Genomic DNA, 144179 nt, shown 5'->3' with positions numbered 1-144179 from the left:
AATAGTCATATACAGATGTGAGAACTGGACCATAAAGAAGGCTGAGCACTGAAGAATTGATGCTTTCAAACTGTGGTGCTGGGAATACTTTTGAGAGTCTCTTGGACATCAAGGTGATCAAACAAGTCTATCCTAAAGGAAATCAATCCTGAATATTCATTGGAAGGACTGATGCTGAAGCTGTAGCTCCAATACTTTGACCATCTGATGCAAAGAGATGACTCATTGGAAAAGACCCTGATGCTGGGAAAGATTGAAGGCAAAGAGGGAAGAAGGCGACAGAGAATGAGATGGTTAGAAAGCATCACCAACTCAATGGACATGTATCTGAGCAAACTCAGGGAGACAGTGAAGGACAAGGAAGGTGGACATGCTGTAGTCCATGGAGTTGCAGAGTCAGACAGGACTTAGTGATGCAACAACAGGAAGGAGAAAGGGTATGACAAAATAAATGCTTTTACAAATTGAGGTGTTTCTCCTTGGCCTATATCTGCCTATTGTTTAGAGGTCATTTTTAAATCTACCTTCTCAGGATCTGTGAATTTTCTGGTTCACACCCTCCTCTCAGATGAGCATGGGGTTGGGATGGTGGGATCTAGAGTTTTGACTCAGGTAGGGAGTTTTGGCCAGCATGGGTTTTTGCAAATGGGCATGTCCATGGGCTTAAGAATATGGATCTAAGGGAGGCTGGGGAAAACTATGCACCTGCACTACCATAACCTCCAGTGGAAGGTGAAGATGATTATCAAATGGATTGAGTTGTTGCTGACTCTGGAGCTTTCAGAGAGAGAAAGAATCAGGTAATAGACACAAAGCAGTAAGCAAGAGAACCCAGGAGGGACACACCGATGTGAGATGAACCATGGCAGGAGGCTGATCTGAAAGAGTCTCTGCAATCATTTCTTTGCTAGATGGGAGGTGAACCATTAGGGATGCTGTTTTTTTATGGGTTGAATTGTTCACTTCCAAATTCTTATAGGGGAGTCCTAATACCTAGTCGGAGAAGGCAATGGCAAGCCACTCCAGTACTCTTGCCTGGAAAATCCCATGGATGGAAGAGCCTGGTAGGCTGCAGTCCGTGGGGTCGCTAAGGTCGGACACGACTGAGCGACTTCACTTTCACTTTTCACTTTCACACATTGGAGAAGGAAATGGCAACCCACTCCAGTGTTCTTGCCTGGAGAATCCCAGGGATGGAGGAGCCTGGTGGGCTGCCATCTATGGGGTCACACAGAGTCGGACACGACTGAAGTGACTTAGCAGCAGCAGCAGCAATACCTAGTACCTCAGAATGTGACCTCATTTGGAGACAGGGTCACTGCAGAGATAATTAAGTTAATATGAGGTCATTAGAGTGGGCTCTTGATGGCTCAGCGGGTAAAGAACATTCCTGCAAAGCAGGAGACACAGGAGACGTGGGTTTGATCCCTGGGTTGGGAAGATCCCCTGGAGGAGGAAATGGCAACCCACTCCAATATTCTAGCCTGGAAAATGCCATGGACAGAGGAGCCTGGTGGTCTACAGTCCATGGGTTGCAAAGGGTTAGACACAATTGAGCGACTAACACACAACTTAATCCAATGATTGGTGCTGAGGGCATTTGGCACAGACATGCATACAGAAGAATGCCACATGAAGCTGAAGGCAGAAATGGGGATCAGGGTGATGCTTCTTTACACCAAGGAATGACAAAAACTGTCAGCAAAACTCCAAAAGCTAGGGGAGAGGCAGTAACAGATCTTTCTCAGAGCCCTCAGAAGGAGCCAATCCTGTTAACACCTCAGACGTGCAGCCTCCAGAACTATGAGACAATAAATTTATGTTGTTTAAGCTATCAACTTTGTGATACTGTTATAGCAGGCCTGGCAAATAAGTACAGATGCTGAGGGATTTTAGACACATGCACCTAATTATAACCTCTCTGCTTTTAGAGATGAGAAACAATGGGAAGTCAAATTAAAAAACAGAAGCACACCTGTTTAGTGATTATCCTCTCATAGTAACATTTATCAGATCAAAATAAATGATAATTCTGAAATTGAAAGTGAAATTGTTAGTCAGCCATATCCAACTCTTTGTGACCCCATGGACAGTACCTCTGTCCATGGAATTCTCCAGGCATGAATACTGGAGTGGGTTGCCATTCCCTTCTCCAGGGGATCTTCCGGACCCAGGCATCGAACTTTGGTCTCTTGCATTGCAGGCAGAGTCTTTACTGTCTGAGCCACCAGGGATGGTGATGTCTTCATATTCCATTGAATCCAAACTGTCATTTTCAGATGTGGAAACCACAGCCTGGAGAGCAGGAGGTTCCTGATAAGGTCACATGGTGATACAGAGGTCCACAGTAGACTCCTGTATTAGTCCACTAAAGCTACCATAACAAAACACCATGGACTGTGTGGCTTAAACAACAGAAATTAATCTTCTCACAGTTCTGGAGACTAGAACTCAAAGACTGAGATGTCAGCAGGTTTAATTTTTTTTCTGAAACTTCTCTCCTAGGCTTGCAGATGACTGCCTTTTTGCTATGTCCCCACATGATGTTTCCTCTGTGAATACACGTATCTGGTGTCTGTGTGTCTAAATTTTCTCTTCTTATAGAGATATCAGTCAGATTGGATTAGGGCATAGCATGATGCTTCATTTTAACTTAATCTTTAAAATTATCTCCACATACACATTCTGAAGCACTAAGGGTTAGGGCTTCAACATATGAATTTTGGGGGCATGCAATCCAGTCCGTAATATTCTGCTTTCCCCAATTCATGTCCTTTCACATGCAAAATACATTCACCCTCCAATTCCAACAGCCCCAAAGTCTTAACTCCGAACATCAACTCTAAATCCCAAATCTCATCTAAATACCTAAATCAAGTATGGGTGAGACTTGAGGAATGATTCATCCTGAAGCAAAATTCCTTTCCAGCTATGAACCTGTGGAATCAGATAAGTTGTCTGCTTGTTTTGTGATTAATATGTGATCTATCCTTGAAAATGTTCTGTGAACACTTGAGAAGAATGTATATGCTGCTGCTGTGGGTGGAAAGTTCTATATCTACCTGTGAGGTCTATTTGGTCTATAGCGTTCTTGAAGTCCACTGTTTCTTTGTTGATTTTTCTGTCTGGTTACTCTAGCCATTATTAAAAGTGAGGTATTGAATCTCTGTATACTATAATATTAGAGTATTGCTATCTATTTCTTCTCTAGTTCTGTCAATGTTTGCTTCATATACTTAGGGCTCTGATACTGAAAGGAGATTGTATCTTCCCGTTGAACTGATCTTTTTTCATTATATAACATCTTTCTTTGTCTCTTGTGACAGGTATTTTTTTGGTGACAGTTTTTGACTTAATGCCTATCTTGTCTGATAAAAGTATAGCCACTCATGCTGTTTTCTGGTTATAATTTGCATGGAATATCTTTTTCCATATTTTCACTTTCAGTCTATGTGTGTCTTTAGACCCAAAGTGAGTTCCTTGTTGATAGTGTATCAACTTTGTTATACCTTATTCTTATATCCATTCAGCCATTCTGTGTCTTTTGATTAGGGAGTTTAATTCATGTACATTTAATGTAATTATTGTTAAAGGATTTATTATTGACATTTTGTTGTTTTGTTTGCTTTGTAGTTCTTTCATTTTTTTCCCCTTGCTTTTCTCACATTTCATTTATTTTCTATATTGATATGCTTTGATTCCCTTCTCTTTTTCTTTTGTATAGCTTCTATAGGTATTTTCCTTATAGTTACCATAGAGCTTACCACAGTCTTATAAAGTTTAAGTTGATGAGAACTTACATTCAATCACATACAAAAACTCTACATGTTTACTTCTCTCCATACCACAGTGAAAGTGAAAGTGAATTCACTCAGTTGTCTCCGACTCTTTGAAATCCCATGGACTGTAGCCTACCAGGCTCCTCCATCCATGGGATTTTCCAGAAGGCAAGAGCACTGCAGTGGGTTGCCATTTTCTTCTCCAGGGGATCTTCCCAACCTAGGGATTGAACCCAAGTCTCCCACATTGCAGGCAGACACTTTACCATCTGAGCCATGAGAACCATAATCTGTACCACATGCACTTGGTTATTAATCCCACAATTTATATCTGTTTGTACTGTATACACATTAACATCTTTAAAGTTATAGTTATTCTCAATATCTACCATCATTAAAATAATATTCTGTATTTATCCATATATTTATCTTTATCAGCAAGTTTTGCATTCTTTCTTATGCTACCATGTTGTTGCTGTTTAACATCTTTTTATTTCAAATTGAAGAACTCCTTTTAGTATTTCTTGTAAGGTGGGTTTAATGGTGATGAACTTCCTCAGCTTTTGTTAATCTGGAAAAGTCTCATATTCATTTTTGTAAAACAGTTTTGCTGAATATAGTATTTTTTGTTGGCAGTTTCTTTTATTTCAAAAACTCTGAATATATCTTACCACTCTCTTCTAGCCTGAAAATTTTGTGCTAAAAAGTTTGCTGATAGTTATATGGAGATTCCCTTATACATATAGGTTGTCTTTCTCTTGATGCTTTTAAGGTTCTCTCCTTGTCTCTAACCTTTGACAATTTAATTATAATGTGTACGATCTCTTTGGATTCATCGTGTTCACCTTTATTTAAAGCTCTCTAGGTTTCCTGGACATAGAATGAGTTTGTCTAAGTGCTTTTGTCATTGACTAAAAAAATCTACACAATCTGAATACCTGAATAATCAGGTCAGTTCAGTTCAGTCCCCCAGTCATGTCCGACTCTTTGCGACCACATGAATCACAACACGCCAAGCCTCCCTGTCCATCACCAACACCTGCAGTTCACTCAAACTCACCTCCATCGAGTCGGTGATGCCATCCAGCAAACTCATTCTCTGTCATCCCCTTCTCTGTGACAATACACAGCCTTGACGTACTCCTTTTCCTATTTGGAACCAGTCTGTTGTTCCATGTCCAGTTCTAACTGTTGCTTCCTGACCTGCATACAGGTTTCTCAAGAGGCAGGTCAGGTGGTCTGGTATTCCCATCTCTTTCAGAATTTTCCACAGTTTATTGTGATCCACACAGTCAAAGGCTTTGGCATAGTCAAGAAAGCAGAAATAGATATTTTTTGGGAACTCTCTTGCTTTTTCATGATCCAGGGGATGTTGGCAATTTGATCTCTGGTGCCTCTGCCTTTTCTAAAACCTGCTTGAATGTCTGGAGTTCACGGTTCATGTATTGCTGAAGCCTGGCTTGGAGAATTTTGAGCATGACTTTACTAGCGTGTGAGATGAGTGCAATTGTGCGGTAGTTTGAGCATTCTTTGGCATTGCCTTTCTTTGGGATTACAATGAAGACTGACCTTTTCCAGTCCTGTGGCCACTGCTGAGTTTTCCAAATTTGCTGGCATGTTGAGTGCAGCTCTTTCACAGCATCATCTTTCAGGATTTGAAATAGCTCAACTGGAATTCCATCACCTCCACTAGCTTTGTTCGTAGTGATGCTTTCTAAGGCCCACTTGACTTCACATTCCAAGATGTCTGGCTCTAGGTGAGTGATCACACCATTGTGATTATCTTAGTCGTGAAGATCTTTTTTGTACAGTTTCTATGTATTCTTGCCACCTCTTCTTAATATCTTCTGCTTCTGTTAGGTCCATACCATTTCTGTCCTTTATCGAGCCCATCTTTGCATGAAATGTTCCCTTGATATCTCTAATTTTCTTGAAGAGATCTCTTGTCTTTCCTATTCTCTTGTTTTCCTCTATTTCTTTGCACTGATCGCTGAGGAAGGCTTTCTTATCTCTCCTTGCTATTCTTTGGAACTCTGCATTCAGATGTTTATATCTTTCCTTTTCTCCTTTGCTTTTCACTTCTCTTCTTTTCACAGCTATTTGTAAGGCCTCCCCAGACAGCCATTTTGCTTTTTTGCATTTCTTTTCCATGGGGATGGTCTTGGTCCCTGTCTCCTGTACAATGTCACGAACCTCTGTCCAAAGTTCAACAGGCACTCCATCAGATCTAGTCCCTTAAATCTATTTCTCACTTCCACTGTATAATCATAAGGGATTTGATTTAGGTCATATCTGAATGGTCTAGTGTTTTTCCCTACTTACTTCAATTTCAATCTGAATTTGGCAATAAGGAGTTCATGATCTGAGCCACAGTCTGCTCCTGGTCTTGTTTTTGCTAACCGTATAGAGCTTCTCCATCTTTGGCTGCAAAGAATATAATCAATCTGATTTCAGTGTTGACCATCTGGTGATGTCCATGTGTAGATTCTTCCCTTGTGTTGTTGGAAGAGGGTGTTTTCTATGACCAGTGCGTTCTCTTGGCGAAACTCTACTAGCCTTTGCCCTGCTTCATTCCATACTCCTAGGCCAAATTTGCCTGTTACTCCAGGTGTTTCTTGACTTCCTACTTTTGCATTCCAGCCCCCTATAATGAAAAGAACATGTTTTTTGGGTGTTAGTTCTAAAAAGTCTTGTAGGTCTTCATAGAACCGTTCAACTTCGGCTTCTTCAGCCTTACTGGTTGGGGCATAGGTTTGGATTACTGTAATATTGAATGGTTTGCCTTGGAAACAAACAGAGATTATTCTGTCATTTTTGAGATTGCATCCAAGTACTGCATTTCAGACTCTTTTGTTGACCATGATGGCTACTCCATTTCTTCTGAGGGATTCCTGCCCACAGTAGTAGATATAATGGTCATCTGAGTTAAATTCACCCATTCCAGTCCATCTTAGTTCACTGATTCCTAGAATGTTGACGTTCACTCTTGCCATCTCCTGTTAGACCACTTCCAATTTGCCTTGATTCATGGACGTAACATTCTAGGTTCCTATGAACTATTGCTCTTTACAGCATCAAACCTTTCTTCTATCACCAGTCACATCCACAGCTGGGTATTGTTTTTGCTTTGGCTCCATCCCTTCATTCTTTCTGGATTTATTTCTCCACTGATCTCTAGTAGCATACTGGGCACCTACCGACCTGGGGAGTTCCTCATTCAGTACAGTATCCTATCATTTTGCCTTTTCATACCGTTCATGGGATTCTCAAGGCAAGAATACTGAAGTGGTTTGCCATTCTCTTCTCCAGTGGACCACATTCTGTCAGACCTTTGCACTATGACCTGCCCGTCTTGGATGGCCCCACATGGCGTGGCTTAGTTTCATTGAGTTAGTCAAGGCTGTGGTCCATGTGATCAGATTGACGAGTTTTCTGTGATTATGATTTCAGTGTGTCTGCCCTCTGATGCCCTCTCACAATACTTACCGTCTTGCTTGGGTTTCTCTTACCTTGGTCGTGTGGTATCTCTTCACGACTGCTCCAGCAAAGCGCAGCCGCTGCTCCTTACCTTGGAAGAGGGGTATCTCCTCACGGCCTTCCCTCCTGACCTTGAACGTGGAGTATCTCCTCTCAGCCCTCCTGCGCCTGCGCAGCCGAGGATACTTGGACGTGGGGTAGCTCCTCTCGGCTGCCGCCCCTGACCTTGGGTGTGGACCTATGAATAATTATCAGAGTCAAACAGAAAACGTATTTTTGAAAGGGAGGAAATGAAACAAAACTTCACCCATTTAACACTTTGATTACAGGCTAGTCTTGGAGATGAAAAACAAGTCAGTATAAATTAATGAGGAATCCTAATAATTACAGTCTTGTGTTGCTAAAGAAGAAAAAACCATCTGAATTTACATATAAGAAGAAAAAGATTTACATATACTTTTTTACATACAAGTTTTCTCTCAGAAGTTGTTTTAAGGTTGTCAGCATCTAACCTTTCTTTTAAAGTTGCTGCTAGATTGTTTTCACAAAAAAAGGAATGAGTCAGAAAACAGAAAGCAGAGCCAAAGGGAGAGAGGAGAGAGGTGGGGGGAAAGGGGTAAGGGGGAGAGTGTGACATGGGGGATGGGAATGAAGTGGTATGATAGTGGGTTTGCTATCCTGCTCCTGGGTTCCCTGAGGTGGGGAAAGTTCCGGGAATAGAAACTAACTTGAGAGCCTCCTATGAGAATTCTTTCGTACTAATTGGGCCTTTTTCAAATTGCTAAACAACTGAAGTTTAATTATTTATCAATGTTCTAATTCTCTTCTACTTCTGGATTCAGTTCAGTTCAGTCGCTCAGTCATGTGTGACTCTTCGCGACCCCATGAATCACAGCACGCCAGGCCTCCCTGTCCATCACCAACTCCTGGAGTTCACTCAAACTCATGTCCATCGAGTCGGTGATGCCATCCAGTCATCTCATTCTCTGTCGTAACACCAAACCAAAGAAAATGGCCAAGCAAAGAAAACTAATACATTTTTGTTCACATTTTGGCAACTGTATTTATAAGTTAAAGATCTAGATATGAGAAAGAGTTTGATAAAAGTGAAGTTGCAATTAGAAAATGGAATGCCGCAGAAACATACTTACTGGTCTCTCCTGGGTGAGATTTCAAGTTAATATATTTTCAGCAGAATGAATCACATATCTTCATGGTTACTAGTCAAGTGGAGATTGCTCTGGTTAACAGAAATGTTGCTGTACTTTTTGCCAGCATGATTGGTGAGAAGAGGATTATGTACTGCTGTCACCTCCAATACTGATATATGACTTTGTTTTGCAGCCATACCCAGGTCACCTCTCATGGTATTGAGAACTTTCTTTTCAATGCAGATGATAAATGAACAGTTCAGTTCAGTTGCTCAGTCCCGTCCGACTCTTTGTGACCCCATGAACCGCAGCACGCCAGGCTTCCCTGTCCATCACCAGCTCCCAGAGTCCACCCAAACCCATGTCCATTGAGTCGGTGATGCCATCCAACCATCTTATCCTCTGTTGTCCCCTTCTCCTCCTGCCCTCAATCTTTCCCAGCATCAGGGTCTTTTCAAATGAGTCAGCTCTTCGCATCAGGTGGCCAAAGTATTGGAGCTGCAGCTTCAAAATCAAAATCAGTCCTTCCAATGAACACCCAGGACTGATCTCCTTTAGGATGGACTGGTTGGATCTCCTTGCAGTCCAAGGGACTCTCAAGAGTCTTCTCCAGCACCACAGTTCAAAAGCATCAATTCTTCTGTGCTCAGCTTTCTTCACAGTCCAACTCTCACATCCATACATGACCACGAGAAAAACCATAGCCTTGACTAGACGGACCTTTGTTGACAAAACGATGTCTCTGCTTTTAAATATGTGGTCTAGGCTGGTCATGACTTTCCTTCCAAGGAGTAAGTGTCTTTTAATTTCATGTCTGCAATCACCATCTGCAGTGATTTTGGAGCCCCCCCAAATAAAGCCAGCCACTGTTTCCACTGTTTCCCCATCTATTCCCATGAAGTGATGGGACCAGATGCCATGATCTTTGTTTTCTGAATGTTGAGCTTCAAGCCAACCTTTTCACTCTCCTCTTTCACTTTCATCAAGAGGCTTTTGAGTTCCTCTTCACTTTCTGCCATAAGGGTGGTGTCATCTGCATATCTGAGGTTATTGATATTTCTCCCGGCAATCTTGATTCCAGCCAAGCATTTCTCATGATGTACTCTGCATATAAGTTAAATAAGCAGGGTGACAATATACAGCCTTCATGTACTCCTTTTCCTATTTGGAACCAGTCTGTTGTTCCATGTCCAGTTCTAACTGTTGCTTCCTGACCTGCATACAGGTTTCTCAAGAGGCAGGTCAGGTGGTCTGGTATTCCCATCTCTTTCAGAATTTTCCACAGTTTGTTGTGATCCACACAGTCAAAGGCTTTGGCATAGTCAATAAAGCAGATAAGTGAACAAAATGGTTTAATTTATATTAAATAGAGAAGTAGAAGCTATTATTATCTTTTGCAAGATCACTTCTCTTGTTCTTTGGCCACGCCTCATGGCTTGCAGATCTTAGTTCCCTAACCAGAAATTGAAACTGGGCCATGAGAGTGAAAGCACTGAGTTCTAACCACTGGACCACCAGGGAATTCCCTGTATGATCACTTTTTAATCTGAGTGAAATCTATGAAGAAATTTAAACAAAACCATATACACATCAAATGTGAAATGGATTTCTTAAACACAAAAGTTCATGGCCGTAATGTAAAAGAAACAACAACAAAATAGTAACCCAAAAGCAGGCATGAGCCCCACGTCTAGTTTGATTTAGGTCATCTTGGAGACAGTTACCACTTCTAAGATGGAGATAATAACAAATGCTTATCCTACCTGTCTTGTAGGGACCAACAGAACCTTAGAATAGGAACCACTTCCACAATAATTTGTCTTCTTTTTCACAGTGACACGTCAAATATTATGAATCACACTCAGTGCCTTGTACTTTTTATCTGTTCTTCCCAACTATTCTGGAACCTGAGGGCCTCTCCCTTTTTCTCTCGCTCCCTCCCTTTTTTTTCTCTCTCTCTCTCCCCCTTCTCTCTCTGTTTTATAGAAAAAGAAACTAAAACTCAGAGACTCTAGGGAATTTGTCCAAGGTATAAGTGAATAAGTTGCAAAACATAAGACTTTGAGAAAAAGAAAAATTACCCTTCATCAGGAGTTCTAGGGCATTTGACTTTGGACTGATGCTACTTTCACATGATTGTTTTACTTGACAAAATCCAGGTGAAAAAACTGAGTGGCTTACTCTTTCACACGTTAAATAACTTTTTCTTGGGAAATGTTAAAAGAGTAGTTATTAAAACTAATAACAATCCTTTACATTTACTTATTTTTTTGTTGTTGTTTTAGTTTCTTTAAAATTTTTTTAATCCTTTAGATTTATTTAAGTGCTTTCCCAGTTTATATAATAATTTTTCAATTATAATCTCTGCTAGAAAACTTTCTGATTTTTTTTACTTTTAGTTACTAAAAAATATGACTTAGTTGTCTCCTTTATAACCCCCAACAAAGCAAACTGAAATATAAAGAAGAAACATACAGAAAAGAACTTCTACCACACCACTTTAAACAACTGGCTGAAGTCAACATCATCAGTGAAGGGACAAAGCAACATCATGGACTTCCTGGTATGAGGCGCAGAGAAGACAGCCACACTGGAGTGGTATCCCTCACAAAGACAAGTAAGCCATGGTTAGACAGTCAGACAAACCTATGCTGAGGGACATTCCACAAAATAATTGGCCTGCACACTTCAAAAATGTTTATGTCCTAAAACGCAGGAAATCTGAGGAACCGTTTCAGATTAATGGAGACATATATGACATAATAATTGTATGCAATGCATAATCCAAGATTTTCATTTATTATAAAAGACATTATCAGAATAACTTGCCACATCAGAATAAGATCTGTATGTTAGATAACAAAGTTGTATCAGTGTTAATTTCCTGGTTTTCATTATTGTGTGATTATACGAAAGAATGTACAAAGGTATTTAATGGTATTAGGCATTATGCCTCAAATTTATTTTCAAATATTTCAGAATAGATATTGAGAGAGAAAAGTGAAGCAAATGCACTGAAATGTTAACATTTGGGAAATTGGGATGAAGAGCATTCAGGAATTCTTTGTAATAATTTTGCAACTTCTCTATAAGACAGAAATTCTATCAAAATGAAAAAAACAAAAAAAATTTTAAAGCACCTATGCAGGTTTATCTTGGGAAATTTCCCTGTCTTCTGCCTCGTACACCTTTCTAGGCCCAGGCATGGAATTGGTTATTTTTCCAAGATGCCCTGGTTTGTTTTGGTGGAAAGATGTTATTATAAACTATAACATGGATACTAAATGTACATAGTAGTTGTAGTCCATCTGGGATGCCAGTTTTAGAAAACAATTTTAGTGGATTATCCTAGAAAAGATACATTTTGCTTCCTCTTAAAGCATGTGTGTATATATTGATTTTTCAAATTCAGTTCTAACACTAATGTGTTATATCTTAAATTATTTTCTATAATTGTTTATTTCCATTTCTTTTATGCTAAAAACAAAGTCTTGATTTTTAACAAAATAAATATTATTGCTAATAGTTTTTACTGAACCATAAAAAGAAAATGATTCCAAAACAATAATACCATTAATACAAACAATAAGATGATAGGGACTTGCCTGGTTGTACAGCAGTAAAGAATCCGCCCGCCAATGCAGGGGACACAGGTCCAGCCTATGGTCCAGGAAAATTCCACATGTCCCATACCCCACAGGGCAACTCAGCTTGTGTGCTACAACCACTGAAGCCCAAGTGCCCTAGATCCCGTGCTCCGCAACAACATAGACAACCATGATGAGGAGCCCATGAACTACAACAAAGAGTAGCCCAGCTCTTCACAACTAGAGAAAGCCTGAGTGCAGCAACAAAAACCCAGCACAGCCAAGAATAAATAATATGTATATTTTTAAAAGAGATGATAGGATGAAGTTCACAATTTTCTTTCACTTGTTATACATCTCACTATGAATACATTGTCAACTTATTTGGGCCTACAATCATTCACAATCACTCATTTCTTAACATGTTATGAAACACCTAATGTGCAATTGTTTGTTCCTTTTCAATTTGAGGTTGTTCATATTCCTGTGGTGACATTCTCGGGTTTTAGAAGAATTTTAGCTTCATTTCAGAGAAGAACAAAAGTCCCTTAAGAAACAGGAGGGGAAAAGTCAGCTACTAAATCTGCAAATTTCTGTGTATAAGTTTCATTCAAGCCACCATTTGGTCCATCACCAGTAACTAAGTGAATGGTGCATTTAATATTCAAATGCATAAGTCCCAGCAGGGCAAACCAATTCTGTCTTTAATATTCTATAATTATAAAATGTTAATATGTTATTACTAAGTTCCTGTGGAATTAAATCTGTAAAAACAAAATTTAGTCAGTTCAGTTCAGTTCAGTCACTCTGTTGTGTCCCACTCTTTGCGACCCCATGAATCACAGCACGCCAGGCCTCCCTGTCCATCACCAACTCCCGGAGTTCACTCAAACTCATGTCCATCGAGTCGGTGATGCCATCCAGCCATCTCATTCTCTGTCGTCCCCTTCTCCTCCTGCCCCCAATCCTTCCCAGCATCAGAGTCTTTTCCAGTGAGTCAACTCGTCACATGAGGTGGCCAAAGTACTGGAGTTTCAGCTTTAGCATCAGTCCTTCCAATGAACACCCAGGATTGATCTCCTTTAGAATGGACTGGTTGGATCTCCTTGCAGTCCAAGGCCAAGTTGCTCCCAGTTACACTTACTCAAGTCTCAGAATCATTGCAACTTGTTAGATTCAGATTCTTTGATAAAGCAGTTGCTCTATCCTCTATCCTAGGCTTAGCCTGAGGATGGAGCTACTTCATGTTGACTATTTCTAGTTTCCAACTATGAAGATCAGATCTTCCAGGTATTGAGTCTATTATTTCCAGAGTGGTTCTTCCAAAATGTTTTGAGAGTTTAGAGATACTTGAAGGCTCAAACTTATTATGAGGCAACCTGATGTATGGGATCCTGGAGTCTCAGGGGATAGTTAACTGAGAGGCTCTTAAGGGTTCAGAATAGGGAGGGTCTAGGGTATTTGGGGAGCAGAGAAGGAGAGAAGCCTAACTGACCTAATATATGCTCTAGTCAAGTGTACGGTAGGGTGGAGACCAGAGGATAGTCTTGGGGGCCATTTTCCAGAATTTTAAAGGTACCTGAGTTGTCCACTTGGACATTTTTCCTTGAGGTTCTCAGTGAGGTCTTGGGTATTAAGCTTCATCTCCCCCAACTACATACACATACACCCCATCAATCCATCTAGGCAAGAAAAGCATTTTCCATGATTTTCCTTACATGTTTCAATATATATTGAACATTTCTGAGATTTCTGTTTATCTATTCCAAATTTTAAAATATTTCACATTTGGTGACCATTATCATCCAGCATGGATGAGCATAGGTAGGACTCCCTTTTAAAATTTTTATTTCAGTATAGTTGATTTACAATGTTGTGCTAGTTTCAAGTGTACAGCAAAGTGTACACTTTTTTTGTACATTTTGTGTACAAAACATATATTTGTTTTCAGCTTTTTTTCCGTTACAGGTTATTACAAAATACTGAGTATAGTGCCCTGTGTAATTTGTGCACTGGTTATGTCCATAGTAAGTAGTTTGGCTCCAGTGATGCAAGCCAGAAGCCATTCTATTCACAGATTTCACAGAATATACATGCGGTGGAGTAACATGGAGGTTATGTGGGTGTGGGAAGAAGGAGAAGCCATTTTTCCCCCTCCTTTAGAGGACAGAGCTTTTTGACATGAATGTGGTGCAGAATTGTTGCTGTTGTTGTTTAATCACTCAGTCGTGTCTGACTCTTTGCAACCCCATGGACTGTAGCCCACCAGGCTCCTCTGCCCATGGAATTCTCCAGGCAAGAATATTGGAGCGAGCTGCCATTTCCTTTTCCAGGGGATCTTCCTGACCCAGGGATCAAACCCACATCTTCCGCATTGCAGCCATATTCTTTACCATTGTGCCACCAGGGAAGACATGGTGCAGGATAAGAGCCCAGTTAAAGCAGCCCAGGGGAGAAGGCAGTGGCAACCCACTCCAGTACTCTTGCCTGGAGAATCCCATGGATGCAGGAGCCTGGTGGGCTACAGTCCATGGGGTCGCTAAGAGTCGGACACGACTGAGTGACTTCACTTTCACTTTTCACTTTCATGCATTGGAGAAGGAAATGGAAACCCACTCCAGTATTCTTGCCTGGAGAATCCCAGGGACAGAGGAACCTGTTGGTGCTGTCTATGGGGTCACACAGAGTTGGACACGACTGACGCGACTTAGCAGCAGCAAGGCAGCCCGGAGGATGAGATGGTTGGATGGCATCACTGACTCAATGGACATGAGTTTGAGGAAGCTCCAGGGGTTAGTGTGGACAGGAAAGCCTGGCGTGCTGCAGTCCATGGAATCGCAGAGTCAGACATGACTGAGAAACTGAACTGAACTGAACTGAAGGCGGCCTTGGAGAGTGGAAAGGAAGCAAAAAACAGAAATAAGTCTTTACCTTGTCACTATTTCTCATCTGGCAATTTCTTCAGCTAGATCTTGATAGGTATTGCTCCAAGTCTCCCAAGACTGAAACAAATTGTAAAATGTGAAAATTAAACCATCAGGCCAAAATTTCAGAATAAGAGAGTGACTTGCTAGTCTACTTGGTATCTTCAAATGGTAACTGTTCTTTTAATGTTCAAGCTGGGTTTAGAAAATGTAGAGGAACCAGAGATCAAATTGCCAACATCCGCTGGATCATCAAAAAACTAAGAGTTCCAGAAAAATATCTACTTCTGCTTTACTGACTGTGCCAAAGCCTTTGACTGCATGGATCACAATAAATTGTGGAAAATTCTTCAAGAGATGGGAATACCAGACCACCTGACCTGCCTCTTGAGAAATCTGTATGCAGGTCAGGAAGCAACAGTTAGAACTGGACGTGGAACAGCAGACTGGTTCCAAACTGGGAAAGGAGTACGTCAAGGCTATATATTGTCACCCTGCTTATTTAACTTAGATGCAGTGTACATCATGAGAAATGCTTGGCTGGAGGAAGCACAACCTGGAATCAAGATTGCTGAGAGAAATATCAATAACCTCAGATATGCAGATGACACCACCCTTAAGGCAGAAAGTGAAGAAGAACTAAAGAGCCTCTTGATGAAAGTGAAAGAGTAGACTGAAAAAGTTGGCTTAAAGCTCAACATTCAGAAAACTAAGATCATGGCATCCAGTCCCATCACTTCATGGCAAATAGATAGGGAAACAGTGGAAACAGTGTCAGACTTTATTTTTCTGGGCTCCAAAATCACTGCAAATGGTTGCTGCAGCCATGAAATTAAAAGACACTTACTCCTTGGAAGGAAAGTCATGACCAACCTAGATAGCATATTAAAAAGCAGAGACATTACTTTGCCAACCAAGGTCCGTCTAGTCAAGGCTATGGTTTTTCCATTGGTCATGTATGGATGTGAGAGTTGGACTGTGAAGAAAGCTGATCACTGAAGAATTGATGCTTTTGAACTGTGGTGCTGGAGAAGACTCTTGAGAGTCCCTTAGACTGCAAGGAGATCCAGCCAGTCCATCTAAAGAAGATCAATCCTGGGTGTTCATTGGAAGGACTGATGTTGAAGCTGAAATTCCAATACATTGGCCACCTGATGGGAAGAGCTGACTCATTTGAAAAGACTCTGATGCTGGGAAAGATTGAGGGCAGGAGGAGAGGAGGACAACAGAGGATGAGATGGTTGGATGGCATCACTGACTCAAAAGACATGAGTTTGGGTAAACAGGGAGTTGGTGATGGACAGGGAGGCCTGGCGTGCTGCAGTCCATGGGGTCGCAAACAGTCAGACACGACTGAGCGACTGAACGGAACTAAAGTCAAGTTCCTTGAGCTGCTGGTTAAGGAACTCATTATGGGAACTAGCTTTCTGTGTGATAAGGCTTCTTTTTCTTCCCTCCAACCCCAGAGTTGCTTTTGCTCCTTCTCACGGCAGAGCAGGGCCAGTGTTTGCCAGCACTTTACCATTGTGCAGAGTCATACAAGAAATCTTTTCTCAAGACATTTCTATCTGTTGGAAAATTTGTGTAATCAATAAATCCAAAGTGTGTGTTCTATGACTGGCACCCCCAGGTAGGCAGGATCCCAGGTGGGTCCTGGGGCTGTTGTCTGCCTGTGAGGCTGATATGGGGCTAGTGTTGGCCTGGTGGTGGGCAAGGCGGGGTCGTGGCATAACTAGGGGAGTGACAGGGGCCTAGGGCAACTGCAGCCTGCTGGCTGCTTGCCTGGGGGGTTCCTAGGACTGGTGCAGATGGGCTGGGGGGGGGGGGCTGGGTCCCAGCTGCTAAAAAATTTAGAGGAAGGACTCTAAAATGGTGCCAGTCAGGACCTTTGTCCTTACGGTAGAATGACCTCTGCAAAAGGCTGCTGCCAGCATCTTTGTCACCAGGAGTTTTGGTTCCTTCCAGCGACTCTCCAAGATCAGTGGGTAGGTCTGACCCAGGCTCCCTTTAAAGGACTGCTTCTGCCCTGGATCTTGGAGTGTGTGAGCTCCCTTTTAGAGCAGAGTCTCTGTTTTCTGTAGCACTCTGGCCTTCCTGAAAGTCAGCCCTGCTGGCCTTCAAAGCCAAGTATTATAGGGGGTTCATCTTCTCAGTGCAGGATGGGGCTAAGGAAACCAATGTAGGGCTTGGGCCCTTCACTCCTTGAAGAGAATCTTTCCAATTGTGATTATCTTCCTGTTTGTGGGTTGCCTACCTGGAGGTGTGTGTCTTGACAACACCATGCCTTTGCTGCTCCTAGCTTCTTATTGTGGATCCTCTTTTATATCTTTAGTTGTAGATCTTTTCTGTTAGTCTTCAGGTTGTTCTCATCCACAGTTACTCTGTAAATAGTTGTAATTTTGGTGTGCCCATGGGAGGTGAGCTCAGAGTCTCCCTACTCCACCATCTTGGCAATTTCCCTCTTCCTATCCTTCCTGGTTGCAGCTCCCAAACCAGCTCCTGGTGAAGGGGATCAAAAAATGTACTGGGAAAGGCAGCCTCAAGCATGTGGTCTTTCAGCCACTTATGGATTGGCTTTCCCAAGAGCCCATACCCCTGTGCTGAGTTTATCAACTTGCATGGGAATAGAGTTCCCTGTTTCCGACCCTCCGTGTGCACCTTTGTTTTCCTGAAGTGCCTGTGTCAGTGCCCTCAGCACACTCCCAGCTTTCTCTAAGTCAGAGCCCACCTGTGTGGGGTTAGAGTCTGGGTCCTTCTACTATAGCACAAAATAGAGGGCGTGCAACCATACTCCCTGAATTGGTTGCTAAGTGGATCAGCTGGCCCTTGAGCCTGACACATTGCTAGGAGCTGGATCTTATGCATATTTTCTCTCCTCTTGCTATGAATAAATGCTGTGTCACTTGAGCTTGGTGTGTGCATTGTCTGTTCTCAGTGACCTCAAATCACACACTGGCTTCTTCTCTGGGTGACATGACTGCCCTTTAGCCTTGGCCCCACTCATGTTATACTCTAACCTGCAGCACAGCCTGGCCACCCAGTGGTCACCCAGGTGGTGTGATAACCTGAATAATAGTCCCTAAAGGATGTTCACACCCTAATCCTCAGAAACTGTGAATATCTTACTTTAAATGGTAAGAGTGACTTTGCAGTGGGATTAAATTAAGGATATTGAGTTAAGGAAATGCCCGTGGATTGTCCAGGTGGGCCAACGCAATCACAGGGTTTAACAAGAGAGGCAAAAAAGGGTGAAGGCAAAAAAAGTTGTGAAGATGTGATGACAGACAGAGGGAGGAAAAGGAGATGTGATGAGAGGCCACAAGTCAAAAAAGGCAGATAACCTCTGGCTGCTAGAAAAAGCAACACATTCCCTCTTACAGTCTCAAGGAAGAACTTGTCCTGCCACCATCTTGATTTTAGGCCAGTGAGATTGATTTCGAACTTCTGACCTCCAGAAATGCAAGATAATAAATTTGTGTTGTTTAAAGACATGAAATGCATGGCAGCAATAGGATGCTAATAAAGACAGCTGACAATCAGACCCAAGAACTATCTTTCCAGCAGGCAATTCACAGGCAGGAAGAAGGGAGCTAAAATGTATTGAGTGTCCTAGTGGGTGCTAAGTGAAACGGTACACATAACACATGTATTCTGCTTGGTATGACCGTGTAACAAGCAGGGATATGGAGAAATCAAGTAGCCCAGGACCTGAGAGGAGTCCAGCTCCAGACTTGCTGGGTGGATTTGCATTTCTGAACTTCATTGTACCTCATGGCAAAACGCTGGTACTAAGCTTGCAGTGTTGTTTTGAGGAGAAGACTATATCTAAAGCACTTATGATAAAGTATTACTAATATTACTGTTATTGTTATTATCACAACAGCAAAGCATGGTGTCCACACGGCTCCTATTAGTGTCAATAAGGCCACATCTTGGTTTTAAATAGTCCCTCTTTGTTTCCTGGCTCACTGGCTACTCCTTGTTACTGTGGCCTGTCCCTGTGGCCCCAGCTCCACTATAGCATTGCAAATGAGAGTTGCTTTTTACTCTCTTCTTAAAGACAGAGGCCTCAAAGATAGTCCCTTCTACCCACCCCGCTGGAAATATGGAATTTCACTACTTGTTGCTTAGAGGGTGCTTGGGCAAGAGCAAATAATACAAAGATAATGGTATTTACAAGGTCTTTACAGTTTTCTGAGCTGCTTCCCCATTTTTTAAAAAATGGAACACTCTTTTTTTAATTAAAAAATATTTATTTTTATTTATTTGGCTGCACCACGTCTTAGTTGTAGCCCATGGGTCCTTTAGCTGTGGCATGTGGGATCCAGTTTACTGGCCAAGATCAAAGCTGGGCCCCCTGCATTGGGAAAGTGGACCTCCAGGGAAGGCCCTTCCCTCATTCTTTGAGTGATCCTTAAGGGCTCTCAGGTGTCTGCCTCTCTTACTATTGAGCAAGACCTCTCAATTTTGATCTGTTCAAGAGGTGAGTTAGCCAAACAGCAGTTTTTCTGCCTGTCCCTATCTATTTTACTAGAGAAACCACCTTCTACTGTGGCAGAAAATATTAGAATGCACAAAAGTTATTCCAAAGAGTTTTAAGTAAGTTACATTAGTTTTGCCTGTGAGATGTTTCTCCTGAGGTTGAGTGATGAAGTGATATTTTTTGGAATAAAACAAAATACCACTGATAAGCTGGCTGAACTGGGGAAAATTACTTAGCCTCTTAAAAAATGTGTGTGTGTGTGTGTGTACAGGAGTAATATTCCATGTAGTAAATAACCTGTTTCCTTTCGTTAGTTTATATGTGCTTATTTTAAATTTTGACTGCTTTCCTGTTTCTGTTTTGACCATTGTTTAAGTGCATCCTCAGTTTTGCTTTCCCCTAACTGTGAAGAAAGCTGATCGCCGAAGAATTGATGCTTTTGAACTGTGGTGTTGGAGAAGACTCTTGAGAGTCCCTTGGACTGCAAGGAGATCCAACCAGTCCATTCTAAAGGAGATCATTCCTGGGTGTTCATTGGAAGGACTGATGCTAAAGCTGAAACTGCAATACTTTGGCCACCTCATGCGACGAGTTGACTCACTGGAAAAGACTCTGATGCTGGGAAAGGTTGGGGGCGGGAGGAGAAGGGGACGACAGAGAATGAGATGGCTGGATGGCATCACCGACTCTGTGGACATGAGTTTGAGTGAACTCCGGGAGTTGGTGAGGGACAGGGAGGCCTGGTGTGCTGTGATTCATGGGGTCGTGGAGAGTCGGACACGACTGAGCGACTGAACTGAACTGAACTGAACTGAATTGTGGGTATGAGTTTAGTGAGGTCTTTCCTGACAAAATGGATAAAAAGAAACAATGACTATAAGAAGGATATAGACAATTTAGGTTTGGTATATTGGTCATCATGTAGAATAATCATTCAAATAGAGCAACGAAAGCTTACTTTGTATTTCTATGGTGGATGAATCCTTATAAATGTTTATTATTGCAAATACATGAAAATTACATTATAACTGCATACTCTACTTACATGAAGGAATTTTTAAGAATTCACTCAAGTATAGAGATACAAACATGTAACAGCCTTGTTCTTCTTCGGGTTACTTCTCATAGTGAAACAACAGAGAAACAAAAGCAGTACCTTAAAAGAAAATGTAAAAAGAAACAGCTTATGTTTGTTCCTGAGACAGAATTCAAATTAAAACTTAAGAAGGAAGCTTCCTTCATCTTGGAAATCAAACTGTATGCAAATAAATCAGAAAAAAAAAAAGTCAGTTATGTAATGTTGGTTGATAAGGAACTTAACTGTTGATGAGTCAGTCATATAATTTACTTTCACTAAAATGAAACTATTTCTTCTCAAGTGGGGCAAAGATTTTAACTTATGGGTCTCAGTTTAGTTCAGTTCAGTCACTCAGTCGTGTCCAACTCTTTGCGACCCCATGAATCACAGCACGCCAGGCCTCCCTGTCCATCACCAACTCCCGGAGTTCACTCAAACTCATGTCCATCGAGTCGGTGGTGCCATCCAGCTATCTCATTCTCCCTTCTCCACCTGTCCCCAATCCCTCCCAGCATCAGAGTCTTTTCCAGTGATTCAACTCATCGCATGAGGTGGCCAAAGTATTGGAGTTTCAGCTTTAACATCAGTCCTTCCAATGAACACCCGGGACTGATCTCCTTTAGAATGGACTGATTGAATCTCCTTGCAGTCCAAGGGACTCTCAAGAGTCTTCTCCAACACCACAGTTCAAAGGCATCAATTCTTCGGTGCTCAGACTCTCACATCCATGCATGATCACTGGAAAAACCATAGCCTTGACTAGATGGACCTTTGTTGGCAAAGTAATGTCTCTGCTTTTTAATATGCTATCTAGGTTGGTCATCACTTTCCTTCCAAGGAGTAAGCGTCTTTTAATTTCATGGCTGCAATCAGCATCTGCAGTGATTTTGGAGCCCCAAAAAATAAAGTCTGACACTGTTTATGCATCTGTTTCCCATGATGTGATAGGACCAGATGCCATGATCTTAGTTTTCTGAATGTTGAGCTTTATGCTAACTTTTTCACTCTCCTCTTTCACTTTCATCAAGAGGCTGTTTAGTTCCTCTTCACATTCTGCTTAGTTCCACTTCATTTATGGGTCTACATACCTCATTAATTCAAACTCTCCTGGGTTATACAAGATTGATATTTTGACTGGGTTTCATAGTCACAAAAGTATTGAGAAGAGATGATTCTTGATATCAGGTGGCCCAGGTGGTGTTAGTGGTAAGGAACCCACCTGCCAATGCCAGAGACCTAAGAGACCCAGGTTTAATTCCTGGGTCTGGAAGATCCCCTGGAGAAGGGCTCAGCAACCCACTCCAGCATTCTTGCCTGGAGAATCCCAGGGACAGATGAGCCTAACGGGCTATAGTCCATAGGGTCACAAAGAGTCAGACAGGACTGAAGTGATTTAGCACAATTCTTGACAGGTGAAAGCAAAGCATCTGGTTAAATGGTCACCTTTAAAAGAAAAAAAAAAAAACTTTATTTTTTAAAGCATTTATATATTCAGAACAAAATCTAGCATAAAATGGAGTGAGGGATTTCCCTGGTGGTCCAATGGTTAAAACTGCACTTTCAATGTAGGGGACACAGGTTTGAACCCTGATTGGGGAACTAAGATCCATATGCCACATGGCAAGACCAGAAAAAAAGGGAAGTGGAGAGAGTTCCCATATACTCTACTCCCACACACGCACGAATTCCACCACTATCAATATCCCACACCTTGCTACAACTGATTAACCTCCACTGACACATCCTTATCACCCAAAGTCCATAGTTTATATCAGGGTATACTTAACTCTTGGTGTTGGACAGCATGTGGGTTTTGACAAATGTGTAATGGTGTGTGCCCACCGTTATAGCACCAGACAAAGTACTTTCACGGCCCTTAAAATTCTCTGTGCTCTTTCTCTTCATCCCTCCCTCCTCTCCAACCCCTGGCATCCGCTGAAAGAATTTTTTATTGTCTCCACAGCTTTTGTTCTTCCAGAATGTCATGATATTTGGAAACATACAGTATGTAGCCTTTTCAGATTGGCTTCTTTCACATGGTATTATGCATTTAAGTTTCCTCTCCCGACAAAATGCTCTCTGTTTCCTGCACTGCTGTGACGCCAGTGTTTAACACCGTGATATACAGTCTTAGGAATAAGGATGTGATTGCAGCTTTGAAAAAACTATTGCTTAAGAAAACACTGCAAAGATGTGAAAGGTCACTTCTTAATGTTTGTCTCAGAGGGCTCACAGAAATATAGTTTAATTTCACTCTTCCCATGTTCACTGATAGTGTAAGTATTCCCAATTTTTATGTTGTCATTTACAATTATTACGTATTTTGGGTTTTCTACCTGAAGTCAGTTTGACTACATTTTAAATAAGAAAATGTATTAATTGTATTTTATTCTTTAAGACAAATCCACTTTTTCATAGCCATTTTAAATTTACCCAACTCTTAACACTTCAGAAAACTAAGATCATGGCATCTGGTCCCATCACTTCATGGGAAATAGATGGGGAAACAGTGTCAGACTTTATTTTTTTGGGCTCCAAAATCACTGCGGATGCTGATTGCAGCCATGAAATTCAAAGACACTTACTCCTTGGAAGGAAAGCTATGACCAGCCTAGATAGCATATTAAAAAGCAGAGAGATTACTTTGCCAACAAAGGTCCGTCTAGTCAAGGCTATGGTTTTTCCAGTGGTCATGTATGGATGTGAGAGTTGGACTGTGAAGAAAGCTGAGCACCGAAGAATTGATGCCTTTGAACTGTGGTGTTGGAGAAGACTCTTGAGAGTCCCTTGGACTGCAAGGAGATCCAACCAGTCCATTCTAAAGGAGATCAGTCCTGGGTGTTCAGTGGAAGGTCTGATGCTAAAGCTGAAACTCCAATACTTTGGCCACTTCATGCAACGAGTTGACTCACTGGAAAAGACTCTGATGCTGGGAGGGATTGGGGGCAGGAGGAGAAGGGGACGACAGAGAATGAGATGGCTGGATGGCACCACCGACTCGATGGACATGAGTTTGAGTGAACTCCGGGAGTTGGTGATGGACAGGGAGGCCTGGCATGCTGTGATTCATGGGGCCGCAAAGAGTCGGACATGACTGAGTGACTGAACTGAACTGAATTGAACTGATGTCTTTTCATGGCTCGATAGTTCATTCCTTTTAGAGTTGAATAATATTCCATTGTCTGAATGTACCAGTTTATTTATTCATTCACCTACTGAAGGACATCTTGGTGGCTTTCAACTTTTGGCATTTATGAATAAAGTTGCTATGAACAATCAGGTAAAGGAATTTTGTGGACATACATTTTCAATTCACTTGGATAAATAAACAAGAAGTGGGACTGCTATATCATATAGTAAGCACATGTTCAGCTTTGTCAGGAATTGCCAAGTTGACTTTCAAAGAGGCTGTACCATTTTGCAGCCCCTCCAGCAATGAACGAGAGTTCCTTTTGCTATACATCCTCCTCAACAGGTAGTGCTTTCAGTGTTTTGGATTTTGATCATTCGTAGTGTGTGGTGGTATCTCTTTGTTATTTTAAATTTTCAATTTCCTAATGACATGTGATGTTAAACATCTTTTCATATGCTTATCTGCTATTTGTGTATCTTTGGTGAGTTTTCTGTTCAGATCTTTTGCCCATTTCCCAAACAGGTTGTTTGTTTTCTTACACTGAGATTTAAGAATTCTTTGCAAAATTTGGATAACAGTCTTTTACCAAATACACCTTTTGCAAATATTTTCTCCCTGTTTTTGTTTTTTAAATAAAATCATAGCACACAACCTGGTACTAAGCCTTGATTTTGGGGCAGGGTGGCTTGATGGGACAATATCAGGATGTTAGGGTATGTTGACTACGACCTGGAAAGTAAAATCATATAAGTGAGAAGCTTCTACCAAGTGTGGCCTGTCTAAAAGGCAGAGAAGGAGGAAATACAGCTTATCAAAGAAACATTTTGCTATGACTATAAATCCAATATGGTTGAATGACAGACAGACTTGAGCTTTGCAGAGTTAAAAAGCTGGATTCTTTGTATTAAACTGAAGTCAGAGGAAGCAAAGAAAGGGAAAAGGGGTTGGATATAAGTTTGAGACCTGGAGGAGTCTAATTCCTCAGTCACTAACACAACTTTTTGGAGCTCTTTTTTATTGACAAAGATGACAATTACCCCCAATGTAGAAACCATTCCATGATGCAGAACATGGTGTAATGGGAAGAGATGAACCAGTCTTCCCCAACCCAGGCTATTGTTTTCCACTGCCAAGTTTAATGCTGAAAACTTACAGAATGGATGGAGCTTCAGAACCTGTTGCTATATGACAGAACCCCTCAGATTTAGCTTTTGACTCCAGAACCATAAGTCATCAAGATCTGTGGAACTGAGCAGATATAAATCAACAAGGCTAACAGAAGAGAAACTGCAAATTTATTTCCCAACTAACCAAAGGCCTCTTTAGGTCATCTGAGGTAAAAGAAAGTAAAAGTGAAAAGCTAAATAAAAATAAACTTACTTCTAAATGGGCTAATTCTAGGAAATCAGCTTAGAAACTGAAGAAATAAGTATACATTCAAACAGATCCCTACAGTCACTCTTCCAACCAAACACCCAGACACACACAAGGAAAAGTCATCTCATGAAAACACCTTATTTTATTTAAACTCAAAAGAAGTGTGAGTGAATTCATGAGACAGTGTTACAGGCATTTATTTACTTCTGGGATATGGATCTATAGTACACTGATCCTTCTCAGACTAAACTGAGAATATTTAAGACAAATTTTGCCAGCTAACCTAGGTACACTTAGTTTCACCTCTTTCCTTATTTGTTTACTCTGGTAAAAATACATTTGTAAGTCTTGTAGTGTGGTAAATACACATCGAATTTTTTTCCTTCTTTTCTTTTCCTGATTCTATCTTCAAAAACCAAAGAAAATCAGAGAGACTATAGAGATCAGAAAAGGAGAACAGAAAAAGGAAGAAGAGAGAAAAGAGAAAACATGGGAAAAGGATTTAGGTCTGAGCATAAGAAATATATCTCTTTAATGTGTTTACTATAAGATGAAAACATTATAAAGAATCAGTAAGGCCATTTTCTAAAGAAAAGAGGAAAACATTCCTCATCTTTACAAATTAAATATATAAGTATGGATATTTATTTTCTCCAATGCATTTTTTTCTTTGAAATAATGATAATTCTTTGGACAGACCCTTGGGGTTAAGAACACCAGCTTCTACACAGAGTCAGTTCCTTATTATCATGACTTTTTTTTCTTTCATGAAGCAAGATAAGGTAAATCTCTTTTCTTTTTTAAAACAATTTTATTTATTGACTGTGCTGAGTCTTTGACGTTGCCTGGGCTTTCCTCTAGTTGCAGTGAGCAGGGGCTACCCTCTGGTTGTGGTGTGCAGGCGTCTCATTGTGGTGGCTTCTCTTGTTGCAGAGCACAGGCTCTAGGCATGTGGGCTTCAGTAGTTGCAGCACCCAGGCTCAGTAGTTGTGACACACCGGCTTGGTTGCTCTGCAGCATGTGGGATCATCCCTGACCAGGGAACAAACCCATGTCCCCTGCACTGGCAGGCAGATTCTTAACCACAAGACCACCATGGAAGCCCCAGGATAAGCTAAATCTTGACAGGCAAAGCATTCGGTTAATAGGATTTGGTTTTGTTTGTTTCTTTTTGTTTTGCACTTGCTAGGGTAGAATGAGGGAAGAATTGATCAATCAATTCCTCTCCTAGGTCCAGCTGCCTCTCTCTCGTTCACCTTTGGTAAGGCTTCTCAGTCACTCATGAACTTCCTGCCACACAATAGTATGAAAGGAAAGTAAGCTTCAGTCCAAAATATCCCAGTGGATTTTCTTTAGCACTGGAATCTCTAGCGAACAACTTTCCTTAAAACTTTTGCCTTTCCTCGGTGAAGATGCCTGGTAGAAAGATGGGCAGGGGTCCAGAGGCCAGAGATAGGTTGTTTGGTTCCCTTTTCTGCCCAGCAAATCTAGGTCCCGTGGGAACACAGTTCTGAGCTATATAATTTGTGTGTGCTGATGTGCACTGAGGTAGAAGCAGAATTTCAGAGTCCTGAGAAAACCTTCTGCCCACGCCCCTGAGGATGTGATTGTCATGCTGATTTTGTTATAAACACAGCAAAGACCAAGAACTAAAGTATTATTTCTCCTTAAAATTCTGAAAATTCTAGAATTCAACCCAGACAAATCCACGCTAAGTCACTTAAGGCAATCAAGGCCTATGAGAATGTGTATTGGAAGCTTCCCCTCAAGTGTCAGTCTAACAGGGAGGTGTTCCTGTCTGTTCAAACTCAGCCACATTCCCTGAGTGACCTCTAAGAAATCTCAGTTTTGATTTCTCCTCCCTTCTTCCCTCCTGTGGTTCTGCCTTCCCTCCCTCCCAAAGACAATGCAGAAAGGAAAATAAGAGCAGTAATTATACTTTGAGTTCTCCAGAGGTAAATAAATATTATTACTTTAACAATTAGTCATCAAGATATAGATAGATAGATATTGCGTAGGGTGTTCATTGGAAGGACTGATGCTAAAGCTGAAACTGCAATACTTTGGCCACCTCATGCGACGAGTTGACTCACTGGAAAAGACTCTGATGCTAGGAAAGGTTGGGGGCGGGAGGAGAAGGGGACAACAGAGAATGAGATGGCTGGATGGCATCACCGACTCTGTGGACATGAGTTTGAGTGAACTCCGGGAGTTGGTGATGGACAGGGAGGCCTGGCGTGCTGTGATTCATGGGGTCGCGGAGAGTCAGACACGACTGAGCGACTGAACTGAACTGAACTGAACTGATACATTCATGTATATAGTAAATGAATATATATATATAGTTTATATGTATGTATCCTGAAAGCTGTAGAAATAACTTGTCTATCTTATAGTTCTCTTAGATTAGAACAGTATCTTCCCTTTACACTTTATTCCTCAGGTAAAGAGAACATGTGGGCTATGAATTCAGCTAAACTGGTACAGTCATCTAGAAACTGCTCCCTCAGTGGCTAACACACTACTTACCTGACTAACCACTTCCCTGGTGACTCAGATAGTAATCCACCTGCAGTGCAGGAGACCCTGGTTTGATCCCTGGGTTGGGAAGATCCCCTGGAAAGGGAAATGGCTACCCACAGTCCAGTGTTTCTTGCCTGGAGGAGAAGCATGGTGGACTACTGATGGAAAGTTAATCTGGACTTTGCCAAGGACAGGGTGGAGTTAGAAAAGTTTTGAACTGAGTCCAAGGTTTTATGAGACTGCATATTTCTTTTCAACTTAAAAAAAAAAAATCCTTCCCTGGTCGGAGAGGAAATCCTGATAAACATGACAGAGAGGGAAAAGGAATAATAACTTTTTAAAACTAGCTTTAGAAGTAGGTGAGCTCAGAATGTGTATTTAGAATTTTCCCTGGTAGTTTGCTTTTGTTTCAAGTTGCTGCTTCCTCTTACAGGCTGCAGTGCAAAACTGTTGGTTTGTGATTTTGCCCCGCCCTGCAATTTGAGGGCACCAAATTTGACCCTGATGCTTTTTTGTGTTGCTACAAGATATATTCAGAGGGGGCGGAAGTGTGCACTGATCAGGCTTACTAGAATAAATCTTACAGGTCTGTCGAGCCTAGAGTTCTTTGAGAAATAAGGGCTAAACAGGGTTTATAAATCCTGGTGTATGTATGCTTCTGTGGTCTTCGGCCTTCCCCTGACAAGAATGGAAATTGAGAACTTAGGTTAAGAAATAGAAAGTAAAACTGACAAAGCTATTTGAAGTAAAACAACTCCGGGCTGACTTTCACAACATCTGTGCCCTCTGTCGGCTCCCCAGGATAGTACACTGGGTGGGTCGGGAAATTTGAGAGGTCCTTTTGCTGGTTTTCTTTCAGAATTCAAATGCTAGAACCTTCTTGAGCCTCAGGGGCTGGGGGGAGGGGGGAGCGGAAATGTGACCTTGATACCTCCCTCTTGCAGGGATAGTGTTCATCCCTCTAGGAGGGAGACTTCAAAAACATGTCACAATAGGAGGCCATGTATTCAGTGGAGATGTTACTTAGATGTTAACATGGTCAATAAACTTGTGACTTCCCTCACCTTTTTTCATCCTTGGAGACAGCTGTAAAGAGAAAAGGATACGGCGCTTTCCTAAGTCTAAAGGTATTCATTCCAGTTACAGCACAGGCTCAACAGTTGTGGCTCACAGGCTTAGTTGTTCAGTGGCATGTGGAATCTTCCCGGACCAGGGATCAAACCCATGTCTCCTGCATTGGCAGGTGGATTCTTTACACTGAGCCACCAGAGAAGCCCTATCTAGTCTTTTGAAACATAAATATACATGAGATTGAAACAGTTCTCTAACATCACTTTTATCAAGTCATAGAATTCTGCATATTTTGCAAGAATTGCAATTTTATTTCGTCACCTACATCCTTTGCACTGTGGGATATATAATATCCCACAATCTAGAAGAGACAGACTATAAAAATTTTGATTGGTTGATCAAGGATCGTCATTTAAGCCAAGCTTGGAAGGTTGTTTGAGAGATGAGAACAATAGTTACCCTGGTTTGGGGGGCAGTATTGACAGGGAGGTGACACAGTGAGCCTCCTGGAATGTTTTATACTTTGACATGGTGATGTTTACATGGGTGTACGTAAAAATTAACTGAGTTGAACTCTCAAGATGTGTACACTTTGTATGTAGGTTAGACACACATCAGCAACCCACTCCAGCATTCTTGCCTGGAGAATCCCATGGAGAGAGAAACCTGGCAGGTTACAATCCATAGTATCGCAAAGAGTAGGACACAACTGAAGCGATTTAGCATGCACACGTGTAATATATATGTTATTATACATGTTATATTTTACATATACAGACTCTTGAGAGTCCCTTGTACCGCAAGGAGATCCAACCAGTCCATTCTAAGGGAGATTGATCCTGGGTGTTCATTGGAAGGACTGATGCTAAAGCTGAAACTGCAATACTTTGGCCACCTCATGCGACGAGTTGACTCACTGGAAAAGACTCTGATGCTGGGAGGGATTAGGGGTGGGAGGAGAAGGGGACGACAGAGAATGAGATGGCTGGATGGCATCACCGACTCTGTGGACATGGGTTTGAGTGAACTCCGGGAGTTGGTGATGGACAGGGAGGCCTGGCGTGCTGTGATTCATGGGGTCGCGGAGAGTTGGACACGACTGAGCGACTGAACTGAGCTGAACTGAACTGATAATTATATATATTAAAGGAAAAAGATAGCAGTGAGTTAAAATTGTGTTGTTGAGAAATCTATATCTTCAGATGCAAACATTTTCAGTTAACAAAATAGCTATATTTCACTAGGGACAGAAAACCTAAAAATATTATCCTTAAATTAAAAAAACTGAAATGACATTTAACAAAATGTTAGGGAATTAATTCCCTGGCTGCCCAATGGTTAGGATTTTCCAGTGCTTTTGCTGGGGAGAGTACAAGTTCAATCCCTGGTCAGGGTGCTAAAATCTCGCAAGCTGTCACACAGCCAAAAAAATAAAATGCTAATACTGGGGTTGTATGTTATTTTTATGGTCCTCTTCATGCTTTTCAATATTCTCTCAATTTTCTATGATGAGCATCTCAATTTATAATTGGAAAAAATATATGCAAATAACTTAAAGTGTCTGCTAAAATGTTAACTAAAGTAGTATCTCATTTAATTTCAATTCAGTGAATTATAATATTAACATTAAAGATGGTTCCTTTTGTGTTCTTTTTTTTAAATAAAGGAGAGAACTGACTATTAGGTCACTTTGGGCTAATATTTTTTGGACAACAGACACTAAAGGAATACGATTTTTCTTTAAAATCATATGCAAGCTTGTGTCTTTCTTGCTTTACATGAGAGCAGTGTGGCCTGCTATGGACTTGGCTGATTTGTTGAGTTTATAAACTCAACTATGCCTTTCTATAGTCCCCTTCTAGTAGGCAAGTGATTTACTCCCTTTAATTTTCAGTTTCTTCTGAATAAGGGATGATAATAGAATGGGAAAAACTAGCGATCTCTTCAAGAAAATTGGAGAAACCAAGGGAACATTTCATGCAAAGATGGGAACAGTAAAGGAGAGAAACAGTGAGGACCTAACAGAAGCAGAAGAGATTAAGAAGAGGTGGCAAGAATACACAGAAAAACTGTACAAAAAAGGTCTTAATGACCTGGATAACTAAAATGGTGTGGTCACTCAGCTAGAGCCAGACATCCTGGAGTGTGAAGTCAAGTGGACCTTCTGTCTATTCTGTTCTGTTCAGTCGCTCAGTCGTGTCCGACTCTTTGCGACCCCGTGGACTGTAGCCTACCAGGCTTCTCCATCCATGGGATTCTCCAGGCAAGAATACTGGAGTGGGTTACCATTTCCTTCTCCAGGGGATCTTCCCAACCCAGGGATCGAATCCGGGTCTCCCGCATTGGAGGCAGACGCGTTAACCTCTGAGCCACCAGGGAAGCCCAAGTGGACCTTAGGAAACATTATTATGAACAAAGCTAGTGGAGGTGATGAACTATTTCAAATCCTAAAGATGGTTCTATTAAAGTGCTACACTCAACATGCCAGCAAATTGGGAAAACTCAGCAGTGGCCACAGGACTGGAAAAGGTGTTTTTGTTCCAATCCTAAAGAAAGGCAATGCCAAAGAATGTTCAAACTACCGCCCAATTGCACTCATCTCACATGCTAGCAAAGTAATGCTCAAAATTCTCCAAGCGAGTTTTCAACAGTTCACGAGGCAAGAACTTCCAGGTTTTGAAGCTGTATTTAGAAAAGGCAGAGGAGCCAGAGATCAAATTGCCAACATAGAAAAAACAACAGAGTTTCAGGAAAATATATACTTCTGCTTCATTGACTACACTAAAGCCTTGACTTTAGTGTTGTGGATCACAACAAACCATAGAAAATTCTTAAAGAGATGGGAATACCAGACCACCTGACCTGCCTCATGAGAAACCTGTATGCAGGTCAAGAAGCAACAGTTAGAACTGGACATGGAACGACCGACTTGTTCAAAATTGGGAAAAGAAGATAAGACTATATATTGTCACTCTGCTTATTTAACTTATATGCAGAGTACATCAGGTGAAATGCCAGACTGGATGAAGCACAAACTAATATTAAGATTGCTGGGAGAAATATCAACAACCTCATATATGCAGATGACACCACCCTAATGGCCAAAAGCGAAGAGAAACTAAAGAGCCTCTTGATGAAGGTAAAAGAGGAGAGTGAAAAAGCTGGCTTAGACTCAACATTCAAAAAACTAAGATCATGGCATCTGGATCCATCACTTCATGGGAAATAGATGGGGAAAAAGTGGAAACAATGACAGATTTCATTTTCTTGGGCTCCAAATTCATGGCAGACAGTGACGGAGGCCATGAAATTAAAAGCCACTTGTTCCTTGGAATCAAATTTATGACAAACCTAGACAGAATATTAAAAAGCAGATACATCACTGTGCCAACAAAAGTCTGTATAGTCAAAGCTATGGTTTTTCCAGTAGATATGAGTGGATGTGAGAGTTGGACTATATAGAAAGCTGAGCACTGAAGGACCGATGCTTTTGAACTATGGTGTTGGAGAAGACTCTTGAGAGTCCCTTGGACAACGATCAATCCAGTCAATCTTAAAGGAAATCAACCCTCAATATTCATTGGGAGGACTGATGCTGAAGCTAAAACTCCAATACTTTGGCCATCTGATGCGAAGAGCTGACTCACTGGAAAAGACCCTGGTGCTGGGAAAGATTGAGGGCAAGAAGAGAAGGGAGTGACAGAGGATGAAATGGTCAGATGGCATCACTGACTCAATGGACAGTAGCCAGCCAGGCTCCTCTGTCCATGGAATTTTCCAGGCAAGAATATTGGCATGGGTTGCCATTTCCTTTTCCAGGGAATCTTCCCAACCCAGGAATCAAATCCATATCTCTTGTGCCTCCTGTATTGGCAGGCAGATTCTTTACCAACTGAGCCACTAGGGAAGCCCCAGTGGACATGAGTTGAGTAAACTCAGATAATGAAGGACAAGGAAGCCTGGTGTGCTGCAGTCCATGGGGTCACAAAGAGTCAGACTGAGTGACTGAAGAGCAACAACAACAAGGGATGATAATAGTACCCATATCAAGAGGGTTCTAAATAAATCAAAGTAAATTTTATCATCATTACTATGAGATATGTTTAAATTGGTTTTGCTCTACATCAAGGAGTCACATTGTTTAAGGAGGGATGGGTTTACATTAAAAATGAATTAGTGTTCTAAACTCTCAAAAAATGAATATCTTCCAATCTACACAGGACATCAGTAATCATCTGCAGTGTCTAATCCTCATAAAGACTCTGAAGTAGGCAGAGTAGTACTCCTATATCAGGCATATTGACACTGAGACCCAAATTGGTGAAATAAGCCCCCAGAAGACAAGGAGAGACCAGAGTAGAGCTAAGGTTTTCCGACTCACAGTCCTGGCAGTACCTGCTCCACCATGTCACACTGGCCATGGTATGCACAGGGCAATTTCTTTCTGGTTAAGTTTAATCTTTAATTTCTGTATGCTTCTCTGGTTTCTCCATTGATATGAGTTGTGTCCCTCACCCTATTCCAATCACCCATGCTCTTTTCATCAGTCAAACTGTGCTGGTGAGTAAACTTTTACACTTATCCACATGTACTCATAGGGCCCTTTTCCTGCCAGCTTCAACACTAAAATCATATTCTTCATCCTTCGTAAAGTATTTCCTAATTTACTTCATGTAGTACTCTGTTTAAATTTTAGCCTGTTTTGAATCCTGATAACTGTTTGTTCTCCCTCTTACTTGTACTTATAAAGCTGTTTTGTGTTTCAATTATTTGGGGCAATCGTCTTCCCCACATGCTTCTATTATTTATCTTAAAATCTCTTATAGTACCCAGCATAATGGTTAAAAATGAAAGATGCTTAATGGGTGTGTATTGAACAAATGAATGAGTTAATGATGTAACAGCTAAACAGATACACATTTTTAATATATATTTATGAAATGAGCTTAGGGGCACACATCATAATACACAGTAATACCTTCCTTGGTTGGGATATTTGAATGTAGCCCACGACTTGCAGATTCTACTTGCGTTTCACTCTTTTTTTTTTTTTTTGCAGTCAATAAGATATTTACTTGTTTAAAAAAAATCCAAATGCTGGCATTGTCCAGAAAAATTTAACAGGCTTATTTATAATTGTTATAAAGTTGAACTGCTGAAACTTGTTCACTGAAACATTTTGACTTTCATTAATGCTTTATGTCCCCGCATTTATATTAAAAATTCACACACAAATGAAAATGGAAAAACTGCCAATACCTGATTTCTGTCCCCTATTTTTCCACTTGCAATCATATGCTTAGGTACCTTTTGACCCCATGGAAAAAAATATCTAATGTTCAGAACTACCAATAACAGGAAGAAGAGAATTTTTTTTTTTTAAAGAATGAAATGTTTCCCATCATAGCGGATTCTTAAGCACGTTCTCCACGTATGCGGCGTGCTAGCTGCATGTCTTTCGCCATAATTGTTACACGTTTGGCATGGATAGCACACAGGCTGGTGTCTCCAAAAGGCCAACCAGATAGGCCTCACTTGCCTCCTGCAAAGCACCAATAGCTGCACTCTGGAAGCGCAGATCTGTTTTGAAATCCTGAGCAATTTCCCGCACCAGACGCTGGAAGGGAAGTTTGCGAATCAGAAGTTCAGTGGACTTCTGATAACGTCTAATTTCATGGAGTGCCACAGTACCAGGCCTGTAACGATGAGGTTTCTTCACCCCTCCGGTAGAGGGCGCACTCTTGCGAGCGGCTTTTGTAGCGAGTTGCTTCCTCGGTGCTTTACCACCGGTGGATTTGTGGGCGGTCTGCTTTGTACGAGCCATGGTATAGAGACCTCCTTACTTACCCCGCTTCTCCTTCGCTGAGCTCGGCGAGCTAGAGGCGGCGCTGGCGTTGGAGAGCGACGGCGGCGCGGCGAACACTTGCGTTTCTTCACTCATGAACAATTTTTTCTGATTTTAAAAACAGGATTCTTGCTCAGTTGTCCTTGGTTCTGATCTCATTAATATACTGGAAACTAATTTGCTCCTCTTTGCGGGCATAACTACTCCTATAGGCCACAGAGATAAGGCAGTCACAGAAAATCCCCTTAATGTCAAAATGAGTCAGAAAGCCAAGCCAGAGCTCATTGGTGGCAAGTAGGCAGACAACCTTTCCCCAGGTGGGTCACAATGCTCCTGCCCACAGTAACATCCTATTCAACTGGTTTGTTTCACAGACTCCTCCATATAGTTAAGAAGACTGGTGGGAAAACCCTCTTAGGTGTGGCATAGTTGATTATACTATCCAATGCAAAATGTGGTCTTAGAAATTGGGTGAATTATCCATTTTGATTTTTATGCACTTCAATTTTTTAATGTCCCCTTTTCTGACCTAAAGATGAGTATCATTTCACTTGAGACAATTTACACAATATATTTTATCTATTAAGAGTGTTGAACTAAGTATGCAAACTACAATATAAAATAGCTTTCTACTTTGAACCAAAGAACTTGAGCTATTAAAAAATAAATTTTATGTTTAAAAGTTTAAAAGATAAAAGGCTTTAGTTTTGGATGATAAGTCATTTTTATCTCCTGAAATTCTCAGTAACATCAAAGGTAAGTGGATGTGAATTTTGCCATCAGGGAAGTACAGTGGGAATTTCCAGAATGTTATCAGAGATGAGTGCGTCAGAGGCTTGGAGGTGAACCAGATGAAACATAAACAACAGCTGAAGACCAGATGAAATAAATAACAGATTGGCTGATCTCAGAACACTTGATGAGAAGACTTATGTATTAGTCTGAGTCCTCCCAAGAAAGAAAACCAATAAAAAATAGGAGATATATATTCAAACATACATATACACACACAAACAAATATATGGAGTTGACCCTTGAACAAGTGGGAGAATAAGGAAAGCCAACCACCACCCTCTGATCCCCTGTAGTCAAAGATCTGTGTACTGCTATCTCTTCCTCAAAAACAAAGAATTGATTAATGACTCACCCAAGGACAGGAAGCTGAAACAGTTCAAATAAAATCAGGACTAAAACCCTAGTTCTGCTGATTCTGCATATTGTGATCGTTAATGGAACACAAACTTTTCCCCACACTTTGCTAATATAAAGATCTGTAAAATGAAAATACAGGCACTGTATTTATTGAAAAAAATCCACATATTTATAAGTGGATTTGCATAATTCAAATTGTTCAAGGGTAACTGAATATATATATATGTATATACATGTATATATTCAGATATTTATAATATGTGAGGGTAATATACATATATACACATATGTTTATATGTATAAACATATATTTTCAGATATTTATAATAAGGAACGGGCTCATGACAGATGCTGAGCCTCCCGTGATCTACAAACAGGAGAGCTGGTGGTATAATTCTAGTTCAATTTCAAAGGCCTGAGAACCAGGAAAGCAAATGGAGTAAATTCCAGTCCAAGTTCAAAAGCAGAGAAAACCAATGTCCCAGCTCAAAGACTGTCAGGCAGAAGGAAATCCCTTTCTATTCACAGGCAGTCAGCCTTTTTGCTCTAGTCAAGCCTTAGTTTAGATGAGGCCCACCCACATTGGAGGCTTCCCTGGTAACTCAGCTGGTAAAGAATCCACCTGCAGTGTGGGAGATCTGGGTTCTATCCCTGGGTTGGGAAGATCTCCTGGAGAAGGGAAAGGCTATCCACTCCAGTATTCTGGCCTGGAGAATTCCATGGACTGTATAGTCTATGGGGTTGCAAAGAATCAAACACGACCCCTGGGTTGGGAAGATCTCCTGGTGAAGGAAACGGCAACCCACTCCAGTACTCTTGCCTGGAGAATCCCATGGACGGAGGAGCCTGGTGGCTACAGTCCATGGGGTCGCAAAGAGTCGGACACGACTGAGCGACTTCACTTTCACTTTCAAGTGACTTTCACTTTAACCCACATTAGGGAGGGCAATCTACTTTACTCAGTCTACCAAGTCAGATGTTAATCTCATCCCCAAACACCCTTACAAACACTCAGAATAATGTTGGACCAAATATCTGGACTTCCTGGTCCAGTCAACTTGACACACAAAATTAACCATCACTAGTTTTTTAATAGGATATCCTTCCACTGCCCAAAACAATCAATGCAGCTTTTAGGACTTTAAAGTCAGGATCAGAAACTCACCTTCTTTGGGTTGGAATGATGTGATGAAAGAGCACAGAGCACAGACTTTTGAGTTAAATTGATCTGGATTCAAATCCCTTATCTCAGCCACCTTCCAGCTATGTGATCTTGGATAAGCTAATTAACCTCTCAATTCCCTCATCTCCAAAGCACAAGATACTGCAGACTGTTAGGGAAAAATGTTGCAATATGCTTATCACATATATAAGCATTCAATACATCATATACATCATATCTATGATTCCCTCAGGATTTATATAGCATTGTTCCAAAAAGCAATCTCTGGGTACTTGGTACTTTAGGTAAAACAGAAAATAGTTTGTACATGGAAGATAAATTAGAGTAGCTTGAATGTAGTATTTTTTAAGGGATGTTCAGTGTTCTTTTAAAATCACCAAAGTGTATCCAAAACCTTTGGTAAAGTCTTAAAAATCAAACCAGATCATGATGCTAATACTTAGTATGCTCCATGTTCCTCCATCATGTGCTTTGATTTGATACATTCTGAATCTTCACTGGGTGTCTGATGTATCAGATTTGGCAAAGTAAGCCAAAGAGGAAATAAGACACATCTCTATTGATGGACAACAAAGTGTTCCCCCTTGTTTACAGAACTCTTTCCCTTTTAGGTCATGCCAATTTGGAAACTGAAAAAAAAAAAAAAAATCATGATGGGTTGAGACTACTTACCTATTATGTAGGCAAGATACTATAGAATGTTAGGGGAAAATATTGCAATATGCTTATCACATATATAGGCATTCAATACATCATATCTATTATTATTAGTGTTTCCCTCAGGATTTATATAGCATTGTTCCAAAAGTAATTATTGGGCACTTGGTACTTTAGCTCAAAATTCTTCAAGCCACGCTTCAGCAATATGTGAACTGTGAACTTCCAGACATTCAAGCTGGTTTTAGAAAAGGCAGAGGAACCAGAGATCAAATTGCCAACATCTGCTGGATCATTGAAAAAGCAAGAAGTTTCCAGGAAAACATCTATTTCTGCTTTAATGACTATGCCAAAGCCTTTGACTGCATGGATCACAGTAAGCTGTGGAAAATTCTGAAAGAGATGGGAATACCAGACCACCTGACCTGTCTCCTGAGAAACCTGTATGCAGGTCAGGAAGCAACAGTTAGAACTGGACATGGAACAAAAGACTGGTTCCAAATCAGAAAAGGAGTACATCAAGGTTGTATATTGTCACCCTGCTTATTTAACTTATATGCAGAGTACATCATGAGAAATGCTGGGCTGGAGGAAGCACAAGCTGGAATCAAGTTTGCCAGGAGAAATATCAATAACCTCAGATATGCAGATGATACCACCCTTATGACAGAAAGTGAAGAAGAACTAAAGAGCCTCTTGATGAAAGTGAAAGAGGAGAGTGAAAAAGTTGGCTTAAAGCTCAACATTCAGAAAACTAAGATCATGGCATCTGGTCCCATCACTTCATGGCAAATAGATGGGGAAACAGTGGAAACAGTGGTTGACTTTATTTTGGGGGGCTCCAAAATCACTGCAGATGGTGATTGCAGCCATGAAATTAAAAGACGCTTACTCCTTGGAAGGAAAGTCATGACCAACCTAGACCACATATTAAAAAGCAGAGACATCACTTTGTCAACAAAGGCCCATCTAGTCAAGGCTATGGTTTTTCCAATGGTCATGTATGGATGTGAGAGTTGGACTATAAAGTTGAGCACAGAAGAATTGATGCTTTTGAACTGTGGTGTTGGAGAAAACTCTTGAGAGTCCCTTGGACTGCAAGGAGATCCAACCAGTCCATCCTAAAGGAGATCAGTCCTGGGTGTTCCTTGGAAGGACTGATAATGAAGCTGCAATTCCAATACTTTGGCCACCTGATGCGAAAAGCTGACTCATTTGATAAGACCCTGATGCTGGGAAAGATTGAGCGCAGGAGGAGAAGGGGATGACAGAGGATAGATGGTTGGATGGCATCACTGAATCAATGGGTTTGATTGATTTGGGTTTAGGTAAACTCCGGGAGTTGGTGATGGACAGGGAGACCTGGCGTGATGCGGTTCATGGGGTCTCAAAGAGTCGGACACAACTAAGAGACTGAACTGAAACTGAACTGGTACTTTAGGCAAAACAGAAAATAGTTTGTAGATGGAAGATAAATTAGAGCAGCTTGAACGCCTACATAGAACTTTAGTTTTGGTCTCCTGCATTGGCAGATGAGTTCTTTACTACTCCTGTCTAGGTTGGTCATAACTTTCCTTCCAAGGAGTTAAGTGTCTTTTAATTTCGTGGCTGCAGTCACCATCTGCAATGATTTTGGAGCCCCCCAAAATAAAAGCTGTCACCATTTCCACTGTTTCCCCATCTATTTGTCATGAAGTGATGGGGCCAGATGCCATGATCTTAGTTTTCTGAATGTTGAGCTTTAAGTCAACTTTTTTACTTTCCTCAAGAAGCTCTTTAGTTCTTCTTCACTTTCTGCCATGGGGGTGGTGTCATCTGCATATCTGAGGTTATTGATATTTCTCCCAGCCATCTTGATTCCAGTTTGTGCTTCATCCAGCCCAGTGTTTCTCATGATGTACTCTGCATATAAGTTAAATAAGCAGGGTGACAATATATATCCTTGATGTACTCCTTTTCCTATTTGGAACCAGTCTGTTGTTCCATGTCCAGTTCTAACTGTTGCTTTTTGACCTGCATACAGATTTCTCAGGAGGCAGGTCACGTGGTCTGGTATTCTCATCTCTAAGAATTTTCCAAAGTTTGTTGTGATCCACACAGTCAAAGGCTTTGGCATAGTCAGTAAAGCAGAAGTAGATATTTTTCTGGAACTCTATTGCTTTTTCAATGATCCAGTGGATGATGGCAATTTGATCTCTGGTTCCTTTGCCTTTTGTAAATCCAGCTGGAACATCTGAAAGTTCATGGTTCACGTATTGTGGAAGCCTGGCTTGGAGAATTTTGAGCATTACTTTACTAGTGTGTGAGATGACTGCAATTTTGCGGTAGTTTGAGCATTCTTTGGCATTCACTTTCTTTGGGATTGGAATGAAAACTGACCTTTTCCAGTCCTGTGGCCACTGCTGAGTTTTCCAAATTTGCTGGCATATTGAGCACAGCACTTTCACAGCATCATCTTTTAGGATTTGAAAGAGCTCGACAGAAGAGCCTGGTGGGCTACAAAGAGTTGAACACAACCATGCACAGCACAACAAGAAAATAGACTCTTCTCTTCCCCACAATGATTCAACCAACGAAAAGCCACCAGCTCTTTGTTTTCTGTATGAAAGTCAAAGTTGCTCACTTGTGTCTGACTCTTCGTGACCCATGGACCATACAGTCCATGAAATTCTTCAAGCCAGAATACTGGAGTGGATAGCCTTTCCCTTCTCCAGGGTATTTTCTGCATAGTCCTCCCAATTTCCTTTTCCTCTCTGTAAAAACATTCTCCTTTCCGTGTCATGCTGGGACTTGCATGTGGATCACCTTGGCTGTAGACCATGAATTGCAATTCTCTGCTGATCCCAAATAAACTCATTTTTTGCTGGAGAAATATTTGGTTACCTACTTATTTCAGGTCAAAAAACTCATAAAATTAAAAAAAAAATGTTCTTCTTTAGCTTTGAATCGTCCTTTGAGGTTGGCAGTAGGGAAAGCACTATTACTTTCATTGAGTGAACTTATGGATACACTGAGGTTTAAAATAATGTCCTCAGTTTTCATCAAAATTGATTAAATAGTTATGTATGAGTTCCTATTGTATTTGCTTTAAAATAATTAAGGATATTTTTTCATTAATTTGCAAGGAGTGATTTTTTTTTTTTATTCAGTTAGGGAAACACCAACCCTAAGAGACTGGAATGCCTCAGAACACTGATAGAAACAGCAAATCACTAATCATGTTTTTTACTCTTTTCCTTAACTGCCAGGGGACTCAAGTCAAACCAGAAGTTAACCAAAAGTGGTTTTTCTAGTTGGCATATTTTTGTCCTTTTCTTTGGCTATAAGTGCCTATTTCTATATCACTATTTCATTGGATGGAGGAGCATGGTAGGCTGCAGTCCATGGGATCGCTAAGAGTCGGACACCACTGAGCGACTTCACTTTAACTTTCATGCATTGGAGAAGGAAATGGCAACCCACTCCAGTGTTCTTGCCTGGAGAATCCCAGGGATGGGGGAGCCTGGTGGGCTGCCATCTATGGGATCGAACAGAGTCGGACACGATTGAAGAAAGTTTAGGTAAATATAAATTTTAAATGGGGAAACCAAAGCACCAATGAAGAGTTACCTAAATTCACGAGAAATTTCTAGCAGAGCTAGTACTGGAATTGTGGTTTCCTTAATTCTAACACAGGCTTCTTCTTCTGTTCTAACGTGAGCTGGGTGACAAGCTTTTTCCCTTAACCATGGAACATAGTGTGTGTGTGTGCGTGTGTGCGTGTGTGCGCACGCGTGCATGTGTGCCCATTTGCTCAGTCGCGTCTAACTCTTTGCAACCCCATAGACTGCAGACCTCCATGCTCCTCTGTCCATGGGCTTTTCCAGGCAAGAATACTGGAGTAGGTTGCCATTTCCTTCTCCAGGGGATCTTCCCAACTCAGTAATGAAACTCGTGTCTCCTGCATTGGCAGACTGATTTTCTTTTTTTTTTTTTTTAACCCACTGAGCCACTAGGGAAGCCCATGGAACATACCTGTTTTTTAAAGTATAGCAATATGAAAACTGCTGAATTCAGTCACTGCTGAATGTTGTTTGAATTGAAAATGTGCTTTAGCTTTTAAAGGCTATCTAGCTCTGCCTTACCTATTGTTTTCAAAGGCAGTTTCTTCCCAACTAAGGATTCATCCAGCGCTGGCTGCTGGGTTTGGCCAGCAAGTACAACAAAAGATGAAGGTCCTATATTTCCTGCTATACTAAATGGTACAAAATTGAAGAACACTGTTTTTCTGTCAGCCTTTTCCCAAATGGATGGCAAATATCTACCTTGAATAAAAACATGTTTTTTAAAAATGACAAACACTGGTGGGTAGAGACATGCTTTAACAAAGAATCAGTATGAGTGCTTTTTAGTTTTGCCTTGCTTTAAAAATGCAGTCATTTACTCTAGGTGCATGTGGGGTGCTCAGTCGTGTCCGACTCTTTGTGACCCCGTGGACAGTAGCCCACCAGGCAGGTGGACTTTTTACCACTTCCCACTGAGCCTGGGAAGCCCCTCTAGGTACTTATGAGGATTTTAAAGTCTCTCTATTTTAAAAACTCTCAGTTTAACTTATTCTGTGGTTAAATACAGCATGCCCTTTTATTCACCTATTATATGTGCTTAGTCGCTCAGTCATATTCGACTGTTTGCGACACTTTGGACTGTAGCCCGCCAGGCTCCTCTGCCCATGGGCTTTTTCAGGCAAAAATACTGGAGTGGGTAGCCATTTCCAGGGGAATCTTCCAGACCCAGGGATCAAACCTGCATCCTCTGTGTCTCCTGCATTGTAGGTGGATTCTTTGCCCGCTAAGCCATTGGGGAAGCCCCTTACCTTTCATAGTGCAGAAAGTTGTTAGTTGCTTAGTCATGTCTCTTTGCAAACCCCTTGGACTGTAGCCTGCCAGGCTCCTCTGTCTATGGAATTTTCCAGGCAAGAATACTGGAGTGGATAGTCATTACCTTTTATCAACTGTTAGGAAAACTCTTCTAAAATTCCAGGTGAAACAAGCTGCTGTATAGATGGCTAATGCCATCTACTTTCAAGAGCGCCCTCTGCTGGCTGTTGCCTTGAATTTTAAAAATATTCTGTCAGTTCAGTTCAGTTCAGTTCAGTCGCTCAGTCGTGTCCGACTCTCCGCGACCCCATGAATCACAGCACGCCAGGCCTCCCTGTCCATCACCAACTCCCGGAGTTCACTCAAACTCATGTCCACAGAGTCGGTGATGCCATCCAGCCATCTCATTCTCCGTCGTCCCCTTCTCCTCCCGCCCCCAACCTTTCCTAGCATCAGAGTCTTTTCCAGTGAGTCAACTACTGGTTGGATCTCCTTGCAGTATAAGGGACTCTCAAGAGTTTTCTCCAACACCACAGTTCAAAGGCATCGATTCTTCGGCGATCAGCCTTCTTCACAGTCCAACTCTCACATCCATACATGACCACGGGAAAAACCATTGCCTTGACTAGACGGACCTTGGTTGGCAAAGTAATGTCTCTGCTTTTTAATATACTGTCAAAGTTGGTCATAACTTTCCTTCCAAGGAGCAGGCGTCTTTTAATTTCATGGCTGCAATCAGCATCCGCAGTGATTTTGGAGCCCAAAAAACAAAGTCTGACACTGTTTCCACTGTTTTTCCATCTATTTCCCATGAAGTGATGGGACCAGATGCCATGATCTTTGTTTTCTGAATGTTGAGCTTCAAACCAACGTTTTCACTCTCCTCTTTCACTTTCATCAAGAGGCTTTTGAGTTCCTCTTCACTTTCTGCTATACTGGTGGTGTCATCTGCATATCTGAGGTTATTGATATTTCTCCCAGCAATCTTGATTCCAGCTTGTGCTTCTTCCAGCCCAGCGTTCCTCATGATGTACTCTGCATATAAGTTAAATAAGCAAGGTGACAATATACAACCTTGACGTACACCTTTTCCTATTTGGAACCAGTCTGTTGTTCCATTCTAAAGGAGATCAATCCTGGATGTTCACTGGAGGGACTGATGCTAAAAATATTCTGTAGGCACCAGGATTTCATTTGTTGACCAAATGTCTTTAATGTATTAGTAGAAAGAAAAACATTTGGGGGAGGGGAGGGGAGGCGTGGAGAACCAAAGCAAACACATTTTTGTCTTAAGAATAAATAAGCAAATATATATAATGGCACCAGGCATAATTTTCAATCACTTCAGTTCAGTTGCTCATTCCTGTCCGACTCTTTGAGACCCCATGAACCGCAGCACACCAGGCCTCCCTGTCCATCACCAACTCCTGGAGTCCACCCAAACCCATGTCCATTGAGTTGGTGATGCCATCCAACCATCTTATCCTCTGTCGTCCCCTTCTCCTCCTGCGCTCAATCTTTCCCAGCATCAGGGTCTTTTCAAATGAGTCAGCTCTTCGCATCAGGTGGCCAAAGTATTGGAGCTGCAGCTTCAACATCAGTCCTTCCAATGAACACCCAGGACTAGTCGATCTCCTTTAGGATGGACTGGCTGGATCTCCCTGTAGTCCGAGGGACTCTCAAGAGTCTTCTCCAACACCACAGTTCAAAAGCATCAATTCTGTGCTCAGCTTTCTTTAGAATCCAACTCTCACATCCATACATGACCAATGGAAAAACCATAGCCTTGACTAGACAGACCTTTGTTGACCAAGTGATGTCTCTGCTTTTTAATATGCTGTCTAGGTTGATCATGACTTTCCTTCCATAGAGTAAGTGTCTTTTAATTTCATGTCTGCAATCACCATCTGCAGTGATTTTGGAGCCCAGAAAAATAAAATCAACCACTGTTTCCCCATCTATTTGCCATGAAGTGATGGGACCAGATGCCATGAACTTAGTTTTCTGAATGTTGAACTTTAAGCCAACTTTTTCACTCTCCTCTTTCACTTTCATCAAGAGGCTCTTTAGTTCTTCTTCACTTTCTGCCATAAGGGTGGGTCATTGAAAATAACACTGTGTTTTAATTGTGACAACATAAAAACATGTGTTCAGCAAAGATTTATTGAGTCATTATTCCTAGAGAGGCACTGTGTCAGGCACTGAAATTATAAAATTGATGCTGACTTGACCCTGCATCAAGGATCCCACAGTCTTGTGAGGAAGTCAGACCCACTAACTGGCTATCATCTGCTATGTGTTGAGTACAATATGGGGCCAGAGGAGAGACCTCTAAAAATCCCAAGGAGGGAGGAGTTAGGACAGGCTTCCTGGATCAGACTGGCAAAGGAAGACAAGGAAGGGCAAGGGCAAGTGTAGAGAAGAGTACTAGGTAAGAGAAACACGGTGTGCATGCAGAACTGTACGTTGGTGTTGGCTGATTGCAGCCTAGCACTATATACAGGGCTTGCCAAGGAATGATGCTATATGACAGCACTTCTCAGCTCTTTTGTTCTCATAATTTTCTTATATTTATAAAAACTACTGAGGACCCCAAATAGCTATTGTTCATATGAACTTTATTGATGTTACTGTATTAGAAATTAAAACTGAGAAGTCTTAAACATATTGGATTAGCTAAAAATTCATTTGGGTTTTTCCATAACATCTTAAACAAAATTTCTGGTTAAGTCAATAGTTAATAATGTACTTAGTTATTACATGTTACCTTAAGCTATATCTATGGGGGGAAAAATCACTAAATTTTCCAAACACAAATGAGTGAGAAGTGTGGCATTGTTTCATGTGTTTACAAAACTTTTTAATGTCTGGCCTAACAGGAGCTATCTGGATTGTCATATTTGCCTCCACGGTCCATATATTAAACCACTGCATGTCAAGTAGCAACTGGAAAACTCTACTCTTATGAAATAAAAACAGTAATAAATAGCTAGTCTGGGTAGAAAGTCTGTGTGAGAAGATGGAGCTCTCAAGCTGAAATATCTGAGAGGAACACTCCAAACAAGACACAAAATGTCACCAGCCTCTCTCTCTAATGACAAAATGCTGGTGCTAAGTGACAGGACTGAGCAATACATGTATGCCTACTGTAAACCACATTTACATTTCCAACCTCTGAAATCATGGGAATGTCGTGCTGATATCAGTATCTTCTAGATGTTTAAATAAGGGATCTGTTGGAAAATATGAGATTTTTTTAAAATGGGGGATTAAAAAAGAAAGATCACAAGAAAAAGCAATACTAAAATACATTCAGTGCATTTTAAATGCCCCAAAGGAGAACTTTAAATGCCCCAAAGGAACCATTAGTGGATCCCTCCAGCAAAATATAGCCACCCACCACAGGTTTTGTTGGAAAGATTAAAGTAACTCTAATTGAATAGGAAAATCTAATTTATCCACACGTATGTGACCATTTAGAACTAAATCAAACAATTTATTTTGAAAAACAATTTCTATTAATTCCTATGATATTGAAGTAAACTAAGCATAACAAACTCAATCATGAAATTATTAGCTTTGCTTGTAATGTCAGGGTTAGTGTAAAAACTTGCCATCAGTGGTTATCAATACTTCTTTGGTTGAACTTGTTCAAATACAAATTCATATGCACTGTGATACACCCCTAATGTGTACTGAAAGTCCTCAGATTGTTGCAGGGTCTGCCTAGTTTTTATGAATATTCTAGCCAGTCAAGGCAGGTTTTCAGTATGAGCAGCACATACTGTATCCAGAAATGAAATGAATGCCATAAAGCAGGCCATGGAGCCCTTCTCAGTAATTGAAAGGGAGCTGGAGGACTCCAGGGGGCAAAGATTTGTGCAGTATTGTGGCTAGGGACCTGGGATATGGAGAGAAAGGGAGATGGGAGCCAAAAAATGAATGAGGGGACGTGAAAGAGGCACATTCCCAGACAGAGACAGTTTATTTAAAAACATAAATCAAAACAGATTTATATTTTCCTACCTCCACAGTGGATTTTCATCTTACAAAATAGATTGGCTACCAAAATCTTTCATAAAATCTGCCTTCCCTTTTGCAGTGAGAAATAAGCAAAAAGTCAAAGGTTAAAAGATCATGCACAAAATATTATATTCCCAAATATAATTACACAAGTCTTTAATTTCTTCACAAATCAATAATAAAAGATTAACTAATTTATACTTCACTATATTTTGTAGCACTTTAAGATTTTTTCATCATACATATATGTTCACATTTCACAAACAACATTATGTCCACTTCTTTTCTTAAAATGGGAAAACAAAGCCATAACACTTTTATAAGAACAAAACTTAAAATAAACTCATTTCAAACCAAAATATCTTCAACATAAACTCTGTATGTTTCCCAAAGGAATTCTTAGCACTCAGATTTTGGTTGGTTTAGCCTCTCTTGTGGGCTTCCCCGGTGGCTCAGTCATAAAGAAGCCACCTGTCAGTGCAGGAGACATGGGTTCAATCCCTGGGTCAGGAAGATCCCCTGGAGTAAATGGTTACCCACGCCAGTATTGTTGCCTGGGAAATCCCAAGGACAGAGGAGCCTGGTGGGCTACAGTCCATGGGGTCACAAAAAGAACTGGATATGACTTAGCGACTAAACAACAATAAGCCTCTCTTGCATCAAGTGGTTCTTGTCTATCATGATTCCCAATTATTCTTCCAAGGAAAATTTCAAGGAAGACCTTCACGCAAGGTGGGATACAGTGTAAGTCATTATCATATACATAAAGGCTTTATTTGTTTTTGACCTCGCCACATGACTTGCAGGATCATAGTTCCCTGACCAGAGATCAAACCCAGGCCATGGCAGTGAAAGGGCCAAATTGTAACCACTGGACCACCATGGAATTCCCAATATAAGCTTTAATGAAACTCGAGAAGCTTCATCAGAAACAGTGCTTGACCTGCTTTTTCTTTCACTCCTTCTTTTCATCTGAGAGAACCCTTTGGAGATCTAGAAGGGCTAGATTTATTGTCTGTAGTTACTACAAAATTTGGCGCACAACTTTGGGGGGAAATGCCATTTTAAAGAATTTTATGCTTGTATTATATTTTCTTTGCTTCCCTAGAGATGGATAACCTCAAAATAAGATCCAAACATTGGTTCCCTCAAATGATATAAAAAAGAATAGTATTAAATGAGGAAGTTAGCTATCATAGAATAAGAACTAAAGTCCAAGTTTTTTAGGAAAAAAAAAATTGATCCTACATATGGCTGTGTACATGGAATAATGACCTACAAAACAAAACACTGTTGAAGAAGAAGCCAATACAATTTACCAGTCTGACAAAATGGTTGGAATGTATAACTGGAAGATACCTCATAAAGTTGTTCAATTCTCTGATTTTAGAGGACAGGCAAAAAAGGCCCAGAGACAGTAAGTGACATGCCTGAGTCCATTAGCAGGTTAATCTGTATGATTATTTTTATACACACATAAGCACACACACATATACTCACTGTTGCATTTACTTCCGTACATAAAATGCTCGTAACTTAAATAATAAATGAACAACAAATATGCAGATTCTCATTTGTTATTTCATCCTCATAAGTAGGAAGATAGGAATACCTATCTTCCAAATGAGTAAAAAGGTTCTACTTTCTTTCCACTGGTGAATTTACTGTATCAAGGCTTGGCTGTACGTCTGCTTTCTGCAGTGCCCGAAAGAAGCACAGATTGGAGCAGTAGGAAGAGTGGCAGGAAGGAGCAAGAACATAGGCAAGTCGAATCAGAACTGGAGCTTCTTTCTGTGCCAAAGATGTCCCACTGGCAGTGAAGGCTTCACATGAAATGAAACTTGATCTATTGTAACTTCAGACCTAGCTGGAAGGTGATAATGAAGGGTATCACCGCAAGAGTATGAAGTGGCTCCTCTAACCACAGAGGGCAGAAATGACCAATGCGGATATCATCTAAGTTACCAAACTATGAACTTAGATGACTTTACTAGGTGTAATCATAGTGTCTAATTATTTTAATTTGTTATGCATATAAACATCAAAATATTTAGGCCTTATAGTCAATATATAATATTAATAGCTATTTTACCTCTTTCCATAAAATTATTTGTGGATATAATTCTAAAGTCACTTTTTTAAACCTTAAGGTAGTTTTCTTTAAAAAAACATCATTATCTTTAATATTCTTTACTGACTTTATTCTGAAAAATCTTGTCTAGCTATATATATTAACATTAAATAACTTAAAAAAATAAATGATACATTATATATACCAAAATAGCCCCATTTTAAAGCTACGCAAGTGAAAAGGTTGAGTTTTCAAGAATAAACTAGACCCTCTAAAGGTATTTTTCATAATTTTAATATTAAATGTATCTTCTTCTCTGACTATGCCAAATATATACACACTATTCTTAGTAACTTATGTCAGATGCAGCCATTATGAAAACATTGGGTTGGTTCACTTGTCTATTTTTACTTGTTTTGTAAAGGAACATTTATTCTAAAACTAAATAAATTTGCTCCCAGAAGATCTCCCTCAGGGAGACAGCATAACCAGAAAACTATGGTGTGCAGATATCCAGTGCATGCAACCTCATATTTTCTAATAATAGTGGTAGAAAGTAACTTTCAAGTATTATTGTAATCCAACTGGACTTATAGATAGCTATCAAATAAATTAACACTGTGAAGGAAGAAAGTCATTTGAGAAACTTGTCCTTGCTAGAACAGCTTTGCCAAAATTCCCATAGGAAACAAAGCCACCCATCCATAAAGAACAGAGGGCATTTGGTACCCAGCACTGACCTTGAAGTACACATATTTAACACTGCTCTGAACTCAAAGTAAACTCTAGCAAGTTGAAGAAGAGCCCACATTTTCTTTACTCATTAAAGGTCATCCACAGTGGGTAGAATTTCTTTTAAAAAGAACTTGACAGAGGCAAGACCCAAGCCTAATTCCAGCTCCTAACCCTGCTGTCTGTAGCTGTGGGCATTAGTAGTAATTTGGTTAAAACATGAACAGAGAGATTGGCCCACTGAGAGAACCAGATTCAGATGTTTTTGCACTTATGTTACTCAAAAGCATTTCTTAGAATTAAATTAACATGAAGTCTGTAGGGAATAGAGATTCCATAATTCACAAGTAATGAGAGGAAATTAGTCAACTAAAGCGTCAATGTCTTTCCAAAGCAAGTGCAGGAGGTCAGGACGGGCTCAAGCTTTTCAGAAATCTCACTCCTTCACAGGTTTTGATCCAGCCACTTGATGTAACTATTCCTAGTCCGAATTCCCACTGAGAAGTTGGTCGGCCAGCTGGTGAAAATCATGCACCCGTGGAAGCCATCCTCAAAGTGATCCAGGGTCACCTCCACACCTGCACTCTCCAAACGCTTTGCATACATGATTCCGTCGTCTCTTAGGACATCATGCTCACAGGTCAGAATATAGGTCTTTGGGAGGTGTTGCAGGACATCTTGGTCTGCGATGAGTGGGGCCGAGCGGGCATCCAACAGCTGAGGGATCTCCTGGACAATCCTGGAGTTGCCAGTGGTCTGCATGACAGGCTTATAGTTCTTTGTGATGGAAGTGGGCAAAAGGGATGTCCAGTTTAGACGGGCCCTGAGGGCAGAAGCCTCATCTACATCCAGTGATGTATGATTGTTGACTATCATTGCCTGGACAAAGTCATAGTTGCCGTTGAAGTAGTCCACCCAGTACTTCACCATGACATACCGGGGCAGAATGGGGGTGTTCATATTTTGCTGATAAGAGGGTGTATTAAAATCTAAAGCTTGAAGAACTGGATAAATTAAAGCTTGCACTTTGAGCTTGTTTTTTAGGTTGGTATCTTGATTAAACTGGAGAGAAAAAACAAACACATTATTTCATTTCACTTTGAATGGCCACCACCATCACCACCACCCTTCAAGCTGTTAGATATTTACTAAGAAAGGTGTGATGTTTGCAACTCGTGGTTTTGAGTGAACAATTAGAAAGGACGTGATCTCTTAGGTCTTTAAACGCCCATCAACACTTTTTGTATCTATCCTTTGGCATAATACTTATCATGCTGGGAGTTATGGATGGATAGTTTCGTATTCCCAAGAAAGGCCCCAAGAGGCAGTGCCTTACTGGGGAGAAAAAACTAGTCTGACTCTTCCAGAGGACATGGGTATAAAAGCTAAATGAACAGATGATGGGACTCCAAAGTCTTTTAATAGGACCTCAGGGTCTCTCCTCTGATGAGCCTAGAGTCCTCACGGTTGGTGAGAGGGAGGGAATTTCAATCATGCTGGCAGGGCACCTTCCATTGTACTTCATGAGTGTGTGTCTGAGAGTGCAACTGAGATGCGAATGTGACTGGACCCCTACCACTGCAGAACTCCATTCCCCCAGGTCTCCCCGAAATGCAAATATTGCCTAATTTTTGTAATTCTAGTGTCTAAAATTATATATTTTTTACATAACACCTAAAAGGCAGCTAACTAGGTCACTGTGTTTCACAAGCTACTAAACAATCTTCAAGATAACTTCAGCCAAACAATTTTGTTTTGCAACAGACTTTAGAACCCTATCCTGAGGGAAGATGTAATTGCTCTGTAAAAGCAGTTCTTAATACATGCCAAGAACTGTACATACATCATCTCACTAAGTCCTGGCAACAGCCCTTCATTCAGATGGCACGAACCTCATTTTCCTGAGACTTGCCCAAAGCCGCACAGCACCCCTGGGGGGCCTGGATTCCACCCAGTTCTGTCTGGTTTTAAAGCCCATGATTCTCTCCCCAGTGCACCAGGATATGTGGCTAGCAAACCCACCAGTGCCAAGTGGAGAACTAAGTTCTTTAAATACAGCGAAAGAGAAGAAATCAGGACATACCACAAATGAAAAGGCAGATGCTATTTAAGAATGCCAAAATAAATTTGGAGGTAAGAAGACAGAAATGCTATTCTTAGATTATTTAACCCATAAGAGGGGAAAAAATGTACTTATCTTTGAATTTACACAGCTGCCCAAAATTTGGGATGCCATTAGAGCTAGGCAAAATTTAACCAAGTAAAACTCAGTGAGTGAGTGAAGTCGCTCAGTCGTGTCCGACTCTTTGCGACTCCATGGACTGTAGCCTACCAGGCTCCTCCGTCCATAGGATTTTCCAGGCAAGAATACTGGAGTGGGTTGCCATTTCCTTCTCCAGGAGATCTTCCCGACCCAGGGATTGAACCCTGGTCTCCTGCATTGTAGGTAGACACTTTACTGTCTGAGCCACCAGGGAAGTCCCTGAAGTAAAACTCAGATTAACATATATTTTAACATTCAAAGTGGCTGAACCACTTAACTTAAAAGTTAACATTTAACTTTTTCTTTTATATTAACAAACAGTTTTAAATTTTTTAATTTGGCTCAAAGTTTAAGGAAACAATCATAGCAATTGAAACATATGCAAAAATACTCTTTTTCAAGTCCAACATGAAAAAGGAGCAGAAAATACTTAATTTCCATGCATATCCCTGAGGGGCAAGGGTAAGATGCTAAAATGCTAGCTCTCCTCTCTCATTAATTGTAATCAGGGCCTTTCCAAGGACTCAGAAATGATACTTCTTTCAATGATCCATTTTCCTACTTCAGAAAGATCTCTAAGAAGTTTCCAAGTCATGATGCAGATGACGTAGTCATCTCAATAACTTGGCCCCTGAGTAACTAGCCTACCTGGCTAGGCCTTCGCCATGCCTAGTGGACATGTGCTGTCTGCTGAACATTAACATGCACCCTCCTTTCACCAGCACCTCAGGGATCTCTGTTACCTGTTGGCCCAGGGCAGCTGCCAAATTCCCACCAGCACTGTCACCAGAAATGCCGACTCTGCCTGGGTCAACTGAATACTTGTGTAAGACTTCTGGCTGTAGAAAGTACTTCGTGGCACGTACAACATCGTGAATTTGCTCAGGAAAATAAACCTTTGGAACTAGCCTGTATCTGTGAAGAAAACACAGTCTTTACAGGCCTTTTAAGGTTAAAGGGAAACTTGTTCCTTTGAAGCCATGAACAAACAGGTTAGGAATTATAATAAATATAAAAATAAACCATTTTCATACAATTCAAATACTTAGTTTTAAAAATGTAATGATTTTGTCACATATGTATGGCTGAGTTCCTTCGCTGTTCACCTGAAACCATCACAACATTGTTAATCAGCTAAACCCCAATGCAAAGTAAACAGTTTACCAAAAATGCAATGATCTTGTAATAGTAATTTTTTCTATCAGTCACCAAACCAAACAAGCAAAACAAAAATCTACAGCCATCACCAAGGAAGATAACAAAACTTTGAAGTAAAAGGCTGATGTTGGTTATTAAAATACAGAGAGAACCACAGCAGATTCTGGAATACTATTTCTGGAAATCAGGATTCCATTCACAACACTTCTGGGTTAGAAGGTGACTCGGTAGCACTAACCACTTCATTGGTCTCATGTTTATTGAGCCCACATGGTATTTTTCATGACTTATTTGATAAATAAAATCGTACTCCAATAAAGAGGTCAGGCCTTCCTGACATTAGGCCCAAGCAATGTGTTTGCTCCTTGGAAGGTTGAAACTAAAATGTCAGCTGTCAACCAGTAAAAGGGAAACCAAGTTTCCAGAAGGCCCATGGCAGGCCCTCTGGGACACTTCTGAGGCTTCTTCTACCACCTTACTTTTCAAGATTAGAGTCTCTTTGGGATGCTACTCTGTACACTTAGTTAAGACTGATATTCCCTAAGAGCCCCAAGAACTTTGGTTTTGTCAAATGCCCCTCTTGTAATGTCATCTTATGAATCCATTAGTAGTCTCAGCTTGGAGCATCCCAAGGTCTCCACCCTCCTTTCCTTATTATTTCTCACTCATCCTTTAAGTTTTACTTGAGAGTTTGCTTCCTCCAAGAAGCCTTCCTTGAGTATAACTCCACTTGCTTCTGGGGCTGAGCTGGCAACCATTCCTTGATAATTCTATGTGCTGGGGTATATTGCTGTTTATATTGCGTCATATTAGCATGACTTCTTTCTGTATTTCCTCTTAAGAGTGTGTTCTCTGATATCAGGGACTGTGTGTTTCCAGTGTATATTTATCAATGTGCTGAGCACACAATCATCCATTTAGTAAACCATTTTTGAGTATTAATATATCTTCATTTTGCAAATGAAACTGAGGCATAGAAAGCTATTTAACTTGCAAAATAAATCAAACACCAATCAAAATCAGGTAGGATAGAAAACAATTACTTAATTAAAATCTAATAATAGTCAGTTAATACTCAAGTCCTTTGATTTCAAGTTTATAATTAGCATATTTGTTCTCAGAAATTAGTTTTTTCTATACTACTCTACATAGGCCATTCATTTCCCCCATCTAAATTCCAGATATATAGTTAATTAAATATCTTGACATTCTGGGAATTCCCTGGCAGTCTGCTGGTTAGGATGCCATGCTTCCATTTCAGGGGGCACAGGTTCAATCCTTGGTCAGGGAACTAAGATCCCCAAAGTTACACAGTGCAGCCACCAAAAAAAACCTTGACATTCTGTGTGGACGTAATCAGATCAACAAATATTTGTGAAATACTTTGATAAACAGTGAATGTATATCTTGGTCTTTTAGGAATTACTACATTTTAAAACATAAAATGCAATAAGAAATTGCCTTAGTGGTTGCCCTGTAACAGATAAAATAAGTTTTCTAATTTCTTTTCTACTTTTCCATCTGGGATGATCAAGTAATCATCTGAAATTATTTTTCTCCAGTTGATTTTCACAGTGCCTTAGTGAAACATCTTTGGGAACATCTTTGGTTCATTTATTAATAATGGGTGATAGGAGTAGGAGTACACCACTTTGTCCAATAGGTGGAGACATCTCATATGATTCTATTTACCATCAGTTCTGGGATGAGGTTTCAATTTTTTTATTTCATTATTACCAAGCTGAATTATTAATTCTTTCATTGAAATAAGAATAAATGTATCTTTTGACTCAAGGTGTGAAAATAAAGGCTGTTTTGTCTCAGAAAGTTGCCAGAAAGATGACAGCATGATAGGCTGTCTTCCTGGTGGCCCAGGGGGTGAGAACATATTTTGCTATGTTCTGAACATACATGTGAATCAAATGTTCAGATGTTGTTTCACAAAAGATCTTAGTGGCTTCTGAACCAAGAGGAACTGATAATCTAAAAAACATTCTATTGCCTCAGATCTTGTGAGTTGATTAATGGTGCTAAGTTGCTTCAGTCACGCCCAACTCTTTGTGACTGAACAGACTGTAGCCTGCCAGGCTCCTCTGCACATGGGATTCTCCAGGCAATACTTGAGGGGGTTGCCATTTCCTCCTCCAGAGTTGATTAATAACTGGCTCAAGTATCAGAGTAAACAACCTAGTCCTCCTGGTTCCCTTGAAGGTCAGACTCCTAAACTGCTCCTCCCCTTTATCTTTGTTCATTCTGGAAACATTCTCTAGTTTTAGTCACTAAGAAAGGATACTATTTTCAGAGACTGAAGAATGCAGTGAAACTAGATATTTCTGAGGTCACCTAGTGTAAGATGAGCCTTCAAAGTAGCTCAGAATTGACCTGAGAAGCATCACAATAGTTCTGTAACAGCATTACAGACAAAGAAAACTGAGAGTCAGGAGGAAATTTATGAGTGGTATAGTCAAAGAAAGCATGCATAGATACATATATCTGCTGCTTTTGTTCAAGGCTGTGTCCCTGCAAAGCACTCAAAGAGGATTCCACCTTTTCCCTCCCCAGTTGTATTGAGTTAAAACACCTGATGAATTTGTGATAAATACAGTCTCAATTTGCCTGACTCAGTGAAGGATAGATGACTCTGCAGTGTTTAGTTTCTGCCTACCTATTACAACATGTGCCTCCTACCAGAAGAACAAAATTTGGTGTAAACTCGAGAATTAAGTTTACTCAATTTAATGAATATGCACACTCTATAAAAATTAACTTTTTCCTGCTAGGTGAGGCACCTCACCAGGTGCTCTACAGAGGTTTCACTCAAATCTCAGAGCAAATCTGTGAGTTTAAGGGTGTGAACATGCAGCTCAAAGGGGATGCATAACCAGCCTACAACAGCTAGTAAATGGCAAAGCCTCAATCCAAATTTACACCCCACATGCCTCATCCTTTTAAAATATTCTCATTCTTCAAAACATGCAGACTTCAAATGTACATGTGTGTTCTTACTACCTCGTCAAAGCATTAAATTCTCAAAACTGTAGATTTCTCACATCCCAGAACTTCTCTCATGATTTCAATGTTTTTGCAATATTCTCAAAACAAATCACCTGAGATAGTGTCTGACACATGGTACATCTTTAATTATCTGTACATGGTAAATCTTTAAATTAATTTAATAATGATATTTCTATTCATCCCAAACAAAATTTTAATTTTGTTTATACCTTTTATATATTTAGTTTATACCTTTTAATATAAAAGGTATTTAGTTTATACCTTTTAATATAAAAGGTATTTAGTTTATACCTTTTATATGTAAAATCTGTCATTATAGCAGCACTATTATAGTAGGGAAAATATTAAGCCATATACTTTTAAAGACATTAAAAAAAAGAAACTTTTTTAATCACCTACTCTTCAGGCATGTCTCCAAGGGCTGTCTGTAGGCCCTGCATAGCTCAGAGTTTCTCAGCTCTGTATGCACCTTAGGATAATCTTGGGAGATTTATAAAAAACAAAACAAAACACTGAGGTTTGAGCTCCTTTACAAAATATTCCCATTTATTTGATCTGAGGTGGCGCCCAGCATATCCGTATTTGAAGAAAAAGTCCTCCAAGTGATGCCAGGTTTCCGAAATATCACTGAATCCAGCCGTACCATCAGTATCCTCTGAACACATCTTCCTGTTCCTGTTCCCAAAGCATTGATCCCTCTCTCCATCCCATGTGCCCTTCACCCGGCAATTCCGTATCAAATGTTCCCATTCTTTAAGTCTCATCTCAAATGCAGCTTCCTCCATGAAAATTTCTAAGAGCCGGGCCAAATGCAGCTCTCCTTTTTTGGAGCCCTCAGTCTCTCTTACAATAAGTCATAAGAGACATGCCAGCTTCTAGGAATAGACAGAAAGTCATAATTATGTACTGAAGTGGTCCAGGTATAAGCAGTGCCATTTCCACAATCTACTAATTCATTACCTACTTTATTAGTGAGAAGAGAGATGGAGGAGTGCTCAGAAAGACACTGACAAACTCCTCCTTAAGTCAAAGGTAGATACATGAGTCCAGAGCTGAGGGGGGTTGACTTTGGAAATGGAATCCCTGAGTGACACTAGTACTCTGAGAGTGTTATAAAGTACATTCTTCCTCAAAATAACCTGGCCTGGAAACACTGGGACAGCCTTCTGCAGTGGGCAAGGACACTGAGTTCTATTCATGTAGTGCCAGGTGGGTGAAAGGTACACATGATATTCTGGAACGAAATTCTACTCCTATTTGATTCAAGAGGGAGACAAAATCACATTCTTTTTTTGCCCCTGCCCCCACCTTTGTTTTCCTCTTTTTACTGTCTCCCAAGAAGAGTTCAATAGATTCATCTTGAGAACACAAAAAATGTTAATATTTTGCTCAGTCTTAAAGAACCTGTATGTTTAGCAGGGGTTATCTGAAACAAATCAACAATTACACTCTTACTCTGCTGTTTGAGGGAGACAGCTCCAGAGGAAGAATCTGTTTATTTGTCTAATAGGTAAAGCTTCCTTTCCATTAGAAGAATATATAATAAAATTTATAATAAAATTATGAAACACTGTGAATAGATAATTGTTTCTCTTTTCATTTGTGCAATAATGTTTGAGCATGAAGGTTGAGGAAGGGTTTTTCCTTTCTGTTTCTTCTCTCAAAACTGCCTCCAGAGACAGCTTTGACTATCAGTCATTCAACAAGGGAGAGCTGAGCTTAACAAAAACTTGGTTGATTGGACAATAAGTACATTCAAAAGAACTGACAGATGTCAGGATGTATCACCAAAATCCTAGGAGCGACTGATCCTAGAATTATGATCCATTCAAACAATGTGATTCCCTGATGCTGTTTACAAGTTAAGGCTTCTCTATGGACACAGCTGGGAGCTCCCCAGCCTCCCTTCCCGTTTTCAGATACAAACCTTGCCTTTAACCTCAAGGGGTGCTAAAGAGCCAAGCAGTCCCTCAGGGGGCCACTGGAGCCCAAGTAGGCTTGGTGCAAAGTCCCTCTGACCTACTTTGTCTGTGATTTCAGAAGCTAAACTGAGCTCAGGTGTGGGTGGAACTAAGCTTTCCCGCCTCACTGCTCGTTTACAGCACAGGCTTTCTGTACAGCTTCACCCTCCTCCCCACAAATTCTAAAAGGACTAAACCACAAGAGAGAAACCAGTGAATTTTTCTTTTTAGTCAAAAACAGAGTCAAGAAGACTTTACCTTAATATGTCTAAAAAGGAGACATTCATTAGTTAATGATTGTTTAGGATCTAAAACAACCTACTTTTTAAAAAGAAGCCACAATATTATCTTTCTGTAGCATTAAACTATTTGTAGCACTGGCCTCTAGGTTTGCTAATACAGTGGCCTGGACTGAGTAAAAGGAAAGTTTGGGACAAATCTTCCCTTTCTTGGAGGGAACCCTCAAGAATTCAGTCTGCTCACCTCCTGGGGCTGCCTGAGTCGGGGTGATACGTGAGGATTTCTCCACTCAGGACAGGGAGGAAGAGCAGGAAAAGGAGCAGAGGGCAAGTCACAATGAGGTGACTGTCACATCGTGTCTTTCACAGTATCTTGTTTGAACAACTATCAACATATACGTCTCATTGTGTCTCCTAGAAGCTTTGTGATTTTGTCAGCTTGCACTCATCTAATCTTATGGATGAGGAAGACAGAGTCATAAAAATCCCATTTCTTATAACTCTGTTAGCAGCAGACCAAGATACACACTCCAGCTGTCTTTCTGTCTACTGAGCAACGTTCTTCTTTACAGCTCTGTCAAGTTTTAAGTTCTCTGTGCATAGTGCTACCTGATATTTGGTGGATGGGAAAAGGTCCCCATCAACACAAAATAGAAAGCTTAAGTGTAGCAAAGATTTAAGCAAAACACAACTTGAAACCATTTTTCACAACCAAAAAAGCTAGAATTATATCCAGCATAATTAATTATTATATTAATAATTAATAATTATTATTATATTGCTGCTGCTGCTGCTAAGTCACTTCAGTCATGTCCGACTCTGTGTGACCCCATAGGCGGAAGCCCACCAGGCTCCCCCGTCCCTGGGATTCTCCAGGCAAGAACACTGGAGTGGGTTGCCATTTCCTTCTCCAATGTGTGAAAGTGAAAAGTGAAAGTTAAGTCGCTCAGTCGTGTCTGACCCTTAGCGACCCCACGGACTGCAGCCTACCAGGTTCCTCTATCCATGGGATTGTCTAGGCAAGAGAACTGGAGTGGCTTGCCATTGCCTTCTCCGAATTATTAATAATTATATTAATAATTATATCCAGCATAATAATACTTCATTGTTATCTTACCTTTTATCTTTTTGTAATTGAAGTACAATGACCACACAATATTACATTGTATGTACAACATACTGATTCGACATTTATATATATTATGGCAAGATGACTACAATAAGTCTAGTTACCATTTGCCACCATACATAGTTAATACAATATTGCTGACTATATTCCCCATGCTATACATTAGCATCTTATCTTTTAAAAAAATTAAATATTCCTTCTCCCTGATGTTTTAGAGTTTTAGTATTGTGTTTCATTATATAAACTATAGTTAAACTGCACTGAAGTTTATGACAATAAGCTTATAATTCCCTCCCAGGTTATGTAAATGAGGATACATCCATGTATTTTTGATATTATAAGATGAACTCTTTCATTTACTTCACAAATACTTATTATGCAATTGTGTGGTAAAGTAGCATAGTGTTGTTGAAGCTACTGAATAGAAGTCATGGCCTATTTTTATGCCTTGAGATCTTTATCTACCTTAGTTAGATCTGTCCCCAGAATCTTGAGCGAATACCAATGATGCTAACTCAGGAGTTCCAGCTGCTTCATGTGAAGCGATTTCATCCTCAACTCTTGCCTATCAGCTTCCTCAGATTATATATAACCTTCCAGAAGGCCATCCCTACACTGAAACAAAGCCATGACAGCATTACCCACTCCTGTTAGCCTCAAGGATAAGGAGCAGTTGTGTCCAGACATCCTCCCTGCTAGGAGAAGGAATTCCAAGAGAATCAAGAGTCCACCATATTTCTGAAGGCTCCCAGGTACACACCCATATTTCTTATTTTCCTTACTTATCTCCAGAAGCACGAGTCCCTCCATTAGTCATCTCTCAGATTTCATTTCTTTAATGTTCTCATCCTCCTCCTTTGCTCCCAATCCCTCTCATTTCCCCACTTTGTACTTCCATGACCAACTCACTCTTTTAACTAGGTTCTGCTCATCCTTAGGAGTGCAATTCAAACCTTCGAACTAGATAACATCTTATCTATTAGATGCCTCCATTACTACTTCCCTTTCTATTTCAAATCACTTATCACATTATTAACATTATTTGTTCAAGATTTGCTTTCCCATCTAGACTGTGAGTGCAGAGTTTATGTTTGTCTCACTGTTATGCATCAGAATTTAACACAATAGCTGGCACACTACAGGAAGTCAATAGATATTTATGGAATAGAAGAAGGAAGAAAGAGATGAACAGTGAGAAGAAATATGGTCCCACGTCAGACCTCTGAACATACTTTCCAAGAGAAACATCACAGTCATATGGTGTTGGCCATACATCAACTAGAGCATAAAGGTTATGTGGCTCTTCATGGGTGGCTGGCCTGGCTGGATCCTAATCACCTTAGCTCAATATTGCTGCGAAGAAAAGTTCTGTGAGTTCCTAATATGTTGATGAATAAAGTTGGACCTTTCTGTACATGGGATAAGGCACTGAGCCTCCAGACTTGCCTAGTGCCTTAGAGCATCCAAGGCCCTTTCATCTCAGATGTCCAAACTGATTCTTATAACAACTCTCTGAAGTCATTAACCCAACTCAAAGTGTATTTATTTATTCATTCAGTTCAGTTCAGTTCAGTCGCTCAGTCAGTCTGACTCTTTGCAACCCCATGAACTGCAGCAGGACAGGCCTCCCTGTCTATCACCAACTCCCGGAGTTCACTCAAACTCATGTCCATTGAGTCGATGATGCCATCCAACCATCTCATCCTCTGTATTCCCTTTCTCCTCCCGCCTTCAATCTTTCCCAGCATCAAGGTTTTTTCCAATGAGTCAGTTCTTCACATCAGGTGGCCAAAGTATTGGAGTTTCAGTTCCAACATCAGTCCTTCGAATGAATATTCAAGACTGATTTCCTTTAGGATGGACTGGTTGGATCTCCTTGCAGTCCAAGGGACTCTCAAGTCTTTTCCAACACTACAGTTCAAAAGCATCAGTTCTTCGGCATTCAGCTTTCTTTACAGTGCAACTCTCACATCCATACATGACTACTGGAAAAACCATAGCCTTAACTATACGCACTTTTTGGCAAAGTAATGTCTCTGCTTTTTAATATGCTGTCTAGGTTTGTCAAAGAGTCGGACACGACTGAGTAACTAAACTGAACTGAACTGAGGCTGGTCATAACATTTCTTCCAAGAAGTAAGCGTCTTTTAATTTCATGGCTGCAGTTACCATCTGCAGTGATTTTGGAGCCCAAAAAATAAAGTCGCCACTGTTTCCACTGTTTCTTCATCTTTTTGCCAGGAAGTGATGGGATTGGATGCCATGATCTTTGTTTTCTGAATGTTGAGGTTTAAGCCAACCTTTTTACTCTCCTCTTTCACTTTCATCAAGAGGCTCTTTAGTTCTTCTTCACTTTCTGCCATAAGGGTGGTGTCATCTGCATATCTGAGGTTATTGATATTTATTACAGCAGTCTTGACTCCAGCTTGTGCTTCATCCAGCCCAGCATTTCTCATGATGTACTCTGCATATAAGTTAAATAAGCAGGGTGACAATATACAGCCTTGATGTGCTCCTTTTCCTATTTGGAACCAGTCTGTTCCATGTCCGGTTCTAACTGTTGCTTCCTAACCTGCATACAGATTTCTCAGGAGGCAGGTCAGGTGGTCTGGTATTCTGATCTCTTTCAGAATTTTCCACAGTTTGTTGTGATCCACACAGCCAAAGACTTTGGCATAATCAATAAAGCAGAAATAAATGTTTTTCTGGAACTCTCTTGCTTTTTTGATGATTCAGCAGATGTTGGCAATTTAATTTCTGGTTCCTCTGCCTTTTCTAAATCCAGCTTGAACATCTAGAAGTTCATTGTTCACGTACTGTTGAAGCCTGGCTTGGAGAATTTTGAGCATGACTTTACTAGCATGTGAGATGAGTGCAATTGTGCAGTAGTTTGAGCATTCTTTGGCATTGCCTTTCTTTGGGACTGGAATGAAAACTGACCTTTTCCAGTCCTGTGGCCACTGCTGAGTTTTCCCAATTTGCTGGCATATCGAGTGTAGCACTTTCACAGCATCGTCTTTTAGAATTTGAAATAGATCAACTGTAATTCCATCACCTCCACTAGCTTTGTTCGTGTGATGCTTCCTAAGGCCCACTTGACTTTGCATTCCAGGATGTCTAGCTCTAGGTGAGTGATCATACCATTGTGATTATCTGGGTCATGAAGATCTTTTTTGTATAGTTCTTCTGTGTATTCTTACCACCTCTTCTTAGTATCTTCTGCTTCTGTTAGGTCCATACCATTTTTGTCCTTTATTGTGCCCATCTCTGCATGAAACATTTCCTTGATAACTCTAATTTTCTTGAAGAGATCTCTAGTCTTTTGAATAAGTGTCTCAGGTCTTTCACTGGCTCACAGGTGTATTGTTCTTCTGCTGTGACCTGTAGGGTTTCTGTAAAAGAAACCCTGCAGAAATCCTGTTTCTGTCAGACCCAGCTGAACAAGTCAGACCCATTCTATTGTTCTATATTTAACTTATTTAAAAAAGATCTTAAAAACATCCTATCTATCCTTCTTTGTTTTATGATACACCTAGGCTTAAAAGAACACTTGGAAGATAAGGCTCACGTGGAGAATCCTCATGGTGTCAAGTAAAACAAGATCACGTTCCGTCCTTTCCTCAGGCCTTTGAGGAGCTGGAGCTACACAGGAAACCACTGAAGAGGCCCTGAGGTCAGCTCACTAACACTGAGTTTCAGGGCCTTGATCTATAATGGGGTTTCATCTGCTTAAACAGCTGCAGTCTTCCTCTGACCAGCTGCCCAGGCCATATGATATAAAAGTTTACTTGACACTTCCTGCAATATAAAATTGCACCAGGGACCCCTTGAACGATCTGGGAGGCCCTGGTGAGTATCCAGGATGGCCTGGAAGTTGTCCAGGGCTGTCTAGTGTCAAATTTGCTGAGGAGGCTGCCACAGCACCACTCTGGTTCTAAGACTCTTGTTCAAAGTGTCAGAGCTGCTTCAATGACTTTGGAGACTAGCCCTTCCAAGGGACTGGAGTGGCAAGGATTCCCTTAGGTTCCTGATCTAGAGTAGGGGCAAAGAAGAGATAAGCTGTAAATGGGATCTCAGCTGGGAGAGAGAGGCAGAGGGAAGGTAAGGCAAGGTCAGGGCATGGAAAGTGGCAAATGTTGCCATAAACCCGTCACTCGGCATCATTAGCTTCCTTCATGTTAGTTTTCTTTTTTTCAATTATTTTTTGAGATTATTTTCCATTATAGGTTATTACAAAATATTGACTATAGTTCCCTGTGCTATACAGTAAACCTCTGTTGCTTGTTGCATATCTACCTTTTTAAAATAAGAAATGTAGCATTATATTCATACCAAGTCAAACAAGTAGAATCAAAATGTCATAAATTTTTTAATTAGGCAAAAATTCATAAGTTTTCTAAAATATACATATTATGCATACTATTTCTGTATATGTGTGTGTTTGTGTGCTTAGTTGTTCAGTTGGGTCTGACCGTGACCTTCTGCTGCAGGTCACAGCAAAAGAACAATACACCTGTGAGCCAGTGAAAGACCTGAGATACTTTTTCAAAAGACAGGTACCAACAACAGATGAGTAAAATGATGTAGTAGGTTGACTCCTATGTAAAGTCTTAATGGGACATGGGGTCGCTCTTGTTTCTTTGGCTAATATCGTTCTTGACAATTGTCTCGCCCTTGGTTGCCTTCTGGCAGAACAAGGCAGAGTTTGTACAATAACTATTACTTCCTGCTGCACTCGGATCAATGTGACAGGACAGTCACACACTAACTAACTGAAAGTTACTCAGTCGTGTCTGATTCTTCGAGATCCGAAAGAGCCCACCAAGCTCCTCTGTCCGTGGAATTCTCCAAGCAAGAATACTGGAGTGGGTAGCCATTGCCTTCTCCAGGGGATCTTCTCAACCCAGGGACTGAATCCACGTCTCTTGCGTCTCCTGCATTGCAGGCGGATTTTTTACCACTGAGCTACCAGGGAATCCCCATATATATGTATACAAAAGTTTTTCTACTACTCTTGATAAAGGCATGAGAAAGAACATCAAGGAAAAAAAAAAGAAGAGCTGAAAAAATTGGAAAACATAAAGTATATGAAATGGGAGCATTGAATATAAAATATGAAAAGTGAAACAAACTAGATGAAAGTATAAAATAGTCCAGTTGTTTTTAAACATGACTGTTCATTAGAAACATATCTGGAGCTTTGGAGAAAAAAAAAAATACCTGGGCATTTGTGTTCTTCAAAAAATACCAAGGTAATTCTGACATGCATCTGGATTTTAAAAAGTGATTACAAGTTTTTCTATTAAATGGTAGCTTAATATCAATATCAATAATATCAATAGAATTCTATTATTTTTCTGTTGATCAATCATGATACAATGGTATTAAGTGGGTAATAGTTACATAATCACAATAATAAAAGAAGTTTATCAGTTTTCACAATCAATAGCCAGACAAAAAATAAAAGATAATAATAATTGTAAGTCATAGTGGGAATATGATTAACTTAACAATATAAAATAATTACATACAATTTGAGGGATCCAGCAGAGTGATGTGATAAGTGGAAGTGCATACATGCGCATGTTTTTATCCGTCCATCCAGCTATGTCTTTTGGTTGGTGCATTTAATCTATTTACATTTAAGGTAATTATCAATATGTATGATCCTATTGAACAGTGGTGCTGGAGAAGACTCCTGAGAGTCCCTGGGACTGCAAGGAGATCCAACCAGTCCATCCTAAAGGAGACCAGTCTTGGGTGTTCATTGGAAGGACTGATGCTGAGGCTGAAACTCCAATACTTTGGCCACCTCATGTGAAGAGTTGACTCATTGGAAAGGACCTTGATGCTGGGAGGGAATGGGGGCAGGAGGAGAAGGGGATGACAGAGGATGAGATGGCTGGATGGCATCACGGACTCAATGCACATGAGTTTGAGTAAACTCCGGGAGTTGGTGATGGACAGGGAGGCCGGGTGTGCTGCAATTCCTGGAGTCGCAAAGAGTCGGACATGACTGAGTGACTGAACTGAACTGAACTGAATAATCCTATTACCATTTTCTTAATAGTTTTGGGTTTATTTTCTGTAGGTCTTTTCCTTCTCTTGTTTTTCCTGCCTAGAGAAGTTCCTTTAACATTTGTTGTAAAGCTGGTTTGGTAGTATTAAATTCCCTTAATTTTGGCTTGTCTGGAAAGCTTTTGATTTCTCCATCAAATCTGAATCAGAATCTTTTTGCTGGGCAGAGTATTCTTGGTTGTAGGTTCTTCCCCTTCATCACTTTAAATATATTGTGCTATTCCCTTCTGGCTTGTCGAGTTTCTATTGAGAAATCAGCTGATAACCTTATGGGAGTTCCCTTGTATGATATTTGTCATTTTTCCCTTGATGCTTTAAAATTTTTATCTTTGTCTTTAATTTTTGTGAGTTTGATTACTATGTGTCCTCGGGTGTTTCTCCTCGGGTTTATCCTACCTGGGACTCTCTGTGCTTCCTGGACTTGGTTGACTATTTCTTTCCCATGTTAGGGAAGTTTTCAGCTCTTACTGCTTCAAATATTTTCTCAGATCCTTTTTCTCTCTCTTCTCCTTCTAGGACCCCTATAATGAAAATGTTGGTGTGTTTAATGTTGTGCCAGAGGTCTCGTAGGCTGTCTTCATTTTTTTTCATTCTTTTTTCTATATTCCGTTCTGCAGCAGTGATTTCCACCATTCTGTCCTCCAAGTCACTTAAACATTCTTCTGCCTTAGTTATTCTGTTATTGATTCCTTTTAGGCTATTTTTCATCTCTGTTTGTTTGTTATTTAGTTCTCCGAGGTCTTTGGTAAACATTTCTTGTATCTTCCCCATTCTGTTTCTGAGATCCTGGATCATCTTTACTATCATTATTCTGAAGTTTATTGCCACTTCATTTAGTTGTTTTTCTGGGGTTTTATATTATTGTCAATTCATCTGGGATACAACCCTGCTTCTTCATCCTGATTAACTTTCTGTAATGTAGCTTTCTTTCTAGCTGCTGTGGGATTGTAGTTCTTCTTGCTTCTTCTATCTGCTCTCTGGTGGATGAGGCTAAGAGATTTCTGTAAGCTTCTTGATGGGAGGGACAGGGTGGGAAAAGCCAGGTCTTGTTCTGGTGGGCAGGGCCTTGCTCAGTAAAGCTTTAGTCCAATTATATGCTGATGGGTGGGATTACACTCCCTCCCTGGTAGTTGTGCCTGAGGCAACTCAGCCCTGGGGTCTACAGGTAAGGTTAACAGTGACCTCCAAGAGGGCTTATGCCAAGAGGGACCTTCCAGGACTGCCACCGCCAGTGCCCCATCCCTGTGGTAAGCCCCTGCTGATCCAACCTCCACAGGAGGCCCTCCAACACTAGAAGGTGTTTTGGTTCAGTTTCCTGTGGGGTCATTGCTCCTTTCCTCTGGGTCTTGGTACACACAAGATTTTTTTTGTACCCTCCAAGATGAGTTTCTGTTTCCCCCAGTCCTGTGAAAGTCCCGTAATCAAATCCCACTGACCTTCAGGGTCAATTTCCCTGGGGATTCCCAACCCTTTTGTCAGATCCCCAGGCTGGGAAGCCTGATGTGGGGCTCAGAACCTTCACAACAGTGGAAGCATTTTTTGGTATTACTGTTCTCCAGTTTGTAGGTCACGTCCCTGGCAGTTATGGGATTTGATCTTATTCTGATTGTACCCCTCCTACTATCTCACTGCGGCTTCTTTGTCTTTGGATGTGGGGTATCTCTTTTTGGTGGGTTCCAGAGCCCTCCTGTCTGTGGTTATTCAACAGTTATTTGCGATTTTAGTGCTCTCACATGAGGAGATGAGCACACGTCCTTCTACTCCACCATCTTGAACCAGAAGCCCTTGAATGTTAGTTTGATTCTGGCTCAAAGACGCATAGGAACCTGGGGTGTGATTCCACCTGATTTATTCAATTCTTCATTCCACCCAGGTGACTTCACGCAGGTTACTTAACTTTATGGACCTCAAATTCCTCATCTATGAGGAAAATTATCAAAATACTTATTTTGGATGACTTTTATGAGAGCTAAGCAAAACTCTTTATTCATTCACTCCATAAATAGGTATTAAATGATCTTTTGGAGTTTTGTGACTAATTTTCAATGCGTGTTTGTTTGTTGGGGTGGGGCTGGGGTAGGGGAGGGGCTTGTCCCATACCTCCATCAAGCAATGCACCAGACATCAGTTGGGTGTCTTACAGTTCAACTCAATTCTGAGAGTATCTACCTGGAGATGGCATCAGATTCCACAGATTAAGGGATCAACATTTGTTCTCTGTGGTTCAGTCAGTAAAGAATCTGCCTGCAATGCAGGAGACCATCTGAAATGCAGGAGGTCAATGCCTGGGTCAGATTGGGAAGATCCCCTGGAGAAGGAAATGGCAACCCACTCCAGTATTATTTCCTGGAAAATGCCATGGATAGGGAAGCCTGGTGAGCTACAGTCCATGAGGTCATGAGTTGGACACAATTTAGTGACTAAACCACCACCTAAAAAACTGTAGATCCCCCTCTACCTCAGACACCAGACACAAGCCCAAGTAATCACCTATGCTTCTCAGCAAGTTATAGATGGGAGGTTCCAACAATCCCCTCCAACTCAGGCTGCCAATCCCAAGTCCAAGTTATTACTTATACTTCTGACCACCTGATTATAAATCAGAGGGTTCCACGACTTCCTCCTCAGGCTCAATTAATTTGCTACAGCGGCTCACAGAACTCAGAGAAATGTTTTGCTCTCTAGGTTACTGATTTATTATAAAAGGATACAACTCAGGAACAGCCAGATGGAAGAGATATGAAGGGCAAGGTACATGGGCAGGGTTCAGAGCTTCCATGTCCTCTCAAAGGTGTACGACTCTCCCATCTACATGTGTTCACCAAGTGGAAGCTTTCTGAACCCTGTTCTTTGGGTTTTCATGGAAGATTCATTACACAGGTATGACTGATTAACTCACTGGCCACTAGCAATTGATTCAGCCTCCAGCTCCTCTCCCCTCCTCAGAGACCAGGATGTAGGAAAGTTGAACCCTCTAATCACATGGTTGGTTCTCCTGGCAACCAGTATCCCCATCCTTAGGTGCTTCCAAAGGTTATCTCATTCACAAAAAAAAGACATCTTTAATCCTCTGAATACGGAAAATTTCAAGGATCTGGGGAGCTGTGAGCCAGGAACTCTGGATGAAGACCCAGTACTTATGAAAAACATATATTTGGTCATATGTATGACCAAACATATATTTCTTACAAATCACAATATCACAAATGTCCTCTATCTGCCAGGGACAATTCCAGACACTAATGATCAGCTATGAGCAAAACAGACAACCATCCCTAAAATCTCTGCCTTCACAAAACTCACATCTTCTATTTCTACCTGATACAATAAACACATAATAAGTTATATATATGGTCTGTCAGTCCACTGATAATTGGAGATAGCTTTGAAAATTTGGAGAATTATAATTGATAATTTCACAGAAAAATAAAACAGAAGAAAAGTGGACTGAAATTTTAGGGGTGGGAAGGAAGGTCTTGTTGAAAGGATAATATTTGGACAAAGATCTGAAGGAGGAGAAACAGTATACACATAGCACCTGCACCATGCCTGCCACGGAACACCATGATTTTTGTGTTATGACAATCACTGCAGTTGTTAAAACTATTTTTCTCATTTTTCAGTTCAGTTCAGTTCACTCATTTGTGTCCAACTCTTTGTGACCCTATGAAATGCAGCACACTAGGCTTCCCTGTCCATCACCAACTCCTGGAATATACTCAAACTCATGTCCATTGAGTCGGTGATTCCAACTATTTCATTCTCTATCATCCCCTTCTCCTCCCGCCTTCAATCTTTCCCAGCATAAGAGTCTTTTCCAGTGAATAAGTTCTTCCCATCAGGTGGCCAAAGTATTGGAGTTTCAGCTTCAACATCAGACCTTCCAATGAATATTCAGGACTGATTGCCTCTAGGATGAACTGGTTGGATCTCCTTGCAGTCCAAGGGACTCTCAAGAGTCTTCTCCAACACTAAATTCAAAAGCATCAATTCTTCAGCACTCCACTATCTTTACAGTCCAACTCTCACATGACTACTGGAAAAACCATAGCTTTAACTAGACTGACCTTTTTGGCAAAGTAATGTCTCTGCTTTTTAATATGTTGTCTAGATTGATCATAGCTTTTCTTCCAAGGAACAAGTGTCTTTTAATTTCATGGCTGCAATCACCATCTGCAGTGATTTTGGAGCCCCCTAAAATCAAGTCTGCCACTGTTTCCACTGTTTCCCCATCTATTTCCCATGAAGTGATGGGACCAGATGCCGTGATCTTTGTTTTCTGAATGTTGAGGTTTAAGCCAACTTTTTCACTCTCCTTTTTCACTTTCATCAAGAGGCTCTTTAGTTCTTCTTCACTTTCTTCCATAAGGGTGGTGTCATATCTGAGGTTAGTGATATTTCTCCCAGCAGTCTTGATACCAGCTTGTGCTTCAGTCCAGCATTTCTCATGATGTACTCTGCATATAAGTTAAATAAGCAGGGTGACAATATACAACCTTGACATACTCCTTTTCCTATTTGGAACCAGTCTGTTGTTCCATGTACAGTTCTAACTGTTGCTTCCTGACCTGCATACAGATTTCTCAAGAGGGAGGTCAGGTGGTCTGGTATTCCCACCTCTTTCAGAATTTTCCACAGTTTGTTGTGATCCACACAGTCAAAGGCTTTGGCATAGTCAGTAAAACAGAAGTAGATATTTTTCTGGAACTTGCTTGCTTTTTCGATGATCCAGTGGACGTTGGCAATTTGATCTCTGGTGCCTCTGCCTTTTCTAAATCCAGCTTGAACATCTGGAAGTTCACGGTAAGCTTGGCTTGGAGAATTTTCAGCATTACTTTGCTAGCACATGAGATGAGTCCAATTGTGGGGTAGTTTGAGCATTCTTTGGCATTGCCTTTCTTTGGGCACATTCTTCTTAGTTTCCCAGAAAAACAGCTAACACAGAACTGGTAGAAGCAACTCAAAACACTGATATTAATTCTAACAACGAGAATAATAGGCTATACTAAGAATAGTGAACACATCACTGTTTACAAGGTCTGAGTTATAGAACCTGACTCCAGGAGAATGCCTTTTCCAACTCTTGGATGTAGGAGAGATTCTCTTAAAGTGCCTATTGGTTTTTAGATATAAAAGGCAGTAATCAAACTATATACCATAGATAACTGATTGCATATTTCTCTCAAAATCTCAGTTAATTCCTTTTCCAGAAGTTTCTAAAACTAAAGTAAAAAAAGATAATTTGAGGCATTATAAAGCTAGTTGAAGAAATTCTAAGTTACATCATAAATCATCTTTTGTGACCTTGGGAAGATCAGTTCACCTCTCTGGACTTTAATTTTACATTTTATCACTTATAAAATAACTAGATAGTTACTTAAGATCCTTTCTTAAATTTTCTTGTATGACAATTATGATTACTTACTCAATGGAGACAATGACAGCATTCAGTTCCTCAGCCATGGCTGTGCACAGTTCATCATAATACCTGATTTCTAAAAGAGACAAGAGAGCAATCACTCACCATAATGCAGTCTATTTAATACTGTCCATTCTTAAATTCTGCTAACTGTGGAATTTAGACTCAGACTTAAGTTATTAATAGCAAGAACAATAAAAACTAAATATGAACATACGTCTCATTAACAGAGTTACAAGTACAAATACAAAAGAATTAACCTGGTTTCTGATAAAATGCAATTGCTATAAAATAACAGGAAATCCATACAAGATTACCTTCGAATGTGTTAACTAAAAATTTCTTTCATAATTGTCTATATAAAGTACATTAGATTCATTCTGATTTTGTAATTCTTCAAAGAGGTATGACTTTTCAAAAATCATAGTGAATAAGCAGCTCCTCCTTAGAACTCAAAAATTTTTCTTTTTATACCCTCATTTGCTGTGATTCAGAAAAGTCACCAATTTGAAGACTATGGTATTCCATTTAAACAAACATAAAACAAATAGAGTTTTAGGAAGTCTTAGCATTTCTTAGAGAGTTTAAAAGTTTTTACATATTTTAATATGTAAAACTTTAATCCCTTAGCTGTTCTTTGGATATATTAATATTCTTACATTAAGTGCTAGATTGTTCCATTAGAAAGCCAAAAAACACCTTATTTATAGACTTTCCAAGGCAGTATTAGAATCAGAAGTTCAATAACTACATAAACAGTGGCATATGTCCTCCAGACTGAGCCTTTCCTCTCTGACGGGACTGATGAGTCAAAATTGTGTGGAAAAGGTCAGGCTGACTCATAATCCACACCGTTCCTGGCACTTCCACATCCTGGCCTCTGGTGTACTGTCTCTCCTGGCAAGTGTCCAATGCTACAGATGCAATCATTTCTAAGGCAGAGACTCTGTTTTACTCATTTATGTATTCCCATCATCTAGCACACATTAGAGTGACCAAAGGTCCAGGTTTACACACAACTGTTTGAGGTTTTTGTACCCAAAGTATTATACCCCAGGAAACCTCTCGGCCCTGGGCAGACCTACATATTCAGTAATCATCTGTTGGAAATATGAACAAATCAATGAATAAAAGAATAAATGATGACTATGGAGTTAAAGGAAATGAGATTACTAGAGAAAGTTACACTTTTTGGCCTTTGCCACATTTTTTTTTTTAAAGACAAACCAGAACAAGTTGCCTTTTTTAAAAAAATGTACTGTTATTTATTTATTTTGCTTCCTTGGTGGCTCAGCCAGTAAAGAATCTGCCTGCAAAGGAGGTGACCCAGGCTCAATTCCTTGGTCGGGAAGACCCCCGGGAGAAGAGTATGGCAACCCACTCCAGTATTCTGGCCTGGAATTCCATGGACACAGAAGCCTGGTGGGCCACAGTTCATGGGATTGTAAAGAGTTGTACATGACTGAGTGACTAAAAACAACATTTATTTATTTGGCTGCACTGGATTTTAACTGTGGCATGTTGCAGCATGTGGGATGTAGCTCCCTGAAGCTGCTGCTGCTAAGTCACGTCAGTCTTGTCCGACTCTGTGCGACCCCATAGGCACCAGCCCACCAGGCTCACACGTCCCTGGGATTCTCCAGGCAAGAACACTAGAGTGGGTTGCCATTTCCTTCTCCAGCTTCCTGAAGCTAGGCACCCGGTATTGGCAGTGTGGAGTCTTAGCTACTGGACCACCAAGGAAGTCCTACCATAGCCTTTAAACTTAATGGATAAAATAATATCTGGGCTGAAAATGAGAAAGTAGTTCCATAATAATTATAAGCAGAGGTAAGGCCCTTATTTCTCCTCCTTAGTACGCTTTTCACTGGCTGCTCCACTTGGCTGCTTGCCATTTTTAATGTGTATTCTGCTCACGAAAGTTATCCAATGCTAAAGAGAATGTTCTTAAACTTTTCAAGGTCATTTCCCTTTAACTGGGGCATACATTTTATATTTTCATCTTTGGTTTCATAAGCAGATAAAATGTTGATGAGTTAACATGCATAAACAGAAATCCTTGTTCTATTTCATAGAAAGATATCTTCAAAACACAAGTTGGTCTAGAGCTACAGATATCTGCCTCATATTCTGGCCCAACTTTACCTTGTTTGGGTATAGAAAGCAACTTCAGAACTTCACAATAAGTTAGTGTATGATTTAGATTACAGGAAATATTTTCAAAACAGTCTGCCTGAATTAACAAACAAACAGGCAAAACTCTTGGTGTAGGGTAGCTATATAATTAATCATCCAAATGAGGATCTTTTCAAGAATGGAAAGTGGGGAGGAGGGGGAGCTATGAACAACTCTCCTGGGATGGTACGGATAACTGGGACTGCCAGGGGGACGAAGTCCACTAGTCCCCTTCTCCTTACCCAGTAAGAAAGTCAACCCAGTCATATATCTCTGCCAGGGCCAGCCACAACCCCAAACAACCTAAAGGTGAGGACATACTTGCACTTGCCAAGGCCCAGCCTCCTCCATGGATGTAAACAACGCTGCGTTTCAGAGGCTCTTCTGGCTTTGGAGGGCCTTCAAACACTCTGACTTCCACACCATCAAAGTCAGTGTCGGTCACCTTCACCCGAGCAGACGACCATGCACTTTTCTTGCCGAAAGAAACGATGATGAAGTTCAGTGCAAGCAGATGATGGCTGAGGCCCAGGTAGTGTATCAGGTTGCTCTGGAGGATGCGGGAGTGGGGGGAGGGATGAGGGAGAGTGTGCGTCAGCTTTGTCATCACCTGAGCCACACTCACCAACCCTCAGCATTTGAATTCTTACATGCAATTGCCACTACCCTTGAGCCACTTTCAATAAAATAACACAATGTCTCTATCTTTCATTACTTGAGCTTCCAGAGTATTTTCTAATATGAGACCTTCTTTGATCTTCAGATAATCTCTGAGAGGGAAATGTGTCACTAGGCTTGTTTTATCAAGCAGGCTTAGGAATTAGCTGAATGTGCCCATCTTGCTGGTTAACTGGAAGTTCTGCAACTCAAACCTGGGAACTGTGAATTCCAGCTTTTAGTCCCTTTCCTCACCCTAAATTAGCACATCACATTTCCAATAACATACTAGGAGTGAAGGAAGAATACTTTATTTGAATATACATAAAAGAGAGGAAGTTTTATATTTACTGTAAGTATTTTTAAAAAATTTAAGCTTATATATTTAAGTGTTTTTGGTTGTTTTGAGAGCAGGAGAAAGGAATGAGTGTGTGAGGGAGAAGCAGAGACGGCTGCGGCACTGGAGTTTGGAAGCGGAGCAGCTCAGACATAACCAGGAACTTTGCAGAAATGTGCAAAGAACATGCAGTCTGTTGTCTCTTCCCCTTTAAGCTCTGAGACCATCGAGTTCTGCATTAAGAGTTCACAGGAAGTTATCTGGTTGGAGAGGAGACCCAGGCTAACCACCCAGCAAAGACCCTGAGGATTGCACTCCCTTTTTCTGCTTCTCATACAAGCTCTTCCTATTGAGTATACTTATAAAACTAACCTCCCTGCAACCTACGGGCCATGTTACAAAGTCAGAAAATTGGAAGCCATCTGGAAGCCAGTGACTAGTCAAGCTAGAGAGGCCAGAAGTGTCAAAGAGTGATTAAGAACCTTCCTGGCACAGGAGCATGAACTCAGATACTGTATCTACTAGTGGCTCTCAAACTTTGAAGGGGAGCAGCTGAAGATTAACAGTGTGCTTCTGTAGAATATGAAACAGAACACTGATGATTAGTGAAATATTCAATGCCATCATAAGGTCAAGAAGACAATGTCACGAGTAGAAATAAGAGCTACATGTAGTCTGCAATACACCATAATACAGCTTCCCAGCACATGCATGGAGCACACTGTTATGCCTTGAAGAGGACACAGATGTGCTATGACACTGATCCTCTCTGTCCCTAGGCAGCCAAGTTCCTAAGCCGTTTACCCCACTGTCTCATATAAATTATTATTACTGAATACATATGCCCTGCAGTGAAAAGGGCTGGAAAGACTGCATTATAGAACAATTAGCCAGTGTTCATGAAAAGCAAGAACTAGAAGCAATTTATCTAACCATGAACAGTTTTTCCAGCAATTCTATTAATATCTATTGGCTGCCAATATATGTAACAGCAAAGCAAATGAATATTAATAAAATAAATCAATTTCAGCGTGTATCAATTGACCAATTTATTGAAAAAGTTAAAACAACTTTTACTGTTCTTGATATGAAACAAACAAATGTGTTTGTGCACACACACACATATACAGAGGAGTCTAATCATAAGATTAAAGGTTTAAAGTATTTGGCAAATTAGGAAGAGGTAATCATCTTTTGAGTTTTGTGGCAACACATCGGTCTAATGGGGGAATACAGAGATGCACTGGAGCCTAGTGGAGAATCTCTGTATTCACTAAAATTTCTAGACTTCACACAATAAACCCTTGTGAATTAACAGAGAACACACAAGATCAATTCTATTTCTCACAGCCAAAGTAGCTCAATAGGCATGAAATAATAAAATATGAAGAAAGAAATGGCAGGCTTGACTCAGTTACTTTATGGACTACATTTTTTGCTTTTAGTTTAATGAAGACTTTATTAAATATTTAAAACAAATTATATGAGTTTCTTCAACTAAAAGAAAGCTGTAAAACAAGTGAACTGTCTTTACAAAACAGATTACAGTAGATTATTCATTTTACATAGAATCCACCCCTGGTTTCCCGTATGTATTGCATGCTCTGATTGCATGCACACTTACCTCCATCTGCCCATACCCTTCCTAAAGCACTTCTGCTGTATTAGCTTACGATCACTGACATAACTGGGATTTCTGAACAACTATCTGCATTGTTTACAACATTGACGCGGGACAAAAATGCTCATTGGAGAAGGGACAGTTCGGTTATAAAGGAGAAAGAGGTAAGTAGACGCAAGTAAGAAAGGCTAGATGGGTGTTAAAACTGTGCTAATATTTGGAATTCATTGATACATTTGAGAATGAAAAATCATTATCCAACAGATAATAGTGAGTTTGTTTCAAAATTTGAAAATAGAGATAACCAAACAGTTCAGTTCAGTTCAGTTCAGTCGCTCAGTCGTGTCCGACTCTCCGCGACCCCATGAATCACAGCACTCCAGGCCTCCCTGTCCATCACCAACTCCCGGAGTTCACTCAAACTCATGTCCACAGAGTCGGTGATGCCATCCAGCCATCTCATTCTCCGTCGTCCCCTTCTCCTCCCGCCCCCAACCTTTCCCAGCATCAGAGTCTTTTCCAGTGAGTCAACTCGTCTCATGAGGTGGCCAAAGTATTGGAGTTTCAGCTTTAGCATCAGTCCCTCCAATGAACATCCAGGATTGATCTCCTTTAGAATGGACTGGTTGGATCTCCTTGCAGTATAAGGGACTCTCAAGAGTCTTCTCCAACACCACAGTTCAAAAGCATCGATTCTTCGGCGATCAGCTTTCTTCACAGTCCAACTCTCACATCCATACATGACCACGGGAAAAACCATAGCCTTGACTAGACGGACCTTGGTCGGCAAAGTAATGTCTCTGCTTTTTAATATACTATCAAGGTTGGTCATAACTTTCCTTCCAAGGAGCAAGCGTCTTTTAATTTCATGGCTGCAATCAGCATCTGCAGTGATTTTGGAGCCCAAAAAAACAAAGTCTGACACTGTTTCCACTGTTTTTCCATCTATTTCCCATGAAGTGATGGGACCAGATGCCATGATCTTTGTTTTCTGAATGTTGAGCTTCAAGCCAACCTTTTCACTCTCCTCTTTCACTTTCATCAAGAGGCTTTTGAGTTCCTCTTCACTTTCTGCCATAAGGGTAGTGTCATCTGCATATCTGAGGTTATTGATATTTCTCCCAGCAATCTTGATTCCAGCTTGTGCTTCTTCCAGCCCAGCGTTCCTCATGATGTACTCTGCATATAAGTTAAATAAGCAAGGTGACAATATACAACCTTGATGCACTCCTTTTCCTATTTGGAACCAGTCTGTTGTTCCATGACCGGTTCTAACTGTTGCTTCCTGACCTGCATACAGGTTTCTCAAGAGGCAGGTCAGGTGGTCTGGGATTCCCATCTCTTTCAGAATGTTCCACAGTTTATTGTGATCCACACAGTAATCTGTCATTAACCAATTTATTATTACTATTATTAATAATAGTTATTACTGCCTGAGTGCCTACAGTGTGAGGAGAGGTTGTTGAATTCTGGCTACAGTTCTATTATTTTCCTCCTTCTGAGGAAGAGAGAAAAGAAGCTTAGAGACTAACCAGTATAGAAGCTGGATTCCAGGAACTATGAGAGGGCTGCAGGACACACAGAATTACCCTAGAGTTGAGAACAGTGTGCTCCCAGGAAGCTGCTCTGAAAACTATCCAGGATAGGATGACATTCACATATGTATGTGATATCATGTGGCATGATAAAACTGTGAATGGTATCCAACTTTTCCCCCAATATCTACTGCTTTCCTTAGCTCTTCTCACTGCTGCTGCTGCTGCTGCTGCTAAGTCGCTTCAGTCGTGTCCGACTCTGTGTGACCCCATAGATGGCAGCCCACCAGGCTCCCCCATCCCTGGGATTCTCCAGGCAAGAACACTGGAGTGGGTCGCCATTTCCTTCTCCAATGCATGAAAGTGAAAAGGGAAAGTGAAGTCGCTCAGTCGTGTCCGACTCTTCGCGACCCCATGGACTGAAGTCTACCAGGTTCCTCCGTCCATGGGATTTTCCAGGCAAGAGTACTAGAGTAGGGTGCCATTGCCTTCTCCACTCTTCTCACTACTCCCCTCCTATCCCTACTGTCCGGCAAATAAAATCAGTAACCAAGCCTTTCTGTAGTTGCTACCTCAAGGAAGGGATATGAGAACAAATAACAAAGAAACAGGAGTGCTTTCCTTCTTTTAATTTTCAAAAGCCTACATCCTTTGGAAAATTAAAACAAAAAACAGACATCGATTTAGAAGACTGAATGATGAATAAGAAGTTGCCTGAATAGAAAGTGAATCTCCAAACCAGGTGGTGGAAGATGGAAGGAGAAAGTATTGGAGATGAAATGAGGAATGTAAGGATTGATATCTGAGACTCAATGAAAACAGTATCTTGGGACACAGCGACCCTCAGATATGTCTATGGAATTTGAGAGCAATAGACATGTGCCTCGTGCCCAAGACAGAACCCTGGAAAAAGGCAAGACTCTCTGGAAGAATGACTTCAGAATATGTCTAGGAAGGTGGTGCCTCAAATGACCTCAGAGAGCTCCGTATGCTCCAGCTGGTGCAGGAGCAGCGGAAGAATTACATGTGCCCAAAAGGCACAAAAATAGCAAGGTTGCATGAATGTCTTGCAGATGTTTCTGAGACAACTTCTCCATTATCCATGGCCCATGACACATTCTCAAAAGTCCAACAGGAATAGAAAAGAGCACTAATAGATCTGAAAGATTCTCATAAATAAGAACAAAGGATATCCCAGGGCAACTTGTAGGAACCAAACACCAAGGACCAGGTGGAACAGGAATGTGGGCTGAGGATGTGTACTCAGATGCCTCCCCTCCACCACCCAAAGTATTATGTCTCAACATATAAAACACCCCAAAACCTGAAAAAAAAACAGTGATGGAGGAATACCTAAATTCATTGGAATTAAGTTCTACCTAAAGAATGAAGACTTGAAATATAGATCAAGTTATACTTTTTGCATTCTTGAGTTTATGAAATGAGATTCAGATCCACCCAAGAGACATTCTCAAGTTGTTGTTTCCTGAAACCTTTTTAGAAGTAGCTGGAAAACTCCAGTAGCACAAAGAAGCATTCCATGTGTTAAGAGTTTCATGGGTTGTGGATTGACCCAGTCTCGGCTAGCTTAAGTACCCTAAGGCAATGCTAGAGGTCTTAAAACTTGCCCCATAACTATTTCAGGATCTAGAAGGGAATCCTGCCTGAGGAGGTGGAGATACTCATTACACCTTAGTAGAACCAGATATGCAAAATAGGTTGACCACTGGTTCCCTACCTGGGTCTGATGACCAGAGGTCAGAGGACAAGCAAAAAGCAAAGGAAGTCAAGCAAAAACTATACTCTGCTTAAATTATACTCTGTTCATTTTTGTGTTTATGAATGGGATTGTTCTCTGCTAATTCATTCATCATTCGAATAAGAAAATATATTCAATGGACAGGGAAACTTAAGGGGGAGAAAAAGACAATCTTCCAGAGCTTAGAGAAATAGAAGAGAACCAAGAACAGTAAATGAATAGCTGATGTTAGTTAGTTAAGTAATACAAGTTTAGTAAGAGAAACCTAGATAAAGGGTTGCACAAGCCCAGAGAAGGAAGGAATTACTTGCGTCTCTTCTTGGTGAGATGAAATTCAGTAAGGCATCTACTTTGAATTAACTTATGTAAACCCGGGGCAAATTCATGTCAATGTATGGCAAAACCAACCAATATAATATTGTAAAATAATTTGCCTCCAATAAAAAATAAATTAATTACATTAAAAAAAAAAAAAAAGAAGATGAAGGGGCTTCCGAGGGGGCTCAGTGGTAAAGAATCCACCTGCCAATGCAGGAGATTTGGGTTTAATCCTTGGGTCGGGAAGATCCCCTGGAGAACGAAATGGCAATCCACTAAAGCATTCTTGCCTGAGACAAACCCATGGACAGACCTGGCAGGCCCCAGTCCATAGGGAGCAAAGAGTCAGACATGATTGAGTGCATACACACAAAGAAGATGAAGTGTGAAGAGTAAGTAAAAGGATAAGAAACCAAGATGCCAAAGTGTTGGACAAATGCCTATGGGAAGAAAATGTAAACAAGGGAGGTAGAGGCATGCAGAGCATGGCAATAGAGGCTCAATGTAAGAGGCATGTCAGTGTCAGGTTTTATTTTCTTGGGGTCCAAAATCACTGCTGACGGTGAATTCTGCCATGAAATTAAAAGACGCTTCCTCCTTGGAAGAAAAACTGTGACAAACCTAGACAGCAAATTAAAAAGCAAAGACATCACTTTGCTGACAAAGGTCCATATAGTCAGAGCTATGGCTTTGGCAGTAGTCAAGTACAGATGTGAAAGCTGGACCATAAAGAAGGCTGAATGATGCTTTTGAATTGTGGTGTTGGAGAAGACTGCTGAGATCCTTGGACTGCAAGGAAAACCAACCAGTCAATCCTAAAGGAAATCAACCCTGAATATTCACTGGAAGGACTGATGCTGAAAATCCAATACTTTGGCCACCTGATGCAAACAGTCAACTCACTAGAAAAGACCCTGATACTGGGAAAGACAGAAGGCAAAAGAAGAGGGCAGTAGAGGGTGAAATGGTCGGATGGCATCACTCAATGGATGTGAATTTGAAAAAACTTCAGGAGATAGTAAAGGACAGGGAAGCCTGGCATGCTGTAGTCCATGGAGTTGCAAAGAGTCAGACATGACTTAGAGACTGAACAATAACAACAAGAGTCATGTCAAACACCAAAGTCAGTAGCACAGACTCCACAGTGATGCCTGGGTTAAAAGCCCAGCTTCCCCAGCAGTGGGATCTCAGGCAAGTTACTAATCCTCTCTGTGCTTCAATTTCTCATATATAAAACAGAAATAATAATACTAATTGGTTGAAAAGATTGCTGTGACATTTAAAAAAGTAAAAACAGGTACTAGAATAGTACCCGGCTTATACTAAACCTTCTATTGTTACTGTCACATCACTGATCTGGAAGATCCTGCATGATGAAATGTGAGCCCAGGAATAGACAGCCCTATGTTTCCAGGGAAACTGAGATGATTGTTTTTTTCCCATTACGTAATTTGTCATTAGGACCACAATGATTCCCAAGTTCTGAAATTATTACAGGTTAAAAAGATGTTAAATTGTTATCTCTAAAAAGTTCACTTGTATGCTCATGTCAAAGTGGGAGGGAGAGATGGGAAAAAGCCCTAGTATACTCCACACACATCAGTAACTCAGTGTGTGATCAAATTTCAACACCAACCACATCAGATACTTGGAGCATCTATTATAACTCACTACCTGCTTCATTTCTCACATTCAAAAGTTTGTATTCCACACAAGTGGTTCTCCAACTTTTCCAGTGATGGCTATTTCATCCTGTGAAGCAGTTTTCTAATTCTCCTCTCCAGATTCTGCCTTTTTTCCTGCCTGTTATAGGACAACAATTTCATAGAACAAACTTATCTGCATGACCATAAAGTCACATTTAAAAGAAAATTTATTTATTTAATTTTGACTGATTCAGGTCTTAGATGCAGCACTTGGGGATCTTCAGTTGTGGCACATGGGTTCTTCACTGGGGCACCTGGACTTCTCTCGAGTTGTGGCCCACTGGCTCAGCAGTTGTGGTGCATGGGTTTAGTTGTCTTACGGTATGTGGGAGCTTAGTTACCCGTCAAGGATAAAACTCATGTTTCCTGCACTAAAGGTGGATTCTTAACCACTGGACCACCAGGGATGTCCCGGTTGCATTTTTTAAAAAAATTTTTTGATTGAAGGATAATTGCTTTACAGAATTGTGTGGTTTTCTGTCATACAACAGCAAGAATCAGCCATAGTCTGGTCACATTTTTTAAACATTGTGAAGTTTGAGGATACTTTAAAATGCATATTTATTAATTTCTATTGGTGTGCAAATTACATGACCTGCACTTTTTAACACTGTACAGATCACCTGTGACTCACTAATGCAGTACTTTTTTTCTACAAACAACTTCAATGTTTGTGTCAAGAAACTACCAAAAGTCAGGTAACAATAATTAAACAAGTATTAATGAGGCCCTGGCTAGTATGCGTAAGGACTTCCCAGGTGGTGCAGTGATAAAGAATCTGCTTGCCAATCTGCTTCCCTGTGTCAGAAAGATTCCCTGGAGTAGAAAATGGCAACCCACTCCAGTATTCTTGCCTGGAAAATTCCATGGACAGAGGAGATTGGTGGGCTACAGTCCATGAGGTCGCAAAGAGCTGGACACTACTGAGGACTGAGCATGCACGCACAGAGTATATGTAAAGATTCTGCTATATGTGACAGCAATACAAAGATAGGTGAAAGATGGACTCAGAACTTAAGCAGTTAAGAATTCGAATCCTGACTGACTGCTGCAAATTTCCACCTGTCTTTAAGCTTTCACAGTAAACTAAACTTTCTCTGACTTTAGTTTTTAAGGAAAATCCTCTGATTTTAAATCATTGATTCAGATCAACTTTTTTTTAAGTTGCAGACCAAACAAAACTTGCCTGTAGGCCAAATCTGGACTAAACCACCAGCTGCAACTTCTGATGTAGAAGATGATACAGTCTGACTAAAGGTGCAGCTGGAAAGATGGTGGCAGATGAAATGCTCTTAGTTGTTAATGGTTAAACAGCAAAGATTTTGGATACTCTTTTTAATGAGATTATATTTGGGGCAAAATGATGCAGCTGAAGTGCACACAGTAGATTGATGAAAGAGACTAGAGGACAACAGCCGTAAGCATTGGGCAATTGTCGACAGGAAGAAAATGAAGGTCTGCCCCAGGAGAATATAGGGGAGGGAATATATTCAAGAGGTATCACTGAGGCAGAGTTGATGCACCTTGGTAACTGCACACAGAGTAAGAGATGGTATCAGGAAGGCAGGCTGGTAGGACACAGATAAAGGACTGAAAGATCCTGGAAGTCCTCACTCAGGGTATGAGAAACACAGAATACAGGCAGAAGAACAATCAGGAAAGGTAAGAAAATTCCATTTTAAAATTATTCCATTTAAAGTCAATGGAACATCTAGGTAGACAGGTATAAAAGACAGGGTCAGAGGTTCAAGGAGGCAAGGCCTGGAGGAAGAGCTCAGAGGTATCTGTTAATAACTCAGACAATAGTAAGACTCAAGAGATCTAGCAAAGAAACAAAACACAGTGAGAAGGAAATAGACCAGGGAGGAAAATATTCTTTCTCCTAGCCAGGAGAAGTTTTGGGCACACTGTGGAGGCATAATCCAACTATTTCAATAGTCTCATCACTGCCAGCTCTGCTCTCTGACTACTGCTCCCTTAGGAGATCTAATGATTGCCAACCTCCTGGATATTTCCAGATCTTCTCATGTCTTCTGTTCCAACCTGCAGAGAATTCCCATGATCATGATTGTTCAAATGAAGCAGCAAAAGTGTCAGTCCAGGCTAAGTGATACTAAGAATTACAGCACCATTATCAGCTTATGATATGATGCAGAAACTTAAAAAGTATAGATACATGACTTAAAGGACAAAGGTATGTATAACTAGCCTTCGAGAAAAGAGAATCTGTCTCATCTGGTTGTCTGGAGGCAGGATCAGCTGATTAAACAGAGTTTAATGAGTGATCAGTAGGCTGGACAAGGAGAGAAGGGTGGGGAACGGTTGTGGAGTGTGTGCCACACTTGCGCCTTCTGCCCACCACCTTTACTTTGCTTTACAAATGTTCAGCATCCTCCTCCTCCAGTAAGGAAAAGATATTGAAGTCCTCTTTCCTACTGCTGCCTAGATTACAAGGATAAAAACATCCTTTTATTTGCTAAGAGTTGGAGATCTCTAATCCAATCCAACTCTGATGAAAGGACAGGCTCTGTTGGGAGGCTCTAGGCCATATGGTACATTCTGAAAGTCATGGGAATACCAGACCACCTGACCTGCCTCTTGAGAAACCTGTATGCAGGTCAGGAAGCAACAGTTAGAACTGGACATGGAACAACAGACTGGTTCCAAATAGGAAAAGGAGTACTTCAAGGTTGTATATTGTCACCCTGCTTATTTAACTTATATGCAGAGTACATCATGAGGAACGCTGGGCTGGAAGAAGCACCAGTTGGAATCAAGATTGCCAGGAGAAATATCAGTAACCTCAGATATGCAGATGACACCACCCTTATGGCAGAAAGTGAAGAGGAACTCAAAAGCCTCTTGATGAAAGTGAAAGAGGAGAGTGAAAAGGTTGCCTTGAAGCTCAACATTCAGAAAACAAAGATCATGGCATCTGGTCCCATCACTTCATGAGAAATAGATGGGGAAACAGTGGAAACAGTGTCAGACTTTATTTTTTGGGCTCCAAAATCACTGCAGATGCTGATTGCAGCCATGAAATTAAAAGACGCTTACTCCTTGGAAGGAAAGTTATGACCAACCTAGATAGCATATTAAAAAGCAGAGACATTACTTTGCCAACCAAGGTCCATCTAGTCATGGCTATGGTTTTTCCCATGGTCATGTATGGATGTGAGAGTTGGACTGTGAAGAAAGCTGATCGCCAAAGAATTGATGCTTTTGAACTGTGGTGCTGGAGAAGACTCTTGAGAGTCCCTTGGACTGCAAGGAGATCCAACCAGTCCATTCTAAAGGAGATCGGTCCTGGGTGTTCATTGGAAGGACTGATGCTAAAGCTAAAACTCCAATACTTTGGCCACCTCATGCGACGAGTTGACTCACTGGAAAAGAGTCTGATGCTGGGAAGGATTGGGGGCAGGAGGAGAAGGGGACGACAGAGAATGAGATGGCTGGATGGCATCACCAACTCAATGGACATGAGTTTGAGTGAACTCCGGGAGTTGGTGATAGACAGGGAGGCCTGGCGTGCTGTGATTCATGGGGTTGCAAAGAGTCGGACACGACTGAGCAACTGAACTGAGCTGAGGCCATATGGTGTGTGCTTACACAGTTGTTCAGTTATGTCTGACTCTTTGGAACCCCAGGAACTATAGCCTGCCAGGCTCCTCTGTCTTTGGGTTTTCTAGGCAAAAATACTAGAATGGGTTGCCATTTCCTCCTCCAGGGGATCTTCCTGAACCAGGGATGGAACCCAATAGGTTCACCAATGACATCATGACCCTACTGCCCACACCAATGACATATTTGGCTTCTGCAGGTATTTAACAACTTGTTCTTTCTTGAAGCTTTCTTCCTTCTATGTTTCACCAGTCTCTTGCCACATTAATAATTAATTCCTTCTTTTTCTGCTTTGGGTATTTTATTGATTTTTTTTTCTTCCTTTCCTGTCCACTGGCCCTGTAAATGATGGTTTCCCCAAGATTACATATTTTATTCATCTACATAATTTCTGCTTTCCCTGAGCAAGGCAACGCACTACCATGACAAAATGCCTGGAAAATAGGAAGTGCTTGCTGCTGCTGCTAAGTCGCTTCAGTCGTGTCTGACTCTGTGCGACCCCATAGATGGCAGCCCACCAGGCTCCCCTGTCCCTGGGATTCTCCAGGCAAGAACACTGGAGTGGGTTGCTATTTCCTTCTCCAATGTGTGAAAGTGAAAAGTGAAAGTGAAGTCACTCAGTCGTGTCTGACTCATAGCAACCCTATGGACTGCAGCCTACCAGGCTCCTCTGTCCATGGGATTTTCTAGGCAAGCGTACTGGAGTGGCTTGCCATTGCCTTCTCCAAGTAAGTGCTTACTAGCAGCTTAATAAATTAAATGGCTATGATCTCTATCCATGTGCTGATGACTTCCACATCTCCTATCCATGGTCTATCTTTCTTAAGCTCCAGGTCCACATTTCCAAGTATCTCCAGGATTACAGCCTATAATCTCTTCAAAATGATTGTGTCCTATACTTTTTTCTCCAGTCCTGACTCAACAACTCATTCCATTAAATTCTCCATTAATGATCTGATCATAAATCTAGCTTCCAAGCTAGAAATCTTGGTATTTTCTTCAGCTCCCTCCTTCTGGCATATGATATCCAATCAATCAATTCATGTCAATTCCACCTGCCAGCATTTACTGAATCTAGTTCTACCCACAGCCTCCACCCTGACTCCCACTGCTGCCTTGATTAGATGCTCATTGTTTTCATCATTTGCTTGAATTCTAGAAGCACTTTCATTCTCTATCACCAGAGTTCTTATCCAAAAAGACTGATAGCAATACCTGGCTGCTTAAAAACTTCCACTGACTTCTAGTTTCTTACTGGAAAAAAAAAAACAACAACCGAACTTGACATTCCAATCTTATCCCTCTCTTCATTCCAACTCTATTTCTTACTGCCCTACCCTTTGTACTTTTTAGGCATAACTTGCATAACTTACTTTTTTTCCTGTACCTAGCTATTCTCTTTGGCAATACCCTTCAGTTTTCTGCTGGAGTCAGCTCTTGCCATGTCACAAAAACCAGTGTAAATGTACAAGTCACTTGACATCAATTCAGTAGCTTGAAAGCAGCCATGATGGGGGTATTTATTTTATGGAAATCAGTAAAAGCTCCAAATCAGTGTTTCCACCCCACCCCCAACCCCAAAGAGCACGCTACTGCCTCTGCTTGACCCTTCCTCATCCCCAGTTGACCAGAGCATAGCACAGTAATGGGGAGTGTGGATGGTAAAGTCAGTCAGCCAAGGTTCCATCCTGGCTAGCTGGGTAATTCTGGGCAAGTCACAAAATTCTCTTTGTCTCAGTTTCTTCACCTGTAAAATTGGAGTGATCATAAGATACCTGGCATTGAACTTAGTACATAAGTGCTCATAATATTACCTCTTTTTATTTGCTTACATCAGGCCTTCACAGCACTTCAGTTTGTCCTATAGTGAAATCTCACTACCTTAGGTCAGCTCTGGTAATTCACAAACTAAATCTCACATTAACTTGAAGCCAGGCTGAATCACCAACTGGGAGTGTGCTAAGTCGCTTCAGTTGTGTCCAACTCTTTGTGATCCTATGGACTGTAGCCTGCCAGGCTCCTCTGGCCATGAGATTCTCCAGGCAAGAAAACTGGACAGGTTTGCCATGCCCTCCTCCAGGGCTTCTTCCCAACCCAGGGATCCAATCCAAGTCTCTTACGTCTCTGGCATTGGCAGGCAGGTTCCTTACCACTAGTGCCATCTGGAAAACTCGAATCACCAGCTGCACATTACTAAACTGAGAGCTATGTAAAGACTTTAGGGTAGAAGAGCCCTTTAAGTGACATAAACTTCATCCTCAAGGTTTCCTCAGAAGAAAAGTTTGTGAAGAATCACTTCTCATTATCCTGCCTTGAGATTCTTTAAGCAAGAACAGAAAGGCTTAAGGAAATATGATCGTGAGACAAGAACACAGAACTTGCACAGAGCCCAAGGCCAAGTCCTGGCTCAATCATTTATTAGCTACATGACCTAGGCAAACTTCCCAAGTTGTCTGGGCCCAAGTTTCTCAGAAAAAAAAAAAGTATTAAAAGAGTGCACGTGACGAGTAAACCCACATTATCTCTTGTTGTCCCTTCTCTCTGGAAACCAGCATTGGCAGGATTCTTGCTCAGGCTTTTAGTAGATCCATATCTGGTTAAGGAGGGCTTCCCTGATAGCTCAGTTGGTAAAGAATCCACCTGCAATTCAGGAGACCCCGGTTCGATTCCTGGGTCAGGAAGATACCCTGGAGAAGGCATAGGCTACCCATTCCAGTATTCTGGCCTAGAGAATTCCATGGACTGTACAGTCTATGGGATCACAAAGAGGTGAACATGACTGAGCAACTTTCACTTTCATCTGGTTAAGGAACCTTCCCATAGTTGTCCTTTCTCCCTTTTTTCCTTTAGTCAGCATTTATAAAATAAACCTTCTGGACCTCACTCTGAGAATAGGCATGGACCAAAAGAGTTCTAGCAAAGCACTGGAGGGAATTATTAAGCCAACCTGTGAAGCACAAATATAATTATGTATTAATAATAGTAGGGTTCTCTGATGAGATTGCTCTATTACAATTTCGTATTTGTTCATTCCGCCATCTAAGATTTTCTTATAAGCTACAAAACAAGCCTGATGAAAACCTCACCACCACTCACTGATAAGGTAACCTAGAGGAGAGAAAGGCAAAAACTCTCAGAGGGATCTGACACCCTAACCCCTTCTTCCTAAAGCCTTCAGTTTGTTCTCTTGCTGCAGTTCAAGCTGGGAGAGCACAAAAAGGAGAAGCTGGTCTCTTTCCAGTCCCTCAACATTTTTGTTTATTTTTCACTATCGCACAGAAGACAGCTTCTGTATTGCCAAAGTACTTGCTTAGCTCCAAAAGTCCTCTAAATTTGAGGGGGATAATAGTTCATACATATTGACATTTGCACACAGGCAAATGGAGTCACAAAGAGTCGGACACGACTTAGCAACTAAACAACAACAACAAATCACTGTTCTTCATGTGAAGTCTCAGGCCAAGAGTGGTCCATGAAAAGTGTCACATAGGCATGAAGTCGTGGCCTGCACTGGAACCCACTCTGGCTCTGGAAACCTCAGCCATCATCCTCTACTGTCACTCACTAGTCAATTGATTCTCAAACCTACTTCATGAAACTGGAAGATTTTTACATCTGGAATGACCCTTTAGTTTCCCATATTATACAAAGGGAAACTGAGGCCTGGAATGGATACATGACTCTCCCAAGGTCAGCAGCCCTAGCCATGAACCCTCTGGGCTGAGAAGGCCCTTCCATCTGCCCCTTTTTTCTCAGCTCTTCCTCACCAGGATGTTTCTTTCTCAAGCCTTTTAGCAACTTAAGACAGATCTGAGACTTGGAGATCAAATTTTTTTCCCAATGTCCCATGTCCATGGTCATAAACAAATGCCCTTCATGAGGCTACACAAGCTGCAAAAAGCTGCCCTTATTGCCAGGACAAGTAGTATTTGTTTTCATCTGAGTGTTCTGAATAGCAGCTGACTCAAGGCAGCACAAAAGAATTAAACTTCTAAACAAAACCTCCTAAACTTCCTTCTGCTATATGGCAGTACAGAGCTTGCCCACTCATGCCCTCTGCCTGACTTCACAAGTGTGTTACACAGGATACTGCAGGAGTTGAGTTAATCTTTTGCTTTATGTAAAGTGCAGAGAAAAAAATTGATATTTCTTTGAAAAACTGTTTATTAAATGGCATATAAACACAAAAAATAAAAGGCAAATGATTTTTATAGATATTTACTACACGTCAGAAGAGTCAGATTCAGATGCTAACTATGGTAAGCTAAGATCTCTTTGTGTATATTGAGAATTTGATTATAATAATTTAATAGATACTATATAAAATACAAAATACATAATAAATTATAATATTTATAATAATTATTCTGTATATTGCTTTATAGTTTATAATCATTTGAACTTTCAGTTGTCTGAATTTCACAAGAACCTGTGAAACACAAAGAGCAGATATTACATTCATTTTTTTGTTTGTTTCAGGCTTAGAAACATTAAATGCCTTGCCCAGGATCATAAAACTCCAAGTGACAAAGTACTAGAACCCAAAAGCCCAACTGACTTCCCTATCCCTCTGAATGTTATTACTTAGAGCTCAGAAGAAAATCAACAACTAAACCACTGTTTAAAGCTGAGTTTCTCCCATCACACAGGTTTTGAACACCTAAACAAATAACAAAGGCCTAAAATCAGGCTGGAGAGTGCAAGGAGGTCATGAAATATATCCCACCCTACCAACTACAAGTTCTCTTTGCCAGCAGATCTGCTGGGCTGGGTAGCAGGACCAGTTTGCCTAGGTAAACAGTGCCTAAGAAAACTGGCATCAGTGCAAAAGCCAATGGCCTTATAAGCAACTGAAATTTCTACAGCCAGCAGTTTCAAGTTAATACCGCTCAGTCACTTGTTGGCCTGAGGCATTAGGAGACAGGCTGGACCACCAGGCTCAGGAAGGACAGCAGAAGGCAGGGCTGTTGTGAAAGAATCTGGGTTCCCCAGTGATGGAGGTTTTACTTTTACCCCAGGAGAGGCTTCTCAATTTAACAGATTCAGGAAATTGAAACAATTTACTCCTCACAAACTTTTATTCATGATTCATAGCTACAACAATCTAATGTGGTTAATGCATAACCTATTAAGTTTAAGTCAAAATACCTGTACAACAGATAAGATAACTATACAGTGGTCCTCAGTACCCACAGGGGATTGATTCCAGCACCATCACCTCCAGCACATACCAAAATCTGTGGGTATTCAAGCCCATTATATAAAGCGGCATAGTGCAGTAGGCCCTCCACATCCAGAGTTTCAAGCATAGAAAACTGATCCAGGTGAGGAAGAGCAGAAACTAAGGACTGACTACTTCTGTCCTAACATGAATTTATAAGTTACATATCCCATCATAAGGAAAATGGCCTATATCTATGATATGAATTTGAATCTCTCTTTATGATACTTTTAAAGAACATCTATTCCTCCTCTCTTGCTGTCTCCTCCCTCACCCGCATTTCAATCCTAGGGAAGTGAAAGTCTGTCCTCAACAAAAGATATCGAGCCCGAATGAAGAGACAAAAGGAGTTTGGCACACCAATAGGTTAGTAAATTGTTTGGTTTAAAAATACACTTTAGGAAAAAAAAAATAAGATCCAAAATCCAAACTATAATATAAAAACAGTAGAAGTTATAAGACATATTCTGCTTGCTATATAGTCTCATTTAACACACTGCATTTTAAATTTATGTATCTTGTTCATGAACATAACCAAATCTTTGAGTCCAACAGTGATATTTATGGAGCTCTATAGTTCTACCAATATCTTGGATGGCACTGCAATTTCCATGAAAAGGAAATGTTACTTCTCTATGGTTTAAATTATGTTTTCCCCAAGGAAACGTGGTTCTTTGTGGCCTGCATTTGAAGGGATGTCTGTCTAGAGCAGAGAACTCTTTTACAACATGGCAATTTATACTTATTCTTTGATGGCCAATTCTAAAAGAAGATCCCTTACATTATTTACTATAAATACACTGGTATCTATTATTTATAATAGAGTGGGAGGAAGCTGGAATACACAAAAAAGTTTAATAATCAATAGAATGCCTTAAGGCAACTTTGTTCCTTAGAGGTAGCAATATATTTAATTTATAAAGTATGTCCTTCTACTTTTTGTGTCAAAAAGAGAATTATTTTTGTAAACAAAAATAATTTAAAGAAGTTTTTCTCAGCTGGAAAGCTGATGGTCCTCCCTATCAGCTGCTTTGGAATGCTTTGAGAATAAATTACATTTTAATCAGCTCACACTTCAATAGCTTTAACAATAATACAAAAGTATATATATAACTGAGTCATTTTGCTTTATACCTATAACTAATACAACACTGTAAATCAACAATACTCTAATAATTTTTTTTAATACACTTATGTTTAAGAGAAGGTCATTGAGAACTAGTTCTTTTGTCCCTTATCTCTATTATCCTCTTTACAGAATCAGGCAAGTTGTCTAGTCCGAGATTATGCAGAAAGGTGTTTCCCAGACTGGCAGCATCTGAGCACAAATTCTTGTGGCCTACTTCTGGGAGTAGGACCCAGGAACGTATCCAAGTAGTTCTTCGGCACATTAGAGTTGCCTATACTATGTACTTGAGGGCTTCCCAGGTGGTGTTAGTGGTGAAGAACCTGCCTGCCAATGCAGGAGACTTAAGAGATGTGGGTTTGATCCCTGGGTTGGGAAGACCCCCTGGAGAAGAAAATGGCAACCCACTCCAGTATTCTTGCCTGGAAAATCCCATGGACAGAAGAGCCCAGCGGGCTACAGTCCATAAGGTCGCAAAGAGTTGGACACGACTGAGGTGACTTAACACACACACACACACTATATTCAAAGTGTGCAACAGTTTCTCACCAGGCAGTTTTTGTTGTGACTGATTTTCTTTGCAATGTGTGAAAGTGCTGGGACAGAGCTACCAAGGGCAGGGCTTGCAAATGACAAGCCATAGAGGAACATCTGGCCCACACTGGCCCCCCTCAGGCTTGAATGATCCCTTCCCCTGAACCCTTCCTTATCTTTCAAGACACCTCCTCTCTGAAGCCCGCTCCCCTTCCGCCCTTGGCACAGAACTGATTTCTTTGCACTCTGTGTGTCACACTGTGTGTCAAGATGTGGCTTGAATGTATCTCCATTTCTGCACCTCTCCTCCCCCATCAACTCTTTGAGAGTAGGAACCCATTTGAAGACAGGTGCATATTCGAGCAGAGATGAACGGATGCGGAGCAGGCCTGAGGGCTGCTTCAAAGTTGCTGAACAGGAGGGACTTCTATTTCCCTGCCTCCTTGTGTGCAGGAGATCCAGGCACAAGCTTGCCCTCTTCCACTCCTCCAGCCCCTCCCAGGCTTGGACCAGTTTCTTTCCCTGAAGCTGGGCCTCCACAGGAGCCACCCCTCCCCTTGGCCACTTCTCTGACACCACAGATTTGGGGAACAAGGGGCCCTCGGAGCCAAGCCAGATGGTGAAGGAGGTAGCGACGGGATGTCCAGTGCATGATGGAGAATGGGGGTGTGCTGGTCACTTGGCAGAGGAGCCTCAGGCTCTGGAAGAGAAGGTACCAAAGCCTAAGAATGACTTCAGTGAGAGCTAGACTCACTCTGTGAAAAGCCGAGTCACTCCCCTCAAAAAGCTGCAGAAGCGACAAGGTCAGATAGGAGCTAGATTTGAAAGAATTTCAATCTCTGGCAATAAGCATAATGACATCTGTAAACTCTTACTTGTCAAGATCCACGAGAACACAGGCAAAATGGAGGGACAGGCATGGACCTTAGCAGCTGAGGACTCAGGGACAAAGAGGTGGCCGGAGGAGGAGGAAGACAAACACAGTGAACCCAGGATCTCCACTCCGAAGTGTCTGATGACTCAGAGAAGTAAGAAGGGACAGAGGTTGAAGAGGAGAAAGAAAATCAAAGGAAAAAGCAAAACAAAACCCAACTGAAGCATTTAAAAAACGTGGGTGGACTCAAGAAAGGCTCAGGTTTTTCATTAAAATACAATGTGAACTTGTTATGACATTCCTCTGCTGTGGTGCATGCTGTGCTCAGTTGTGTTCAACTTTGTGCAACCCCATGGACTGTAGCCTGCCAGGATCCTCTGTCCATGGAATTCTCCAGGTAAGAAGACCAGAGTAGGGTGCCATTTCTTACTCCAAAGCATCTTCGCAATCCAGCGATTGCACCCATCTCTTGCATCTCCTGCATGGGCAGGCGGATTCTTTATCACTAGCACCACCTTCATTTTCTCATATCTATTAAATTTCCTTAAAAACTGATTTGGGAAGAATTGCCTAGTCCAACCCCTATGTTTTACAATCAAAACTGGACTGATATCTAACCCAGGCCCTCTGCATTGGGAATGTGGAGTCTTAACCACTGGGCCAACAGGAAAGTCCCATATTATTTCATTTTTATCCTACATCCATTCAACATAGGACTGTGCTGGGTTTCCTCAGCACACTGAGCAACACTGAACGCTGGGACACAGGCCTGCAGAGCCATCCTAAGGATCCTTCCCAGGGGTTACAGGGAATTAGAGGAACAAGTGCAGAACAAAATGTTCTGGAGGCGATTTGAGGGTGACTCTCCAGATAGGGGCAATAGTCTGTAGGTGAAAGACTTAGGTAAACCTGGGTCTCTCCTAAAACTTGCTGGCGTTTGCCAAACTACCCTCCCTTCCTATCCACACTTCCTTTTCATTTTCTCCAAGTTTTCCTAGTTGATTCTAGAGAACTTCAGTTCAGTTCAGTTCAGTTCAGTCACTCAGTCGTGTCCGACTCTTAGCGACCCCATGAACCACAGCAGGCCAGGCCTCCCTGTCCATCACCAACTCCCGGAGTTCACTCAAATTCATGTCCATCAAGTTGGTGATGCCATCCAGCCACCTCATTCTCTGTCGTCCCCGTCTCCTCCCACCCCCAATCCTTCCCAGCATCAGAGTCTTTTCCAGTGAGTCAACTCGTCGCATGAGGTGGCCAAAGTACTGGAGTTTCAGCTTTAGCATAAGTCCTTCCAATGAACACCCAGGATTGATCTCCTTTAGAATGGACTGGTTGGATCTCCTTGCAGTCCAAGGGACTCTCAAGAGTCTTCTCCAACACCACAGTTCAAAAGCATCAATTCTTCGGCGATCAGCTTTCTTCACAGTCCAACTCTCACATCCATACATGACCACGGGAAAAACCATAGCCTTGACTAGACAGACCTTGGTTGGCAAAGTAATGTCTCTGCTTTTTAATAGACTATCTAGGCTGGTCATAACTTTCCTTCCAAGGAGTAAGCGTCTTTTAATTTCATGGCTGCAATCAGCATCTGCAGTGATTTTGGAGCCCCAAAAATAAAGTCTGACACGGTTTCCACTGTTTCCTAGGCTAAAAATCAAGGTCTCCTGTCCAGTTTTTCTTGAGGGAGGGAGAGCTAAGAAGCAATAACACAAAGAAGGAGTTTTTAAAAAGTGGAAAGCATGCTTTGCATAAAGAGAGATGGGTCACGTGTTTGCACAAGCTGCTTGCTACTTTTGGTATGGGCATTTCCAGAACAAGTGTAAATGAATAGACAATGATGGGAAGAATTAAAGAATGGATGTCAGACAGTATTCGCTGATGAGGGGCAGCCCAAAGTCTGCTAAACAGCTCCTTTATCCAACCAAACTCTCAGGCCTACTTACAGTTCCCCTAACTGTTCATTCTTACCAACTTGCTTTTGTTCATATTTTATATTCTTTTCTTCCTCTTTCCCCTTCCACTCACCTGCCTGAAATGTTATTCTGAACCATTCATTCTTCAAGATACATCTTTGATCTTAACCCTCTCAGGGTTGATCCAGTCCTTCTCTGAGCTGGTAGCCCTTGTTAACTCCACTGCCCATTTGAAAATTATCCATGCATATTTATGGCCTCCTGACACCTCTAGGTTTATGCAGCTGTATGATTTTACTGGGTGTGTAAATTATGTCTTGTTTCCCCAAGACATAGATTCTGAACCATTCAAGCATGGGAACCTTTTGGAACACTTGTGCAAAATGAAAAATATTTGTTAACTACATGAAACATTAAATGAGTGTTAACTGTAGAAAATAGGTCATGAACTCATGTCTTCAGGGGTCAAGATAGTGCACACAAATAAGTAAAACAGGTGTAATACATCACAGAGTAGGGAGGTTTGTGGCAAACTGGAAGAACAATGCCTTAAATAAGGAAGAAGCAGTGGACCTCCCCAGGTGACTGTGTGATGTGGCAACTCTGGCCCAGTGTTATCAGATGATCTGATTTTTCAAGAAAGTAGGAAGTCCAGATTATTGTGTGAGATATTTTTAATTTTAGGTGTTGGCAATGAAGTTTTAAATGTTTAATAAGCAGTATGGGCCAAAAATAACATATCTGCATGTCAATCTGTAGCTCTCAAGCTTGTTGTTTCAAAGTCAGATCACTTATTTTTCCCATACAGACAATGTGCATAATTGACAATGTCCTATTTCAAAACCTGGACAATAATAACCAAATTAAGGCATAAAAACAGATATCTTTGACTTTTTTGGTTTTATTTCACATTTTAAATTGCAGTGACATATAGTAGTTTAACTAGAAAGTAGTGACAATGGACATGGGGATTATGGAGAATCTGAATAAGAGCTATGGACCCTCCCAAGGACTGTACAGGATGATGTACTTGTCTCTCTTTTAAAATTATTTTCCCTTAAAGAAGAAGTGGTACATATATACAATGGAATATTACTCAACAATAAAAATAAATATTGCCATCTCTGGCAATATGGATGGACCTAGAAAATATCACACCAAGTAAGTGAGACAGAGAAAGACAAATATATGATATCACTTATATTGAATCTAAAAAATAACACAAATAAATGTATATACAGAACAGAAACAGACTCACAGACACAGCAAACAAATTTATGGTTACCAAAGGGGAAAGGGAGTTGGGGAAGGATTAAAAATAGGAATACGGGATTAACAGACACAAACTACTATACAAAAGATAGGTTAGCAACAAGGGTTTATTATACAACACAAGGAACTATATTTAATTTTTTGTAATAACTTATAATCAAAAATAATTTGAAAAAAATACACATAACTGAATCACTTTGCTGTACACCTGAAACTAACACAATACTGTAAATCAACTATACTTCAAATTAAAAAATTCTTTTTCCCTTAAAACCACACAGATTTCTTTCTCCTTGACTACAGTTTTGTTAGCAGTAATTATGGTCATTCTTGAAGGATCACAAAAAAAATGGGAGATAAAGACTAATTTTCTGAGACAATTAATTGGGTTAGAGTAAGAGGATAAATGGAGAAGGCAATGGCACCCCACTCCAGTCCTCTTGCCTAGAAAATCCCATGGGCGGAGGAGCCTGGTAGGCTGCGGTCCATGGGGTCTCCGAAGAGTCGGACATGACTGAGCAACTTCACTTTCACTTTTCACTTCCAGGCATTGGAGAAGGAAATGGCAACCCACTCCAGTGTTCTTGCCTGGAGAATCCCAGGGACGGGGGAGCCTGGGGGGCTGCTGTCTATGGGGTCACACAGAGTCAGACACGACTGAAGAGACTTAGCAGCAGCAGCAGCAAGAGGATAAAAGGAAACTATGTTTAAGAGACTCTAATATGATATGACATTTGAGTATGAATGAAGCCCAAGCTTCCTTAATACTACCTCCTCCTTGGCCCTCCCATCCCAAGGATGCCAGGAAGTGACATCCAGCTATTTATAACTGGGTGTTACAATGATCGGTGCCCAGTACTGTGCTAAGGGTCTCCTTGAAGTTGTGAAAGTGAAAGTCGCTCAGTCATGTCCGATTCTTTGCAACCCTATGGACTATACAGTCCATGGAATTCTCCAGGCCAGAATACTGGAGTCGGTAGCCTTTCCCTTCTCCAGGGAGTCATCTCAACCCAGGGATCCAACCCAGGTCTCCCACATTGCAAGCAGATTCTTTACCAGCTGAGCCACAAGGGAAGTACACTAGGCAATATAACCCGAGACATATTACTCACTTGACGATACTCCCCATGTAGTTCTGTATACAAAATGAACCTAATTAGTGAATATCTCTCTTTGGGATGTTTCATGGACCCTCTGAAACATCCCAAAGTTAGCTAGAAATCTTCTTCATTAGAATGATTTAGGAAGCTTTGTCAACAAATATCAAAAAGGTTTTGACACTTAGTCAGATAGGATTATTGAAGTTGACAGATGTGTTAAACATTTGGTGATAACCCACAGGTGCTCTGGACATGCAGATCCCCTAATTCCAACAGAAGTGAAAGCTGACAGTCCTCACACAAACTGAAAACCAAAGCAGCTTCCACAGCATGTAAATCTAACCCTTGCAAAGAAGTAAGGAGTTCACATATGTGATCTAACTGACCAAAAATACTTTTTACAGCTACTTTCAGAGACTTTGGTTCACTCCTTTATACCCTTAATGGGGGCAAATCCTCTTTCCCTGAAGTTGGATTTTATTTCTGGTAAAGCCAAAGTTCCTCTAGATAATAATATGTGTGATGAAGTTGAGGATCACATTTCATTCATAAACAAGACTATAAAGTAATGAGATGGATGTTCACATGCACCTCATGAAATGACTTGAAATGAAATTTCTTAAAAAATATTTTAGACAAGCTCTGAGTACAAGCAAGGCATCATCATTAGAGTAAAACTTAGAGGAAGATATTTGGAGGAACAGGAACTTTGTCAACAAGCTCCCATATTTCCCTTTGAAGGGCAGCATAGCAGATTGCAAAGACCAAGGGACTGAAATAAAAAAAAAAAAAGTCTAAATTCCTTCTTAGCCGCTTACCAGCTATATGAGTTTTGCAAAAATATTTTACTTGTCAAGTATTTTTTTAATGAAAGTTTCTTTAAGTGTAATAATATACAGTGTGAGAGCAGGAATTATACTTGTTTACTATTTTTCCCCAGAATAGAGATAATATAAAGTACATTTGCAATAAACAGTCATTGAAAGAATGAACAAAAATTCTAATGTCAGTTGTTTACAAAGAAATTACAATTAAAGTATCCATGTAAGCTATTAAATTAACAAGTTTTTAAAAATCAATTGCAACAGTTCAGGCTGCAGATTACAGCCCAATTGGCATTCTCTCACAGTGCTATTAATCATATAAGTAGGAAAATAACTTGGAAAGAAGAAGTAGGACCTACAAAAATATTTACAGTCTTTGATCTAGTAATTCTAATTTGAGGGAATCTCTTGGGAAAAAGTCATAGAAGCAAAAAAGATTATAGACAGAAATATGGTCACTGTAACATTACTTATAATAACAAGAAACTAAACAGTCTAAGTATCTAGTAATAGAGAAATAGTTATGTCAAAAATGGCACTGCTCTTTGATATCAATACATCCATTACAAAGAGAAAGGAATACTATACAGTAATAATGCAGTATATTCTTCTGATACAATGACAACTAAAGTTAAGTTGTTTATAAAACTGTATAACGTGACATCTAACAAAAGACAACATATACACTAGAAGAGAGACTGAAATATAACAAAAAGCAAATGGTGTTACAGTGAGATTGTAGGTAAATTTTTCTATTTTCTAAATTTTTATAGCATAAGTATGTACCTCATGGTATATAAAATAATTCAGTCCTCCAATTTACTAAAGGAAATATGCTTTTAGGGAGAAAAAAATTTCAGTGGCTGTGATAGTCAGAGATTACATTCTCCACCCTCTGACATCTACCTACTGCTCAAACAACCTTTTACCTACTCATATTCCTACACACCACTGACCAGTACACACCTCTGTCTGTAAAACTTGCCTGTCTTGCCCATGTAGTATTTACTTTCCTCAAAGCTACAGAAAGCTGAACTTCAGGGCTCCATCTTCTAATGGAATTTCTCCTGCCTTACCAAATTCCAGTTCCTCCTTCCGTGACCATCTCAAATGTCCTCTCCTCTGCGACACCTGTCCAACTCACTTCTCAGACAGTTGCTCCTGACTCAAGGCTCTCTGGGACCTAGTTCAAGTTTCTATTTTTGACACTTGCTGTATTGTCATTATGAGTTTCAAGGTCTCCATTTTTGTCCTCCTTGGTCTATTATTATGCCTGGCACATAATTAGTGCTCAATATAACTGCTGATGATATCACTCTAATGGCAGAAAGTGAAGAGTAACTAAAGAGCCTCTTGATGAGGGTGAGAGAGGAGAGTGAAAAAACTACTTTAAACTCAACATTCAAAAAACTAAGATCATGGCAGCCAGAAGACTCTTGACAGCCCCCTGGACTGCAAGGAGATCAAACCAGTCAATCCTAAAGGAAATCAACCCTGAATATTCACTGGAAGGACTCATGCTGAAGCTCCAATTCTTTGACCACCTGATGCAAAGACCCTGATGCCGGGAAAGACTGAAGGCAAAAGAGAAAGAGGGTGATAGAGGATAAGATGACTAGATAGCATCACCTACTCAATGGATATAAATTTGAGCAAACTCCGGGAGATAGTGAAGCACAGGGAAGCCTGGCATGCTGCAGTTCGGGGTCACAAAATGTCAGACACCACTTAGCAACTGAACAACATAACTGCTGAATGAATGGCTTATATTGCTGACTATACTTTCTTTCACTGTTGCTTCAAATTCCTGCTTTCTCAGAAACTTTACTCCTTATCATTTCCTACTTGGGCTCTTCATGGACAGGAAATAGGAATCCTGGGCAAAAGCAAGCATATTTTGCTGGCTGGTCCTATTGATGATACCTTATTTGAGAAGTAGGATATACAGGGAAAATTTCAGGCCTGGTTTTTATCACCAATCCTCTTTATTGTGGAGGCTGTCCAGGGGCTTTGAATTACTCATCATCAGTTCACTCAGCAATTATGAGAGTGTTTATTTTCTGCCAGGTACTTTTAGGAGCTGGGTACACAGTAGGGAAGCCCACAGACTTCCTTCCTCCCCTCACAGAGCTTCCAACCGAGCAGGGGAGACAATTACTTAGTGAGAGGAATTACTTAGAAGGAATAAAAAAAACGATCGCCAATAGCAACATGTTCTATGGAGGGAAAAATAAGGGTAGAACGAGAGAGGAAAATAGGGGTGAGACAGAAACTAGACTAGGTGGTTAAAACAAGAGGTTTCTAATCACAGACACCTAACCCATTTGATGAACATACAAGAAGTTCTCGTCTCATAAGGCACCACAGCTGCCAACAACTGCAGTGTTTCTTTCAAACTTGAAGCAAAGAAATACTTTCTGAAGCAGCATTTTAGGAACACAACAAGAAAAACAAAAATTTCTTTAAGTCGGTCTAAGGCAAAAGCTTCTAAAACCAAACAACAGTAGAAAGACCAATTGTTTTCAATCAAATTATATATTTGGCCACTAGAATTTAAATGTTAATATACTAGTCTATAACACAGAATATTTTTAACAAGTAGTTTAAAGCTTATTTCACCAAGTAGTACATATTCTTGAAAAATCATATATTGGTTGTATGTTTTCATTATCATATTGGCTTACTTAAAGTTACCATAATTAAAACAGTGAAATATATCTTAATGACACAAGACGGAGACTAGTGCCGCTTAAATCCTAGTTATGTGAAGATCTCCTTTACATGTTTCATAGCTCTCTGAAATACAAAAGAAATAACTCCTGGGTATGTGTCCATGCTGTCCTATCTCAGGGATTTGCATCAGCTGTTTTCTTTTCCTGGAATGCCCTTCTTTCCACATCTGTGTGATGTGCTTCTTTTCATCCTTCTAGACTCAGCTGAGCCAGCACTCTCTCTGGGATCCTCTGCCTGAGTTCCCCCCTGGCACACACACGGAGGCTTCTCTGCTGGGCTCCCACAGCATCCACTACATACCACGAACCATAGCACTTAGTAGGCCTTGTTGGAAATGTTTCCTTGGTTTTTCCAAACTAGAAATGTGAGCACCTCAAGGTCTCTACAGTGTGTGACACCTCCTGGGTGATCAATAAATTGCTGAAAGCATACTGGCACTTCAGAGAAAGCACAATGCACCATTTCCCTCCATAAACAGAAAGAGGAAAAAGTGTAACAGAGCATAACACTATACATTAAGCATCATTTCAGTGCTTATAAAAGACCTTAAGGAAACCCAGTTCTCCCATATGCACTAAAAACCACAGGAACCAATCTTTAATGAGACAACTTTAAGGATCACAAGTATATAGAACTTAAAACATGCTACCCAGGATTGTTTCAGGTTCTCCGAAATCTGAAAATGGAAATAAAATTAAACAAAAACAAAAAATGGGGATGGGGAAGATAATGGCAGAAGACATTTAACCACTGACAACAATCAAATGAAAGTCCTACTTTCTAAGAGAATTCTAAGATGTTCCCAAAAACATGCTTTTAGGGAACCAGGAAATCATGTTACTGTTTTAGAGTAATTGAAAATCATTTCCAAACAGGTTACTTCTGTAGACATAACCAATGACAATGTTCTTTTCATCCAAGATACATCTTCATTTAAGTTGCAAGATGGTGCCATTTGGATTGGCTATGTGAGGCAATCAGACAGAAGGTATTGGTTTTGGTCAGCAGGCGCTTCTGTGGCCACTAAGCCCTGAATCTGGCACATTCTGTGTCTGGTAAAATTCTGGCCCACTCTCCTTGATGAACATACAACACATGCATTTAAATGGTACACTGCTAATTACAGAATTAATAGGCATCAATCTGTAGGGAGCAAGTTTAATATTCATCTGGTGTGACCCTCATTGGGAAGCAGACAGGAAAAGCTACTTAGTCTATAAGAGTCCAGATTTTTAAATATGTTTCCATGTAGTTGAATCAACCAACACAAATTTAAAGATAGTCATTTGAAGAAGAAGAGTTTTTTGACTATTTATTTCCTCTTGTTTCCTAGTTTTATAAATATATTTTTATTTTCAAATATACATTTACTTCTTTAATGTACTATTAGTAGTTATATATTGATAATTTTAATATATTTATATATAAACCTGTTTATATATAATATCTCAGTAATATCTATTGGTAAACTTCATGTCAGGTTCTTTTAATTACAAGCTATGAAGGAGTTTTTGGCTGTTTTCCATCATAAGTGATAGCTCAGTAACAACATTGCCAAAGTCAAAACACTATTTTTGGCAGACCTCCTTGAAATCATTCCAACAAAGAGGCTAAAGGTTGAGACGCTGAAATGTAAAAGCCACTGTTGCTTGAAAGTACGTTTTGTGGCTGATCCACTAAAAGGTCCACCAGGATGCCTAACGAAAAGGCTTGATTCCAAACTCAGATTTCTCATTTCTCAGAAAAATCTGACACAGTTGACCACCCTCTTCTGGTGGAGCCTTTGTGGTTTTTGGTTTCTTTGACACTCTGTTTCCCAGTTTTCCTTTGTTCCATGACTGCTCTATCTCCTTTGTTGGCTCTACCTCTTCTCGCCAACTCTAAAACCACTCTCTTATTCAACCCTGTTTCCTTAGGGGATTCCAGGTCTTTAGGGAATTTCAATTACACTGACCTGCCAACAAGTTTCTCCATATTTCCTATATTCCCTTTATATTGGTGTTGTTTTAGTAGATAAGTTATGTTCGACTCTTTTGCAACCCAATGGACTGGTTCTTCTGTCCATGAGATTTCCCAGCAAAGTATATTGGAGTGGGTTGCCATTTCCTTCTCCATTCCTTTATATTACTTGCCACATATTTTTGGCTTAGGGTTTTAACTTCAGGAAGGCCAAGTACTGTTTTGTGAATTGCTATAACCACAGAGCCTGACATTTACTGATTGATCAATTAAACCAGTGATAGAGGCCATGGTGAATTTCTTTTATTATGGTGGTCAAGCTGAAGACATCTGCCTTTAGTAACTTTAAAGGTCAAAGTCATATTTTCCAACTTTATAGGCCAGATTTCTGAGCCCAAAAGATGGCGCAAATTCAAAACTCTTTGTTTAGGAAAGTATCAACCCTGCTTGCAAGTGCTTCTTTACTATCTTCACAAGTGGCAGATGGCTCAGCATCAGGGCAGAATTCAAGTAAAGCACCTTCATTTATGTAACAAAATGTCATGTCACCAACTGTACCTTAGATTCTTAAAGTCTAAGGAACTCTTTTCAGGTGACACTGCTGCTGCTGCTGCTAAGTCACTTCAGTCGTGTCCGACTCTGTGCGACCCCATAGATGGTAGCCCACCAGGCTCTGCCGTCTCTGGGATTTTCCAGGCAAGAACACTGGAGTGGGCTGCCATTTCCTTCTCCAATGCATGAAAGTGAAAAGTGAAAGTGAAGTCACTCAGTCGTATCCGACTCTTCGGGACCCCATGGACTACAGCCTACCAGGCTCCTCCACCCATGGGATTTTCCAGGCAAGAGTACTGGAGTGGGTTGCCATTGCCTTCTCCCACACATATTATGCTAAAATGAACAGATATCTTGGCAGAGTCTAATAAAGATCTTTGACATAAGACAATAACGGTCTAAAAGACATGCAATTTCTTCAGATTTTAGAGTACTAACTTCAAAGCCAGACTGCTTGAATTAGCGTTCTGGCTCTAGGAGTGTAATCTGGGCAAGTTACTTAACCTCTCTATGCCTCAATCTCTACATTTTTAATATAGGAATAATAGTACTTAATGACAGGGTTGTTATAAAGATTGAGTTAATATATATGTGAAACGGTTAGATGGTATATGTTACCTCTATGATGATGACTCATATATCCAGGTAGAACATCAGCAAATGAAGCCCATAGACTCCAAAATTTTAACTATAGGAAGAGGTTTTTAGTTCCTACTATATACCAATTGTTATGTTAAGCATTTTACATACACAATCACATTTATCATAGAAAAAGCAGGGGAATTCCAAAAAGCATCTACTTCTGCTTCATTAACTACACTAAAGCCTTTCAGAGTGTGGATCACAACAAACTGTGGAAAATTCTTAAAGAGATGAGAATACCAGACCACCTTACTTGCCTCCTGAGAAACTTGTATGCAGGTCAAGAAGTAACAGTTAGAACTGGACATGGAACAACAAACTGGTTCAAAATTGGGAAAGAAGTATATTAAGGCTGTATATTGTCACCCTGCTTATTTAACTTATATGCAGAGTATATCATGTGAAATGCTGGGCTGGATAAATCACAAGCTGGAATCACTATTGCCGGGAGAAATATCAATATCCTCAGATATGCAGATGATATCACTCTAATGGCAGAAAACAAAGAACTAAAGAGCCTCTTGATGATGGTGAAAGAGAAGAGTGAAAAACCTAGCTTAAAACTCAACATTCAAAAAACTAAGATCATGGCGTCCAGTCCCATCACTTCATGACAAATAGATGGGGAAAAAATGAAAACGGTGACAGATTTTATTTTCTTGGGCTCCAAAATCACTGCAGATGGTGACTGCAGCCACAAAATTAAAAGATGCTTGCTCCTTAGAAGAAAAGCTATGACAAACCTAGACAGCATATTAAGAAGCAGAGACAACACTTTGCTGACAAAGGTCCATACAGTCAAAACTGTGGTTTTTCCAGCAGTCATGAATGGATGTGAGAGTTGGACCATTAAGAAGGCTGAGCACTGAAGAACTGATTCTTTTGAATGGTGGTATGGAGAAGACTTCTGAGAGTCCCTTGGATAGCAAGGAGATCAAACCAGTCAATCCTAAAGGATATCAATGTTGAATATTCATTGGAAGGACTGATGCTGAAGCTGAAGCTCTAATACTTTGGTGCCCTGATGCAAAGAGCTGACTCTTTGGAAAAGACCCTGATGCTGGGAAAGATTGAGGGCACAAGGAGAAGAAGAGGATGAAATGGTTGGATGGCATCACCAACTCAATGTTTGAGTTGTGTTTGAGCAAACTCTGGGAGACAGTGAAGGACCGGGAAGCCTGGCATGCTGCAGTTGATGGGGTTGCAAAGAATCGGACACAACTTAGCAACTGAACAATAAAAACAACAAGCCTTGAAGGAAGCAGTGTCATTATTCCACTTTTATAGATAAGGAAACTAAACCTTTAAAGTTTTAAGTTACTAAAGAGTTTAAGGAACTTGCCCAATTAGTCTCATGACTAGTAAATGGTAAAGCTATGATTTAAGCCCAGCAGCAGGAGCCAACAGCAGGCCACGTAAAAACGATCTACAGTTGTATAGAAATCCACGAATTTGAGAGCAGAAGCAGACTGACAAGAATAAAGATGAAAATTAAAAAATAAAAAACTGCACACTACTATTGGAGTATACTGCAGATGACTGCCAAAAATCAGATTAGGACCAACATGTTTATTTTGTGACGGGTTAATATTCCAAGTGTTTTACGTATTAACTACTGTGGGATGATGACAAACAATAAAGCTTTGTAGGCATTATCATTTGCAACCTTCAAAATAACTTCAAGAGCTAAGTATCGTGACCAGTTACTAGATCAGGAAACACTCATAGGTTAAATACAAGGTCACAGTCACACAGCTAGTATAGCTCAAGTTGGGATTTGAACACAAGCTCTCCCTGACCCCCAAGTCCATGCTCTAGAACACTATGAAAATGAACCCCCAAATTCTGTAAATATACCATCAGTACCATGAGATTCAAATAAGGATAGTCAATTAAATCGGAGAAGGCAATGGCAAGCCACTCCAGTACTCTTGCCTAGAAAATCCCATGGATGGAGGAGCCTGGTAGGCTGCAGTACGGGGTCGCTAAGGGTCGGACACGACTGAGCGACTTCACTTTCACTTTTCACTTTCACACATTGGAGAAGGAAATGGCAACCCACTCCAGTGTTCTTGCCTGGAGAATCCCAGGGAAGGGGGAGCCTGGTGGGCTTCTGTCTATGGGGTCACACAGAGTCGGACACGACTGAAGTGACTTAGCAGCAGCAGCAGCAGTCAATTAAATATGGGACTCAACTAAATATTCTTTCTTTAAAATTCAAAATACATGTCAGTATGATAGGGATTCTGAAATGTTTCACAGTTAAAAAAGAAATCCTGATTAACTCTGTTTAACTCAGCATTTCCTAGTCTTACTTACCATGGAAAACTTTTCAATGGGTAACATATACTAAAACCCTCTAGGACTAAAATTTGTAAACAGTACATAGCAGGCTCCTTGCCCACGAGATGCTTTTTCAGTGTGGATTTACACAAAAGATTTGTGGGTGGAATAAGCAGGGGAAGAAGGGAGACTGAACAATCTAACAGGAAGCTGTGGAAGACAGCTGAAAGGGCTATGGAATCCAGCAGACCAGGCTCACAGACAGCCTCCAAGTCAGTCGCATATCTGTGAACCAGTTACTCAACCTCACTGAGTTTCTATCTCCCTTAACTGAGGACATTAACTACTATTTCACAAGGTGACTGTGTTTATTATTCAACAAATGTATCCATTATTATGTAGACACCTACCAATAGTCTTATTCTATTCAAAGTCAATCATCTTTTAAAAGCAAAATTGATTTGTCTTGTGAAGAAAATCAAGGAAGCAGGGATTATGGCTCCTCTGGACTTGCTTCTCTCCAATAGCCATGAAATGGAAGTGACTGAAACCTTGGAATAGAGTGACTCTTAGAACTGATGCATCTGCCCTCTGATGCCCCTTTGCAATATGGAGAAAGCAAGAGAGTTCCAGAAAAACATCTATTTCTGCTTCATTGACTATGCCAAAGCCTTTGACTGTGTGGATCACAATAAACTGTGGAACATTCTGAAAGAGATGGGAATCCCAGACCACCTGACCTGCCTCTTGAGAAACCTGTATGCAGGTCAGGAAGCAACAGTCAGAACTGGACATGGAACAACAGACTGGTTCCAAATAGGAAAAGGAGTACGTCAAGGCTGTATATTGTCACCTTGCTTATTTAACTTATATGCAGAGTATATCATGAGGAACGCTGGGCTGGAAGAAGCACAAGCTGGAATCAAGATTGCTGGGAGAAATATCAATAACCTCAGATATGCAGATGACACTACCCTTATGGCAGAAAGTGAAGAGGAACTCAAAAGCCTCTTGATGAAAGTGAAAGAGGAGAGTGAAAAGGTTGGCTTGAAGCTCAACATTCAGAAAACAAAGATCATGGCATCTGGTCCCATCACTTCATGGGAAATAGATGGAAAAACAGTGGAAACAGTGTCAGACTTTATTTTTTTGGGCTCCAAAATCACTGTGGCTGCTGATTGCAGCCATGAAATTAAAAGACGCTTACTCCTTGGAAGGAAAGTTATGACCAACCTTGATAATATATTAAAAAGCAGAGATATTACTTTGCCAACAAAGGTCCGTCTAGTCAAGGCTATGGTTTTTCCCGTGGTCATGTATGGATTTGAGAGTTGGACTGTGAAGAAAGCTGATCACCGAAGAATTGATGCTTTTGAACTGTGGTGTTGGAGAAGACTCTTGAGAGTCCCTTGTACTGCAAGGAGATCCAACCAGTCCATTCTAAGGAAGATCGATCCTGGGTGTTCATTGGAAGGACTGATGCTAAAGCTGAAACTGCAATACTTTGGCCATCTCATGCGACGAGTTGACTCACTGGAAAAGACTCTGATGCTGGGAAAGGTTGGGGGCGGGAAGAGAAGGGGACGATGGAGAATGAGTTGGCTGGATGGCATCACCGACTCTGTGGACATGAGTTTGAGTGAACTCCGGGAGTTGGTGATGGATAGGGAGGCCTGGCGTGCTGTGATTCATGGGGTCACGGAGAGTCGGACAAGACTGAGCGACTGAACTGAATTAGAACTGATGCATAAAGTGGGAACAGAGAAATAAACATCTTGTGTTTTAGGAAAGTAGACTTCAGAATGGTCAAGAAAAAGGTAATTTGTGTCCCAGGGCAGGGACAATATTATAGGACAGGTGGCACAGAAGAGTGTTGGTCAAATTAATTTCTCATGGGGCATTCATCAATTATCCATTCTGGAGGAAAAGAGAAAAGAGAAAAAGAGAGTGATACTAAATGAATGTGGGAATTTGCCAGTTACCTTTCAAGGAGATGGCCTGTAATATAACTAACATTTAGCTAGAAACACGTGATTCATTACAAATTCAAAAACTGCCATAAATCTACAAAAATATTCTGAGGAAATCAGAAACCCAGAAAACAGCAAGGCTTGCAAAAAACAACAACAACAAAAATTGCAAAGCACAACAAAAAGCCATTTTGGGATAAGTTCAGAGTCAGAAGCACAAGAAAGCACCAGTTCTGATGTTTGGGGCAGATGAAGTAACAGGGAGGACTGAAAGAAAGCAGAACTATGAATTCTTACTTCCTCTATCATGCATTATCTTCAAACCCCTCTCCCCATTCAAAAACCCAAAAAACAAAAATACTAAAATAGTAAGAGAAAAATTATGTCTATGATAGGTGAGGAAGCTTATGATTTGGTGGGGAGCTTGTATGTAAAGAAATATCAACATTAGGAAACATACAAAGGCCATAAAAGAAGAACAAAATACTAGCGAAGTATGAAGGAGAGAGAGGTGAAAGTTGACTGGGGAAAGAGGGGAAGTTTCCAAAAGAAATGATCTTTGAGTGGGTGCTGAAAGATGTGTGGGATGTTGGCTAAAGTAAGAGGGTGGGAGGGCATGTGAGGCAGAGGTGACAATAGGAGGGGGGTGTCAGGATGGTCATGGGGACACTGTGAGGCTAGATTCAGTAGAGTGGTTTGGAGCAGTTTGGAGCAGGCCCTAAGTGCCAAAGAACTTAGTGCTTTCATTCTGCCACTATCCTAGAGAACAGGAATTCCACCTGGAGTGAGGGGTGGGAGCTGGTTCCCTGGAGGATTAACAGTAAAATCTGAGCACAGCAGGGAGCACAGCAATCATTCCATAACTTGGAGTTGATTATGCTGATGCATGCACGTCACACAAATGCAGGCTGAACATATGTCCAAATTCAATATAATTTTATGAATCCTGTGAATTCTGTCATTCAAATCCTTACAGATTCCCCTAGTATTTCCTCCATGTTCCCCTGGCATGTTTTACAAAGGTCATCAAATCTCTGACAGGAAAAAAGACTGGAAAACACCAGTGTAGATTTATTTAATAGCAGGAACTCAAAAAAGGATACAGTGTACCTGTAATAAAGTTATCACGAGCATACCCACATTCATACCTGCAGCTAAGAGTACCTGTCAGAGACACAGCACCAGGGACAGAAACGGGCAAGTCCATCATGCAGGACTTTGTTTTCAGGTCACCTGGCCCAGCAGTGAAAACACGAAATTAAGAAGTCTAGTAATTTTCATTCCAGTCCTGTTTTGCCACTATTACTCACGTGAACTTGGGAGTGTCACTGACCCTTTCAGAACCTGTTTCCTCACCCGACAAATGGAAATAACTAATGTCAGCCAGTAATTTATTGTAAAAATAAAATGAGATCATGTAAGTGAAAGCCTTTGTAAAACCTGCAGTGCTATAAAAATGTAAGGTATAACCAAAGAATTATGTTCTTCAGGGTCTCATTCTCTTAGGGCTGGCCTCCTCTTCCTCTCACTGGTGAGCTCCTGGGGTTTTCTTGGTAGGATCCCCCAATCCTCCTCTCACTCTCAACACAGTCATTCCCACTGCTCCCACCATTACCCATTCACTGACCTCTGCCAAGCCCATATCTTAAGCTCAGCTCTCTCTCTCTCCCCCAAATTCTGGTCTTATATATGCAAACTATTTATGAACAGCTACCCTTAAACTGGTCCCATGGACACTTCAAAGCAAGGCACCAAACTCTATGACCTTCACGCTCAGACCTGCTCCTTTTCCTAATCAGGCTCCTCATCATCACTCACCATCACATTCACTGCAGAGTCTGTCCCAGAAGTCATCTTTGACTCCTTTCTCTCCTTCACTCTTGCAACCAGCAACTCTGGCCAGCCTCACTCCAAAGCCGTCCCATTTTATTAGTTCATGCTCTCCCTTCTCATCTGGATAATTGCTTCTCAAGTGGTCTTTTGCCCTCATTTATTTTCTTAAACTCTAGGCTCTATACTGCCACTGAGAAAACTGTTCTCAAATACAGATCTGACCATGTGATTTCCCTGCTAAAATCCTTTCAGTGACTCCTTTCCTGGCCCACAGAACCCTTCATTACCTGGCCAGTGCTTCCTTTCTGCCTCACCTCTCTGACTTCTGAGCTTTACACTCCAGCCACTCGGAACTACTTCTGAGGCCTTAGCGCGTACCATCCTCTCCCACTGGAACATTCCCTTTGTCTGGGATGCCCCTTCCCCCCTCCTTTCTCTGCTTTTCTTCCTCACCTTTTTCACTCAGCTGGCTCTTATGGAAAGTCAACCTCGCACAATGGTTGAGCTCGTAAACTCACAGTAAGATAGGCTCTACCTCCTACAAGCTTTGTTATCAAAAGCAAGTTACTTTTCTTTACAGTTCAGTTTCCTCCTTTGTAAAATAAGGAAAATAAGAACACCTATCTCATAGAATTATAGCACAAACTAAATGAACTGTATGTAAAGCACACAGCACAGTATCTGGCACAGAGTAAATGCTCAGGATATGCTTAATAGGTGTTATTTTTACTGTACATGGGCTTCCCTGGTGGCTCAGATAGTAAAGAGTCTGCCTGCAGTGTGGGAGACCCAGGTTCGATCCCTGGGTCGGGAAGATACCCTGGAGAAGGAAATGGCAACCCACTCCAGTATTCTTGCCTCGAAAATCCCACGATCAGAGGAGCCTGGCAGGCTACAGTTCATGAGGTTGCAAAGAGTCGGACACGACTGAGAGACTTTCTTTCTTTACTGTAAATGCTCACTCAGCCTTGATAACTCAGAGCTGATATCACTGTGAAAGGGAAACATCTGCTCCTGATGCCAAGGTCAACACTGTTGTTGTTGTTTAGTTGCTTGGTCAAGTCTGACTTTTTTGGACCCCATGGACTGTAGCCCACCAGGCTCCTCTGTCCATGGGATTTCCCAGGCAAGAATATTGGGGTGGGTTGCCATTTCCTTCTCCACGGGTTAACGTTAGATGACCTTTTTAAGGCAGCAACCCATAAATGCCTCTTTCATAATTCTTCTCTCATTCAAGTCACATTCTGTAACTGTCAGTAGATTTATCTCCCTTCACTGGACTGTAAACTCGTAAAGATTAGACATGTGTTTTATTGTTTCATCAATTCCTAGCATTGTTGTTCATTGAATTAATGATGACTTCTGAATTTTAACTTTATTAAGGATAGGATATTAAGCTAGGATATCGATTTTATTTTGGAAACACTAAAAGACTGTTAAAATTTCATACTATGATACATCTTAGATTAGGTAGGGAATAGTTAGGCCTGTCACCATGAAATTTAATTACACATCTTTCTTTATAAACATAAATGAAGGAGAAAATAAAGGGTAGACAGTTACTGTATAGTTTCATTTGTCAGTAAAAGTAAACATATGCTCACTAATTTAAAAGAAGTAATTGTGCATTAATAGGATGGTTAAGAATGATTATTACACTTTCACACCTCAGAAATATTTTCATATCAAGCTCAAGCCACATGTTAGCAATAGGATATCCCACTAAAATAAAGTAATAAGGTTGGCATTTCTGTGCTCAGAGCCATATTTGTAGAGCTTTAGGAAAAGTAAAAAGGCAACTGGCTAAAACTCAATACAAAATAAAAAGTTTAAAAATTAAAAAATTAAAAGGATAACTACAAATTAGGCATTGTCTTACACACTTGTAGTTGAATCGACCTGACTTTAATATTTGATTGGATCCACCAGCAGGTTCTATCTACTGAGACCAACTCCTTTTGCTCACTTGTCAGAACTAATACTAATTAAATATTGTACCCTCAAGCTATTCTTAAAGCCATTCTGCTGCCAGGTGTGTTTAAAGAAAATTTCACTAAATCAGCTAAAAATTACTACGCTTAGTGAGTGAAATCTCTAACTTACATGAAGAAATATGTGTCAAGGCAAGTCTAGAAGGCAATAAGCAAAACTTACTATATACTAATGTTTTAAAGTTAAATTTAGGAGTAAACATTCCAGTTCATGAATGCTTAAGAAGAAGGTTACCAAGTTGGAGTTCTGCATGACATCCAGCCAAGCTGTCATTCAAAGCATACCCACACAGCTCAAAGGCACATCATGCACAGAGAATTCGGGTGAGGTTATATTCGATTTCAACAAGCTTGAGGACATTTTACAGGATGAAAAACCTTGCTCAACTAGTCCAAAATCACTGTCATTTATAAGAAACAGTGGAAGTATTCAGGAGAAATATCAGCTTCAATAATCTCTCTTTTACATTATGTCACTGAAAGAATACATAGGATAAGAACTAGAAAGTTAAGAGGTGATTGAGGTGAGAAGTCATGCTCTGGCCCATTATTACCGTCAGTCATCATCTTTATCACCCCCTCTAAACTGTACAAAACCACTCCCTCCTATGAGCTCCTGTAACTGTACCTCTTCTGTAATACTTGTCAGCTCTTGCTTTTTTAATAGCTAAACATGAGCATAGCTTATTCATCATACTAAGCTGCAATTTCTGTGGGTCAGACTGACACACTGTTTTCAATCTGTGTTACATCTAAGTGACTGAACATGAAACCTGCTATCATGACAGCAATCAAAGGATCCAGGATGCCTTTTTAAAAGAAATCTATTTTAGGGAATTCCCTGGTGGTCCAGTGGTTAGGACTCAGAGCTTTCAGCGCCTCAGTGCCATGGCTGGAGTTCCATCTTTGGTCAGATTCCACAAGCCACATGGCACAGCCAAAATAGAAAATAAAATAAAATTATTTTCTTCATAGAACAGTTACTGAAATACTAATCACGTTGATATGTATGTGCATTTCAATTCCACTTTAGAAGTAGAAAACCTACTACAAAAAATTTTTAATTAATTTCTTATTTCATGATCATTGCAGAAAAACTAGACTATACAGATAAGAAACTTGAAGATATAATCACTATATTTTAAATTATGTCCCGCTTTTTCTATACATCTTTATATAGATTTATAAAGCTATCTGTTTTGATGTACAGATATTTCAAATGCTATAATGGCATATATGCTTTTTGCAGCTTTTTCTCACTTAAAGCTCAGTATAAATCACTTGTACATCATTAAACTTTATTTTTACAACTTAATTTTTTGACTGCATAGTTTCCAAAATGTGGGTTTGCCATATTTACATAGTCTCTTACAGTTCTTAAATTTTTAAAAATAACACTGAAAATAAAAAAAGAAAAGAAAGGTTGCTGAATGTTCTCATCTATTTCATAAATGGCAGTGATTTTGGACTAGTTTAAAAAGATTATTGTACCTATGAAATGTTTCTATCTTTATAGCTACAGCTTTGACTATATGCATAATTACGTGAATTTATCCAGAGGGATTGTTGGGTCAAAGAATAAATACTTCCACAGCTTCCCATGGACACTGCCAAAGTGCCATCAAAAAAGTTGTTAAAATTTACATTTTTTCCAGCAGTGTATACTCCTCAGTATCTCTACCTTTACCAGGATTACCATTTTAAAAAAATTTTTGCTTGCACAGCATTTTGAAATGTCTTCAGAACGTCCACCAAACTCCTTCCTTTTGTTCCCCTAATCTTCATCTACATCTCTCTCCACTGCCCTTCCCAGACTATTTTTGTCTGTGTTTTTCCACTGTTCAAGTCTTATGATGGCTTTGCTATCACACTGAAAGATGCCTAGCTATTTTATCACCTTAGACTTGGAGCCAAAGTATCAGCTGACTAATCTGATAAACATGTTAATGTAAAGGGCTCATTTCCAGCAACATGTATGCAATACAACTTGAACAGTTTAAGAAAAATATATTATCTACATCAGCAGTGTATTATTTAACTTACAGAGTAGTGGTTCTCAGTTTTTGCTGCACACTGAAATCACCTTGGGAACTGTTAAAAATACTGCTTCCTGGGATTCCTCTCCCAGAGATTCTGCATAAATTTGGTATACATTGTGAATCGGGCATTAGGATTTTTGAAGGCTTCCTAGGTGACTCTAATGTAGCATCTGTGTTTGCAATGACTTGAGAAAGATCCTAGGTAGTTTCTTCTTAGGTAATATTGAAGGACCCCAAGGAAGAAAAGCACAAAGAACATAATCTCAATAATCTGACCCATCTGCAGAAAATAAAGGAGACGAGAAGGGACAGGGAGTGGTGAAGCATTTGCCAATGACAACAGAATAAAAGTAGCATTCACTTTTTTTTTTTTTTTGGCCACACTACATGGTATCTTAGTTCCCCAACCAGGAATCAAACCCATGCCCCCGCATTGAAAAGTGCAGAGTCTTAACCACTGGACCGCTAGGGAAGTCCCAAGCCTTCACATTTCTTGATATTAGGCAGGTGCCTGCTGTATTAAGAAGTTGACCAAGCCTTACCTCTGAAGTAGCTTTTGTAATGGAGCCAATCAATTCAAACTAAAATGATGTGGGCAACAAACTTTATGCCAGGCAATTTAGTGGTAGCATTCCAGGTTTCAATGAGGTAATCTACTTCCAGTTTACATTTATTTTATTGTTTCAACGAAGTTGAGCAGTACTACAGATTTTTCCCACAACCCACAGTGGCCCTTTGGGACAATACTTAGAAAAATACTGGATTGGGTTGCCATTCTCTTCTCCAGGGGATCTTCCCAACCCAGGGATTGAACCCGGGTCTCCTGTATTGTAGGCAGACGCTTTAACCGTCTGAGCCACCAGGAAAGTCCACTTAGAAAAATAACTACAACCAATTCCAGCCATTAAAATACATTACAAAGCATCAATAGCTATCAGCCCTATTTTACAAGAAAAGCTGAGGGTCAGAGCAGGTTAGTTAATGGGCTGGCCTCGCAGCCAGCAAGTGGCCTGGCTGAGGAGGGATTCAGGCTGGCATGACTAACAGTCATGCTCTGTTTACTACCAAGTGTCAAGCACACTGCCTTTTCCCCAGGACAATTTGAAGTGACACTGGTAAATTGCTTTCCTGGGTAGAATATGCTTCCTTGTGGGCTGAATGATCTTTCTGATGTTTTACAGTTCTGAAGACAAATGATGAGAGCCACTTGTGTGCTAACCCAGCCCCAGCCACAGTGTCCAGTGAGGATACTCTGCTACCTTATCTGTCTCTGTGACCTGGCACTATAAACATTATCATTCCCAAACACCAGCTAAGGGCACACTCTGCAGATGACCGTAAGGTCCAAAGGCCTTACTGGACTGGTTGCTTTGTTGGGGAAGAACGACATTTTTCCAATCATGGCTTTTCTAATTACTTATGACAGGGAAGATTTCCTTGGTGATCAGAAAGGCAAGAATAATATCTGTGGCCAACATAGTAGTTGGACTTATTTTTTCTTTCTTTCTGTTTTTCTTATCATTAGGCATTATTCTTTTTACTGTAGAAGGCCATTTAAGCCACCCAGGTAAACATCATTGTATCCCAGAATCTTTAAAGAGTGCTACTCCCCAGCTACAAAATTTAAGGAGGAAGAGAGTGATTGCAGAGTATCCTGCACAAGACTGCCTTTATTGGAGCCAGTGCTAGAAAAGGGGATGGTCATTCTTTCCTCTTCTCAACATTGAGGTAAGCAGGAGGGAAGGAAGAGGCTTTATAGCCTCATAGACCCTTCCTAAGAGAAAATGGGGGACTTGAGGGTGGAAACGTGGCTGGATTCAAGAAAAGCAAAATTTTCCTAGAAATGCGCTATAATACCCTAGTTAAGGGATTTTTAATAGGACAACGCCTCAGAGACTAGGTAATCCTACACACAGATGGAATGCACAGGGAAAAGGAATATCAACCCTCTAGGAAAATGCTGTGGTTTCTTTTTTTTTTCTCTCTCTCCCAAGTTGTCATTCTTTAAAGGAATTTACAAAAATAACCTGAGGTTAAAGCCCAAGGTTGGGGGAGGGGAGGAGTCTCGGTTTGGGGGGAGGGTCAGGAGTTTAGATAGAGCACGATGCTCAGAAAACCTTGTTCAGTCATAGGGTTCAGACTTGACAGCTGATTGTAGTCTAGATTTTAGATTGTCTGGCACTAAACATAATGCCTCTTATATAGAATAAACCAAAAAGTTACATTTTTCTGTCTACAGGGTTAAAAAAATATATACACTCACGTTACAGCAAATAGAACTCTCACGATGCCAGACTAAGCCTGGATATCCTGACTCAGGCAAAGGTCAGCTCTTCTACATTTAAGTACATAAACGAAACGCTGCAGGGCAGGCAGAAAACAAGAGCATCATGCAAACACCTGCTGTCACTACCTCCACAGCCTCTCCCGCAGCCAGCCAGGCCTCTCCGCCTCCTTTGTTGGGCTGAGCTGAGGAGTGCCGGCCATGACGTGCAGATCTGTGCCGTTCCCTAAGTACTGGGGGAGCCCAGGCTGCTGCCCCTGGCAATGGAGGGCTCCACTGTCGGACACAGAGCGAGATCACTGTGCCAAGTCTGCTCTTAAGGTGGCTGCATTCCCAGGAACCAGAGCCTTCCTACAACACTTAACTCGCTCTCAGCCGCCCTCTATAAGAGAACAAAATGGGGGAGGGGTGGGTTATAAAACGCTGGAAGCTAGATTTTTGACGTTGCAAACCAAGATAGAAGGTGACATTTAGGAAAGAGGAAGGATTTAAACAGTCGTCAAATTCTGCTCAAGAACTTCACCTTCTCCGGTATAAACACAGACGAAGACCTACACACAGACCTAACCCGCTGCTAGCCAAGAAGCGAATGCGACACCCTGAAAATGTCAGCCTGAACCACTTTAAAAAGCAATAGCTTTACTGCGCTACAAAAATATGCATCTCACGGGACAAAGGCCGGAAATTCTCTTTCCCCCTTAAATATTGCTTAAGAGAAGAGACAGAGAATCAGCCCTGGGTTGCGTCTCACCACTTGCTGTGCGCTCCGGAAAGTGGCGTCCAGCAGCATCAGCTTCCAGGGATCGGAGACGGAGCTGGGCAGAGGGATGTAGATGTAATAGGCGGCCAGCGCCACTAGGGCGGTAAGCAGGACACAGGACGACCTCATCCTCCTCCGGCTCGGCTGGCCTGCCGGACAGACGAGGAGGAAAGGGGAATACCACCCAAAGACCTCAAGCAAGTTTCTGCTAGGGCCAGCCGCTCATTCACCCGTTTCTTGTATGCCAAGAGCCAATGAGAGGCGGCGTCGGGAGGAAGTCGGAGCGCTGTCTTGCCCCCTCCACTGTGTCCTTGCAAAGTGTTGCAGACACTCCAGGTTTGAGAAATATGTGGGGCTGTGCTGGGCGAAGAACAGCGGACTCCGGAGGACACAGGTGTGTATTGCACACCAAAGGCTTCCCTTCTGCAGGTTTCCAAACGGAAACAGTCCCGGAATAGTTTAAGTGCATTAAGTTTCTGTCTGTCTAAAGAACATCTGACTCAAAATAGTCAGATGTGAGAAAGATAATAAAATAATAACAATAAAAATCCACTGACTTCTACAGCCAGATTTGCAATGGAATGTAAAGCCTATCTGATATATGGTGAGAGAAGATAAATTCTTATAGCTCAAGAGAATGATAAGCCAGTAGTATAATACATCAAGCACACAAATCTTGGTTTCCAAATCTCATTCTCCAATAAAAAGAACCATGACTCTGCCACGTCTCCTTGGAGAAAAGACTGACTATAGGGCTGAGGTAGGTAAAGTACAGGATGGGCCTGTTCTAGAAGACGAGGAAGTGCTAAAAAATGATGAGAACTTGGTCAAAAGGACACAGTTGGCAGCTTTAAGGGTCTCCCAATGTCAAAAACTGGGATAATTTTAGCATCAAAATAAATAATAATAATGGATTATAAACTATTAAATAAAATAAATATCTAAGAGTCTAATATAAATAAATGGGAAACACTATGTGCAAAAAATTCTTTTGTGCGTCAGTGGTAAGAGAAAAATATATGAATCCAGATTTCCTATTAAAGATAGGGGGAGGGGAGTGGATATAGAATGAGAGACTGACAGAGAACTTCAGCAGAATTACAACCAGAGATCCAGAAGGAAAAATTTGGAAGAACTGTTTTAAGGAGGTGGTTAGAGAATAACTCCAAACCTATTGATCAAGGCCTTAAAACAGCTGGCACATACAATTTTGCAACTTAATATAGTAATTTAAATTTAACCTAACCCAAAGTAATAAAATAATCATAAATTGAGGGCTGAAAATGAGATTATTGGGAGAAAGTTGGCTTCCTATACAAAGTTTGGAAGAAGATACTTATGTGAAGGGTACACTTCAATGATGTTTCAAGCATTCAAGTTTGAGATCATCATTTTGTATCTTTTTGTAGTTACTCGTTAAGCATATAACTGTGAACAGAAAGAGATATATTAATTTGTGGGTGTGTGTATGTACATAAAGTTAGAAGCTAGTCTCTGTGGGTGATTACAGATACTCCCAGAGCTATCAATCGAGTTGACAACTGCATTGATTAACATTTTAATTAATGTTAACATTAATGATGACATTTATTTGCTTTCAGGTAATCTGTCCAACCAGTCCATTCTAAAGGAGATCAATCCTGGGTGTTCATTGGAAGGACTGATGCTAAAGCTGAAACTGCAATACTTTGGCCACCTCATGTGACAAGTTGACTCACTGGAAAAGACTCTGATGCTGGGAAAGGTTGGGGGTGGGAGGAGAGGGGGACGACAGAGAATGAGATGGCTGGATAGCATCACCGACTCTGTGGACATGAGTTTGAGTGAACTCCGGGAGTTGGTGATGGACAGGGAGGCCTGGTGTGCTGTGATTTGTGGGGTCGCAGAGAGTCGGACACGACTGAGCGACTGAACTGAACTGAATCTGTAAAATAATTCAGAGTTTTACCTTATGGACTTTAATATTTTTCTCCTGAATTTTTATTGTATTCATAAAATCATAGATCTTAGAGCTGATGACTAAACAAATAACAACAAACCACCCACACCTGACCCATCCTTCTATCTTCAGCCAATAGTAATAAGCTTGATATATAGATGAGCCTATGAGACCCAGAGCAGCCTCAGGAAGCCTCTTCTAGTTTGTAAGTGATAGGACCAATATTTATTTTTTCTGGACTTCCCTAGTGGTTCAGTGGTTAAGAATCCTCCTGCCAGGATTCTTGTGCAGGGGACATGGGTTTGACCTGTGGCTCAGGAAAAGTCCACATACTGAGGGGCAACTAGAGTCCTAGAATCTGTGGTCTGCAACAAGAGCATTGAAGGCAGATTCTTTACTGTCTGAGCTACCAGGGAAGCCCATCTGGAACAAGAGAAGCCACCACAATGAGAAGCCTGAGCACTGCAAATAGAAAAAGCCCATGTGTGCAACGAAGACCCAGTGCAGCCAAAAATAAATGAGGTAATAAATTTTTAAACTGTTGGTTGGAATTGAGAATATAAAAACAGAAACATTTTAAAAAATATATATTTCTCCTGCCTCCCAATGCTGTGCAACTTCTCTTCAGCAGTGCCCCGAGATAGAAACTAAGAAAAAAAAAAAAAAAAGAAACCACTATCTTAATAATCTTCAGTGCTTCTTCTGTAGATCTGAGATTCCTTAAAAAAATGAAACTAATCTGAGATAAATTTAAACACCTTCATCATTTGTTTCTAATACTTCATTCATTCAACAAGTATGAATGAACAAATAGTGGTCCACACTAGGAAATAAAGGAGTGGGGGGCAAGGCAGAATTTCGGCTCTTTCTGATTTTTACATGTTTGGTGGTGATGGTGGTTGTGAAGTGAAAGTACGGAAGGTACAGAAAGGAAAGGCAAACAACAGAGAAACAATATAACTACAAACCAGGTTCTGTGGTTAATATTTTGAATGTATTAACTCATTTAGTCTTTACAACAGTTCTCATGAAGTATGCACTTTTATTATTCTGAAAACAGAGGCACTGAAAGATGAAGTGCTTGTCCCCAAGTCACCCAAGTAGTAGAGGTGTACTTGGGAGTTGAGCCCATGGAGTCTGGCCCTTGTGCTCATGTATGTGCTTGACCACTCAGCTCTGCTGCCAAGAGGTTAGGACTGGGACGAAAACAGAACAGTGTGGTGTGACACCTTGTGGCTGGTTGCTGCTTTAAACTGGGTGATGAAGGGGACTTCTTTAAGGAGTGTGCGTGCTTGTTTAAGTTGCTTCAGTTTTTCTTTAAGTCGCTTCAATACTTCAAGTTGCTTCAGTCGTGTCTGACTCTGTGACCCTTTGAACTGTAGCCCACCAGGCTCCTCTGTCCATGGGCTTCTCCAGGCAAGAATACTGGAGTGAGTTGCCATGCCCTCCTCCAGGGAGTCTTCCAGCCCCACATCTCCTGGGTCTCCTGCATTGCAGGAGGATTCTTTACTGCTGAGCAATCAGGGAAGCCCTCTTTAAGGAGATGTCATTTGAACTGAGATCTGAGTGTCTAAAGAGTTAGCCATGCAGGAATCTAGAGGGTAGGGAACAAGTGCAGTGGCCTTGAAATGTCACCGGGTCAAGGAACAGACAGCTGGTGAGACAGCTTTCTCTGCAAGGGGTGTGGTGGAGCAGGCCCAGCCGCGAGGTAGCATGGGTGCAGAAGGGTGGGTTATCTAGGACTGTGTAGGACATGATAATGAAGTGCCATGGAGAGCCACTGGAGACCTTGCAGCAGGGGAGCAACAGGATCTGATCTGTATTTGAGAAGAACCACTCCAGCTGCGGTGTAGGGCAGTTATCCAGATCAGAGAGGATGATGACTTGGAGGGACCACTGTGGTGGGACAGAGGGAAGGGGCAGATTTAGAACACATTTTAGAGATAGGAGAGAAATGACATACTCATAGATTGTGAAGGGTAATAAAAAATCTCCTAACTCAAAACTGTACTGTTCAGATTTCAGGCTGATTGGAGAAGAGTATATGTAGGAAGGATCATGGCTGGTATCGGGGCTGTTTGCTTTGCAGAAAAATGACCATGGCACTGCTCAAAGAATCTATTGTGTGCACACACCTGTGCATCCACATATGCATGCATGCGCGCACACACAGACACACACCTATCTTCTAAAATAATACAGAAAATTTAAAATCTGAAGGTAAATCAGGTCAGTAGAAAACATGAGAGACCATTTTTTTAAACTGGCATCTGGACAGCATTAGCTCAGGTACTAACAAAGGAGAAAGATACTCTGCAGTAAGACACAAGCTGATATCTTTGACCAAAGGTATGTGTGCATGCTCAGTCGTGTCTGTCTCTTTGAGACACCAAGGACTGTAGCCCGCCAGGCTCCTCTGTCTATGGAATTTTCCAGGCAAGAATATTGGAATGAGTTGCCATTACCTCCTCCAGGGTATCTTCCCCACCCAGAGATAGCATCCCGCATCTCTTTTGTCTCCTGCATTGTCAGGCAGATTCTTTACCACTAGCGCCACCTGGGAAGCCCAAAGTTATTACTCCTTTAAAGGTAGGTACCTTTGCATTTCATGCAAAGATGGGCTCAATAAAGGACAGAAATCATAGGGACCTAACAGAAGCAGAAGATATTAAGAAGAGGTGGCAAGAATACACAGAGGAACTGTACAGAAAAGCTTTTCACTACCCAGACAATCACGATGGCGTGATCACTCACCTAAAGCCAGACATCCTGGAATGTGAAATCAAGTGGGCCTTGGGAAGCATCACGATGAACAAAGCTAGTGGAGGTGATGGAATTCCAGTTGAGCTATTTCATATCCTAAAAGGTGATGCTGTGAAAGTGCTGCACTCAATATGCCAGCAAATTTGGAAAACTCAGCAGTGGCCACAGGACTGGAAAAGGTCAGTTTTCATTCCAATCCCTAAGAAAGGCAATGCCAGAGAATGTTCAAACTACTGCACAATTGCACTCATCTCACATGCTAGTAAAGTCATGCTCAAAATTCTCCAAGCCAGGCTTCAGCAATATGTGAACCATGAACTTCCAGATGTTCAAGCTGGATTTAGAAAAAGTAGAGGAACCAGAGATCAAATTGCCAACATCCACTGGATCATTGAAAAAGCAAGAGAGTTCCAGAAAAACATCTACTTCTGCTCTATTGATTATGCCAAAGCTTTTGACTGTGTGGATCACAATAAACTGTGGAAAATTCTGAAAGAGATGGGAATACCAGACCACCTGACCTGCCTCTTGAGAAACCTGTATGCAGGTCAGGAAGCAACAGTTAGAACTGGACATGGAACAACAGACTGGTTCAAAATAGGAAAAGGAGTACGTCAAGATTGTATATTGTCACCTTGCTTATTTAACTTATATGCAGGGTACATCATGAGGAACGCTGGTCTGGATGAAGCACAAGCTGGAATCAAGATTGTTGGGAGAAATATCAGTAACCTCAGATATGCAAATGACACCACCCTTATGGCAGAAAGTGAAGAAGAACTAAAGAGCCTCTTGATGAAAGTGAAAGAGGAGAGTGAAAAAGTTGACTTAAAGGTCAACATTCAGAAAACGAAGATCATGGCATCCAGTCGCATCACTTCATGGGCAATAGATGGGGAAACAGTGTCAGACTTTATTTTTGGGGGGCTCCAAAATCACTGCAGATGCTGATTGTAGCCATGAAATTAAAAGACACTTACTCCTTGGGAGGAAAGTTATGACCAACCTAGAGAGCATATAAAAAAGCAGAGACATTCCTTTGCCAAAAAAGGTCCATCTAATCAAAGCTATGGTTTTTCCAGTAGTCATGTATGGATGTGAGAGTTGGACTCTAAAGAAAGCTGAGCACAGAAGAATTGATGCTTTTGAATTGTGATGTTGGAGAAGACTCTTGAGAGTCCCTTGGACTGCAAGGAGATCAAACTAGTCCATCCTAAAGGAGGTCAGTCCTGAGTGTTCATTGGAAGGACTGATGTTGAAGCTGAAACTCCAATACTTTGGCCACCTAATGCGAAGAGTTGACTCATTTGAAAAGACCCTGATGCTAGGAAAGATTGAAGGCAGGAGGAGAAGGGGAGTCAGAGGATGAGATGGTCGGATGGCATCACCGACTTGGACATGAATTTGGGTAAACTTTGGGGGTTGGTGATGGTCAGGGAGGCCTGGCATGCCGCGGTTCATGGGGTCGCAAAGAGTCGGACACAACTGAGCGACTGAACTGAACTGAAACTTATCTTTGGACGTAGATGTCATTTATTTTCTAAAATCTGCAAACATTTACCATTGACCTGTTAAGTGTTGCACACTGTATTATGCTTGGGAATGGGACAACATCCCTGCAAGGAAAGAGTTCTCAGTCTAGTAGAAAAGGAAACAAATAATACACAGGAAAAGGGACTTCCCTGGTGGTTCAATGGTTAAGAATCTGCCTGCCAATGCAGTGGACACAAGTTCGACCCCTGGTCCAGGAGGATTCCACACGGTGCATACAGCTGAGCCCTTGCTGCAACTACTGAGCTCACGTGTCCTGGAGCCTATGGTCTACAACAGGAGGAGCCACCACAATGCGAAGCCTAAGCACTGCAACTAAAGAAAGCCTATGAGCAGCAATGAAGACCCATCACAGCCAAAAATTAAATAAGTAAAGTTAAAATAATAATAAACAGGAAAATGAATGGAAGAAAACTTGCTAAGTTTTATAGTAGAGGTGCAGAAGGAAAGTCTGCATAGAAGTACACAGACAAGGGCAGAAAGGCATATGCAAGCATATTGTGTCAAAGGTTTGGTGAAAGAGGCTGACACTTTCCAGGACCAATTTCTGTTGATTTGTGAATGATGTAAACAAATCTGTTCTTAACTGAACTACTGGTAGAACCAGAGTCAGTGATTTACAATCAGAATTCATTTCACTGATTTAGTTGCATTTATGTAAATCAATGACAGGATAATCAGTGTATACTTCTCAAGAATAAGTGATTTAGGGACTTCCTGGTGGTCCAATGGTTAAGAATAAGCTTGCCAATGCAGAGGACATGGGTTCAATCTCTGGTCCAGGAACTAAGATCTTACATGCTGTAGGGCAGCTAAGCCCATGTGTCACAAATACTGAGCCTGCTGGCCTAGAGCCTGTGCTCCACAACGACAGAAGCCACAGCAAGGAGAAGCCCGCTCACTGCAACTAGACAAAACCCATGTGACACAAGGAAGACCCAGTTAAGCCATATATAAATTTAAATTTAAAAAATAAAGAATATGGAGATGGAAATGGAAACCCACTCCAGTATTCTTGCCCAGAAAATCCCATGGACAGAGGAGTCTGGCAGGCTACAGTCTATGGGGTCTGAAAGAGTAGGACACAAGTGACTGACTAACACTTTCTCTCTTTTCTTCACTTGCAAAAATGTCTACTGGGCTAAGTTCTTGGGTAAAATAGTCAAGATGACATTTTAATTTCAACAACTAAATATGTTAAAAATAAATCAAGTGAGTTATGTATTCAGTTAGGTTTCTCTACTGCCTCTTAGTTTTTAAATACTCATCTTAGAAAAATGAACCCTTGGTTAGTTCTATTGGCATTGACTTTTGTTAGGTCACTAGCATATTCCGAGAAAGTATTCTCTTTAAAAATTTGAACCACAATTTAAAGTTATTAGCTACTCTAGTGCTTGCCCTAAGCCCTATGTCCAGTTCTCTTCTCAGTTCTAAGCACATAGCTGAAGTTGAATAGATGTTTATAGCTGGTAAAGTCTAATATTTAAATCTGAGGGACTTCCCTGGCAGTCTGGCAGGGGTTTGATCCCTGGTCAGGGAACTAAGATCCCACATACAGCACAGCACAGCCAAAAATAAATACAATAATAATATTTAGATCTGAAAGGCTGACAGTATGAAAAAGAGATCATTAATAGGTAAGAACTTATATATGTCATCTTATCAATTGTTTCCTGGTTGTTTTGTAGTTGCTATGTTCCTTTCTTCTGCTCTTGCTGCCTTCCTTTGTCAATGAATGGTTTTCTGTATTGGTATGCTTTGATTGTCTTCTTCTTATCTTTTGTGAATCCACTTTAGGTTTCTGCTGCATGGTTACCATGAAGCTTACATAAAATATAAATGTTACAGTCTATCTTATGCTGGTAACAGCTTAACTTTGTATATAAAACTCTATCCTTTACTCCCTTTCATGTTTTTGATGTTACAGTTTATCTTTTTAATATTGTGTATTTATTTAAGAATTGTCTTTTACACTTTACATAGAGTTAAGTATTTAACACTCTACCATGTTACAATATTAGAGTATTCTGAATTTGACTACATATTTACTTTAGCAATGTGTTGAAAATATATGGTTATATGTTTTCATGTTACTAATTTTCATCCTTTCAGCATGAAGACTTCTTTCAGCATTTCTTGTAAGGAAGGTCTAGTAGTGATAAATCCCCTCAGCTTTTGTTTGTCTAGGAAAGTATTCATCTCTCCTTCCTTTCTTAAGAACAGCTTCGCCAGGTAAAGTACTCTTGGCTGCAGTTTTTTTTTCTTTCTGCACTTTGAATATAGCATTTTACTCTCTTCTGGCTAGTAAGTTTTCTGCTGAAAAGTCTTCTAATAGCCTTTTGAGAGTTCCCTTTTTTCCTCTCTGCTTTTAAGATTTTGTCTTTGATTTTTGACATTTTTATTCTAATGTGTCTTGGAGAGGGTTTCTTTTTCAACTTTTTATTTTGTATTGGGGTATAGCCAGTTAACAATGTTGTGATATTTTCAGATGAACAGTAAAGGAATTCAGCCATACATATACATGTATGTATATGTATATACATACATATACATGTATCCATTCTCCCCTCCCATCCAGGCTGCCATGTAACATTGAGCAGAGTTCCACATGCTATACAAGAGGTCCTTGTTAGTTAACCATTTTAAATATAGCAGTGTGTACATGTCCAACTCAAAAGTCCCTAACTATCCCTTCCCCCAGCCTTCCCCCGGCAACCATAAGTTCCTTCTTTAAGTCTGTGAGTCTCTTTCTGTTTTGTAAGTAAGTTAATTTGTTTCATTTCCCTTTAGATCCCACATATAAGGGATATCATACGATATTTGGAGAGGGTTTCTTTGACTTTGTGTAGTGACCTGTGAGCTTCATGAACTTGGATATTCAAGAAAAAAGTGAAAGTGTTAGTCTCTCAGTCATGTCTGACTCTTGGTGACCTGATGGACTGTAGGCTGCCAGGCTCCTCTGCCTAAGGAATTCTTCAGGCAAGAATACTGGAGTGGGTAGCCATTCCTTTCTCCAGGGGATTCTCCCGACCCAGAGATCAAATCCGGGTCTCCTGCATTGCAGGCAGTTTTTTTTTTAACCATCTGAGACACCAAGGAAGCCCCATAACATTGTTCCCATGCGGGCAACCTTAGTCATGTTTCCATGTGTGCATACTCAGTTGTGCCCTGCTTCTGGCGAGCCCATGGACTGTAGCCTACCAGGCTCACCACTGAGCTACCAGGGAAGTGATTGGATGTCCAGTTCTCTCCTCAAATTTGGGAAGTTCTCAGCCATTACTTCTGTAAATAAGTTTTCTACCCCTTTCTCCTTCTCTTCTCCACCTGATCACAAATTGATCCTTTTGATAGTATCCTATATAGGTTTTCTTTCTTCTTTTCCATTCTATTTTCTTTTATCTCTCCTGACTGGGTAATTTCAGAGTTCTTGTTTTGTCAAGAGAACGCACTGGTCATAGCAAACACCCTCTTCCAACAACACAAGAGAAGACTCTACACATGCACATCACCAGATGGTCAACACCAAAATCAGATTGATTATATTCTTTGCAGCCAAAGATGGAGAAGCTGTATACAGTCAGCAAAAACAAGACCAGGAGATGAGTGAGCTCAGATCATGAACTCCTTATTGCCAAATTCAGACTTAAATTGAAGAAAGTAGGGAAAACCACTAGACCATTCAGATATGACCTAAATCAAATCCCTTATGATTATACAGTGGAAGTGAGGAATAGATTTAAGGGACTAGATCTGATAGACAGAGTGCCTGATGAACTCTGGATGGAGGTTCGTGACATTGTAAAGGAGACAGGGACCAAGACCATCCCCATGGAAAAGAAATGCAAAAAAGCAAAATGGCTGTCTGAGGAGGCCTTACAAATAGCTGTGAAAAGAAGAGAGGTGAAAGGCAAAGGAGAAAAGGAAAGATATAAGCATCTGAATGCAGAGTTCCAAAGAATAGCAAGGAGAGATAAGAAAGCCTTCCTCAGGGATCAATGCAAAGAAATAGAGGGAAACAACAGAATAGGAAAAACAAGAGATCTTTTCAAGAAAATTAGAGATTCCAAGGGAACATTTCGTGCAAAGATGGGCTCGATAAAGGACAGAAATGGTATGGACCTAACAGAAGCAGAAGATATCAAGAAGAGGTGGCAAGAATACGCAGAAGAACTGTACAAAAAAGATCTTCACGACCAAGATAGTCACGATAACGTGATCACGATAACTGGAGCAAGACATCTTGGAATGTGAAGTCAAGTGGGCCTTAGAAAGCATCACCACGAATAAAGCTAGTGGAGGTGATGGAATTCCAGTTGAGTTATTTCAAATCTTGAAAGATGATGCTGTGAAAGTGCTCCACTCAATATGCCAGCAAATTTGGAAAACTCAGCAGTGGCCACAGGACTGGAAAAGATCATTCTTCATTCCAATCCCAAAGAAAGGGAATGCCAAAGAATGCTCCAACTACCGGACAATTGCACTCATCTCACACGCTAGCAAAGTGATGCTCAAAATTCTCCAAGCCAGGCTTCAGCAATATGTGAACCGTGAACTCCCAGATGTTCAAGCAGGTTTTAGAAAAGGCAGAGGCACCAGAGATCAAATTGCCAACATCCGCTGGATCATGGAGAAAGCAAGAGAGTTCCAGAAGAGCATCTATTCCTGCTTCATTGACCATGCCAAAGCCTTTGACTGTGTGGATCACAATAAACTGTGGAAAATTCTGAAAGAGATGGGAATACCAGACCACCTGACCTGCCTCTTGAGAAACCTGTATGCAGGTCAGGAAGCAACAGTCAGAACTATACATAGAACAACAGACTGGTTCTAAATAGTAAAAGGAGTACATCAAGGTTGTATATTGTCACCCTGCTTATTTAACTTCTATGCGGAGTACATCATGAGAACGCTAGGCTGGAAGAAGCACAAGCTGGAATCAAGATTGCTGGGAGAAATATCAATAACCTCAGATATGCAGATGACACCACCCTTATGGCAAAAAGTGAAGAGGAACTAAAGAGCCTCTTGATAAAAGTGAAAGAGGAGAGTGAAAAGGTTGGCTTGAAGCTCAACATTCAGAAAACAAAGATCATGGCATCTGGTCCCATCACTTCATGGGAAGTAGATGGAAAAACAGTGGAAACAGTGTCATACTTTATTTTTTGGGGCTCCAAAATCACTGCAGATGCTGATTGCAGCCATGAAATTAAAAGGTGCTTACTCCTTGGAAGGAATGTTATGACCAACCTTGATATATATATATTAAAAAGCAGAGACATTACTTTGCCAACAAAGGTCCGTCTAGTCAAGGCTATGGTTTTTCCCGTGGTCATGTATGGATGTGAGAGTTGGACTGTGAAGAAGACTGACCACCGAAGAATCGATGCTTTTGAACTGTGGTGTTGGAGAAGACTCTTGAGAGTCCCTTGTACCGCAAGGAGATCCAACCAGTCCATTCTAAGGGAGATTGATCCTGGGTGTTCATTGGAAGGACTGATGCTAAAGCTGAGACTGCAATACTTTGGCCACCTCATGCGACGAGTTGACTCACTGGAAAAGAAAGACTCTGATGTTGGGAAGGGTTGGGGGCGGGAGGAGAAGGGTACGACCGAGGATGAGATGGCTGGATGGCATCACCGACTCTGTGGAGTTGAGTCTGAGTGAACTCCGGTAGTTGGTGATGGACAGGGAGGCCTGGCGTGCTGTGATTCATGGGGTCACAGAGAGTCGGACACGACTGAGCGACTGAACTGAACTGTCTTCAATATCATTGATTCTTCTGTTTGGTCAAGTCTGCTCTTATGTTCTCTATTGCACATTTAATTTCATCCATTATATACTTCAGCTCTAGAATTTCTGTTGGTTCTTTCTTAAAATTTCTGTCTCTTTGTTAAATTCTTTTTGTTCATGTTTCTGGATTTTGCTGAATTGCCTCTGTGTTTCCTTGTAGGTCATTGAGCTTCCTTCAGTTCAGTTCAGTCGCTCAGTCATGTCCAACTCTTTGCGACCCCATGAATCACAGCACGCCAGGCCTCCCTGTCCATCACCAACTCCTGGAGTTCACTCAAACTGATGTCCATCGAGTCGGTGATGCCATCCAGCCATCTCACTCTCTGTCGTCCCCTTCTCCTCCCGCCCCCAATCCCTCCCAGCATCAGAGTCTTTTCCAGTGAATCAACTCGTTGCATGAGGTGGCCAAAGTATTGGAGTTTCAGCTTTAGCATCAGTCCTTCCAATGAACACCCAAGATTGATCTCCTCTAGAATGGACTGGTTGGTTCTCCTTGCAGTCCAAGGGATTCTCAAGAGTCTTCTCCAGCACCACAGTTCAAAAGCATCAATTCTTTGGCGATCAGCTTTTTTCACAGTCCAACTCTCACATCCATACATGACCACTGGAAAAACCATAGCCTTGACTAGACGGACCTTTGTTGGCAAAGCAATGTCTCTGCTTTTTAATATGCTATCTAGGTTGGTCATAACTTTCCTTTCAAGGAGTAAGCGTCTTTTAATTTCATGGCTGCAATCAGCAGCCGCAGTGATTTTGGAGCCCCCAAAAATAAAGTCTGACACTGCTTCCACTGTTTCCCCATCTATTTCTCATGAAGTGATGGGACCAGATGCCATGATCTCAGTTTTCTGAATGTTGAGCTTCAAGCCAACCTTTTCACTCTCCTCTTTCACTTTCATCAAGAGGCTCTTTAGTTCCTCTTCACTTTCTGCCATAAGGGTGGTGTCATCTGCATATCTGAGGTTATTGATATTTCTCCCAGAAACCTTGATTCCAGCTTGTGTTTCTTCCAGCCCAGTGTTCCTCATGATGTACTCTACATACAAGTTAAATAAGCAGGGTGACAATATACAACCTTGACGTACTCCTTTTCCTATTTGGAACCAGTCTGTTGTTCCATGTCCAGTTCTAACTGTTGCTTCCTGACCTGTTTACAGGTTTCTCAAGAGGCAGGTCAGGTGGTCTGGTATTCCCATCTCTTTCAGAATTTTCCACAGTTTATTGTGATTCACACAGTCAAAGGATTTGGCATAGTCAATGAAGCAGAAATAGATGTTTTTCTGGAACTCTCTTGCTTTCTCCATGATCCAGCGGATGTTGGCAATTTGATCTCTGGTTCCTCTGCCTTTTCTAAAACCTGCTTGAACATCTGGAAGTTCACGGTTCACGTATTGCTGAAGCCTGGCTTGGAGAATTTTGAGCATGACTTTTCTAGCGTGTGAGATGAGTGCAATTGTGCAGTAGTTTGAGCATTCTTTGGCATTGCCTTTCTTTGGGATTGGAATGAAGACTGACCTTTTCCAGTCTTGTGGCCACTGCTAAGTTTTCCAAATTTGCTGGCATTTTGAGTGTAGCACTTTCACAGCATCATCTTTCAAGATTTGAAATAGCTCAACTGGAATTCCATCACCTCCACTAGCTTTGTTTGTAGTGATGCTCTCTAAGGCCCACTTGACTTCACATTCCAAGATGTCTGGCTCCAGGTGAGTGATCATGCCATCGTGATTATCTTGGTCGTGAAGATCGTTTTTGTACAGTTCTTCTGTGTATTCTTGCCACCTCTTCTTAATATCTTCTGCTTCTGTTAGGTCCATACCATTTCTGTCCTTTATCGAGCCCATCTTTACATGAAATGTTCCCTTGATATCTCTAATTTTCTTGAAGAGATCTCTTTTTTTTCCTATTCTCTTGTTTTCCTCTATTTCTTTGCATTGATTGCTGAGGAAGGCTTTCTTATCTCTCCTTGCTATTCTTTGGAACTCTGCATTCAGATGCTTATATCTTTCCTTTTCTCGTTTGCTTTTCACTTCTCTTCTTTTCACAGCTATTTGTAAGGCCTCCTCAGACAGCCATTTTGCCTTTTTGCATTTCTTTTCCATGGGGATGGTCTTGGTCCCTGTCTCCTATACAATGTCACGAACCTCCGTCCATCGTTCATCAGGCACTCTATCTATCAGATCTAGTCCCTTAAATCTATTTCTTACTTCCACTGTATAATCATAAGGGATTTGATTTAGGTCATATGTGAATAGCCATGGGTTTTCCCTACTTTCTTCAATTTAAGTCTGAATTTGGCAATAAAAAACAGTTATTTTGCATTCTTTTTCCGTTAAGCCAGAGATCTCCATGTCTTTGTGTTCAGTACTAGAAGATCATTAGTAATGTCATGTGTCCTTGATTCATCATGTTCTTTTGAGTTTTTGTGTTGCTGTCTTCACATTTGAAGTAGCAATCATTTCCTCTCAGTTCAGTTCAGTCGCTCAGTCGTGTCCGACTCTTTGCGACCCCATGAATCACAGCACGCCAGGCCTCCCTGTCCATCACCAACTCCCGAAGTTCACTCAAACTCATGTCCATCGAGTCCGCAATGCCATCCAGCCATCTCATTCTCTGTCGTCCCCTTCTCCTCCCGCCCCCAATCCCCACCAGCATCAGAGTCTTTTCCAGTGAGTCAACTCTTCGCATGAGGTGGCCAAAGTATTGGAGTTTCAGCTTCAACATCATTCCTTCCAATGAACACCCAGGATTGATCTCCTTTAGAATGGACTGGTTGGATCTCTTTGCAGTCCAAGGGACTCTCAAGAGTCTTCTCCAACACCACAGTTCAAAAGCATCATTCTTCGGTGCTCAGCTTTCTTCACAGTCCAACTCTCACATCCATACATGACCACTGGAAAAGCCATAGCCTTGACTAGACGGACCTTGGTTGGCAAAGCAATGTCTCTGCTTTTTAATATGCTATCTAGGTTGGTCATAACTTTCCTTCCAAGGAGTAAGCGTCTTTTAATTTCATGGCTGCAATCAACATCTGCAGTGATTTTGGAGCCCCCCAAAATAAAGTCTGACACTGTTTCCACTGTTTCCCCATCTATTTCTCATGAAGTGATGGGACCAGATGCCATGATCTTAGTCTTTACTAAATGCTCTCTTCAATGCATCTTTTTTTTTTTTTACTCAATGGAGTATTTCACTCCTCTACAAACATGGACTTCCACAAAGGTTCTTTGTTTTGTGAGTGATTGTCTAAGTCAGTGTTCTCTAAGGACTACCAGATCTTGATCAAGAAAGGCCGAAAATGGTTTATGGGTCACTGCAAGGACCACAGTTAGAATCAAGGTTTGTCTGCCTGTCACCTGACACAGGATAAGACTCCCCCTGGGTCCCTTGACATATGATGCTAGAATCCACAGCTCCCTCAAAAGCACTTCTATCCATGGATGTATGCTGACATTTTTGTTGTTGAGGTGGGAGGGAAGACAAAAGTGAGGGATGTCTATGGCACTATCATATTAACATCACTGCCTCCGCCCTTAAACAAACAAACAACTCCTGAAACCAAGAATTAAAAGGAAAGGGGAAAGGTTGTCTAAAAGTGTCAGATTTTAATTTTTGCTTGTGCATGTGTGTCATTAAAAGGGGAGTTTTTGAATTAATTCAGCAAGTTATAATTTCAAGACTCCTGAAAAGTGATTCAACTATTGCAGCATTATATCATGTCAGTTCTGTTTTAGGATTTTTTTTCTTCTAGAGTTTGTAACTCAGTAATAATTTGCTACATATAGGAAAAATATGGTAGACTTCTGATGCATCTGTTTAAACACTTAAAATTTCTGTTATTTTAAAATTTTTATCAATATAAAACTCCACTGATAAAGATAAATACATTTGAACAATGTTTATATTCATGCAGTAGAAAAACACAGCTAGTAAAGAAACATAAGAGACATGTAAAGAAACATAAGAAACATGTAAAAAATGTTTAACCTTTCGAGAGTCAGGGAATGTAAAATAATTATCAGGGTACTATTTTTCCTCCAAAAAATTATAAAGTTAGAATAGATCATACAAATGTTAAGAAAGGTAGATAAATAAACAGTATCTGATTTTATTTTATAAATGATGCTACAATATGAATCTTTATGTAGAAAACATTCTTTGGTAAAGATTTGCTATTTAATTTTTTTTTAAAACACCTTGGAAACAAAGTAAATGTTTTCTTATAGAAAAATATTTGTATATAAATAAGTTTCTTCTATATATTAAAATAAGTAAATATTATATTTAAATGTAAATAGAATACCTTGTTCTTAATATAATTTTAAAAGTAGGGTACCCGGACTTCCCAGGTAGTCCAGTGGTTAAGAATCAGCCTGCAAATGCAGGGGACATGGGTTTGATCCCAGGTCCAAGAAGATCTCACATGCCATGGAGTAACTAAACCTGTGGGCCACAACTACCAAGCCTGTGCTCTAGAGCCCACAAGCCATAACAAGAGAAGTTACCGCAGTGAGAAGCCTACATACGATAAGCAGATAGTATCCCCCACTCTTGACAACTAGAGAAAGTTTGCAAGCAGCAACAAAGACCCAATACCACCAAAAATAAATAAACAAATAAAAAAGGGTACCACCACAAAAAAAGCTCCTTAGTTGTAAGTGAATTAATAGATATTAATATTATGGCACCAATTATGTTTAAAACAACACAAATACAATAACTGGAGAGAAATATACCCATACCTCAATACATTTGTGTTTGTATAACAGAACTTTGAATAATTTTACTTTCTTTTTAACTTTGAAATTTTTGATTTTCTTCATTCATTATTCTATAATGTGTTAAAAATAACTTAGAAACAAAAAGTCACTAAGAATTTTTTTTAAAAGTGGGCCATCTTAGAGCACATAAACCTGGACTTTTATTCAAAGTTGCATCTATTTACATCTGTTTATCCAATTTTAAAATTATACTTATAAAACAATCCTTCATAATTTATTTGCTCAAATAGCCTATCCTAGTAGAATGCTGGCTGGGAGTTAGTGACTTGGCTCTATCACAGGCTATCTATATGAACTAGGGAAAATGACTTATCATTCTTGAGTCTTAGCTTCTTCATCCATAAAATAATAGTCTGGATCTAGTATCTCTAAGATTTCTTCTAGCTCCTAGAGCTACAAGTCATATGAGAGTGCAAATACAGGCTAATTATATGCCAAAAGGTACTTTATGGTTCTAAAATGTACTTTTTAAAGAAAAATACAGTAATTATCACACAGAAAAAGTAATCTATGTGGGAAAAAATAAGGAATCAATAAAATACAGTGTCAGTTCAATAGGTGATCATAAATTACAGAAATGTTTATTTGGCAAGAAATTCTATCATTGGAAAAAAGCATGAACCATATAATAAAGCTCTTCTAGACTTATTGGCCTAAAGTTATTTTTCCTTTCCTTAGTTAAAAATGAATCATTCAGCTTTTACAATACTCATAACTAACTCATTACATGTTACTTTATAGAGCTTTAATGAATATAGAATTGCAAGATCAAGTCTGTAATCAGTAGTAGAGATCTCAGCATCCAGCAAAGGAAGTTGTGTTCTTTCTACTCCTAGTAAAGAAGAAGAGACTTACCTCCCTCGCTATTCTGAAAAACATACATATAATGAGCTTTTTATTGTATAATTGGCTTGTTTCTAGTAAATGAAGGTCTCATTAATTTTAGAAATTCTTTGATCACCTACTTAATACCTGCATCTCTCTAGTTTTTAAATTATCTTTTATGCTAACCCTTTTACTTTTGTTGTTTTGAAATGTTATTCTTTCCATTCTTTCCAAGTCCATGTAGACTTTCTAAGTCCACCCAGTCCAGACCTGTTCCACAGCTGACAAGTCAGGGTAGCAGATTTTTAACTAGACACATTTATCATTAGTAAGGACAGGAAGGAGTCCAAACTCCACCTTTTTGGAGTTAGACCAAATGTGCCTCTCCTTCCTGGAGAGATGCTGGGCCCCTGAACTTGTCTAGGCTTGGCCTCAGGGAGAGGAGGAAGGTGGGCATTGCAAGCACCTACCTCTATCGCCACCCCTTTCACTGACACTGCAGTGGTGGACTATGGGAAATGGAGGGAGAATCTGCACAAATGGGCGCCTTCCCCTTCTGAAGTAAGTGGGGCCTGTCCCCTGTGGGAGTCCAGGAAGATGTGAATGACTCCTGTCTCTTCAACCAGAGACCAGAGAAGGCATACAAGCTCTGTCAAGCTGTTCAAAGACAGTCAGATACTCTGGCGTCATTTTATTCTGAAAGGAACGGAGGTACTGGGCACTAGCCCAGAGTCAGAAGACAGGAAGCTCCCTGCTGACTTGTGGCCTTGACTGAATATGGTCTGTGTCAGGTTCCCCAGTTGCAAAGGTATAAACTGCTAACATCCCACCTTAGCCCAGCATTATTAGGGAGATCAAATAAGATAGCACATATGAAATTCCTTGTCAACCAGATGTTCTGTGCAGACATGATGGCACCTAGTCAGTGACTTCATCTCTCTCAAAGCCTTATTTACATACTCTCTTCCATGTGAAGCCTTCCTTGATAGAATTAATTCCTATTCTGAATTCTCTGACTCATTTCCACCTTTACATATGGCCCTCCGCTCTTCGATGTCAGGGACCAGATCATATCTGTGACACTCAACATACAACATAGCCACAGACACAATAAAGGCAGAAATAGTAGCAGATTCTCCCCATCCTGCCCTGCCCACCCTCCCATCCATCACCCATGACAATTCCCTGAGGTATGCTTTCTGTTCCGTTCCGTTCAGTCGCTCAGTCGTGTCCGACTCTTTGCGACCCCGTGGACTGTAGCCTACCAGGCTTTTCCGTCCATGGGATTCTCCAGGCAAGAATACTGGAGGTATGCTTTAGGCAGCTTCAATTTCACAACAGGAATCGGGCTGAGAATGAAATGGTCACTTGCCCAGGGTCACTCAGCTAATACAAGACTGAGCTGGGATTTGAACCTTGTCTGACTGCACAGTCATGCTCATTTCACACCATTGCACTGACTGCTGAGTCACTAAACCAGACTATTTCAACAAATAGAGCCTGGTTGGCACCAGCTTTGGCAATGGGGAGGCTCTGACTGAGGTGGTTGCAGTGGAGCAGTTAAGAACCTGGACTTTTCCAGTGGTTCAGACTTGGCACTTTCACTGCAGAAGGTGAAAATTCAATCCCTTGTTGGGGAACTAAGATCTCACAAATCGTGTGGCACAGCTCCCCCCCCAAAAAAGAACAGTTCAGTTCAGTTCAGTTCAGTCGCTCAGTCGTGTCCGACTCTCTGCGACCCCATGAATCACAGCACGCCAGGTCTCCCTGTCCATCACCAACTCTCGGAGTTCACTCAAACTCATGTCCACAGAGTCGGTGATGCCATCCAGCCATCTCATTCTCCGTCGTCCTCTTCTCCTCCCGCCCCCAACCTTTCCCAACATCAGAGTCTTTTCCAGTGAGTCAACTCGTCGCATGAGGTGGCCAAAGTATTGGAGTTTCAGCTTTAGCATCAGTCCCTCCAATGAACATCCAGGATTGATCTCCTTTAGAATGGACTGGTTGGATCTTCTTGCAGAATAAGGGACTCTCAAGAGTCTTCCCCAACACCACAGTTCAAAAGCATTGATTCTTCGGTGATCAGCTTTCTTCACAGTCCAACTCTCACATCCATACATGACCACGGGAAAAACCATTGCCTTGACTAGACGGACCTTGGTTGGCAAACTAATGTCTCTGCTTTTTAATATACTATCAAGGTTGGTCATAACTTTCCTTCCAAGGAGCAAGCGTCTTTTAATTTCATGGCTGCAATCAGCATCTGCAGTGATTTTGGAGCCCAAAAAAACAAAGTCTGACACTGTTTCCACTGTTTTTCCATCTATTTCCCATGAAGTGATGGGACCAGATGCCATGATCTTTGTTTTCTGAATGTTGAGCTTCAAGCCAACCTTTTCACTCTCCTCTTTCACTTTCATCAAGAGGCCTTTGAGTTCCTCTTCACTTTCTGCCATAAGGGTGGTGTCATCTGCATATCTGAGGTTATTGATATTTCTCCCGGCAATCTTGACTCCAGCTTGCGCTTCTTCCAGCCCAGCGTTCCTCATGATGTACTCTGCATATAAGTTAAATAAGCAAGGTGACAATATACAGCCTTGACGTACACCTTTTCCTATTTGGAACCAGTCGGTTGTTCCATGTCCAGTTCTGACTGTTGCTTCCTGACCTGCATACAGGTTTCTCAAGAGGCAGGTCAGGTGGTCTGGGATTCCCATCTCTTTCAGAATGTTCCACAGTTTATTGTGATCCACACAGTCAAAGGCTTTGGCATAGTCAATGAAGCAGAAATAGATGTTTTTCTGGAACTCTCTTGCTTTCTCCATGATCCAGCGGATGTTGGCAATTTGATCTCTGGTGCCTCTGCCTTTTCTAAAACCTGCTTGAACATCTGGGAGTTCACTCTTAATTCAATTCACAGCTATGTCAATAACTTGGCTGTGAGATAATCTCTCTAAGCCTTAGTCTCCTCATTCAACACAGGGGGAGTATAATAATGCCCACATCACAGGATGGTTGAGAGAACAATTTGAGAGAATGCAAATGAAAGTATGCTGTAGGGACTTCCCTGGTGGTCCAGTGGTTATAAGACTCTGTGCTGCCAATGGAGGGAGTGCAAGTTTGCTCTCTGGTTGGGGAACTAAGATCCCACATGCCATGTGGTGTGGGCAAAAATTAAAAAAAAAAGTATGCTGCAATTGTTAAGAGTGATATACATTAGAAGATACTGACCCAATACAACTAAAAAATTAATAAACAGAAACCTTAAAAAAATTGATTTGGGAAGCCAATTGTGAGTTGCTCTCACACCCTGCAATGTTAGAAGAAATGACAGAAGGAAGAATACTTTCCTGTCAAGGATTCAGCCAATGAAAAGCTATAAATTCTTTGTTTACTATAGCCCTCCCAACTTTCTTCATCCCTTTGTCAAAGAATTCTTCCCTTGCCCTGCAAGGACTTGCCTGTGTCTCTTTGTGGTTGTAGAAATGAAATTGCAATTCTCTGCTGATCCTAAATAGATTTACTTCTTTTCTGCTGGAGAAATAAATGAAGTGAAGTGAAGGTCGCTTAGTCGTGTCCGAATCTTTGCAACCCCATGGATTGACTATACAGTCCATGGAATTCTTCAGGTCAGGATACTGGAATGGGTAGCCTTTCCCTTCTCCAGGGGATCTTCCCAACCCGTGGATCAAACACAGGTCTCCCACTTTGCAGGTGGATTCTTTACCAGTTGAGCCACAGGGGAAGCCCAGCTGGAGAAATAGCTGGGAGTTTATTTGTTTTAGGTCAATAAGAATGACCATTTGATTGGCACTGTGGGCAAAGCTGTTTTTTGACAGTGACCTCAGTGCTAAGGTAATATAATCCTTCCCCAGGGAACAGCGAATGCCCTACAGACACCCATATTGAGTACTGACACAAACTCTTAAGTAAGTTTATGCTGGAGCTTGTCTCTGAAATCTGTGTTTCTCTTGCCTGATCCTGGCCCTTTTTGCAGCCCAACACTCAGGGGCAGAGAGAGGAGCTATCATGTATCGCTTTGCCTCCCTCTTCTGCAGCAAGTTAAGCCCCTCCAAAGAGGCATTGCCCGAAACTGTGTTGCTCTTTATTTATTTTAGCATAGTTAATTTGTCCTAATTATTTGAACAAAGACTATTCTTTTAAAACAGAAATCATAACAAGATTTGGAGGGAGGGGTTGCTACAAAGGGCCATTTGGCTTTGAATTCATACCCACAAACAACCTCAAAAATGAACTCTGTATTATTTCCAAATGAGGTTAGTACATGAATACAGACTTGCTCCAGCAGGACTTGGCAGGGAAGTGGGGGTGTTCTCCATAAAACATTAAGCTTGTATTCTTATGTCTTTAGTGGACCATGGTTTCTTGTGATATGATATAATATTTTTGTATATATTAAATCCATTACTTCATTAATAAAATATTTTGTTAAAAAATTATTTCCTACAACTGTATGCCTCCTGGTATTAGACTAATGTCTAATTACTCAAAATAAGATTTTGATTTTAAATACTTCTAGAGATTTGACAACTTGCTTTCAGGATTAATCAATCTAATAAGAAAACTCTTACCTCTCTTAAGACTAACCATAATATCTGTTGACTAAAATTAATCTCATGAGTAACAATGTTCAATCTTGTATGGTCTCAAATACTAAACAAATATTTATTGTTCACTTTCTAAATGCAGGCCTTCATAAATCTGAGGAACGTAACTTGACATGCTTCAAAGTTATCCTTGGTCCAAAATGTGCATATATGCCTTCCTATCCTGCCCTATTCGGACCCCTGTGCTCCAATAAACAAGTCAGGGCAAGCCCTACCCCTTGGCAAGAAAAAGGAACAGTAAATACAACATAAAGGACTTTGATTGTCAAGGTGTAGCTTAGGCTTTATACAAACCTGAAGGCTAAGGAAGTTGTTTGAAATTGCCTAGTGGAAGGTAGGCTAATGGAAGGCTGCACTCAATATGCCAGCAAATTTGGAAAACTCAGCAGTGGCCACAGGACTGGAAAAGGTCAGTTTTCATTCCAGTCCCTAAGAAAGGCAATGCCAAAGAATGCTCAAACTACTGCACAATTGCACTCAGAGGGTAAAGCGTCTGCCTGCAATGCAGGAGACCTGAGTTCGACCCCTGGGTCAGGAAGATCCCCTGGAGAAGGAAATGGCAACCCAGTCTAGTACTCTTGCCTGGAAAATCCCAAGGACAGAGAAGCCTGGTAGACTACAGTCCATGGGATCGCAAAGAGTTGGACACAACTGAGCGACTTCACTTTCACTTTCACATGCTAGCAAAGTAATGCTCAAAATTCTCCAAGCCAGGCTTCAATAGTACATGAACTGTGAAATTCCAGATGTTCAAGCTGGATTTAGAAAAAGCAGAGGAACCAGAGATCAAATTGCCACCATCCGTTGGATCATCGAAAAAGCAAGAAAGTTCCAGAAAAACATCCACTTTTGCTTTATTGACTATGCCAAAGCCTTGACTGTTTGGATCACAACAAACTATGGAAAATTCTTAAAGAATATCAGACCACCTGACCTGCCTCGTAAGAAATCTGTATGCAGGTCAGGAAGCAACAGTTAGAACTGGACATGGAACAACAGACTGGTTCCAAATAGGAAAAGGAGTATGTCAAGGTTGTATATTGTCGCCCTGCTTATTTAACTTATATGCAAAAGTACATCATGAGAAATGCTGGTCTGGATGAAGCACAAGCTAGAATCAAGATTGCTGGGAGAAATATCAGTAACCTCAGATATGCAGATGATACCACCTTTATAGCAGAAAGTGAAGAACTAAAGAGCCTCTTGATGAAAGTCAAAGAGGAGAGTGAAAAAGTTGTCTTAAAACTCAGCATTCAGAAAACTAAGATCATGGCATCTGGTCTCATCATTTCATGGCAAACAGATGGGGAAACAATGGAAACAGTGACAGACTTCATTTGGGGAGGCTCCAAAATCACTGCAGATGGTGACTGCAGCCATGAAATTAGAAGATGCTTACTCCTTGGAAGAAAAGTTATGAGCAACCTAGAGAACATATTAAAAAGCAGAGACATTCCTTTACCAACAAAGATCTGTCTAGTCAAGGCTATGATTTTTCCAGTGGTCATGTATGGATGTAAGAGTTGGACTGTGAAGAAAGCTGATCGCTGAAGAATTGATGCTTTTGAACTGTGGTGCTGGAGAAGACTCTTGAGAGTCCCTTGGACTGCAAGGAGATCCAACCAGTCCATCCTAAAGGAGATCAATCCTGGGTGTTCATTGGAAGGACTGATGCTGAAGCTGAAACTCCAATACTTTGGCCACCTGATACGAAGAACTGAGTCCTTGGAAAAGACCCTGTGCTGGGAAAGACTGAAGGCAGGAGGAGACGGGGATGACAGAGGATGAGATGGTTGGATGCCATCACCAACTCGATGGACATCAGTTTGAGTAAACTCTGGGAGCTGCTGATGGTGGACAGGGAAGCCTGGAGTGCTCTAGTCCATGGGGTCACAAAAAGCTGGACACGACTGAGTGACTGAACTGAACTGAATGAAAGGTAATTAACATTATCAGATCAACATTAAAAAAAAAAGATTATTCTGATAACATATGCCTGTAGTGGGTAGGGTAAGATGAAAGTCAGGATGTTAGCCTGGAAGTGTTACTTCCAAGTCTGTGTGAAAAGAGCTGAGACCTGAATAAGATAGTAGCAGGCGGGGTGGGAATAACTGGATGGACTTTAGAGGGGCATAATACACAGGACTGCTGGACTTTTCCAACTTCACAAAAGGAAGAGTGAAAGATGACTACAGAGTTTTTTAAGTCATGGGCAATTGGGTAGGTGGCACATTCACTTAGAACATATAGCAGAAGGAGGTTTGTGTAATATTGAGTTCAGTTTGGGGATTACTAAAGATTGAGTAATTGTGAGACTTCCAAAGTGAGATTCTGGTAGGCAGTTCAACGTATAGTTGTGGATCTCAGAAGAGAGATTTTAGTGAAATGTAGATATGAATACCTAAAACAGTAACAGGATGATAAAGCTTGGTAATTCACTCAATACTTATTAAAATTTAATGCAGTTGTCACTTATACAGATTATCGAAAAATATTTAGAGAAATCATGTATGTGTGCACGCATGCTCAGTTGCTCAGTCATATCCGATTCTTTGCAACCCCATAGACTGTAGCCCACCAGGCTCCTCCGTCCATGGAATTTTCCAGGCAAGAATACTGGAGCAGGTTGCCACTTCTTACTCCAGGGGATCTTCCTGACCCAGAGATTGAACCCTCGTCTCCTGCATCTCCTGCGTTGGCAGGCAGATTCTTTACCACTGAGTCACCTAGGAACCCCTGTAGAGAAATCACAGATACAGAAAAAAAAAAAAGGATGAGGGAAAAGGAGGAAGAGTAGGATGGAAAGTAAGGGATAAAGAGGAAGTGTTGGAGGGAAAGAGAACAAAGAGAAAAAAGTTTAATTACTTATCTCCTTGAAAATATTCATTTTATTCCATGTTAAAGAGTGAATCATCTGACCCTTCATATACCTTATATTGAATATGTTTGGGGGCATGTGAATGGGACATTATTCCAAAGAAAACTTTCATGAGAACCACAGTGGGCACCTTGTAAGTCTGTGGCCTCTCTGAATATTTTGAGCATTCTAAATGTTCAGTTTCCCACACTGTGAATCCCAGGTCTGCAAGCTAGAAACTATGCTTGTTACCGCTCCAATCTCTCTCTCATCTCAGACACCCAGCATATGTCCTAGGTTCTGCCGTCAGTGGCACTCGTGGAATGCCTTTGACTCATAAGAACATTCTGAAGAGCCTGGCTGAGGCACAGAGCTCTCAGTGGTGTCATGGGTGAAGGCTGGTGATAGTATCTGTGCTCACTGTTCCCAGAGGCACTGTAGACAGTCTCGTGGCTTTGGTTACCGCTCCAAGAAGCTTTTGGGCTTCCCCGGTGGTTCAGTGGTAAAGAATCCACCTGCAATGCAGGAGGTGCAGGAGGTTCAGGAGCTGTGGGTTCAATCCCCGGGTTGGGAAGGTCCCCTGAAGGAGGAAATGTCAACCCACTCCAGTATTCTTGCCTGGAAAATCCCTTGGCTAGAGGAGCCTGGTGGGCTACAGTCCCTGGGGTTGCAAAGAGTAGACACAACTGAAGGGACTTAACACGTATGCACCAAGAAGCTTTAACCTCTGAGAATGATTGGCCCTTCTGTTAAAACTAGCTAGACTGAGTTGGTTCTGTTGTTTCGAAGAGAAAGAAAGCCCAGATACAACCATTTACAAAATAAATTCACAATGATGATTATTTTTATTATTTTCTAAACACAGCTCATTAATATATGAAAATTCCTGAAGGCAGACACTAGCCGGTGGTGGCACATACATAGGAAATAGAGGAAATACAGCTTAGTTGGATTTATTCTTTTTCCTCCTTTCTATCCATCTACAGGTCTGTGCTATGTGCATGCTAAGTCGCTTCAGTCCTGTCCGACTCTTTGCAACCCTATGGACTGTAGCCCACCAGGCTCCTCTGTCCGTGGGTTTTCCAGGCAAAAATACTGGAGTGGGTTGCCATGTCCTCCTCTAGGGAATCTTCCCCACCCAGGGATTGAATCTGTGTCTCCTGTGACTCCTGCATTGCAGGCAGATTCTTTACTGCTGAGCCACCAGGGAAGCCCATCTACAGGTCTATACCACCGCATTTCCAGAATTAAATTAATGAATGCACACGATAAAAACATATGCTGAACCTGATATACATATATATTTGCCCATTTTTTCCAAGACACAAATAAATACAATGCTGAGGTATCTCTGAGAATTTATGGAATTTTAGAGTTATAAAAGGCAGTGAGGGGTATAAGGAAGAGCATTGACATCTAGTTCTAGTTAATTATTAACCAATCATGTGATCTTGGGCTTCTTTGATCTAGTTTCCCCCCTCTGTAAATGTAGGGTTGTATTAATAACAATAGCTATTATTTATTGAGCACATACTTTTGCTAGTCACTGCTGAAGGGGTGATAAGCAAAATTACTACCTCAGGCAAAGAGACAAGCTATGAGAGATTAAGTAAATTGCTCAGCGTTACATGGTTAGGCAATGGCAGAACTGTATTATGGACTTTGATACATAGTTACTAAAGTTTTACTCCTTAACCTTCATTAGTTAGTTAGTTCAGTTGCTCAGTTGTGTCCGACTCTTTGTGACCCCATGAATCACAGCACGCCAGGCCTCCCTGTCCATCACCAACTCCCGGAGTTCACTCAAACTCATGTCCACAGAGTCGGTGATGCCATCCAGCCACCTCATTCTCTGTCGTCCCCTTCTCTTCCCGCCCCCAATACTTCCCAACATCAGAGTCTTTTCCAGTGAGTCAACTCTTCTCATGAGGTGGCCAAAGTATTGGAGTTTCAGCTTTAGCATCAGTCCCTAGGTGATCTCTTACGTTCTTTCAGCTATACCCCTCTAAATAAATATGTGTTCTTTTTTAAACCAAGAACGGCAAGGAAGATGTAAGTTGACTTTCACAAGCAACACTGTGCATTTTGATTTTTAAACAGCCTAAGGTATTTTTAGGTTCTTGGTAGGCTTAACATCGTGTTAACTCCTGTTGAAACTGACTAAGAAAAAGAGTCAAGAGACTTAGCTGCCAAGGGAAGAATCTGTGATTAACAGTGAACATGTTTAGAACAGCATAGTGATAAGGCAGAAACCCTGGGGTAGGGTCTGCACCAGCAGTGAGGGAATACGAAGCACATGGTGGCAGTAGCAGAGCTATGGACTAGAATTGAAATCTCTATGGTTATAGAACAGCAGGAACAGGACTGGCAACTGCAGAGAGGTCCCAGCAGCATCAGCAGCAGCATCAGAAACAACTGTGGAGTATTTTTATGTACAGGGCCATGTTCTAACTATTTTATGTACTTATTTTATTTAATCTTTTTTGGTTAATATATTTCTACTTTTACTATGGATAAATGAATATATTTATAAAAAATAGTCTCATACTATATTAAATTTTTGTCACCTGCTTTTGTAATTTCATATACCTGAATACCTTCCCCTGTCTCTGAAAACAGAGTTTTTCAAATTGTCTGTGAAGGACCACGGTCTTTCCCAATCCTTTCAGACCAATATTTTGTTTAGTGACTCTGCTCATGCTCTTGAACGTCACAGCAATGTTAAACTGGTATTAAAGTTCATAAATGCTTACTCACAATTTCTGTATTTATCTCACTGTGAATTGATAACAGTTCACTGACTGGTTCTAATATACAGATCACACTTTAGGTAGCACTGTTTTGAAGCCCCTAAAATTATTGCATAGTATGAGGGGAAATCTATTTGATAACCAATCCTGTTGGCGATATAAGAAAGCACTGTTCCACAGCAATCACTCCATTGAGTGGCTCTACTAATTTTATTGCTTTGAGAAACAAGGCCTTTGTCGTAAATATACTACACCTGTGTAATAAAATCAACTCCCTATAGCATGATACCAA

The 144179-nt window shown here is 40.8% G+C and overlaps 1 protein-coding gene and 1 pseudogene across 3 annotated transcripts; both read right to left on the bottom strand.

The window, feature by feature from the left end:
• Positions 1–33997: 33997 nt before the first annotated feature.
• On the bottom strand, positions 33998–34407 carry LOC129550943 (histone H3.3 type 2-like; annotated as a pseudogene).
• Positions 34408–44747: 10340 nt separating this feature from the next.
• Positions 44748–116342, bottom strand: NCEH1 (neutral cholesterol ester hydrolase 1). Of its 3 annotated transcripts, none has more exons than XM_088839048.1 (5): positions 115998–116342; positions 72861–73089; positions 70371–70440; positions 52109–52298; positions 44748–50164 (listed from the first exon to the last, which is right to left on the bottom strand). In XM_088839048.1, exons 1-5 carry the CDS (start codon positions 116133–116135, stop codon positions 49547–49549), a joined length of 1245 nt encoding a protein of 414 aa, XP_088695174.1. In that variant the 5' UTR covers positions 116136–116342; the 3' UTR covers positions 44748–49546. The 3 variants fall into 3 exon arrangements, with proteins under 3 accessions (XP_088695174.1, XP_088695173.1, XP_088695175.1); XM_088839047.1 differs by having other exon boundaries at positions 52109–52280; positions 115998–116174; XM_088839049.1 differs by lacking the exon at positions 72861–73089 and having other exon boundaries at positions 52109–52280; positions 115998–116091.
• Between the last annotated feature and the right edge of the window lie 27837 nt (positions 116343–144179).

The sequence above is a fragment of the Moschus berezovskii genome, chromosome 1 (genome assembly GCF_049115385.1).
Source record: "Moschus berezovskii isolate FMDL1 chromosome 1, NW_MosBer_1.0, whole genome shotgun sequence".
In the NCBI taxonomy this organism is placed as follows: domain Eukaryota; kingdom Metazoa; phylum Chordata; class Mammalia; order Artiodactyla; family Moschidae; genus Moschus; species Moschus berezovskii.
This window is presented reverse-complemented; position numbering and strand designations above follow the sequence as displayed.

Coding starts and splice junctions, on each gene's coding strand:
- NCEH1 (XM_088839048.1), bottom strand. CDS start 116,135: ATGAGGTCGTCCTGTGTCCTGCTTACCGCCCTAGTGGCGCTGGCCGCC. Junction 70,441..72,860: donor CTGGGCCTTGGCAAGTGCAA/GTATGTCCTCAC, acceptor TGTCTCTTTTAG/AAATCAGGTATTATGATGAA. Junction 50,165..52,108: donor CAGCTGCCCTGGGCCAACAG/GTAACAGAGATC, acceptor TTTTCTCTCCAG/TTTAATCAAGATACCAACCT.